This window comes from Cajanus cajan, chromosome 2 (assembly GCF_000230855.2).
Source record: "Cajanus cajan strain Asha chromosome 2, NIPB_CcT2T_4, whole genome shotgun sequence".
Classification (NCBI taxonomy): Eukaryota; Viridiplantae; Streptophyta; class Magnoliopsida; order Fabales; family Fabaceae; genus Cajanus; species Cajanus cajan.
In genome coordinates this window covers 18,683,200-18,827,378 of record NC_138518.1, presented here as the reverse complement: position 1 = coordinate 18,827,378, position 144,179 = coordinate 18,683,200, and the positions used below count along the sequence as shown (strand labels likewise).

Here is a 144,179-nt window from a genome sequence, read left to right as displayed (position 1 = left end):
GTGAACCTAACTAAACTAATTCCAACATTTTTGGATTAGATTAAGTGAAGGAAAACAAGATGGGCCACCTAGCTCTTCTAGCTTCTCCCATGCAGTTGGATAGTTTGTGCTACAAGCTTTTAGCTTAGCTTGCTCCCCAAGCTTCTAAGTTAGAAGATTTTTCCACAAGCTTCCAAGTTACTAGACATGTTAGCTTGAGTGTAAGAAGGCTAACCATGGTTCTCCTTGAACCATAGTTAGTCTAGCTTGTACCACAAGCTTCTCCCTCATTATATAAGCCTTTTTCTTCACTTTATAATCACTTTTGATCATGTATTTGAGTGAATTTCAGAATTTTTTCATAAATTCTCTCTTCCAAAAGTCTTTAACCTCTTTGATATTCATCCAATTCTCTTATCCTCTTCAAGTAAGAGTGTCGTGAGGATTGAAGTGGCTTATCTCTTCCAAGGAGTGACGCCTCTTGAAGAGTGTTCTTCACCAAACCTTGGTGAAATCCAAAGCTTCTCCTCCATTGGAAGCTTTGGAAAAGCTTGAGAAGAATCAAGGAGCCAAAGGTCTAGGGAGAAACTTGAAGAGGAATCAACATCAATCCGGTTCCAAAGCAAGTTTTCCATCACCAAAGCTTTTTTTTATCCCTTTTATATAATGTTATAGATTAATAATTTCTACTCTCCCACTTTCCATCTCTCTCACACCCGCAAGCATTCCAATGTGTTTTCAAAATCGTCTCTTGACGAGAGCAATTTCGATGCCCAATTCAAACTGTGAGCACTTCGAATCTCTTGCCAACATTGCACGCTCGTCACTCGAATCCTCAATGAGTCCGTATTGTTGTTATTTCTTTCTATTCATTCATTCACATTCTTTGTTTTTAATTTCCAAATTCATTGTTTGTGCAATTATTTGCTCGACAAGCCCCGAGTTAAACCCATCACCGAGGACCCTACCTATGCTAAAAACAATTATCTTATACTCTGTGACATAGTTCATATCCATTTTTTCTTCACTCTTTTTCTCTCATCTTTATTTTTTTCTACTACATTTTTTCTTTTATCGACTTTGATGATCGTCATCACTTTGCTGTATTTGTTGATTGATTCGTAAGGTAAAAGTTTTTACCATCACAGAAAATAAAACTCTAATAGATTTAATAGTTACAATTAAAGAAGTAATCTATACGATCTTCATTTCTCCCTATGATACTATTATGTCACCATGATTTTCTTTACCTTTTACAATTACAATTTAATAAAGGGGTTATTTATTATGTTGTTATTAAGATATCACGTCAAGAACTATTATTAATAGGTCATTCATGTTTTTTGCCATTTATTAAATATTATGCATATTTATTTCTTTATGGTACATGCATACTTTGTTATCTCTTTGCTTTCGCTAATTTTAATATATTTTTTAACTTGGATAAATTTCTTAGTACTTTATTATTTTGGATTTCTTACTACTTCTTCGTGTTTTTTTCCTGCTAATATTTTAGATAAAATTAATTAGGGTGATATCATTTACATTTTCCTTTAAATGATAATTTCATTATATACTTATGATATTGTTTCTTGATTTTTATATGGTCTGTTACATATAGGTTATTTCGTATCCTTTTTATTTTTTTTTTCAACTTTCTTCTTTTAGATATGGTTTAGTTTATTGCTACTTGCTCCATATTTTATTTTATTTTTTGCTTATTTCATTTTTCACTCAATGTTAGTTCTTATTTGTTATTAGTGAGAAATCATGGTGATGTCAATTCGGTGCACGGTTACTTTCATCTTTCGTTCTATCTTATTTTTTCTATTTTGGTAATAGGCACACTATCAATCTCACTATCACCAATTTGTCAGGTTATTGCGATTCATCAAGTTCTTCTATTTATGGTCACTATCATCATGTTTTTTTTTCTTCATTTATTTGTTTCATGAATCCTTAATTTTTGTTTTAAAATCTTTTAATTGTGCAACAGGTACTCATTAAATTATTTCATAATAGAATAGAAGATATATTGTTGTTGTTGCTTTGATTTAAAATTTCTTTCAATTTTAATATATATCACGTCTTAATTTCTATAACGATCCCCAGGTCTCATACTGTCTATATCGTCCAAATACAAGTATAAAAATAAAATCTCACTACTAAACAATTATATATATAATGAGAATACACAACTAAAAAGTCTCATAATATATATATATATATATATATATATATATATATATATATATAAATGAAAGTAGGAAAATAATACCCTATACAACAACTAGGTAGTCAAAAGCTACCAATCAACTAACTACAACATTAGCCCTCCTCCTGAGTCTCGAAGCTCACCCAGTCCAGCAGAGTACCTATCCTGATCTGCTCGCATACCAATGTATGGTCATCGCAATCCCAACCACATAGGGAAAACATGCTAGGGTAAGCTCACAACAATAAACATAAAAAAATAGCATCAACATATAATAAACAACAATAGAATTATACTTTCAACTTGCAACTTAAAGCAACACAACATCTACAACAATAGATATACAATATCATCTACTAGCAACAACATGTTTGACACATCGCACTTAATTCAAATTGGTCGCTTGTAATCGGTATAGCTCGGCCTGGCCCCTATACCGTGGTCGCTTCATACACGTGTGCCTCGACCTTGCCCACACACGGGATCAACTAAGTCCTAGAGGAGAACAACACAACGTCCACTCCAAGGGGCAACTTCCCAAGGAGGGTTTTTCAACAAATTGGGCTCTCAAAGCACCACAACTATCTTAATCCACACAATGGGATGAGCTACTTCGAAAATATCTCTCCTAGTCTTAGTGATCAACAACTCATCACAACACAATCACATAGTATTTATCACAATAGTTCAACTATCAACTCATTCATACAACATTATATACAACTTGAATACAATAACCCATGCAACATCTACTAATGCGTCGTCACACATATACAACTAGGAGATCTCCAACAACTGAGGTTGAGCAGTCTAGGTGGCATAAACCCTACCGAATCTAGCGTTTGACCTATCTCATCCAGGTAAGGTATAGGACATCGTTAGGAACTCTGAAGAGAACCAGTTATAGACAACAATAGGTGATTGCTCAGGTGTGTCACTTAGACTCGGAGGTCCAGTACTACTGTTAGGACAGAAGGGTTTGGGTATGAGCCTACCACGGCCTTAGCTAGCATCACCAATCCACATATGGAGTTAGCCCACCCATTGTCCTCCAAGTACCACGCACCCTCCAGTACCTAGTCAAAGACTATATCTCTAACTATATACCTTACTCAAATTGGTCATGCAACCATGACATGGATCAACTACTTCCATGCCGCCCACACAATACTAAGGTATTCAACTTTAAAACAACTTTCAACTTATCTCCTTAGTACTATGTATCTCAACATAGAACATATATCTTCACCATATATCCCCAACTTTTCAACTTTACAACAATAGGCAGCTTTACAACTTTACGGCAATAAACAACTTTCCAACCTTACAACTATAGGCATCATAATAGCTTTACAACAATAGACATTTTTACAACAATAAGCAACTTACAAAAATACAACAATAGACATCTTACAACAATAGGCAACTTATAACAATACAACAATAGACATCTTACAACAATAGACATCTTACAACAATAGGAAACTTACAACAATACAACAATAGACATCTTACAAAAATAGGCAATTTACAACATTACAACATTAGGCATCTTACAACGATAGACAACTTTCAACTTTATAACAATAGACATCTTTATACTACTTAATTAAACAACTACAGTCAACACAATATCAACTTTACAACAATGAACTACTTCAACTTATACATCTCAACTTATTAATAATTCAACAATAAACAACATAAAACTACTTAGTTTCACCAAATACACAACATATAAACAACGTAAGTCAACAACTACTCAACTCATCTTCATCAGGCAACTTAGCAACTTAACCACGTTGTAAACAGTTTCTGAAACACAAGAACAACTACGTACAACCACTAATTTAAATCAATCATCTCTTTTCTTTCAAACAACAAAACTCAACTTTTTATCTCAATCCGCACCCAACAACTTAACTATTTTCAAGGAAAATAATACATGAAGCTTCTCTAACCTGAAGATTGGCTCAACATTGCCAAGAGCTGAGAAGAAGTGGAAATTTCCTTCCGAAGCTCAACCCGAGAACCTCCATCTTCCAAAAGCAAGCTTCCTGGCCTAGAGTCCTTCTCTATAAAACTTCTCTCTAAAACTTCTCTCTAAGTTCCCCCTTTTTTCCCCCTCCTCAACACCTATTTATAGAGGTTAGGAGTGACTAGAACGACCAGTTTCAAATCCGGAACGGCCCGTTCTGGGCTCCTTCGTCATGTGTAAAATTCACATGCAGAACAACCCGTTCTAAAAATAGAACGGCCCGTTCTGGCACGTCTAGAATGACCCGTTCTTAAACCAGAACGGCCCGTTCTGGAGTTGAATTTAACTCACAACAACTATATTTGGAACGACTTGTTCTCAACTAGCATTTACATGCCTATTTAGTAGTCTGGAAAGGCCCGTTCCAGTTTGGGAACGACCCGTTCTAGGCTACTAAATCACCCTTCTTCTAGTAGTTTAGAACGGCCAGTTCCAACTTTGGAACGCTCGTTCCAGTCTACCAACAACGTTACAATTTCAATACTTTCTATCAATTTCAATTTAATAATTTTTTTACAATTAAATTAATTACATTCAATTATGTGTTTATCAAGTTTAGTCCTTTTTTCCATGATTTTTTTTTGTGTATTATTTTTACAATAAATTCTATTTTATTAAACTTTACAAAAAATATTATTTTCAAATAAATTTTGTTATCTCAAAATCAAGTGTCAACCCTTTTAATTTATAATATTTATGGATTTAAATTAATTTCTATTGATGATATACAAAAACCAAATTTAATTTCATTTTTTTTCTACGGTCAAATTAAGATTTAAGGAGATTTTCCAATTATATGAAAAGATTAACAGAAAGAATTTAAACATGTATTCTGATAAAAAGGTAAGTGATAATATATATATATATATATATATATATATATTATTTTTTATTATGAAACTTTATTATCATAACTTTTTCATAATATTATTTATATTTACTAAGAGGGTGACTTTTAAAAGTTATGGAATATTTGGAAGGACCAATATTCACTCTCAACCATTTGCCAAATTGACAACAAGGTTAAATTTAATTTAAATGTGACATCTTCATATTTTGTTATTACTTATTTATTTAATTTTAAATTTCTTTATTGCAGGTTCACCATTTAAAAATATATTATATTGGATGGAGTTTTACAGTATTAGTGGATAAAACTCAACTTTGAAAAATGGTGAAAAAAGAATTGTTGTCACAAAAGTTAAAAAGGTAATACAATAATATAGTTATAAAAATATCTTATATGTGTCAATTTTATAGATATAAAAATATAATTATAATATTTTTTTTTATTTAAATCAATTCTAACTCATATTTTTACCAATATTAGGATACTTGAAAATGTAAGATTGAATAATATCTATCCTATTAACAACTTTTATGTAAAACAAAATATCTCTATTTTTTAGGTTGTGATTTTTTTTCTTCATAGACTATAAAAAATTACATAAAATGTTAAATATCTTATATTGATACATGACATTGTATTATTTAACTTTTTTAGTTTTTTAAAGTCAAAAAAATTATAGATAATATATTCTATAAAAATTAAAATTTATTATCGAAAGATAAGAGCCTATCCAATTTAATTATTTATTAATTTTGATATAATAATAAAATGATATTTATTTTGTTTCATAAATTGCAAAAAATTTAAAAATTGTCTTGAAGTAGAATCATTATTTGATTTTCCTATAAAATTTTTTTATGATTATAAAATATTATGTAAAATATATATATATATATATAAATATATATATATATATATATATATATTTATATATATATATAACTTTAATCCATGCTTATAAATATAAGTATGTAGATGATGATTTTTTTTATATATATTTTAACAGTTGTTATATATAAAATAAATATAAATTAAAACTAAATTATAATAATTTAAAAAAAATGACTAAACATATTTTAAATATAAACATTTTAAAAGTTGATAAATGTTATAATTAAAATTAAATAATAATCAAAGAAATCATATAAAAAGTGTAAAATTATTTAAACCTATATATATATAAATAAATAAATTCATTTCAATAATAAATTATTTTAAATTCTAACACAAAATACATGTAAGCACCACGCACAAGTAACCCGTGGAAAACTGCCAGAATGGATAAAAACTGCCAAAAAGATATGCAAAAAGCCCATTTACCCTTGCGAGGTAAAGTTTTGATTTTGTGAAATGGGCAATAGTTGGGTCGGGCCGCCACAAAACTTCGTTATAATTTTATTTTAAGAAATCATCTTCAATTTTAGTGTCCCACTGTATGCCGCTGGCTTTTCATTTTCGTTTACTGAATTTTGCGCTGCAAATGGGACCTAATTCGTGAATGGTGAACGCATTACTTCACTGCAATTTGTGCTGTTCTCTGTCTCACTACATAGAAATCGATCTCTATTTTTAAGTACGTATTTCTCCTTTCCTCTCTCTATTTCGTTTACTTACATCGCATGTTAGGGTTTTGCTTTTACTTTCTTTCCCCAATTTTTATTTCTGTACGTAATAAGATCTTATATGTTTTCCTGATAGTTTTGTTTTGTAGATTGAGGTGCGTTTTTTGTGCTTTTTTTTTTCCCTTCATATTCTTCTCCTGAAGTAGTTACATAGGTTAAGTCAATTTGTTCCCTCTTTCGATTGATAAGAAATGAGAAATGATCCGGTACGAGAGGGTACGCAAAAATGCGATAGAGATTCGCCTCAGCTTTTTACCTTCTTATTTTCTCATTTCATCTGTTTTTAGATGTTCCTCTCTTTTTGTAGTATTCATCTTTTTCTGTTGCGATTCCCTTTTCCCCTATTGGATTGTATTGTTACAGGCTATTTGTTGAGTGCTTATGGTGGTTTCTTTTAAGTTTTTCAATTGTGATTGTGGTTATGTCATTGTCAACTTTTAATATCACAGAAAATTGTGGATATATGTGATGAGACAGCTATAGTTGCGTTGTGAGGTGGTTGTGTAGACCACCGAAACATTGATGAAACAATGTATACATGTTTGGCGAAGATTAAAGTTGGAGAAATAATCACTTAGTATTCAAAAACACTTTAGAAAGAGATAAAATATATATATATGGTGTGTTTAGATAATAATATTAGAAATTCAATAAGCTTGAAATTCTTGAAATTTGAATTATTTGAGGCACCTCAACCCCTCTAGTTAGTATAGATGACCATATTTTTAGTTTAATTTTGACCGTTCAAATTTAATAAACTACACTCACGTATTTGTTTAGAGTGGTTTTGTTTTGCTTTTGTTGTCTGAAGAAGAATAACCGCCAAATCCTTCTCTCTATTTTGCATGTTACGTCACTTTCTTTCTTCTCTCCACATTCACTTCCATGTCCCCAAGAAAACCATCCTTACGTGTTGTTCTAGATCTATATATTTTCGATGGTAAAGCTTGATTCTGCATGTATTTGAATAATTTATTAATGTCATTGAATAACCTTTTATTTATTTATTATTGATTATTGATGCTTTGGATTGAATACTCATTAATTTATTCGGCATCTTGTTGATCATAATGAAGATCACATTAAGTTTACCACTGCAACTTCACCATTTCTGAACGTAGATATATGTTGAAAACTCGTGCATATGGGAGAAAAGAAACAAAGGATAACTCATGTTACTCTTCCTTAACCAATTAGAAGAGTACTCCACAGTTCAAAACCGTAACCACCCAAAAATGGCATTGCGTTCGTGTACCACCCTTATCATCTTCGTACTTTCTTTTTCCTTCTCGCGTCTCATGTTGCTGGAACTCAAATTATCTCCAAATCCAAGTTGGAGAAGTGCGAGAAGAACTCCAACTCCGATAACCTCAATTGCACCACCAAAATCGTAGTCAACATGGCTGTTCCTAGTGGCTCTGTAAATCATTCTCATTGGCTAATAAAGATTGGATCCAAAGGATTTTCTGGAGCTATATTGGCTAAACTTCGATACTACGCTCAACCTTGCAACAGGAGTTTGTTTCTTTGACCACCAAGACACAAGGTTAGGGCCTAGATACAGGAACCAGAAATGGATTTCCTGTCATCAGGATATGAACCCCAGTCTGCATCATATAATGCAGTAAGAGTAAAGGGTTGCACAGGCTCAACGAGAAGCCCATGATGAAGGGATGTGACCCGTTTAGATGCCGAAGGATTGTTTTCATTGTAGTTCATGTTGTGATAAGGGGCTAAGAGAGGAATTGACAGGCTTTGTTAATTGCATAGCTAATTTCTAGTCTAGTATTGGTTGCTATTGGAGTATCTACCTTTACTTGTTACAGTAGTATAGCTTTATTTCTGTTTTGTTATTTCTCATGTATTTACTAGTTATTGTTTTTATAGGTTAGTTACTATTTCTATAGCTTTTGCAAGAAGCTATTCAAGCATGTAAATATAACTTTGTATCTCCAACACATTGGGTTGAATGATACATACAGATCTTCTTTTGACTCTCATATTTCTCCCTCAAATCTCAATATGGTATCGCAGAGCTAGTTCAATCTTTTCTTTTTCTTCTACCTGTCTTCTCTATTTCTCATCTCCGACTTCATATTTTGTCAATCTCACATGGCAAACGATTTCACCACCTTCGCAACCTCTGCCAACCCATGCTAAACCGGGGAATAACGCCAATTCCTCCTCTACAACGAATCACTCATCACCTCGTTCCGTAACCTTCTCACACTCAATTTCAGGAAAACTCAATAGCAAGAACTATCTTCTTTGGTGTTAACAAGTCGAACCTGTGATTAAGGGACATCGACTTCATCATTTTTTGGTGAATCCACAAATTCCTTTGAGAGAGAAGGCTCATAAAATGTGAATTGATTCATTTAGCATCGGAGTACATTGGTGTGGCTATATATAGCTGAGATTGACTCACTGCTGAGTCATCAAAGTAACTGACCTGTAACTAATAACAACAGAATCACAAGTGACACTTTCACAATCGTAAGTGAACTGAAATGTAAATGTAGGTTCAATTATATCTCTATTATCTATAAAGAAGAACAAGTGAAAATAAGTAGCTTTCTGAAAAGCTACTATGAGGAGCATATTCTAATCTTTATGTAGCTTATTTGGAACTTCCCTCTTCAATATGCAACTCTGATAAAGAAAAAAACCCGAATTGAAACAGATAATAAGTAAAATAGAAACATGAAACATAAAATAGAATTGAATCAACGCTTGTGCAAAACTTTGCTGCTCTCGGTTTCAAATAAGCATCAACGTGGGTTCATAACAGCAGTGTCATTCTTTCGGGCAACCCACTTGCTAAACTTTGCAACACGAGAATGCTTTGTAATAGTGGTTTGTGGACTTGGTGAGTGATTGAGTGAAGTTGGCTCTTGCACATAGACAGTGGGGAGCGACTTCTGTTTGTGGTTTGGTTTTCTACTTTCAGGTTTCTATTACTCATGTTCCTCCTTTCACTATTACATCTTCTCCTATTTTTATTCTTCAAACTATAGTTTCTGAAAACTGTTTTATAAATTAGTTTCAAAAGCCAAATCAAAAAACCCAATCTAGCTAACTTTTATTCTTGCATTATATGCTTCAACTTTATAGCTATTTCGAATTGATTCCTTGAAACCATCTCTTGACAATGTGGATATAACCTTGGTTCCCGATTTCTTGTTGGTTAGGTAACACTAGGTACATGAATTTAATTCTATTATGATAAGAAATTAACATTTGCATGGAAAGTAATAGCAGCATTATTTTATTTTATCATATCTTAAAGAATGGCTGACACTGATGATAAAAAATTGCCATTTTCCTCTGTGAAACAATGGGAATAACAGTAAATAAAATATGCCAGTGCTAGCAAATAATTAATATCTATCATGTTTCACTAACCGAATGGTCATGGTAATGCCACTAAACAAAACTGAATATTTATGTGGGTTAACAATCTTAAAGCTTAATTATATATTATATCACAGCATGTTTGCATGGTGCTAATTTTACCTTTTTTGTATTTTTCCCTTTTGACTGATTTATTTTAATTGTATCACATTATGATTATATTATATTTGCAGGATATTAATTTTAATTTCTTTTGTTTTGATAGCTCATAGCAATGCCTCGTAAAGCCAAACGTTCAAAAAAGAGACCATCTCGTGTCATATCAAATTTGATGCCCCATGCTTCATCTCAAGGACATTCCACATCTGTGGAGCCACAATTACAGCCTTCAAAATTGGCACAACCCTGTGCGCTTACTATCTCTCTTACTTCATCAATTCCTATTGCTCAAAATTTGGTTCCATCACCAGTTCCACAATTGCATAGTATATCAAATCATTATTCTTATAGGCTAGTATTGGTTTTGAATTTGTTTTTTTTTTTTAACTTCATCTTATAGTCTTTAATTTGTCATGTAACACAACTGGCTAGCTAGAACCCTGTGCTTCTACTATATCTCTTACTTCATCAACTCCTAATTCCTATTGCTCAAACTTTGGTTTCACCACCAGTTCCACAATTACATAGTATATCTCAAATCTTTGTTCTTATAGGGTAGAATTGATTTTTAATTTTTTTTTTAACTTCATTTTTAGTCTTTAATTATGCCATGTAACCTAACTGAATAGCTGCATGGGTTAATATTTTTATTGCTATTACACAATATTATATTTGCCTGGTACTAATTTTTCTTTGCTTATTTGGTACTTGTAGCAATGCCTCATGATGGCAAACGTTCAAATAAGAAAGTACGTCATGGCACATCCAATTTGATGTCTCATGCTTCATCTCAAGGACATTCTACTCCTGTGGAGCCATCACTACAACATTCAAAAGAGACACAACCTTGTGCTCCTACTATCACCATTATTCCACCATCGGTTCCTACAGCTCAAAATACGGTCCCGGCATTCGATCTACCATCACATAGTATATCATTGACCTTTTGTTCTTGTAGGCTAGAATCAATTTTGAATTCTTTTTTTTATCATCATATCACATTCAACGGTACAACTTTTATTTTTTTTTGGTAACTTGTAGCACTGCCTTGTAAAGCCAAACCTTCAAAAAAGAGAGTAATTTTCGCTTCATTGCAAAGGCAATCAATACCCCTGGAACCATCTGATAGGAGACCCGTGGTTAAACGGGTATATGTGAGGAGGGGAAAGGGAGGCAGTTAGTTATTTTTAATAACTAACTGATAACAGGCTGTAGGGACGGGGATATTGTATAAATAGGAGAACGTAAGGGGAGAGGGGGTGTGGAATAATATTGTAATTTGGGAGAGCGGGCATTCTCGAATTTGCCTAGTGTACTGAATCGATTGGATGATAGTGTGGTAAAGGAAGGGGACCAATAATATACTTGCAGATAATTTTTGCTCTGTTCATTCCTTCAATTTTCTCTTTCAATACAAGTAGAGTCTATCAACTGGTATCAAAGCTGCTACGAACCTGAGGGGTCAAGGATGGAAAAGAAAATGGAGTTCCGGTTGGAGCAGGTGGAAAAGGGTTTGCAGGACATACAGAAACGTGCGGCGGAGGAAACTGAATGGCGGCGTAACATTGAGGGGGCGATGCGCGAGATGCTGGAGCAAATGAAGGAAATGCGAGCGACTATGGGGACGGTGGGAAGTAACGGCCGTGAAGGGGACGAAGAGTATGGGGATCCAAGAACGGAAAAGAATGGGTGGAAGTGGCGAAACCTGGAACTTCCGTTGTTCCAAGGGGATGACGTGTTAGGATGGGTTGGAAAGATGGAAAGGTATTTCAGGTTGAAGGGGGTATGGGAGGACGAGAAGGTGGAGGTGGCTATGGTAGCGTTGCAAGGGAAGGCAGTGGCGTGGTTTCAATGGTGGGAAGGCAGAAATCAAAATACTTCCTGGGCAGGGTTCAAAGGGGCATTGTTGAAACGATTTCAGCCCGAGGTGGTACAAAACCCATACGAAATGTTGTTGGGCCTTAAGCAAGTAGGGAGTGTGGCGGATTACAGGGAGCAGTTTGAGGCAAATTCTGGGCCTCTCCAGATTGGGGATACCAATTATTTGAAGGGCATTTTCTTGAATGGTCTCAAGGAGGAGGTTAAGGCGGAATTGAGGTTGCATCGACTCAATTCATTGGAAGAAATTATGGATTTGGCGTTATTGATAGAATCTCGAAATTCGATCTTAAGGAAGGAGGTGGGGGGATCGTCGTCCACCATGAATAGAGGGGGATGGAACAAGAACCTCTATGGCAGCCGAAGGGACGAAGAGAAGAAGAAACATGATGAACCTAGGGAGACAAAAGGGAAAGATAGTCAAAAGGGGGATGGTAAGACAAACTGGCGGAGGATGACTGATGCGGAGTACCAAGAAAGGCGGCGAAGGGGGGTCTGTTTCAGATGTGAGGAGAAGTTTTCACCGGGACATGTGTGCAAAAACAAGGAAATTCGAATAATGTTATTGGAGGAGGGAGAGACCGAGGAAGATGAAGAAGAGGAGATACAATGGGGGGGTAAGCCGTCCTCCACGACATTAGATTTTCGGAGTATGGTGGGAATGACTTCTAAACATTCGTTCAAATGCTGGGGAAAGATAGGTGATAATTCAGTTCTGGTTTTGGTGGATTGTGGGGCTTCGCACAACTTCATTGCTGATTCGGTGGTAACGAGATTGGGGTTGACGGCAAAGAAAACAGAGCCATATTGGGTGAAGGTCGGGGATGGTCATAGTGTGAAGGCGCAAGGCTTGTGTGCAGGATTGGAGATAGAGGTACAGGGAATTTCTTGGAGGCAAAATTGTTATCTTTTTGCATTGGATGGGGTTGACGTGATATTAGGGATGGAATGGTTGAGGGGGCTGGGAGAAATTAAGGTTAATTTTGATAAATTAACCTTAAAGGGCAGAGTAGGAGGAGAAGTCTATCAAATCAAGGGTGATTCTTCCTTGAGTGTGTCGGAAGCACCATTGAAAGGCACCCTCAGGCAGTTGAAGGAGGAAGAGAAAATTTTTTGGGTGGAATGTCGGGTGGCTGAAACCGAGCCAGAGGGAAAGATGAGGGTAGTGCCAGAGTGTGTTAAGCAACTATGGGAGGAGTTTGAAGAGGTTTTCAGGGAACCCCAGGGATTGCCCCCATCAAGAAGGCAGGACCATGCTATTCATTTGAAGGAGGGGGCCGAAATTCCCAACCTCAGGCCTTATAGGTACCCGTATTACCAAAAAAATGAGATTGAAAAATTGGTGCAGGACATGTTGCGGACAGGGATTATCAGGCCTAGCATCAGCCCCTATGCTAGTCCTATAATTTTGGTAAAAAAGAAGGATGGAAGCTGGAGGTTTTGTGTTGATTACAGGGCGTTGAATAAGGTGACCATACCAGATAAATTTCCCATTCCCGTTATTGATGAGCTTTTGGATGAGCTGAATGGGGCCACCATATTTTCCAAATTGGATTTGAAATCTGGTTATCATCAAATCAGGATGAGAGCGGAGGACATTCCCAAGACGGCTTTTAGAACTCACGAGGGGCATTATGAATACTTGGTAATGCCTTTCGGCCTTACTAATGCACCCTCAACATTCCAGGGGTTAATGAATGAAGTATTGAGGCCGATTTTGAGGAAGTTTGTTTTAGTATTTTTTGATGATATATTGGTTTATAGCAGGAATTTGGAAGAACATCAATACCACTTAAGACAGGTATTGACCCTATTAAGGGAGAATTCGTTGGTGGCTAATAGGAAGAAGTGTGAGTTTGCAAGACATCATATGGAGTACCTGGGTCATGTCATTTCGGCCGAGGGGGGTGGCAGCAGACCTTTCCAAGGTAGAAGCCATGCTTAAATGGCCTCAACCTATGAACCTTAAGGGTCTGAGGGGGTTTCTGGGTCTGACCGGATATTATAGGAGGTTTGTTAGGGGATACGGGGTGATTTCAAGACCTCTGACGGAGTTGTTAAAAAAAGACGCATTTGTTTGGAGTGAGGAAGCCACCATAGCGTTTGAGGCTCTTAAACGGGCCGTGGCCGAGTTGCCTATGTTGGCTGTTCCAGATTTTTCTAAACTGTTTGTGGTGGAGTCAGATGCTTCCAGCCAGGGAATTGGGGCGGTGCTGCTTCAAGAGGGTAGGCCCTTAGCCTTCATGAGCAAGGCTCTTTCTAACAAGGCCCAGAGAAAATCAGTATATGAAAGGGAATTAATGGCAATTGTAGTGGCTGTTCAGAAGTGGAGACATTATTTGATGGGAAGGAAGTTCATTATAAAAACTGACCAGAGGAGCCTCAAATTTCTTAATGAGCAAAAATTATTGGGAGAGGAGCATCACAAGTGGACAACCAAGTTATTGGGATTTGATTTTGAAATCCAATATAAACCGGGTTATGAGAATAAGGCGGCAGATGGTCTTTCAAGGCAGATGATGTATGCGGCAATAACAAGGGTAGAAATGGAAGAGTGGCAGAAGTGGGAAGAAGAGTTTTTGGAGGATGCTGAATTACAAGTACTGATGCAGAAATTGGTCACAGACCCGGACCAGCAGAAAGGGTATGAATTGAAAGAGGGAAAATTATTTTTCAACGGAAAATTGGTGTTACCCAGGAAGTCTAGCAGGATTCCGCTCATCATCCGAGAGTTTCATGCTTCAGCTATGGGAGGCCATGCAGGTGTTTTCAGAACCTTCAAGAGAGTATCAGCTGTATTCTTTTGGAAGGGAATGAAGAAGGACATTACCAAATTTGTGGCTGAATGTCACTTTTGCCAAACGAATAAGTACCAGACACTGGCACCAGGTGGATTGTTGCAACCATTACCAATTCCTATGCAAATCTGGACTGATTTATCCATGGACTTCATTGGGGGCCTTCCGAGAGCTTTGAACAAGGATACTATTTTGGTGGTAGTAGACAGGCTATCGAAGTACGCCCATTTCTTACCCCTATCACACCCTTTTTCTGCACAGGAAGTAGCTCAAGTGTTCATTCAGGAGGTGGTGAGGCTACATGGATTTCCTGAATCCATTGTCACTGACAGGGACAAGCTATTTGTGAGCCAGTTCTGGTCAGAATTGTTTAAATCTGCTGGCACAAAATTGAAATATGCATCAGCGTATCACCCTCAATCGGATGGGCAGACGGAGGTGGTCAACAGGTGTTTGGAGGATTACTTGAGATGTTTTGTGGGGGATAAACCCAAGCATTGGCCTAGGTGGTTAGCTTGGGCAGAGTTTTGTTTTAACACCCATTACAATCAATCTTCGTGAATGACTCCGTTCAAGGCCGTGTATGGAAGGGATCCTCCTACTATTTTCAAAGCTCAAACTTTCCCTTCCAAGGTGGAGACTGTAAATGTAATGGCAGAAGAGAGGGACGGAATATTGGAGGAATTAAAAGCTAACATTGGAAAGGCACAGCATCGGATGAAACAACAAGCGGATAAGAAAAGAAGGGATGTGAAGTTTGAGGTGGGAGATTGGGTTTATCTCAAAGCACAGCCGTATAGGCTCAAGTCATTGGCGAAGAGGAGAAATGAGAAGTTGAGTCCGCGATATTATGGTCCTTTCCAGGTAGGGGCTAAGGTGGGTGAGGTGGCTTACAGGTTGCTGTTACCAGAAAACAGTAGGATTCATCCAGTTTTCCATGTCAGCAAATTGAAGAAAGCAGTGCCCATAGAGAAACAGGTGCAGTCCCTTCCGGAAGAACTTTCTGTAGAGTGGGAACTACAGCCGCAACCAGCTGAACTTTTAGCGTACAGATACAGCAGGACAGGAGAATTGGAGGTCCTCATTCAGTGGCACAACCTACCTGACTGTGAAAATTCGTGGGAAACAGCAGCCAAGGTTGATGCCACATTCCCACAATTTCACCTTGAGGACAAGGTGTTAGCTCGGGGGGGGGGGGAGTATTGATAGGAGACCCGTGGTTAAACGGGTATATGTGAGGAGGGGAAAGGGAGGCAGTTAGTTATTTTTAATAACTAACTGATAACAGGCTGTAGGGACGGGGATATTGTATAAATAGGAGAACGTAAGGGGAGAGGGGGTGTGGAATAATATTGTAATTTGGGAGAGCGGGCATTCTCGAATTTGCCTAGTGTACTGAATCGATTGGATGATAGTGTGGTAAAGGAAGGGGACCAATAATATACTTGCAGATAATTTTTGCTCTGTTCATTCCTTCAATTTTCTCTTTCAATACAAGTAGAGTCTATCACCATCATTACAGTCTCCCGAGTTTGCACAACCTTTTGCTCCTACTAGCACACTTATTCCACCATTAATTGCTATAGCTCGAGATCCAATTTCATCATCAGATCCACCATTGCGTAGTTTGTATGTGTGTGTGTGTATATATATATATATATATATATATATTTCACAGACTTGTGTCCCTCCAGTCTTAATTTGATTTGATTTTTTTAATTCATTTAACTAAGTTTAATGGTCACTACTATGTATAAATCATTGATTGATATTTCATGAAACAACTGAATAAATACATGGGTTAACATTTATATAACTTAATTATGGATTATGTCTTATTATTATATTATCTTTGCATGGGACTAATATTTGTTTTGGTAACTTGCAGCAATGCCTCTGAAAGCCAAATATTCAAATAAGAGAGTATGCCATGGCATATCAAATTTGGTGCCTCATGCTTCATCTCAAGGTCATTCCACACCAATGAAGCCGCCACTAAAGCCTTCAAAGGCAGTACAGCCTCGTGCTTCTGCTATCACCTTTATTCCTCCATCAATTCCTACAGCTCAAAATCTTGTTTTACCATCAGATGCACCATCATGTAATACACCCGATCTTTGTTACTCCAGGCTAGAATCAACATAGAAATTTTTAGCATTATATCACATTATATTTGCAAGGCACTCATTTTTTATGTAACTTTGTAGTGATGCCTCGTAAAGCCAAATTTTCAAGAGAGAGAGCATCTCTTGGCATATCAAATGTGATGCCCTATGCTTCATCCCGTGGACATTCAACATATGCAGAACCACCACTACAGCCAGCACAGGTGGCACAATCTTGTTCTCCATCTACTACCATTGCTCCACTGTCAGTTCCCACAACCCAGAATCTGGTTTCACCATTGGATCCACCATTGCATAGTACATCACTGTCCTTTGTTCTCTTAGGATAGAGTTGATTTTTGAATTTTTTTGGTTTAACTTAGCATGGCCACAATTATGGATAAATTGTGAATTTATATGTTGTGAAACACAACTGGATATCTACATGGTTTAACATTTGTCAGTGTAATATTTGTCTAGCTTAATTATATACTGTATCTTTATCATACTCTATTTTCACATTACTTTTATTTTTATGGTAACTTATAGAAGTGCCTCGTAAAGGCAAACATTCAAAAAAGAGAGGATCACATGGCATATCAAGTTTGACGCCTCAAGCATCGTCTCAAGGAAATTCCACATATGTGGAGCTGCCATTACAGCCTTCACCAGCACTCCAATCTTCTGCTCCTGCTTATTCCACTGCTATTCCACGGTCAATTCCTACAGCTCAAAATCTGGTTTCAGCATCGGTTGAACCACCACGTTGTATGTCATGGATCTTTGATTTCCCAAGCTTAAATCAATTTGAACGTTTTGTTCTTGTTCAACTCAATTGCATGGTCACAATTAGGGTTTAGTGTTTTGGTTCAAAACAATTAGGATTGATATGATGTGAAACACAATTGAATATATGCCTGGATTTATATTTGTATGGCTTATTTCTACATTTAATCATATTATATTTGCATGGTACTAATTTTAATTGGTAACTTGTAGCATTGCCTCGTAAAGCCAAGCTTTCACGAGAGAGAGCATCTCTCGGCATATCAAATTTGATGCCCAATGCTTACGTGGAACCACCGCCACAGCCAGCAAAGGTGGCACAATCTTGTGCTCCTTCTATTACCCTTGTTCCACCGTCAATTCCTACAACTCAGAATCTGGTTTCACCATTGGATCCACCATTGCGTAGTACATCACTGACCTTTTTTTCTTAGGATAGAATCAATTTTGAATTTTTTTGGTTTAACTTAGCATGGTCGCAATTATGGATTTATATGCTGTGAGACAAATTTACATGGTTTAATATTTGTTGGGGGCATAAATATGTTTTTAGTCCCTTAAATATGAGGCAAATTTGCTTTTGGTCCCTCAAATTTTAAATTATTTTTTTTAGTCCTGATAATTTTAAAAAAATAAAAATCTTTAGTTCTTCTGTTCAAATGTTGTTAGTAAATATGTCAAATATTGTCTCGTAAAATTCACCTACTAGTGTTTTTATTAATGCAATCATTGCATTAAACCCATATGATGTTATATAACTATCTCAATTTGTCAATATTAGTTATGTTACTGGTAGTGTGAGTGACTAAAACACATTTTCTTTTTTAAAATTATAGAAGACTTAAAAAAAGATTAATTTTAAATTTGAGAGATCAAAAATAAATTTATCCTTCATTTGATGATTAAAAATATATTTAAGCCTAATATTTGTCTAGCTTAATTTTACATTATATGATTATCATATTGTGTTTGCACGGTACTAATTTTACTTTTGTTTTTATGGTAACCTGTAGCAAAGCATCGTAGTGCCAAACATTCAAAAAAGAGGGGATTTCATGGCATATCAAATTTGATGTCCCATGCATCATCTCAAGGACATTTGACACATGTGGAGCAGCCATTACAGCCTCGAGAGTTGTCACATTCCTATGCTCCTACTATGTCCCATATTGCATCATCAATTCCTACAGCTCAAGATCCACTTTCACCATCTGATCCCCCATCATTCAGTACATTACCAACCTTTGCCCCTCCATGCTAGAATCAATTTTGACTTTTTGTTTTGATTTCATGTTGCATGGTCATGATTATGGGTAAACTGTGAATTTATATCTCATGTAACACAGCTAAATATATGCATGGATTAATATTTGTATGACATTATATTTCCATGGTACAAATTTTTCCAAGTTTTTTGGTTTAGTGTAGCAATGTATCACATTATATTTGCATGGTTCTAACTTTTTCTTTATTTTTTGGGTTACTGGTATCAGTGCCTCCTAAGAATGTATTTTCTGGCATATTAAATTTGATGCGTCATGCTTCATGTCAAGGACATTCCATACCCACGGAATCTCTGCAGCAGCCTTCAAAATTGGCACAACCTTGTGTTCCTACTACCACTGATATTCCACCATCATTTCCTACAGCTCAAGATCTGGTTTCACCGTCAAATATACCATCATGCTGTATGTCACATACCTTTGTCCAGGATAGATTAAGCTTTTCTTTTTCTTTTTTATTTTTTAGTTTATCTTTGTTTCATGGTCGTTGTGATGGATATACATGGATTATATACTACAAAAAACAACTGAATATCTAAATGGTTTATTTGCATTGTATAAATTTTATTTTATTTTTTGGTAACTTGTAGCAATGCCTCGTAAATCCAAACGTTTAAGAAAAGGAGTATCTGATAGCATGTCAAATTTGATGCCTCATGCTTCTTATCAAGGGTATTCAATACCTATGGAGTCGCTACTACAGCCTCCAGAGTTGGCCCGAGCCTGTGTTTCTCCTGCATCTTCAATTCGTGTAACTCAAGATCCAGTTTCACCATCTGATCCACAATCACATCCTGATCCTGTTTCACCATCTGATCCATCATCAAATCCTCTGACTCAAGATCCAGTTTCACCATCTGATCCATCATCGCATAGTAGATCAGACACCTTTGTCCTCCCATATGCTTCTACTCAACAACCCCTTGCCCCATATTATCGTCCTTTTAGAGGACGACAATGGAATGTACTTGCTATAGGTAATAATAATTTTACTTGATTGGTGATCATTATATTTTCATTTGTGCTAATTCTGTGGACTTTTGATAGATGAACATGGAAATACAAAAGAGATTCAAGTGACAAAACCAGGTGTGTTTGAGATGCCTCCTAGTCAACGCATAGTAGTGCCATTTGATGGACAATTACGAGCCTATGGAGAAGCAGCAACACTGCTTTCTGGAGCTTGTGGACGAATTGTTACTGACTCAAAAAACATCCCCATTAACTTTGATAGTTGGCCAAAAGTGCCGAAATCATACAAGGATGATTGCTTCAACATTTTGAAGGTATCCATAAGCCTAACGTTAGTTTTTATTGCATTGTTCTTTTTTTACTTATACTGTTCTAAGATGCTCTTCTTTTTCTTTTTAGACAAAATTTCATTTTCAAGCCTCTGTATCAGTTGCTAGGCGTTATTGTTTACTTACCATGTCGAGAAAGTATAGAAATGGGAAGCTGAAGTTGTGGACTCATGCTTTTGACCCTTCATTATCAAGAGAACAGCTGATTGCTAAAGCCCCTTATGGTATTCCAAATGATCAGTGGTTGTCATTTATTGACAATCATTTGAAGCCAGAGTATCAGGTAGTTTTAAGTTTTTAACATATACTGGTTACCATTAATTGTATATGAGCATGCATTTCAATTAATAACTTGCTCATATTATAGGAGTTATGTCGGAAGAATGCTGTAGTCAGACAAAGGCAAACAGTTCCACACACTAGTGGGGCTAAACTTTTGTCTAGGAAACAACATGAGATGGTAAGTGACACTGGTTCTATAATTGGGTCTTAATGAGTAGTTATTATTGTTGTTCATTTGGATTTATATGGGTCATATATATCAGGAATTAGAGCTTGGACGTTCCGTTAGTCGAGTAGAATTGTACCTTGCAACTCACAAGAAAAAAGATGGATCTTACGTCAATGAGGAGGCAAGGACTATTGGGGTAAGTTAAATGTGAAATTCTGCTGCTTCAACAGAAACAAAAATTTAATTTATTAGTCTGCAATTTGTAATTTTTATATTGATTGTTATTGTCAAAATCAATTTATTGTGTGAATGTGCATTTTTGGCTGTGGGGTTTAAATCAACTTTTGGGTGGTTGTAGTCTTTTTGTGCTGTTCAATGTTGTGAAAGTATTGGTAACCAGCTTTCAACATGATGTTTGGTGTAATGCTTTTGTAGAAAAAGCACAATTGTTAATGAAAGTTCCATTGTTAAAATCTTTTTTCATGCTACGATGAAGCAAAGACTTATTAACTGATTAAACTTTGGTTAATACAGCTTAACTGCAACATGTGTACAGTGGTATACCCTTTTCTGCAAGGAGACAGATCATTGTTTTTGATATCCTGTTTTAAATTGCTAAATCTACAGTGCTAACCTATAAAAAATTACACCATACATCACATAACATCTTGCAGCTTATTCAGGCTGACATCAAATTCTAAAGAGAAGTGAGAATCATAATGTTTTTGAAACACATTTTACATTATATAGGATATGATGCCTATATATAATGTTCTCTCATTACCACACTACAAAAGTGGGCCGATCTATGTTATGTTTTCAGTCACCGTTGAATGATTTTTCATGTAAAGGTTATGATTTCAATCTTCTGTTTCAAAATTATTCGCAGTGCCAGTTCTCCTTCAACTTGTACCATTTTGTCTTATTTTTCTTAGTGTTCTTTACATGTCAAATGTCTTATCATTGCAAATTGCTTTGAGTGTACTTTTCTACTTTTACTTCCTGCTCTAATCCCTTGGAATTTATAACCCCATCATCTCTCCCTTTCAACATTTGACCAATCAAAATTTTTAAGGACAGCCTACTTGTCTGCCTTTGATTGTACTTAATAATAATTGTCACATTATATATATATATATATATATATATATATGCACAAGAATAAATTTTTTTAAAGGTTTTAACTATTTATTTGTCATTATTTTAATTTCATAAATATTTTTTACATGCACAGGAGAAGTTGACAGAAGAAATTAGTAAGTGTGCCAATTCTACAGAAATTGCAACTAATGATGCCCTTGCCAAAGTGTTAGGACTAGATCACTCAGGTCGTGTGCGTTGCTTAGGCTTAGGAGGTCTTCACAGTGTTGCGTTTCAATCCTCTGTAAGATTTAGTGACGTAGCTGAAAGTTCTCAACTGAAAGAGGAGGTTATTAGTTTGAAGACCAAGTTAGCAGCTTCAGAGGAAAATGTCAAAACATTACAAACTGTAATGCTTACATACATAAAAATGAAGGAAGGACATATTCCTGCTGAGTTGGGTGCTTTGTTTGATACTACTAATCAAGCGGTAATCATTTTTATACTTACTTTTTGTGTTGAACTGAATAAAGTTATCGACACATGAGTGAAAGTTTAGTATATTATTATACACATCCTCGTAACCATGCTAACATGACGCTGCAATTGTCTTTCATAGGATGAAAGTAGCGGACAAGATATGTCAACATCAGAGAGTGGATCTTCATTAGCTAGTAATCATCGTTAAAATGATTCATTTAGATAAACTCATGTGTACTTAAGTTTGACACTTTAGTTTTAACATGCAGTTTGTAATTTTTTTCTATACTGATTTTCTCGTTGTTGGGGATCCCACATTATCAAAAAATATGACTATGATAATGTATATAAGTGAGGGATAATTCTCACTTTATAAATTAATTTTGTGAGATTGAGTTAAGTGCAAATTCACTGTCTTAGATTGTATCAAAGCTTATTCCAATGATTATTGATTATTGTTGGACATCATGTCTACTCACTATTTAATTGTTATCTGGCCAATTGATATTCAGTATTACAAATTTCATATTTGACAGAGGGGTCAGAGAATGTTACATTGTTTAGAAATAAGGTTTTAATAATATATATTAGTTAGAGAATAATTCTCATCTTACAAATTAGTTTTATAGAGTTGAGTTAAGTTCAAACTCATTTTTTTAGACTTATAGTTGTTAATGGAGATCTATTTTGTGAACTTTCTAAATCCTATTTGTTGCAACAAAATTTTTGATCTTGCGATTTATGGTTTAAACATTTTTTAAAGATCTCATCAATTAAGGAATGTCCGAATACCAGAATAATCCTTAATTAATGGTTTTGAAAATAGGTTCATGGAGTCGTCACTAATGTTTTACTCAAAATATTGGAAAAAGAAAAGGTTTTTAAAAGTCCAATAATGGCCTTGATAACCAGAATTGGGTTCGGGAGTCGGTTACGTGTAGAGAATGTATTAAGCACCTCTACAACGCCCTAAATCGGTACCCTATGATGAAGTTAACATTATAAATAATAATAGTATAAATATTAAATTCTCTTTTATTAATAATATTTACATGCTTGAAATTTAAATTAAACAATTGACTTTAAAATATCTACATGATTGTTTTTATTATAACAATACTTATCAAAAATAACAAATAAAAGAGAGAGAAGAAGATTAATTGAAATACCTCGTAGCAAGCTTTGTTAAATCTTTCGATATGAAAATTCTAGGTGCTTTGTGATAACCTTTCACACTACACAAATGTCTCACAAATCTCAAGAAATACAATAGGAGGGAAAGAGAGAGAAAGTTCGAGCTCTAAGAAGTCTTGGACAAAATTTTTGTGGCCTTGAGAACTGTGCCCAAGCTGTCTATTTATAGGCATCAGAAAGTGGCCAGAACGGCCCGTTCCAAAACCGGAACGACCCGTTTTGGATCCAAACATTGTGTGTTAATTTTGTGACTGGAACGGCCCATTCTAAAACTAGAACGACCCGTTCTAAAAGTGAGATTAACACATAATCGCCTAGACTGGAACGGCCGTTCCAAACAAGAGTTTGTAAACCATTTTAATAACTTGGAACGGCTTGTTCTAGTTTAGGAATGACCCGTTCCAGTTAAGGTTTTAGCCCCTTTTTGAGGAGTTTGGAACGGCCCGTTCCAATCTTAGAACGGCCCGTTCCAATCTTAGAACGACCCGTTCCAATTTAGGAATAGCCCGTTCCAAACTAAGGTTTTAGGCCCTTTTAGGAACTTGGAACGGCCCGTTCCAAATTGGGAACGGTCTGTTTCGGTTTTGCAACAGCCTGTTCCAGGCTACTAAAACCAGCTTTTTTGGGTTTTTAGGCCTCCTGATGTCTTGTCCTGTTATTTCCATGCTTGGTAGCTCCATTTCTTTGATGATAGACGTCCATTTCATTGCTATTGTTGGTCTGGGCGAAATTGGGTTTCTACAGTTGCCCCTCTTTACTTGTCCTTTGGAATAGTTATATGTTTCTTTTCCAAAGACAAGTAAAGACGTAGGCATTTCGTCCGGGTCTTCTCTTTGTCTCTTTGGTGTTGGCACTTCTGCATTGTTTCCCTTGGATAGGTGTATTTGCTCGTATCTTCACCCTTTAGAGCAATTGCGTGCTCCATTGGATAACAAGGCTGACACACTATACACCTGATCTTCAGTCTTCGAGTAGAAGTTCCATTGTCTCTCTTGTGATAATGTGTTCCTTTATTTGTAGCTTGTTGAAGAGGGAGTATTTTTGTAGCTCAGCCTCTCCAGGTTGGACTGATATTTAGGGCTTCAACCGGCCCACTCTAAGGTCAGATAACCCTCTTTGTTGTTTAAGTAGTTTCGTAGCTCAGTCTTTCCAAGCTGGACTGATATTTTAAGGCTTCAGCTGGCCCACTCTAAGGTCAGGTAACCCTCTTTGTTGTTGAAGTAGTTTCGTAGCTTAGCCTCTCCAAGCTAGACTGATATTTTAAGGCTTCAGCCGACCCACTCTAAGATCAGGTAACCCTCTTTGTTGTTGAAGTAGTTTCGTAGCTCAGCCTCTCCAAGCTGGACTGATATTTTAAGGCTTCAACTGACCCACTCTAAGGTCAGGTAACCCTATTTGTTCATGTACTAGTTTTGGGGATCTAGCAACCCTTTCCGTGCTTGTATTTGATATCTTTTCATTGGTGTTGTGGGATGCAAGACTGCCCCTAGGTGGATGGGCAGGAGATGTTTGATGTGTCCCTGTGTTGGTGGGCAGAGAAGTGGATGGCTGGCAGAGATTCCAATGTTTCCCCTGCCACGTGAGTATTGTGATGCCTCTCCAAGCGCCTGCTTGTGGTATGTTTTTTTTTTTTCTGAATTTTATTATTGTTTAGCTTCGGCTCTTTCATGTTTGAAGCTTGCCTTTTTCTACTATTTTTCTAAATGCTTCGGCTTTTTCAACATTTACGAAGCTTGCCTTTTTCTGTTTTATCTTGTGTTGTCATCATTGGTGGAGGGATCCCATCGCATGATAATATTATTTGTTGAATCTTTATTAATGAATATTATTTCGGAAGCCACTCCTGGCTTTGGTTAGGAAGTTATTCCTGGTCTTGGTATTTTCTTGGATCATCCTTCATTCAGTTGAGGAGTAGGGCATGATGGCCTCTTCATGCTTATGGTTTTGCTTACTTGGTTGATTCCATTCTATTCCACTATTGATATGTCTTTCCTTAGTGGGCACATAGAATCACTTGGGGTTGCCATTTGACACCGCTTCGACTCATGCTTGGCTATTGAGCTTTTACGAGTGCTTTGTCTTGATGAGTCCTTCTGACCCATAGCAAGTAGAATGCATGGATGCATGAATGCAATGAAAATGCAAGACAAGAATGATTCTTTTATTTATTCCATTTTTTTTGTGTAACGCCCTTCCATATGCCCCTATCTCATATGCATGTGATGCAGTTTATGCTCATGTGTTTGTTCCTAAACATGTAATTTAATTTTTAATTTTTTATCGGGAAATTAACCTGTACACGTTAAGGTTAATGTTGACGATTCCTTTCTGTCTATGCCATTTTTGATTATTGTCGGGATATATTCCTTTAAACCCAAGGTCTTAGTGGCTCCTTGACTATCCAGTCGATGTGTGGTCAAGAGGCTCTAACCTCTGTTTGAGGACATCTTGGCCTTCCCTCTGTGAGTATTCACTGTGTATTTTTCGTGTATCTTTTCAGTACCAATTTTAGTGTCATAAGGGTCAAGAGAAAAGAAAGAAGGGGTGTTTGTATTTTTTCAAAAGGTTGTTAGAAATGATTTTTTTCTTTTTAAAAGGGTTTTTTAGAAGAATGGTTGGCCGAGGTTGGCTAGTATTTAGGCTGATGAACAAGCACATTCAAAGTAAGGAAACCATTTTCCATATTAGCTTAGTATTCCTTTCAAAGTTTAAGTGATGACTTGAGATTGCGCATTGATTAAGTGATCTCCCCGAGCTGCCTCTCGGTTTTCAGTTCGGGACACTGCTTTGCCCTAACTTTTACCTAGGTAACTTGAGATGTGTTTCCTAGCGAACATTTTGTTTCCGATCCTTACTTTTTCCTAGGTTACCTTTTTTATTTGTGGGTCTCCTAGCGGACCATGCCCTAATTTTTGCGCAGCCCCCTTAGTGGGTTTCTTGCCGGGATTTTATCTTTGCAGCATTTGTGATCATCTTTCCTTCCTTCATTAAAGAGGGATGCCCCTTGCACTGATTTTGTTTGGACTCTTATTTACAAGTCATGCCGAATTTGATTGATCTTTATGTGTTTCTTATCGCGTATTAAGCCCTTGTTTCTAATGACGTCCTTATTTCAAATGTACTTGTTCATTTAAGGTTTGTTGACAAGGCTTAGAGTAGATAAAAGGGAGAAGAGAAATGAAAGAATGTTATGACATTAAAACAGTACTTCCAATTTACACGTGCCCTTTTAGCAAAGCTCGAAGTCCGGGAATGCCCCGAGTTCGTGATTCATACACAAAAAGATAGAAGGAGGTTGCCCCCTAGAGAGTCATGGATGACTTGATTACCTTAGAAAAACCCTTCCACTTGCTTGGTGTTTGTAGTTCAGAGTCAAACCTTTATGGATTCTTGCTTTGTATAGAGAATACTCAAACCACCTTTCGATTTTCAACTCGAGCAGACATTGCTTTTATATATATATATATATATATATATATATATATATCCCTAACTTTTGCATAGGATGTATCCTATCAGGATTTTGATTCCTTTACCCTAATTTTTGCCTAGGACGCCCTTTACGGGTTTTCGTCCTAGCGGGTTTTTGTCATGCAATGCATTTATTCTTCAACTGGATTTTGTCTTGTAATTCCCTAGAAGCAAGGATTCATCCATTCTTGATCATTCCTCTTTTCTAGGGGTGGGTATACGGACCAGTCCGGCTCGTTTAAGGCCCGGTTCGTAAAACCCGCATTTTATACAGGCGGGATAAGTCCGGTCCGTAAAATAAATGGACTTATTTTTTAAGTCCGTATCCAGCCCGCCAAAATCCGCGGATAACGGACCGATCGACGAGCCTAAATAATGGTTCAAAAAAATAAATTTTTAAAAAATAAAAATACATAAAATTAGAAGAAAAAAAATATTTTTTATTTATAAGCTAAATTTTATCATACTAAAATTTATCAATAGTTAAAATGGTTTAAAATACTAAATATTAAAATATTAAAATAAAAATAATTACAAATACTTAAATAATAGTACCAAACTTTCAATAATAAAAGCATTAAAATGTCATAAAAGTAATTCAAATGACAAATACCTACCAACTAAACATAATTTTAATGTCATAATAATTTTAAAAATTAAATAAAAACTTAATATTAAAATCATAATATTTAAAAATATTAATTAGTAAAGTCCGCGAACTAGCCCGCGAGCCCACGAATTAAATTTGCCAAGTTCGCGAACTTCACGGGCCGGGCTAAAAAATTAGACATAGTCATACGTATTTGAAAAAAACAGACCCGTTATCCGCGAAATTCGCGGACTTACGGACCGGTCCGCGGACCGGGGTCCGTCTACCCACCCCTACTCTTATCCCAAGAGTTGTCATTTTCGCATGAGAAATTCTCGGTGTTTGAATCATCAATTTGGGGGTGTTATGCCCCCTAGTCTTCTTGCGTAAATACTGGTTTCTTAAGTGCTTCCAATTTGATGTATCGAGTTTGCACTTGATTACCAGTGATCTCAATATTTGATTAACATGCACAAGTTAGGTTTCCCTTTTTGTTCTTATTTATTATTTACCAGGAAGACATGTTATCTATATGAGGTGCAAAATAGGATGCAAAGATGATTGAGAAATTCAACAAATATCATTCTCATTGATTTGTTTGTTTAGAGAACATTCTTTGTACAAGATCTTTAGGTGCACTTTGATGATGTTGTTGTAGGCTATAAAAGCTTATGCTTGAATGATGTCCCTATAGACATGCTTGCTCGTTCGTTGATTTGCAATTAGTCTTTGTTTCTTCTCAGATTCTCTTCTTGCTATGCCCATCAGAAGTAACCATCAATAGAATCTTCAGGTTCCCCACTATTTTGGTGATTGCCAAAATTTTCATCTTTATTGACGAGGTTGATGAGTCAGAGAAGAAAGATACGATTTGGAGTGATTTGATAATGAATTGGAGGTGTAAGGGTGCTTATTATTAAATTTTCAAACTCCCTAAGTTCATGATTTCTCGTTCATCATCGGAGTTTTCTTTAGCTTCCCAAACTATGTTCTTTTGAAGCAAATTATTTTTCTCTCTTTTTTTGTTTTTTTTTTGCTTCAATTTCCCTTTTTGCGTGCCTCCTTTTCGAAATTTCAAATAATCTCCTATTTGAGTTAAGGAATGACATCTTTCTAGATTGGAAAAAGTCTAAGAAGATGTAGACTTTGCCTTCTGTGGAAAGGATGACGAGAGTCCAAAGTCTACTAGGCCTCCTTAATATAAGGGAACACGATTCTTGTACTTTAGAATGTTCTCCTTTCTCAAAAATCTTTGCATACTATGTGTCTTCCATTTTCTAATGAATGTATATGCTAAACTAAAATATGCATGATATTTGTTTTCTGCCTAAATTTTATCATTTTTTACTAAGGTTATGATGCATGATTTTTGCTATATATTTATTTATTTGTTTGTTTTTTTTTGAAATAAACTATCCTATATGATGCTTTGAGGTTTAGGTATATAGAAGGGAGTTAAATTTTTTTTATCATATATTTTTTTTTTATTAATATCTATTTGTTTGTAATTCTTATCCATTTGAAATAAATAAACACAAACAAATGCAACACACATATGCTCAAACAAATGTACACCCGTGAACAGTCACGTTTAAATCCTTGGTCTGTGGTCCCTACAAGAAAAGTGCATTGTATAGGACAGTTCTAATCTCACTGGTCTTAAGGCCCCCAAGGTGCTCCCATTATAGGGATCCAGTATCTCTGTCGCCGTCACCTGACAAACTTTAAGGTCTGTTGTAGTATTTCGGGCTAGAGTAACCGGTTATCACCATGAGTGTGATTTCCGACAAGGCTCGCAAGCTCCAAGGCCAAAATTGGGTCGGTCGTACGTCAACCACTCCCTATGTTTATTACCCTCATGCCCTCGGGTGTAGGGGAAACTATTGTGTGGAAAGGATTGTGTACAGTTTTATTCAAACAGGTGCAGAATTTAAACAAACAAACAGATATTAAAGTCAAACAAATAAAACAAATAAAGTAAAGGGGAAAAATATTTAAATTATTATTCTTATTTTATTAATTTCATCATTTATATAGGTCTGACCCTCTTAAAACGTCCCGAGTGGAGTTACCATCCGCAATCCGAAAATTTCCGATCTCGCGACCTATGCTTTAAATATCCTTTTGAAAGTCTCATTAATTAAGGAATACCCGAACACCAGACTAATCCTTAATCAATGATTTTGAAAATAGGTTCATAGAGTCGCTACCAATGTTTTACTCAAAATATTGGAAAAAGAAAAGGTTTTTAAAAGTCCAATAATAGCCTTGATAACCAGAATTGGGTTCGGGAGTCGGTTACGTGTAGGGAAGGTATTAAGCACCCCTACAACGCCCTAAATCGGTACCCTATGATGAAGTTGACATTATAAGTAATAATAGTATAAATATTAAATCTCCTTTTATTAATAACTATTTACATGCTTGAAATTTAAATTAAACAATTGACTCTAAAATATCTACATGATTGTTTTTATTATAACAATACTTATCAAAAATAAGAAATAAAATAGAGAGAAGATTAATTGAAATACCTCATAATAAGCTTTGTTAAATCTTTTGATATGGAAATTCTAGGTGCTTTGTGGCAACCTTTCACACTACACAAATGCCTCACAAATCTCAAGAAATACAATAGGAAGGAGAGAGAGAGAAATTTCTAGCTCTAAAGAGTCTTGAACAAAATTTTTGTGGTCCTGAGAATTGTGCCCAAGCTGTCTATTTATAGGCATCAGAAAGTGGCCAGAACGGCCCGTTCCAAAACTGGAACGACCCCTTCTGGATCCAAACGTTGTGTGTTAATTTTGTGACTGGAACGACTCGTTCTGAAACTAGAACAGCCCGTTCCAGAAGTGAGATTAATACATAATTGCCTAGACTGGAACGACCGTTCCAAACAAGAGTTTGTAGACCATTTTAATAACTTGGAATGGTCTGTTCCAGTTTAGGAACGACGCGTTCCAATTAAGGTTTTAGCCCTTTTTTTAGGAGTTTCGAATGACTCATTCCAATCTTAGAATGACCCGTTCCAATTTAGGAATAGCTCGTTCCAAACTAGGGTTTTAGGCCCTTTTAGGAACTTGGAACGGCCCGTTCCAAATTAGGAACGGCCCGTTCCGGTTTGGCAACAGCCTGTTCCAGGTTTCTAAAACCAACTTGTTTGGGCTTTTAGGCCTCCTGATGTCTTGTCCTGTTATTTCCATACTTGGGAGCTCCATTTCTTTAATGATAGACGTCCATTTCATTACTATTGTTGGTCCGGGCGAAATTGGGTGTCTACACTATTATATTTATTAATTATAATACATAAATTGTTATATTATTTGAAAATATTTTGAATTCAAATGGTAATTTACATTGTTCAATGTGGTATGGAAAAATAAATAATTTTGGTGACTATAGATATAATTGATTATCTATAACAATATATAAAATATATTCTCATATTTTATCTCTCTATTTTACTCCTGATGGACTTTATTGTTTTCATATGATTAAATAAAAAATATCTGCATTCATGTACAAATGGGAATACGAATTTACATGTTCGTTTTATTATTTTAACATTGACCGAATGTTATTTTAACATTGACTAAAATCACATAAGGCCATAAATCATGCAGGTAACCACCCATTATTCCACTTTTTCTAGTTTTTTAAACACTTTTTTCTTTTTATTTATGATTTTGATTTGATACTGAAAAAACAAATGGGTGAAGGCATGACAATTGTGAATGCTAGGGTCATGGATTTCATATTTAAAGCCAGCTAATTTAAACTTCTGAATTTTCATAATCTTTCACAAATATTGAATTATTTCTATTTTGATTTTTAATTTCTGATCTTCGAAGTAAGAAGCTGTTTAAAACCATCTTAACAGTTCATACACCTGATTCTAAAGTTGTTTAAAACCATCCTAATAATTCATAGACACCACCTGATTCTATATTTATGATTGAAAAATCTTTCTTTGTTTAATACGGATTACCCCTAAAATTTATTGCAGAATACTCGATAAACATTAAAATGGTGTTTGAAAATTGCTTTGTGTTGAACGGAGGATCAACACTTAACAAAAAAATGATAGTGTTTTTCAAAGAATTGTAGGGTTTCACATCTTTATCTTTTACTTATTTGAAGTTCTTTGCAATTCTTAATGCACTTAACTTCTGTGTGGAGTTCCTGACTATTTTATTTTCTTCGTTTTTCTTTCCTTCTCACCACACAATAAAAGGAAATTTATAATATTTACTAATTATTGGACTATGTTTTTCATGAATTAGCCGAGGGTAAGTGCAAAACAAAAAAAAATGGAGTTGGAACTTTATGTCAATTACTCATATCTCATCCACGTTTGTAATTTATTTTTCTTTTGGCAACGTACCTTGAATTTATACGTACCAAGGATACGTTGCATCATGTTAGTATATACTCTAACCCACCTTTAACATAATGACTAATTATTATTGTTAAATTATTTTTCACAAGAAAATAGTGGAGGGTAAGGATTCAAGCGTGGAATAAGTGTCAATATTTGCATAAGATTTGTCTCGAAATTATGACGCAAGTAACTATTTTTTTTAGTTTTTTTGTTGTGTTAAACTTTTTAAAATCTACAAGTAATCAGTTTTCAATAAATCCATAGTAAAATCTTTTTCTTACCAACTTGATAGGTGATTTTGTATATCAATTTTGCAACTACTTTCAAAGAAAATATGTTTTGAAATAGTAAAAAATAACATCATGATGTAGAAAAAGAGTTATGACTTATGAGATATACATGCTATTTAGCTAAAAACTTTTTTCCTATAAAAGTAGAAATATTCAGCCACGCCTTAACTTGTTTTGCACTCTTACTCTTCTTAAATAATCTTCTAATTATCTTATTATAGTCAAATATTTTTTCTGACTAAGTAATCAACTATTTTTAAGTTCCTCTTTTATTGAATTTTTAAAACTAATCATTTTAATACCAAAATTTTGAAACTGCTCATTTAAAACCATTTATGAATTTTAAAACGATCTTTTAAAACTATTCTTACAAAAATCAAATAAATCCACCAGGAAAAGAAATTAAGCTACATCATGCTTTGACAAGCAAAGCAAAAAAAGACAAATAACATTAAAAATTCTTAAATTAACATTCAAAGATAATCCAAAACTAGCTAATATATCTGCAACTTGGTTAACTTTCCATAAAACATGAAGCCAACTAAAATTGCCCCCATAACATCGAAGGATAGAATACCTTGAACCAAACTATAACACGAACAGTAAGAACCACAACCTTGTTAAAGAGTTATTGCATTCAAAGAGTGAGTCTTCACCAAGAAACTTTTGTACCCTCTATTCCAAACAAGAGATACCCCCAATATATATGGTCCATAGTTCCTTGAACCAGAGAGCAAAAGCTAATATTGGGAGCAAAGACAAACAACACCACACCCCTATGATCACGCAACACTCCCCTCACAGCTGATTTCCTAGAATTGAGGTAAACCAACATCACAATTAAGCTTAAAACTGCAAATGAAAAATAAATGTTGCTTGTCTCTAGGAACCAACCTACAACACACCTTCTAAGCACATGATCATTTTCAGGACTGTCACCACATCTCACACAAGCAGAATCCACTGTCAAATGCCTCCTACATCTCTCCTCATTGGTTAACAAGGAATTAGCAGCCACTTTTGTACCCATGTGTCTCCCCCCATAGAAAACTATCCACTTCATCACAAATAGACACTCGGAGTTTAACTAACTGTATGACATAAGAAATGCTTTTAGCACCGACTTTACTTTGTTCTTATAACTACTCACATAATCCTTTACTTTTCTCTTTCACACTCTCAGCTAAAACAAATTCATGAAAGAAGTTCCACTCTTTCTTCTTCACCATTCATTTCTTCACTTTTCACATATTCAACACATGTTCACCCTTGAAGACACTAAAACTGACACACATGTCAATGTTAGAACCAAGTTTAAACTTTTGATGAAAACCATCATCTATATAAAAAAAAATTATCATGTTAATTACTAGAAACAATAAGCGGAAGCATACTTGAATTCATGATGATAAGAGAGCTGTGCGGTTTGGCCTTCCAGATCAACATGTACTCTCTTGAGAGAACCCTTTAATTATCTCTCTGTCTCTCTCTAATAATGGGATGTCAGAAAAGAAAAGAACGTAGTGTGATCTGGGGACCAACCTATTTGTAGACAGTCATAAGGTCTTTTGGTATTTCTATTTTAACCCATCACAGAAATAGAATTACCCTTTAGTTACCACACATTAAAGGTTCCATAACCTTTCAGATACATAACTGCCAAAAATAATTTATACGTCATTAGATCACTTTAATTTGGCATTATGTGTCTTTAATATATAATTATTCACATATAAGACCAACGTTGGATTAAGGATCCAACAATCTCCCACTTGGACTATATGTATAACCTTATAATTATATAATTATAAAATGCATCTTTTACCAATTCGGTTCATCAATCATACCAACATAGGATCAAAGCAGTCTTTGTTACATTTAATTTGTCGTAATTAAACCCATCAATGGTCACATATATTGATACAAATGAATAACATGAATCATGATATGGATGTGTAGTATGGAATTTTCATGTAATGTGATCTTAACATGCCTAATTCCAATAGGTTCTCCTTAAACCTTAGTGAGATCAAACCATGACAAAATCAAAGTTTCAATATACCAAAACTTTATTTCTGTAGAAAATATACTTGAACCATACATATATTGAAAAATATGTCTATGTCATAGAAGCATTCATAAAATTACAAACTCCCACTAAAACTGAACATCACTTAAAGACATAACACCCATATGAGCAGTGTGCTCAAGAAACATTTTGGGTGGTAATCCTTTAGTAAGCGGATCCGCAACCATGGAGTTTGTGCCAATATGTTCTATAGACAATTGTTTACTTTGAACTCTTTCTTTAACAACTAGGAACTTGATGTCTATGTGTTTAGACTTTGTTGAGCTTTTGTTGTTGTTGGAAAATAAAACTGCTGATTTATTATCACAAAATAACTTAAGTGGTCTTTCTATACCATCTACTATACGCAAGCCTGTGACAAAGTTTCGCAGCCAAATTCCATGATTAGATGCCTCATAACACGCTATGAATTTAGCTGCCATAGTAGAAGAGGCTATAAGAGATTGTTTAGCACTCTTCCATGAAATAACACCTCCAGCTAGCATGTATATATAGCCTGATGTAGATTTCATACTGTCTTGGCATCCAGCGAAATCAGAGTCAGTATACCCAATGATCTCAAGCTGATCCAACCTCCGATATATGAGCATATAATCTTTTGTTCTCTTTAAGTACCGCATGACTCGCTTAACTGCTTTCCAATGATCCAATCCAGGATTACTCAAATATCTGCCTAACATCCCTGTAACGTACGCAATATCTGGACGCGTACAGACTTGAGCGTACATAAGACTTCCTACTGCTAATGCATAAGGAATCTTTTGCATCTCCTTTTTTTCAAAGTCATTCTTAGGGCACTGAGCGAGACTAAACTTGTCTCCCTTAGCCACAGGGGTATTACCTGGTTTGCATTCTTGCATGCCATATCTCTTGAGAACCTTTTCGATATAACCTTTTTGAGACAACCCAAGAGTACCTCGAGAACGATCTCGATGTATTTGTATGCCCAATACAAAAGATGCATTACCAAGATCTTTCATCTCAAAGTTCTTAGATAGAAATTTCTTGGTTTCATGCAATAAATTTATATCGTTGCTAGCAAGCAAAATATCATCAACATACAAAACCAGAAAAATATACTTGCTCCCACAAAACTTATGGTATATACAATCATCAACTAAATTCACTTCAAAACCACACGAGGTGATCACATGATGAAACTTGAAATACCATTGTCGAGATGCTTGCTTGAGCCCATAGATGGATTTCTTAAGTTTGCAAACCAAATTCTTTGAATCTTTCAAAATAAAGTTTTCTGGTTGCATCATATAAATTGTCTCATCAATATTACCATTGAGAAACGCTGTCTTTACATCCATCTGATGTAACTCAAGATCGAAATGCGCCACTAATGCCATTATAGTCCTAAAAGAGTCTTTAGAAGAAACCGGAGAAAAAGTTTCTTTATAGTCAATACCTTCTTTCTGAGTAAATCCCTTTGCGACAAGACGAGCCTTGAACCTCTCCACATCACCTTTCGAATCCATCTTGGTCTTAAATATCCATTTGCAACCAATGGGTTTCGCACCTTCTAGTAATGGAACAAGATCCCAGACGTCATTGTCCCTCATGGACTTAATCTCTTCATTCATGGCATCAATCCACTTTTGAGAATTAGAACTTTCCATGGCTTGATGAAAGTTAATTGGATCATCTTCCATCAATCCAATTCCAACCTCATGTTCTTGGAGAAACACAATATAGTCATCTGGTATTGCACTTCTTCTTTCTCTAGTGGATTTCCTTAATGGCATAGGTTCTTGAGGAGGAAGAGTTTGTTCTTCTGGAACAACTTCTTGCATAGGAGATTTGATATTATCTTGATTTGTTGTGTCTTGAACAAAGTCAAGAAGAAGATCCTGAACAATGTCAATAACACCTGCGGGAATATCAACATATTCCTCTTCAAATACAAAGTCCTTAATTATATCTCCCCTTGCAAAATCTACATCCTCAAAGAATTGAGCATTTCCTGATTCAAAAATCGACTTAGTTGTGGGATCATAAAATTTATACCCCTTTGATCTTTCAAAGTATCCAACAAAATAACAACTTATAGTTCTTGAGTCCAGTTTCTTCTCATTTGGCCTATAAGGCCTTGCTTCAGCTGGACAACCCCAAACATGTAAGTGTTTTAAACTAGGCTTTTTGCCTGTCCAAAGTTCATAAGGGGTTTTTCCAGTTGCTTTTGTTGGAACTCTATTAAGGATATATGCTGCAATTTTAAGGGCTTCTCCCCAGAGTGACTTTGGTAAAGTAGAATGACTAATCATACTCCTTACCATATCTTTAAGCGTTCTATTTCGTCTTTCAGCAACACCATTCATAGTGGGTGAACCCGGCATAGTGTACTGTGAGACGATACCACATTCCTCTAGGAATTTAGCAAATGGTCCTGGACGTTGTTCACCTGAACCGTCATATCTACCATAGTATTCACCACCACGGTCAGATCTGACGCTTTTAATTCTTTTGTTGAGTTGGTTCTCAACTTCAGCCTTATAATTTTTGAACACGTCCAATGACTTTGCCTTTTCATGAATGAGATAAATGTAGTCATATCTTGAAAAATCGTCTATGAACGTTATAAAATATTGTTGACCATTCCATGCTACCGTAGGAAATGGTCCACAAATATCTGTGTGTATAAGTTCTAAGACATCCAAAGTCCTATTGGCCTCAAATCTCCTTTTTTTTGATTTGTTTCCCCTTTATACAATTGATACAAATATCAAAATCTGTAAAATCTAAAGGGTTTAGAATTTCGTTTGACACAAGTCTTTCTATCCTTCGTTTAGAGATGTGACCTAATCGTCTGTGCCATAACGTAGCTGAATTCTCATTGGTTAATTTTCTCTTTATGCCTCGAGTACTTAATTGTAAAGATTCATTAAATGAAGCAATCGTATCAATGAAATAAAGATTATCATAACCTGATAAAAAAACCAGAACCAACCAATTTTGAATCATGAAACAAACTAAATTTTCCACTCCCAAATGAACAAGAATAACCAAATTTGTCCAAAACAGAAATAGAAATTAAATTTCGTCTAAAAGACAGTACAATAAATGTTTCATCAAGATCCAAATAAAAACCAGTTTTTAACAATAATCTAAATTTTCCAATTGCTTCAACTTGAATCGTCTTGCCATCACCCACATAGATGTATCTTTCACCATCATTTGGTTTTCGGTAACTCAGGCAACCCTGCATAGACACACTGATGTGAGTTGTTGCACCAGAATCTATCCACCATGTGTGTCTAGGTACAGAAGTTAAATTAACCTCAGAACAAACCAAGTTTAGAAGCATACCTTTCTTAGCACGCCATGCGTGATAATTAGTGCAATGCTTCTTCACATGCCCTACAACTCCACAAAAGAAACAACCATTGCCTTCAGACTCATTTGATTTCTTTTGTTGTTTCCTTTAAGGTGCTGTAACTGCAACTTCCTTATCCTTTTTCCTTTTCAATCCCTTGCCCTTATACTTTGAGGTAGAGGCAATATGAGCACTTTCTGTCTTATCTTGCTTCAATCTTTCTTCTTCCTGAACACAATGTGAGATGAGCTCATTTAGAAACCAAGTCTCTTTCTGACAATTATAGCTCACCTTAAACTGACCAAATTGTGTTGGAAGAGAAATCAGAACTAAATGCACCAACAAGTCCTCAGAGAGTTCTAACTTAAGTGCTTTTAGTTTTGAAGCAATATGAGACATCTCCATGATGTACTCCCTAATGTTGCCTTTACCCATATACTTCTTTGAAATTAGGTTTGCCAAGAGTGTACCTATCTCAGACTTTTCATTCTTAACAAACCTCTTTTCAATTTCTGCAAGGAACTCCTTAGCTGTATTTATATTTTCAGATATTGTGCCTCGGAATGCTTCTGGAATGGCTTTCTTCATGATCATTAGACTCATGCGATTTGACTTCTCCCACATTTCCATTTCCCTCTTATTTCCAGAGGTACTTGTATCCGTAAGAGGTGGGGGTGAGTTTATCCTTAACGCAAGGTCAAGATTCATTACTCCAAGAACTATTAAGACATTGTCTTTCCAGGACTTGAAGTTTGAGCCATTTAATATAGGAATAAAGTTGACATTAGCAGTAATATTGGCAGGATCATTCATAACTGAATTGAGAACAACAAACAAAATACACTCATATAAGTCTCAAAAATAAAAATTAAATTCAAATACAAATAAATCCCATTTCAAGATACCGGTAATACATTAATATTTTATCTTTGGATAAAATTTTAATTATTCAATGGTACCTTGATGCGATAATAAAATGCTAATAATAAGAACATGTCAAATAATAAACCTTCCTTTGGGCTGATTTAATATTTACACGTAAAAAAAAAACCAAATAATTATTACGCATTTATCACCACAAGTACACATGTAATTATGTAAAATATTAACCTTCCTTTGGGCCGACTAATACACACATAAGTTACAAGATCACAACCTTTTATATTTTAAAATAAATTAATTTTCACAAGAGAGGTCACTTTGGTGACATGTTGTTTCAATTAATTAATCTTAATATATATATATATATATATATATATATGAACCTTTATTTTTACTATTTTAGTATTTGAATTTAATTAATATTTGTTAAATTTATATATACACACAAATCAACCTTTATTGTAATGATATGCAGGTTCTATTTTTTTTTAATAAATAAAAATATTACCGTGTGTATATATAAAAATCAAACTGATTATAAAATTAATTATTATTGCAATAATGTAAACATATTAAATCAAATGAATTCTCAATATAAAAAATAATTAATACATTAAACGTTGGACATAATATATATTAATGTATCAGTTTAAAACCAAATGAATTCATAATTTAAAAGACGAATTAAATTCGTATCTGAATTTGAAATCAATTGCAATATATAACATATCAATTTAAAAATGAATTTAATTCGTAATTGAAATCGAAATCAATTAGCATAAAGAGATATAATAATATATCAATTTAATACATAATCTGTGAGAATCATCAAGAAATTTATGTCAAAATATAAAAAAAAAACTATTATTTGATTCTTCATAACCAATTAGTCGTAAATCCCAAAATTGATATAAAAATCATACCTTTCATACAATATAGTTTACTAAATTCAATACATGCTTGCAAATGTTCAATATATCATACATCATATATCAAACAAATATTATGTATCAAACGCAAATTAAAAGTTCAGACTAATTAAATATAATATGCGTTTGATATAATAAGCAATATATCACCTTAAAATTAATTAAAATTGTAAATTGAAACTGAAACCAATCCAATCAATTGCATTCAACCATAGTAATGAATACAAATTGTAGAAAGAAACTTTCCTGGAAGCAAACTCCATTAAAATCAAATAAACAACTAGCATTCCATGTTACGGTGCATATGAAAATCCATTTTTCCAAATTACATAAAGGAATTTCAAAAAATATATAAATAAATAAATCAGCCAACAATTAAAGTCTTTTTCTCCTTACTATAATATTCAGAAGATACATATATTGGATTTTCTTTCAACTGTACATGCATGGTGAATTTATATAATACTATAATGAAGAAACATGTCCAAAATATTCCTAATGATAAAACATGATAAATGGCTCTGATACCAATTGTTAGAACCAAATTTAAACTTTTTGATGAAAACCATCATCTATATAAAAAAAATTTATCATGTTAATCACTAGAAACAATAAGCGGAAGCATACCTGAATTCATGATGATAAGAGAGCTGTGCGGTTTGGCCTTCCAGATCAACACGTACTCTCTTGAGAGAACCCTTTAATTATCTCTCTGTCTCTCTTTGATAATGGGATGTCAGAAAAGAAAAGAACGTAGTGTGATCTGGGGACCTAACCTATTTGTAGACAGTCATAAGGTCTTTTGGTATTTCTATTTTAACCCATCACAGAAATAGAATTACCCTTTAGTTACCACACATTAAAGGTCCCATAACCTTTCAGATACATAACTGTCAAAAATAATTTATACGTCATTAGATCACTTTAATTTGACATTATGTGTCTTTAATATATAATTATTCACATATAAGACCAACGTTGGATTAAGGATCCAACAGTCAATACATTTAACCTTTTGTTTTACTCATATCATTTTTCACACCATTACTTTTTTCCTTTCTCTTTCCATTTTTTCCCCCGAATCTATGCGTAAACTTCATTTCGATGTTAACTGATATTTTTCTCTGAGACAAATAATTACGTGCTTCAACATTATGTGGGAAATAAACTCACACACACAATATTTTGTTATATCATTATTTATAGGATACATGTTATATCACATAAATACTTGTTTAAGATTTATAAAACTAATGTTTTTTAATCCAGTACTATATAACCGGACCCATGCTCAATAGGAACACATTTTAGTTCTTCTATGTTAGATTTATTTTTATCATTTTTATTGTGGTTGTGATCAAATAAACGAGTGAGACATTTTTTTTATTGTTATTATAGAAGTTCTTTTAAAAAAATTAATAACAAAATCGAGCTTTTTCTTTCATAAATTCATTGCAAATAAATAATTATTTACTTACAGTAGTGACTTTTATTGGTGGTTTATTTCTTATTATATATTTTTTTTAATAAATTGACATATTTCCATGGAAATCTCGATCTCACATTTTATCTTTTAATCCAGAGAATCTATATAAAAAAATGGTATGGACACATGTTTCATGATTTATAAAACAATATACGAATAGGTGATGAATCGGAGGTAGGGATGGCAGTGGGGCGGGTCGGGTACGGGTTTCATGATACCCGTCCCCGTCCCCGCGAGTTAAATCCATTCCCGTCTCCGTCCCCATACCTGTCGGGTATAGATTTTTATCCTCATCTCCGTCCTCATCGGGTATTGGGTATACCCGTACCCGTACCCATACCCGTCATTTTTTTTTATTTTTTATTTTTTGTAAAAAAGATGATATTTTTTTATAAATTTTTTTTATTATATTATAATTATAATTAAGTTATTTTTTTATCTTATATTATAATAAATAATCACACATAAAAATATTAAATTTTTTTAATATAATTAAATTGAAAGTGAGTATTAAATTAAAAATGAGAACGGGGACGGGTACGGGGCGGGTAAGTACATACCCGTACCCGTACCCGATTTAATATATCGGGTTTTACCCGTACCCGTACCCGTACCCGGTCAAACCGGGTATTCCCCGTCAAAGTCGGGACGGGTTCGGATATTACCCGCAGGTACGGGTATGTTTGCCATCCCTAATCGGAGGTTAGACTTTAGTTTTGATTTTAATTCATATCAGAGGAGACATTCGGAGACTTTCATGACCATTGTGATTTTTAATGCTACATAGAATAATGTGTGTAGTTACGTGTTGGGAAATAATAGTATAATCGCCTGGTTAAAAGATAGTATTTTATGTGCAAATTTAATAAATATAAAAATTTAGTTATAATATTTTCTGATTAAAAAATTAATTGTAATTCATATTATTTTCAATATTAGAACACTTGAAAATATAATATCTAGTAATATTTGGTATATTATTAACTACTTTTTTTTTCATGCAAAACAAAATGTCAATACTTTTTAAAGTGTGATTATTTCATTGATAAACTAACTAAATTATATGAAATGTTAAATGTCTTATATTTATACATGATATTTTGAGACTTATTTTATAGCTTTTTAAATCAAAAAAATTATTGATGTTGTATTCTATAAAACATTGAGAATTATTGATGATGGATATTTTGTAACATCATTTTTTTTAAAAAAAGTGATTAATAAAATAATTATACTTTATGAATTAATTAATCTAATTAATTGGGTTAGCAATAATTAAAATATTTTATTAAATAAAATAAAAAGAAAAAGGTTGTAGGTGGAGAAAGGAGTTTGTTGGGTTGGACTCTAAGCTCCACTTGGAGGCTTTTAAAAACAATAAGGATCAACTTGGAGGCTTTTAAAAACAACAAGGATTAGGTTTACATTATATATCCTTCTAAAATCTTAACAATAATTGTAGAAGAGAACTTAAAGGAGGTCACTAAATAAAATACAAAGTAGTGGTTGGGGCTTTGGAGAACAAGTTGGGTCACGCGATCATCACCCAAGGTAAGGAGGAGTGAGAATGTCTCATTCATGGACATGTATGAGAGGTATGGGTAGTGGGGGGATCCCTTAGTTTCGTAGGTCTCTATTTGAATTTCTATAGGTGTCTATTTATAAATTTGTATTATGAGTATAATGACCCAACATGTTACTACACTTAGTACAACATAATTACTGTGCAATGGAAATATAAAGAATCTACTAATTAGGGTTATCATGCAACAATAACTGAACATCCATGCAATGAGTATATGTATAAGGTGTAGAAAATATAAAATAGTTCCTACCAATTTTGACTTGAAAACATAAATCCCTCAAGGCGTTACAACAAAACCCTATACAAATATACTATTAGAAAAGATGACTGATTCAAGAGAGGAGTGAATTAGATTTTTAGTAATTCTTTTCATTTTTAATGGTTCAAACTTTTCAAAAACTTTCTAATGAGCCAAATTTGTTTTCAACCTATAAGAGATGTTATGTTAAAAACACTTCTTAATGCAGGTTTAGATTCTATTCTTTCTATATGCAATGTTCATGAGACATATATAACACATAATAACAAGCATGTTATCAAATTTGCAAGAATGTAAAATACAAGATTAAGGGTAAGACAACAATCTATATTGATTCAACAACATTCATTTGTGCCTACATCTACTCCCCAATGGGTACGATTAATTAATGAATAGAGAACATTATTGATGACACAATTGCTAGTGAGCTCGATCAATCGGAGAAAGTGAGAATCGTAGGCCACTATGACATGACCTAATGGGAGGCAAAATGAACTTCAACAGCATATACTTTAAACTCATACTTGATTTTAAATTAATTATACTAAAATTTTAAAGATAAATAATTAATATTAATTTTTAAATTTTCAATTAATAAAATAATTGACTTATGAGCTATATTGTATACACACTTAAGATACAAAAAAAAAGTCCTATATCATTAAAACAAGAAGAGAAGTAAAAATATATAAACCATACACATACTCCCTTAGTAATTAGTTAGAGGCCTTTTGGATGGTGATAAAAAAGAAACACTATAAAAGTGAAAACTCAAAGTGGATAATATTTATACCAATGTGAAGTTATGTATCAAAATACCTTGAAATATCTAATAAAAATAATATCCTCTTGATAAAAATATATCCTCTTAAACAAACCAACAAAATAATCCTAGCACTTGGGTACTCATTCCAGTCCTGCTAAATGAAAATTTGTCTCATACCCATTCCATACTTAAGTGGTGTGAATTTTAGGGAGTATATTAGATTGAGATTTTGAAAGACTATTTTAACTTGAAAAAGTCTTGTAGATTTTAATAGAGTTTAAAAGAATTTGAAGGAATGTCATAACTTTTAAGTTTTTTTTTTAAAGACTTCTAAAACATGAGTTTTAATCAAGACTTTATAGTTTGGAATTTAATGGATTTTAGTAGATTTTTTTGATGGATTTGTATCATAAGATTTTAAAGGATTTTATGAATTTTACAGGAAAAAATGAATTTGTAAAACACATTTAATGCTACAATAATTAAAAAAATATAACATAACTAATAAAGAAAAATAAAACCAACACATTTTTTTTCTTTCTTTTGACAAATAATTGACTTTAAAGTCATCTAACTAACCTTTCTCCACATATTTAAAGCTATACTAGCCGTCCATGCATTGACATATTCTCTTTCATACTATATATTCAAAATTATGATCTTCATTAACTGATATATAACACTAAAGGTGAAGATTCATCCACTGATTCAATTAGAAATTCATCATAACGACATTCTTTGTGAAGAATTTTATGTGGTACTACACATGCTAATACAATTCTAACTTGTATGTTAAATAAAAATGGAGGCAATGACTTAAAATTTGTGAAGCGTGATTTAAAAATATCAAATATCCTCCCGATTACATTTCTTAAAGATGCATGACGTAAATAAAATACTTCATTTTCATTTTGAGGGTCATTATATGACTTGCAAAATCTTGGATATCATGAATGAGAGAGACGAATAAAAAGAGAAAGATGAAATAAGATAGAGAATGAAAGAAGAGCAAGAGAGAGAGGAAAAGCTAAGATAGAGAAGAGGAGAGACCGAGAGAGAAGTAAGAAAGGCTAAAGAGAAAGAGAATATGAGACAGAGAAGAGAGAGAAACAAGAAAGGCAAGAGAGAAGATTAAGGAGAAAGAGAGAGAGAGAAAAGAAAGAAAAATGAGAAATACACTACAAAAAAAATGTCAATTTTTCCACCGAATTTAGCGATCAACATTATTTCATTGCTAATAGCGACATAATTAGCTACCAAATCTAATTTGGTTGCAGTTTTCATTTAGGGACCAAATTAGCGACCAAATATTTTCAGTAGCAATTTATCGGTCGCTAATTTCGTCGCTATTCAGTTTGTAAATTACATATCTTTTAGCGACTGAATTGGTTTCGGTGGCTAAAGTAGTGACGAAACAATTCCGATCGCTAAAAACAATACAAAAATATTATTTATAATAATGGTAGCGACCAAATAAAAATCGGTCGCTAAATGTAAACTTTTTAAAAAATTTAAGAATATTTTTTTTAAAAAGAAAGCAAATATAAAAAATATAATATTATATAATGATAAAAAATTAATGATAAGAAATAAAAATCATGACTCTCCCAATAAAATTATTTTATTTTTTAAAATAATACATATTATATAATTTAAAATAGATAATATACCATAATGTATTGAAAAATAAGAAACATAACGCTATAAAAGAAATTTAAATAATAATTTTTTTAATTGAATCTTTTAAAAAATTTGGACTAATTTGAATAATAATTTATCTATTAAATTTATTTATTTTTCTCTAGAGAAGTTTATTTCTCTTTTATTATACTTAATATTTTATTTTATTAGATAATATGAAAATAAACAATTTATTGTACTTTCCAATTTTGTTAAGGTAAAAATACTTGTTTTTTGTAAATCTTATTTTATTTTAATTATTCTTTTTAAAAATTAAACTTAAATATCTAGTTCAGTTTATATAAACGTGTTAGTTCCATCAACTTAAAAATAATTGATTTATATAAGGATTATAAAAATTTATCAAACAAATATAAAATCGATCAAAAAATTAGATTTTTTTATAAAATTATTGTGTTAACTTAACAATAACCGCCATAAAATTTTGAAATGTATTTTTTATTTAATTATTCATAAAAGATACTTTTAAATTAAGCATTCACCAAAAAAGATACTTTTAATTAAAATATATATATTTTTTAATTTTATTAATTCATTGTCATTTTCTCAATTGATTAAAAAGTGACAAAATATAATTAATGTTCAATTAGTTTAATAAATAAAAATTATAAAATAAATTATATATAAAAATATACACACCAATAACACGCAAGTTTTATTATTGATGTAATATTTTTGATAAATTTATATTTATAAAAAATGTAAGAATTTTTGACAAAAATTGAGAATCATATATTAAAAAAGAATATCAATAACTTTTAAATATATATATATATATATATATATATATATAGAGAGAGAGAGAGAGAGAGAGAGAGAAATCAAATGAATCACAAAGTAACTCTTAGTAAAGTTACTCTGCTCAATAACTCATGATGTATGTTGAATTTCATCGATCTAATTATTAAATTAAAAGTTATTAAATTTTATTAATAATTAATATAAAAAAATTGATTAGCTTTGGAATAAATTATTTGCAAAAAATATAGTTGAAAAATTAATCATTTTAAATTTTTTAACTAGAATCTTATTGCTAATTTTCTATATGATCTTGATATTTTTGTATAACTAATATCTAGTTTCAAATTTGATATGAAGATATTATGATATAACTAGGTAAGATTTTAAATTAGTATTTTATTAATGGTTGATAATTAGAAAATAAAATAAGGATAAATACATTTTTTGAATTTTATATCTTAGATTTAAGATGAATAAATATATTAAGTTAATTAATAATTTATTTAAAATGTTAAAATTTAATTTATAAAAATAATATTTTAAAAGAGGAGTTATAATAATACCGGTATAAAAAAAGAAATAGGAGAAATAGAAGAGAAAAAGTAATGCAAAATCTTAAAGATTTTGGTGAGATTGTTGAATGAGGGAATTACAAGTAAATTATACTAAAAAGTCTTACAAAAATCATTGTTCAAAATAATCTATTAAAATCTATATGTTTTGGAATATTAACAAACTTTTTTAAAGTGAAAAATATCTTAATTAAATACCATCAAATTTTGAGAGACTCCTAAAAATCATAATTGTCTTAATTGAGTACCACTAAATTTTGATATACTCATAAAGACATGATTGTCTTAATTGAATAATACAATGCATTTTTGTATTAAAAAAAGTCTTGATTAAATACCAAAAACAATTTTTATAATAAAAAAATATTTTAAAATCTATTGAAATCCTAATGCAATACACCTCCTAAAGATATTTGTGAATTTTTAGACATTTATCAGTAGTTTATTTTATCCATACAGATCAATAGTTATGAATTATTTTTGTCATCCTTAATCATAAGAGACATGCATATTCAAGGACTAAGAAGAGAGTAAATAGTTACATTTAAAAACTTATTTGATACTTTAGAAATTTAATTTGCAAATTTATTAATTTCAACAACTTATACGATGGTATCTTACAAATTCAATGACTGAAGGGAGTGCTTACTCTCCGAATTATAGTTCAGCCATTATAATGAACGTTCTAGTAGTCAAAAAGCCAAAAGTCATGAAACGTGTTGCACAGTGGATGTTGGAGCCCACTAGGATGTAGGAACCAGCAAAGAAAGTGTGCAGAAATTCCATTGCTTCTGCATCATAGCATATGAAACTTCTCATAAGCATATGAAACGTCTTCCTTGACAAAGTTTAATCTTTAAACATTTCGATGCAATATATTGTTCTCTATTCTCGTAAGCATTACATTAACCTTTGATTTTTTTTTTCTTACTTCGTGTTTGATACACAAAAATTTAAAGATAATATTTTTTTACACATTTATGATATAGAACACTTTTTTATAATAAAAAATTAAAACTTTAATTTGGCCCCTTATAATATTTTTTTTGTTTTAACTTAGTCTCACTTTAATTTTTAGTTTTAATTTGGTCCCTAATAATTTAAATTAGTGCAATGTCGGACTTCCGTCCAAATTATTTAAACGGAATTAACTGTTGGCCACGTGAATGCCTAGGTGATTTCCGTTCCAGATGCAAAATTAACACACCATAAGTGCAGCAGAACAGGTCATTCTGAAACCAGAACGAGCCGTTCTGGTTTTAGAACAGGTCGTTCTAGATTCAGAACGGGTCGTTCCAGAATGCCAACCACATACATACGTTCAACAAAATGTCACAGTGTGGTTCAAAAATTGAAAATAAAAATTCATAACATAACATAAATTCAAAGACAGAAATATGGTTCAGAGACTGAAAACAAAATTTCATAACATAACATATACTAAGAAAGTTCAAAGAAATTACTGAGAAGGGAAATCATTTAGATAACGCTGAAGGTGCCAATAATACATCTTATCCACCAGATAACACTGAATGGCTGACATGATATTAGCATTATCTACCTGCACATGTGGTTGTGTGATGAAATATTGGTCTTATATGTCCTCTTCCTCTACTTCAGGTTGTACCTCCTCAAGAACAGGTTGTTGTTGTTGGGGTAAATCGGTCAATGACTTCAAGGGAAAATACTATGTCGTTTCATCCTTGCCTATATTTTGTTGATTTGGTAGTGTAAGATGTTCACTCCAGTTTGACTAACAATGAAATAAAACCTGTCACCATTATCCTTAGTGATGTACTGCATTATCCTTAACGGTACATTGTATAGCCCAAATGTTTAGCAATTGAAGTTATCAATCCCCATTGATAATATTACCAAATCCAGTGTTGAAATGTTTTATACCTTGATTTTTTTCTTGCACGATTCACAACCGTGATTTAAAATCACGGGCGTGAACTATATTCATCGACGTTTGTGTTTGGCATTCTGGAACAGAACAGACCGTTCTGGTTCTAGGTGAATTAAAGAAATTTGGCATCTACCTAGACATTCACGTGGCATTCACGTGGATGCCACGTGACCAACAATTAACTCCATTTAAATAATTTGGATGGAAGTCCGACATTTTACTAATTTAAATTATTTGGGACCAAATTGAAACCAAAAATTAAAGTGAGACTAAATTGAAACAAAAAATATTATAAGGGACTAAATTAGGATTTTATAAAAAAAAAATTAAACTAAATCAAGAGTGTACGATACGCACGATGAGTAGCTAACAATCTACTGAATTGTAAAAACATGTTGCCATGAATGTTTGACAGTTTAAATTTAATCTCATTTTCACACTAGAAAAAACCTTTTTTATTAGTTGTTATGCAACATAAGCCATAATCCCAAGAGTAAAAAGAACTAGTATCCTTAAAATTTAAAAGATTAAACAGAAATTTCTTAGAACTTGTATCCTTAAAATTTAAAAGATTAAACGGAAAGTTCTTATTATTAAAGAAACGTGACTACAAAATTATTCATAATTTAATTCAGGTGCTTATTAAAAAATTATTAGTTAATGATGGGTACAGCTATTGAACAGTAGGCCAAGATGAGAGAGCATAGTATTCCCTCCATTTTTTTTTCATAATCGTTTAAGATTTTGCACAGAATTTAAAAAAATCATTGATATTTTAGTTTTCAAAAATATTTATTACTTATTTTCCTATTTTACCTTTTATTTTTTTTAATTCATTGATTACACATGAATTGTAACCTATTGTATAAATACACATTAATTTTATATGGATAGTTAAAGAAAAAATAAGTAAATATTAAAAATAAATACATACATTGTTCAATAAACATATATTAATTATCAAGGATAAAAATAGAAGAAAAAAAATTAATAAGTCATTAATTTTAATAAAATGATAATAAAAAAAATAACAAATTTTTAAAAAACGATTATGAAAAAAAAAAAGGAGTATATGCTATTCAACTTGCACAAGAGGAAACCAAGCAAATCGAAGGTTAAAAGTATCACGAATTTCAACACACAGCTATCTTAAAAATATAAAACCTTTAAATGGAGGACGAAAATTCTGCATACCTACACATGTAGACATACTTTATTGCACTATTTTACAAATTTTAACACCGCTGACTCTGTAAGAGACATGTGTATTCAGGGATTAAGAAGATGGTATGTAGTTAAATTTAAAGACTTACTTCACACTACAGGAATTTATCCAACAATTTCTTAATTTTGGAGACTAATATAACATTGTTTTATAAATTCAAGAATTAAAATGATTGTTTATTCTCCAAATAAAGCATAATTCAACCATAATAATCACATCACTACGTAGTCAAAAAGTGTAGCCCATTAGGAACCAGCTAAGAAAGTGTGTGGAAATTTAATACACTCTGCATCATAGCATATGAAACTTCTTAGATGCATAGATGACATAGCATATGCATTTTTGCTGTCTAATTCGTCTTTCGTACTTGACAAATAGTTTAAACATTATATTGTTCTCTATTCTCTGTTCCACCCAAGAAGCTCCGGTGTTCTTCTCTGTTGCAAGAAGTCCGATTGGGTATGTGGTAAGGTCTTTTTCTCCGTTGCAATTTTGCCTCAATAGAAATATTAAATTATAAAAGGACATGGCTAATTTATTTCTTGTTGTCCTCCCATCTTTTAGCTGGTAGGGAATGAGTTAAGAATGTGAATGCTGACTGAGAAAATAGGTTATGGAGTTCAAAACTTGAGTTTTGTGGTTGTCTAAAATGAAATAGAACTGTTATTTTATATAAAATATTTCGCGTGTTTAAAGTCATTCATCACAATGTTCTTTGTTTTTTTTACCAACCTCGCTTTGGATGTTGCTACTCTTTTTTTTTTTTTTTTTTTTTTTTTTTTTTTTTTTTAAGCTGATACTATTTCTAAGGGCACGAGCTTCAAATTGCGGTTCAGACTGGCCATCTAAATTTGTCTTTTAATTTAAGGTAAGTGTACTTTCTCTTAATAGATTTGTGAATCTTAAATTATAAATTGGTTATTTTTTTTTTTTAATAAGATGAGGTGTTAAGCATGTTTTAATTGATGAAAGTATAAACTTGTAAATGCCTTGATTTATTGCTTGCTGCAATGTATGACTGGTTATGTTATTGTGAACATGTGATTTGTAGGTTTAAGTTCATTTATTTGATGTCTATGCTTTTCTCAGTGTCTAAGTTGTTTAAGGCTAAGTTAATGTTCTATCATCACTTATAATAATAATGCATGTTGGACTCCAACCATGTATTTCAGGTTATAACACATATTTCAAGTTTTATTTCCTGACCAATTAATATATGCTGTTACAAATTGGATTGTATAAGAATTCTAAGTCTTTCTCCTGTTCTAGTAATTTTGGTTTTTAAAGTCATAATTAGGGTTATGCATCTGAAAACCAAGCACCACTTGACCTATATAAAAGTTGAAATATAAAATATTCAACTTTCAATAACATACTAAATTCCATATTAATCAATACCGGTTTGTATTTAAGGCTGAGAGTATATTTTAAACAATTGGATTATTGAGTATATTTTACGTCATGTGTCAATTAGTTTATTAATAAATGTCAAAGAAATACTAATTTGAATCCAAAATGTAAACTTATTTTCTAATTACGTTGCTATTCACTTAATTTGAATTTTAAAAGTCACCATTATTTCATGTTTCTAAGTTTTTTCTTACATTTACTAGTTTACTAAACTTTTGTTATGTTCAAATGCTCTTTCAGCCTTTCCAGCAGCACAAAAGAATCCACTAATAAAGGTAAATATAATTACCAAGGATCAGAAAACTCAAAATTACACTTGCAACTTGGTAAACATTATTTATTCTTCTTTAGTTTTGAACTTTTTAATCTCATATTAGACAGATCTATAAATTATGAATAACAAATAATGAGACAACGTCAAGAACATATTGAAACAAAAAGTTTTTTCATTTCTTGAAAAGTATCATTCCGGCATTGCAGGTGCAGTACTTAGAATTCATAATGGATGAACAACAAAGAATCAACGTTGTTGGTTCTTCCTCCAACTCTTGTTCCAAATCTCATGATGTTTTTCTAAGCTTTCATGGTGAAGACAACCGTTGGAACTTCACAAGCCATCTATATGAAGCTTTGAATAAAGAGAAAGTCAAAACTTATATAGACGACCAACTTAAAAAGGGAGATGAAATTTCACCAGCGCTCATTAAAGCTATTGAAGATTCTCGTGTATCTATTGTCATATTCTCAGAGAACTATGCTTCGTCAAAGTGGTGCTTGGGTGAACTTAGTAAGATTCTGGAGTGTAGAGAAAAAAGTGGACAGCTTGTGATTCCTGTGTTCTACATGGTAGATCCAACTGATGTGAGGAAACAATCCGGAAGCTACGAGCAAGCCTTTGTAAAACATGAGGGAGACCGCAGGTGCAAACAAGGGAAAGCTGACCTAACTAAAGCTGCCAATTTAGTTGGGTATCACTCTAAAAATTACAGGTAAATAAAATGGATTGAGAGTTATTAAATTTTCTTAAGGTAAAAATGAGAAAGGCAATTCTGTGACTGAACCTGAATTCCTTTAGAATTTGTTTAACTTATATCATTTATTTCTTTGTTGTTGTTTCATATGCTAGGACTCAACCTGAATTCCTTAAGAAAATTGTTGAAGGTTTATTGGGAAATTTGGCTCCTAGACACCCAATCCATCTTAAAGGACTGGTTGGAATTGAGGAAAGTTTGGCAAAGATTGAATCATTACTAAAACTTGGGTCAAGCGAAGTTATAACCATTGGAATATGGGGTATGGGAGGCATAGGTAAAACCACCCATGCTACTACTTTACGTGACAAACTATCTGATGAGTTTGAAGGTCATTGCTTTCTTACAGATATAGGGGAAAGTTCACATGAATTGATAACTTTACGTGAAAAACTATTTTGTAAGTTGCTAGGGAAGAAAGATTCTGATTTTAATCCATCGGACATAAGTAGGCTTCGATATAAAAAAGTTTTGATTGTGTTGGATAATGTGACTACCTCAGAGCAATTTGAAAAACTAATCAAAGAATATGATTTCTTGGGTCCAGGAAGTAGAGTTATTGTTACAACTAGAGATAAGCATATACTTGGCCCAAATGACAAAATATATGAAGTCCAAGATTTAGATTTTTCTCACTCCTTACAGCTTTTTTGTTTGACTGCTTTTAAAGAAAAAGTACCTAAAGATGGATATGAAGAACTGTCAAGAAGGGTGATTTCCTATTGCAAAGGTGTTCCTTTGGCTTTAAAAGTTTTAGGTACAAATCTTTTTTCAAGAAGTATAAAAGCATGGGAATCAGAATTGAGTAAACTTCAAAGCATTCCAAATATGGAAATTCACAATGTATTAAAATTAAGTTATGATGGCTTAGATGTTACTCACAAGGACATATTTCTAGACATTGCATGCTTCTTCAAAAACGAACCAAGAGGTTTTATAACAAGTGTATTGGAAGCTTTTGATTTCTTTCCAGAATTTGGGATAGAAGTCCTTCTAGATAAAGCTCTCAACAATTTCAAAGTACAATCAGATTGAAATGCATGATCTGATACGGGAAATGGGTTGGAGAATTGTTCAAGAAGAATCTAAAGACATTGGAAGACGAAGTCGATTGTGGAAACATGAGGATGTGCTTGATGTGTTGAAACATAACAAGGTAAATGACAGGCGCAATTATTTCTATTGGATGATAGATTTATCTTTTTTTTGAAAATAACTAGTACGGAAACTTTCACTAACTATTGTAATTTATATTTGTTAGGGAACTGATGTTGTTGAAGGCATAGACTTAGATTTGTTTAAATTAACTAGGGATCTAAATGTGAGTTTCAATTCCCTTGCAAAGATGACTAACTTGAGATTTCTTCGAATACACGGAGTATGGATGTACGAGTGCAAGTATAATGTATACCTTACAAATGATCTCAATGAATCATTTAACAAATTGAGGTATCTTTACTGGGATCATTTTAAGCTGGAGTATTTTCCATCTAACTTTTGTGTTGAACAACTTGTAGTGCTTCGCATGCGTCATAGCAACCTCAAAAAGCTTTGGAATGGAGTTCATGTAAGAATGTCGCTTTATGTATTATGTGGCAACTTTTCTTGTGTTGGCTCGAGTGCTTCTATGTATGATTAGGTTTATCTTTCAATTATTGCTTGTGATTATTAATTTAACAATTCCTAAATAATGTGATGCATATTTTTTTTTTGATTACAGAATCTTGTGAATTTAAAGGAAATTGACCTTTCGTTCTCAAAATACTTGATTGAAATACCGGACTTATCTACGGCACAAAAACTTGAAAAAGTATGTCTTAGACAGTGCACAAGCTTACATCGGCTTCATCCATCCATTTTGTGTCATCCCAAGCTTACATATTTGGATTTAAGCTACTGCGAAAAGATTGAAAGGCTTAACATCCATTCAAAATCTATGAGAGAACTATCTCTCTCCCATTGTTCATCTCTCAAGGAAATCTCAGCAATGGTAGAGGAAATGATGCTCCTAGATTTAGCTGGCTGCAAATTGATTGAAAGCTGTCACCTTCAGTCAAAATCTCTAACCAGACTATCTCTCAATGGTTGTTCATCTCTCAAGGAAATCTCGGTGGTATCAGATGAAATGAAAAGTTTGAACTTATCTGGCACGGCTATACGTGCATTGTCATCATCGATGCTATCATGCCCCAAACTTAAAAATTTTCATTTAATTGATGACAAATTCATTGAAAGCCTTGACCTTCATTCAAAATCTCTAACCAGCCTATTTCTCGATGGCTGTTCATCTCTCAAGGAAATCTCGGTGGCATCAGAGGAAATGACAAGTTTGAACTTATCTGGCACGGCTATACGTGCATTTTCATCATCAATGCTATCATGCCCCAAACTTGAAAATTTTTATTTAACAGGTAACAAATTCATTGAAAGCCTTGACCTTCATTCAAAATCTCTAACCAGACTATTTCTCAATGGCTGTTCATCTCTCAAGGAAATCTCGGTGGTATCAGAGAAAATGACAAGTTTGAACTTATCTGGAAGTAATATTGAGAGCTTTCCTGCAAACATCAAAAACCTTTCAATGCTGAAAGAGCTTTGTTTAAGAGGCTGCAGGGAACTCGTGTCTCTGCCGGAGCTTCCACCATCCTTGAGAGGGCTTCAGCTAGATAACTGCAGGAAACTCATGTCTTTGCCAGAGCTTCCACCTAACCTACATAGACTGAGCGCCGGTAACTGCATTTCTTTGAAGAAAGGGATCTCTCAACAGGTAGTGTTACAACACATGTTACACAGCTGCGTACCCTGCATACACCAACAGGGTTCGTTGAACCATTATTTCGCCTTCCCGAGAGACCATGTCATGGACGAGTGTGGGTTTCATACAGCGGAGGGTTCAATAACTATTTCTTGTCTTCCAATATCTCACTTAAGCGGTTTCATTTACTGCATCGTTCTTCCTAAGCGATTTGTCTCCAATGATATTTTGATGTCTATATATCAAGATCACGTAGAGATGAAGTCCTGGACAATCAAAGGAATGCAATTCTATAGAAGTTGCGACAATGCAATGTCAGATCACGTCATATATTGTTATGGTGACCTTAGAGAATACCACGAAATATTATTAAGTGGGGACATAACATTTACAATCGAATTTGTTGGAAGCGAAGAAATAAAAACAGAGTTTAGGGTGTTTCCGGTATATCCTACAGCATCCGGGTTTAAGCTGGGAATTTGTGAATCGGAATCCATTGACTTGGAACAACTTCCTACATCGAAGAGGAGGAGGACTCGGCCATAATTGATAAACTTCCTCTGATGACTTCATCGGTATGAAACTCACCCGCTCCTTCATTGAAGGCTCCTTCTTCTTGTTTTCTTTTTACTTACGGAATTAGACCATTGCATATAGAATTTATCTGTTAAAATATTCTAGAAAATTAAGCATAGTATAGTATGATATATGGCGATAACATTAATTCTATGCTTAACATGTTGAGCAGGTTTTCTTTTGAATCACTTGTAGAGAAAATTCATGGGAAATGGCCACTAGCTTGTTGTGGCTTGGGAGAGTCAAAGCTGCACTTATAATTGTTTCGTCGTCTATCTGTCTTCATTCAGAAATAAAAAGGGACAATGTTATGATATTAATTCACTCGGTACGTGCAGTAACTTTGGATGCGTCATATTGAGTTCTTATAGTAATGTTTTGACCATTCAAAAGAGTAGATCAATATTAACTTTTCATTTTTAAAATATCTATATTTATATCTTTATCTTTATTTATAATAATATATATAAAAGAGATTTTCTATATCCATTTTTATAAAGTCAATTATATTTCTATTTTATATCTAATTTTTAATCTACTAATATATACATGTTAAGGATAACATAGAAATATATATATATATATATATATATATATATAACTTTTCTTTTTAATGTTCATCTATTTTAAAATAGTTATCTACTTTTTTTTTTTTCCAAAAGCACAGAATATTTTTTTTCTTGCTAGAACATGTAAAGTAGTAGTGCTTTAATATAACTGTTTTATCTTTATTTTTATCTTTATATATAAAAAAGTAATAGTGTTATAATATAACTACAGTAATGAATGCAAATAATTTATTTTGCAAAAAAATAAAAATATACATAATTCTTAAAAATAAAAAGAATTAAAGTAGTAGTGTTTTAGTATAATTGCATTGATGAATGCAGCGAATTTATTATGCACGTAATTTTGAAAAATAGATAAAGAGAATTTATTTTGCAAAATCAAATGTACGTATTAAATTCTAATAAGAAAACTATTATTTAAAGAAACTATCATGAATTTTGATTTCCATCGACTTAAATCATCATGGCAATAATAGATGTTAGGAATCAAAGTCAAAAAATTAATTTCACAAATCAAAATAAAAAAAAAAAGTTAATATATTTTATTATATATATATATATATATATATATATATATATCATCAATTAATTATTTTTTATAAGTATTGCATGCACAATTTATGCGCAATTTTTCTAAAATCCTTATTTGTTTATTTTATAAATTTTAATAGAAAAACATTTAAACACAAATTTATCTTCAATTTAATTTATAAAATTTAATACATTTTTTATTTTTATAATTGATTGATTTATAAGGTCTTTATATATATATATATATATATATATATATATATATATATATATATATATATATAAAGTAGTGTTGTAGTATATAACTGCAGTGATGAATTTATTTTGCAAAAAGAAATGTACGTAATTCTACAAACATAAAGAGAATTAAGGTAGGAGTGTTATAGTATAACTGCAGTGATGAGTGCAAATAATTTATTCAGTAAAAAAAATATGTATGCAATAAATTTTGCAATAAAACCTTTTTTTAAAGAAAATATCACGACTTTTGATTTCCGTCAACTGAATTCATCATAGCAATAATAGATTTCAGGAATCAAAATCAAAAATTATTTTCACGAATCAAAATAGAAAGAAATTAATTTATACATGATATTTTGCAACATAATTTGTAGCTTTTTAAAGTAAAAAAAGTTATTGATGTATTCTATACAACTTTGAGAATTATTGATGATGGACATTTTGTAACAATTTTTTAAATAAAATAAAATAAGTGATTAATAAAATAATTATATTTTATGACTTAATTAATATAATTAATTGGGTTAGTAATAATTAAAATATTTTATTAAATAAAATAAAAAGAAAAGGGTTGTAGGTGGAGAAAGGAGTTTGGATTGAACTTTAGGCTCAATTTGAAGGCTTTTAAAAATGACGAGTGCTAGGTTTTCATTATATATCCTTCTAAAATCTTAACAGCAATTGTAAAGAACTTAGAGGAGGTCATCAGAGAAAGTACGAAGTAGCGGTTGGGACTATGGAGAACAAGTTGGGTCATGGGATCATCACTCAAGGTAATGGGAGTCAAAATGTCTCATTCTTGGGCATGTATGAGAGGTATGGGTAGTGAGGGGATCCCTTAGCTTCGTAGGTCTCTATTTGAATTTCTACATGTGTTTATTTGTAAATTTGTATTATGAGTGTAATGACCTGACATGTTACTATACTTAGTACAACATAATTATTGTGCAATGGAAAACATAAAGAATCTACTAATCTATGGTTATCATGTAATAATACCTAGGCATCCATGCAACAAATATATGTATAAAGTGTAGAAAACATAAATCAGTCCCTGCCAATTTAAACATGAAAACATAAATTCCTTAGGTAATGATAACAAAACTTTGTACATATATACTGTTTGAAAAGATGACCGATTCAAGAGGGGGGTCAATTGAATTTTTAAATAATTCTTTTCAATTTTCTTGGTTAAAACTTTTTCAAAAACTTTCCAATGAACCAAATTTGTTTCGGCCTATAAGAGATGTTATGTTGAAAATTAACACTTATTAATGCAAATTCAGATTCTATTCATTCTATATGCAATGTTCATGAGACATAACACATAATAATAAGCATGTTATCAGATTTGCAAGAATGTAAAGTACAATATTAAGGTTAAGAGAAAAATGCACAACAATTTATACAAAGACGAATCTATATGATATCTTGTGGGGGCACTTGCTCCCACTACCATTTTACAATGTTATATATAGCATATATGTTTTTTATCTAAAAAATAGTATATTTTAAAAACAAAAGTTATATTCTAATAAAATAAGATTATATATGTTTAAATTATCGGATATATCAAATTTAAGTTTGTAGGAGATTTCCATTTATTTTATGTTTATTAAACTTTTGAAGGAGATTAATTCTCATATGTGACGAAGAATACTTCTTGATAATAAATTAAATTATTTTAAAATTTTAATTGTAATATATACATATATATATATATATTAATATTCACATATATAATATAATATATTAAAAAAAATCTTTTTAATAAAATAAAATTTGTAACATACATATTTATTTTTTGTACTTTTTATTTATTATTTACATTAATTAAAGAAAATCAAAATAGTAAAGATCGTAAGATTTTTGTTCTATTCAAAATTTTTATTATAAAATATGTTTTTAAATAAATTATCATCTAAACATTTATATTATATATTAAAAACATGTTTATATCATAAATAAATTAAATCTTATTTTTATAAAATTTAACATATTTATTTTTTACTATTACAAAAATACTGTTTAATATCGTTATATTTACATTGATTCTAGTAGAATCGATGTAAATCATAAACGCAGTAACAAACTTGTAAATAATACAAATATATTTACATCGGTTGGGAGGATAAACAAAATAAATATGAGTAATTTTACATCGATTTTATGATTGACCGATGTAAAAATAGAATTCGGAAAGCTGTTCAACATCGGTTTTAATTATGACCGATGTAGAAGTGAGACCCTAATATTCCCGCGACCACCCTGGGACCTTCCCACCCTTTCCCTCATCAGCAACGTTCCCAGCCGCCGTGAGCAACGACGGAGAGCGAACTCCGTTGATCACCATCGACTGACCGATCTGTTTGCACACACTCTTCTCCCTACTTGTTAATCACCATCGACTGACCGAACCGTTTTCGCTTCGCCCTCCGCCGCGAGCAACGACGGTGATCGAACCTGGTTGACAAAGTTCTGACCCTCTTCGACGAACAGCGTTAGGTAATGTCTTCTAGTTTTTTTGTTTATCTTAGGTTTTTCTTCTTTGTGATTTCGTTTCTCATTCTTGTTAGTGCTTCAACTTGATAGACGCTCTCGGAGGAGGTCTCTGAAACGTGGTGGTCGTCTTGGTGAAGTTCGTCGTCGACGACAGCATTTGCAGCATTTGCTGACGTGTTTGAGGTAACAATGCATGTTAGCATGATGCATCTGTATTTGTTGATAATTTCTTTGGATTTGATTAGATTAAATCAAAACAATTTTATATTAATTGATTCATCTGTATTTGGTGATAATGTATGGTAATTATATGTAAATAAAAGGGGTGTGTATAAATTGGCCAGGTTGGTGGAATCAGTTGAGAGTGCCCTCATTTTGTCTTTAGCTTTGGGTGGTTTCTCTGTCTTTGGTGTATTTGGTTGATAACTTTTGTCGCATAAGCATTTGATCGGGAGATCAATCTTCAGGTCTGTGTATATGAACAAATATAGATCCAGATGCGAAACTGGCTCCTTTTTTTTATAGTTTTTATTATTGAAATTAAAGTAACTATTTTTTGGCTATGGTAAAGGAAGATATATATATAGATCAGCATTTAGCACTGCATATCTCATAATTGTCGGGTATGGTCAAAAGTCAATGTTTCTCACCTTTCTCATTACACAAAAAAAGTGCTAATATGACAATTCTGTGGATATATCTATCATGTGTTCAATGGCTTTTCTATTTTCATTTTTGCAACTATTTGCTACTACTAATTTGTGGTTGTTTGTTGTAATATGTATGTATGGCCTCCACAGTCCAACTTCAGCAATCACAATCTTTGGTTTGTTTAGAAAGTGCCCCATCAGTCTTCGAAAATCCAATCAAGAAACAGGTTGGTGTTTATACACATGTATCTTATGTTGTTGTTATCTGTTCAGAACAATATTCTTCATCACATGCTTTGTGTTTGAAACTTCACTTTTAGGTGTTGCTGTTTGCAACTTCAAATGATTCAGAGAAGTTAATCTCAGTATTTCAAGAAGCAGCAAAACCTTTTAAGGGATAGGTATAATTTATTACAGGCCACTAATTATTACTCTCTCTTATGTCATTCTTTCTCTAGACAAATATGCCTTCTATTTAGAAATCAGCACAGTGCAAATAAAACAGAACAGTGTTTAGCTAGTCATATATGGAAGTAGATTGAGGGAGGGTTTTTGAAATTGAGTTAAAACATCATGTTTTTAAGTTAAGTGGCAGATAGAGTTTCGTATGATGTTGTTTGCTGTACTTAAAAACTGGATGACTATGTACAAAGAAGTAGGTTTTAAAATCTCACATGTACGATAATTGCCAAAATTTTGAAAGCAAGTTCGTATTTGATTAATAATAGAGTGGGGGTTCAAAATATTAATTTTCAAAACCATCTTTTATTCTAACTTTCTAAGTTCTATGCTTGCAATTTTCATTTTTTTAAAAACATAAATAATAATTCACCACCAAACTCTGGCCAAAATAATATGGGCCTCAATCTTCTTAAACATTGTTTAGGCCCAAACTATAGGTTGGTTCCATTCCACTTCCTCCCTGTAGTGTAGTTCACTTCTCTAGCTCCACACAAAGAGGCTCGAGTTCCTGGGCAATTAGGTGAGAACACATGTGATTGAAAATTTCTTAATATTTATATTACTTTATTTGTCATTTTATTTTATTTTGCTTCTAATTGCAGCTTTTCCACGTATAATATGATATATGATACTGAATTTTTTTATTTTTTTTTGTGGAGATGGGATAATATATTATTTAGCTTTATGATGATATAGATTTTTTCCTTTGAAATGTGTCCAGTTTATGGAGAAGCATAGAGCAGATAGTGAACTAGCAAAACATGTTTTCTTCAACCAAAATGTAAATATTATCCGTCTAGGGAAAATGAAGTTGAAGAGGACATTGTAATTTTTTCTGAAATAATCCACAAAAAAATCTAGGCACAAACAATTCCATGATATTTGTGATTGATGAAATGGTTAAATAAGTCATGCTCATGAATCATTGCTTCATATATTAGACCAAAAAATCTTGTTGGGTGTGTTAAGAACAATGTGGTTGAATAAGCCAACAAGTTGTTTGACATAATGCCCGAAAGATATGCAACAAATATGAACATGTTTTCTGTAATGATCTACTTGATTGCGAGGATTGTGATCTAATAGGTGGTTTTCTATGTGCAATTATTTGTAAGATAGAATTCATGTTAGAGTAAGCATTCTTTCTTTTTAAATCCTTATTATTGATTCACCTTAGTTCTTAAAATGTTGTTATTTACGTTGGTATTGTTGAGAAGCATGGCTGTTTAAATGCTTGATTGAAACAGCTACCTGTCCCGATCCAGATTCAAACAATTTGACAACTAAAACTTTGGAAACACTGTACCCAGCATTGGGGGGAAAAAATTAAGGGTTTAGATGGATTAGATTGGAATTCATTCCATCATGATCTATTTTATTTTATTATAACATAAATGAACCAAACAATGAAACACAATAAAATTTCATCCTATTCCAGTTGGTTCTATCACTTTCCATTAATTCAATCTCTCCTCAGTGGCTTTGCCCACATAACTCCAATCCTTTCTATGCCTCATGAATGTTTTTCTCTGCTCTCTGTATCTATCTTTCCTCTACAAGAGCCTCCTCTGCCAATGACTATGAGTAACTATATGACTGTCTCGTATGCTGATACTCAAAATCATAAAACAAGTCCTGTTTTTTGTTCTATTTAGTTTTTAGTCTCAGATTTGGAACCTATTTTTTGGTGCCCGTATACCAAATTTGGTCTACCTTACAAGCATTTGAAAATGTATTTTCTTTTCAATTAAAATGGTACTACCTTAGTCTTTCTGATACTTCCAAATGCATCTTTGACATTTTCAACGAAGGGAGTGTCTAAAATGGAAGTGTTTAATGACTATATCTTAATTGCTTACAACTTTCGTGAAAATTTGGTCTCTAAGGGGAAGTTGTTTAACTTTTATTGTTCTTTGATGGCATTGAAATTGATGCTAGAAAACTGACCATTGGATCTTGAACTTTCAGTCCTTTCCCTTAGATTGACTATATTATATCACTTTTCCTCTGTCTTTTGCATTTCTAGTGCTAGGAATGAAATAGAACCGTTGAAATTATTATGCAATCATAGAAACTGAACAGCTTGAAAAAAGAAATCCTCACAGAAATTGGACTAGCAGGATAGAAATTACTAGCAACCTTTGTCATATTTGTCTTAGATGTGTGCTTTCCAAATGGTAGATTCTTCTTTAGAGAATCTATTGAGTAGTTAATATGTTGTTAATTAAGTTTACTAGTTCTTTTCTTCTTTTGACTTGTCATATTTATGCATATTATATGCTACTCCTACACTTAGTTTATACTTCACTACTTGTAGTTGTTCATGACATTTTCTACTGGTCAATATTTTCCAATATGATATTAGAAACAATCCACTCCAATCGGGTTTTAGATCGAGGCAAAATACGGTGTGCTTGGTTTGTAGTATGGAAAGTCCCAAACCATGGTTTAGGCGAAACCTTGTCTCTTGTAACCTTTGCCCAAACCATGGTTTGCAGTTTCCCAATTGATATATAAACATGCTAAAGATGGTTGTACTTCCTTGACAACTTAAATGTTTGTACTAACAATGAGATTTGCTTCTTAAGTAGCTTGCATTTAAAACCTTATTAATATCTATCTTTATGCAACGTTTGAGTCAGATTGTGCTTGTTATATGATTTATATGATCTACTTCTATAACTTACATGCTTGTATGATGCAAATTATGTGTAGTGAAAGACTAAGAACCATTTTCTAGTTTTCATTGAAATTATCATATGATTATGGACAGTGTAATACTATGATGCACATATATGATATAAGTATCCAATATGACAATACGATTATTTTAAAAATATAGGAAGGATACATGTAAAATACATGTATAAATATATATAAATGTTCATAAAATATAATAAATGTATTTTTAATTAAAATCCATAAAACATAATTGTAATTTTGTAAATCCAAATTAGAAACATATTTCTTGTACCTTACTAAAAACAAAAATAATTACAAATCATTGTACCTACGTGCCTGATTCATAAATATTAACTAAATTATATGTACTTTAGAATTTAGACAAGTGAAGCAAATATGTTTCATTTCCTAACCATATATACCTAGTTTGGCTTATTAACTGTAATTTTGCTTTGGATTCATGACCCTGCTACACGTGATGCAATAATCCTTAAGAAGACTCTAACCTTGGGCATAAATATTGAAGCTACTACTGGGGACCATAAAAAGGTGAGTGTTCTCTTTTTTATTGCTTGTGTGTGGTTTTCATGAAAGACATCCTTGCTATAACGAATTAGTCACATTAAGGTTTCTATCTGCTAGCTTATGACTTATAGCTTGTGTGCCTGATTTATATATTTTAATTTTGAAATCTCCCTGATGGCTTTCCAAACAAGTCATATTATGATTGAAGTAAAAGATGGGTTTCCAAACAAGTCATATTATGATTGAAGTAAAAGATGGGTTTCCAAACAAGTCATATTATGATTAAAATACAGATGGCATACACTAAACTAGAGATTACACATGAATCCAGAAATGAGAGCATTGCTGTTGTTCCCACTTCCCACTTCCCACAGGTTTGGGACCATTAATTAGATGGACGTGGCAAGGACACAAACGGGGTCTCTAGAGTTTTATATCTTACCAGGGAATGGGTACATGGGAAACACAAGGGTAAAAGTCCTTGTGATGAGTATAATATTGACCCTGATGAATGGGAGAAATTCAAAGAAATTTGGAATGACCCTTCTTGGAAGGTAAATTGTGTTTATTTTTTTTTAATGTATATTAAATTTGTATTTTTATTTCACTTTTAATTATCGTTGTATTAAATTATTGTAGCTTATAAGAAAAAAAGCGCAGGATATCCAGAAACTCAATGATTCACCCCACCTATTGTCTCGTGGGGGTTATGAGCTACTTGTGAGAATTTTATGAAAAGAGAACTTAAACGACTTAAGGAGGTAGCAATACAATCTGGTGCTAGTGAGGATGTAGTGATTGATCCTCCACATCCTCCTCCACGCCATAGGTTGTGGAAGATGGCTTGCACAAAAAGCTCTGGAGAGATGACTTCTGAGTTTGGTAATCAAATTGCAGAAAAAATTGTAAGTATTTTCTTATAAAAATAATCTCTTTATGTATTTGAAGATTTATTGTAGATTTTTTTTATTTACGGATATATTATAAACAAAATTTGTTTATTGTATAATGTGTTGGAGGAGCAAGAATCACAAGGTTCATTTATTCCTAAAGGCCGTCAAGATATATTAAATATTGCCTTGGACGACCAGAGCATCCTGGTCGTGTTCGTACAGTTGGGGTTGGTGCTACTATTGGTAATTACTTTGGACCATTATCACAGGGGTCATCCTTATCTAGATTGAGCCCACAGGATCTTGAAGCCCTCACACAACAAATATATGTACGGGTCACACAAAATTTAATGGCAAAGTACCCGAATATGAGTACTACACAGTCACAGGATGTTCCTCCAGTTGAGGTAGATCATGGTATCGTGGCCCGTGTTAGCACTAAAGGCTGTTGTCCAACTCCTTCAAGTGCTATTGTTGCTGGTAATCCCTTTGGAGATGAGCTTCATGCTGATATCTCTAATAAGTGTGAGTTATGCATTGAGGGGATTCCTCCGCTTGTAGTGGCCATTGGTAGAGTTTGTGAGGGGAGTTCAACTATACACAATGTGCCTTTGACAAATGATTTGGTCAAGGTGGTGATTGAGGAAGTTCGAGATTCTAATGCTCGAGTTCCCAGACCTACTTCAGAGGTTCAGCTGGTTGGGCAGGCCTTACAAACTTTCATTGCATGGCCGAGATATCTTGTTAGACCTATTTCAACCACGGTATATATTTTTTCCTATTTTTTCATTATTACTAACTTTAATTACAAATACATATTGTTTATTCATATTAACGTTTGATGTTTGATTTAATGTATAGGATATTCATCGAGCAAATAAACGAGTTCCATCTATTGATAGGTCGGAACCCAATGGTGATCCTATCATTAGGTTACGTGAGGCATCAAAGTGCTTACTTTATGGACAATCATTTCAGGTGACTTGACTAACTAATATAAAGACTATTTAACATATTTATATTTTAAGTTTGCTACTTATCCAAGTTCCTAATTTCAGGTAATATGTCTTGCAAGTCTATTTGGGATCAGCGATAATGATTTTACGTTGTATATTTCATTTTAAGATATATATATATGAATTATTACAACGTGAAGCAATGCTTAACATCTCAATTATACATTTATGGATGTTGTAAGTACACAATTGTTAGTACCATTATCTATTTAATTATGATTTCCTTCACTATTAATTTTTTCTTTTGTATGTATTTTAGATATTTGAATCGTAAAATTGAAGAACTCAATCATGGTGACTTGTATGGATTTCTTGAGCCCCAATCAATTCAAAAATCGGGGAATAAAAAAGCGGAGTCTCAAAATTATATCATTGAAAAGATACGAAATTCACCAAAGCAAATTTACTTTGCTCCTTATGTTGATCAGTCAGTGCATCTTTGTGAAGTCCATTTAATTTGTGTATTTATGTATCTATTAACTAATTGTGCCTAAATGTAGAAATCATTGACAGTTATTGGTTCTCTGTCCTGCAAAGAATGTTGCTGTTTGGTTTTGTTCTTTGCATCGTAAGCCAAATGTTAAAATAAAAAATTTAATTAAAAGGTAAAATTTAGTTTGTAACGGGTATTTATTTTATGCTCTCTGTTATAAATTTTAACGATGTAACTTACATTCATTTATTTTGTTTAGTGTTATGGTTGTCTATAATGTCATGGCGGGTAGATCTACAGCACAACCAAAGAACCTAGATTGGATTTATCCCATGGTAATTGATTTGTAACCTCAATATGCCTAAAATGTTTTTTATTAGCTTAAATTAAAAATTACTTATACAACTCAATCTAATTTTCATTTTAGAATAATCGACAACAAGGAGGTTACAGATGTGGATATTATGTGATGAATTGGATGTTAGAGATAATTGAAGGGGAAGTAATAAATGATTGGATTGAGGTAATGTAATTCTTTTACTTTTACTATCATTAATTAATTTATTTACATGATTTTTATGCAACTAATATATTATACTGTATGTTACAGCTTTTTGATGATGTTGCACTATTGTCGGAAACCAAGTTGGAAGACATTCGGAGTCAATGGGCAACCTTCTTTTTAAAAAAATTTAGAAATAAAGCATGATTTTTAGTTTAATTAGGATTGTCTACAATATATCTCAAAAACAATTTTTTGCCTTTATATTTTAGTTTATTTTTTTATCCAAAAATAAAATAAACTAAGTAGTTAAAGCTTGGTTATCATGTTTTGGTTATTAATTCATCAGTGAAGAAGATTCAATTGTTCATATTTCATCTTGTTGAAATTACTATGTATTTAACTATACATGCTGATTTAAGGAACATGGGTTGGAAACGGAATAGAGATAATTAACGTACTTGAGTTCAGTACATAGAATTGTTTAGAGTAAACCTCTGTCTCTGATAGTTAGGATGTCATAACTGCTGAATAAAGTAATAGCTTGTCTCTCTTGATTGTTTTTGTCTGCTAAAGGAGAAAAAGATTTATTGCTTGTAGCCAAGTGGATTTTATGAATCACTACAATTTTGATATCCCAAAATTATGCCACTATTTTGTGTGGTGATTGGGTAGATAAATCCGTAAAGACATGTTTGAGAATCTTTTTAGACCGATGAGAGCATAGGAAAGATTATTGTTTCTTAAGTATCTTCTAGAAATGAATAATCACCTTTTATGTAGTATCGCAACACAATTGAGTAGAATAGTGCACTATACAATTTCTGTTTGACATTTATATATATATATATATATATATATATATATATATATATATATATGTTTATACAGGTAACCAGAAAGAATCTAAAAAATAAATAAAACTTTTTTTTAAAATGCAATCTACATCGATTTCCACTAGAACCGATGTAGATTTGTGTATATATCTACATCGATTATTGGTATAATTGATGTAGAATTGTGGTAAAATCTACATCGGTTTTACTTACAATCGCTGTAGATTTGTACGCAAATCTACATCAGTTCAGCAAAACCGATGTAGATTATGTACAAATTTACATCGATTTCAAAATTGACGTAGAAGTGTTTGTATTTCTAAGTTGCTCTATTCTACATCGGTTTTATAACCGATGTAGATTACCTTCCAGAACCGATGTAGATCATACATCCTGTAGTAGCGTTTATATTTTTATTAGTGTTAAATTACCATAAAATAAGCCTTTAGGGTTGTAGTTCTAATCGAACATAAACAAAAATTATTTATGATGGATAAATAAGATATATTTAAGGCATGTATTTTCAACGAAAGTTATATTCAAGTCTACAAATTATAGCATAACCTAGTTTGACCTAATTCTAATTGTAACCATAAATATAAGAACTTGTAAAAAATAATTATAATATATATTTATCTTTTTAAAAGTGATATATAAAATTTTTAATATTATACAAATATATAAATAAATATTGTCCTCACTATTTAAAGTTTCTAAATCTATAATTGAATTTATATTGGTTTAATCACATTCATTTATGACCTACATCAAATCCTTACGACTAATTACTGAATAGAGAACATTGTTGACAACATGGTTGCTACTGAGCTCAATCAATTGGAGAAAGTGAGAACTGTAGGCCACTATGACAAGACCTAACGGGAGGCGAAATGAAACTTTAGTAGCATATACTTCAAACTTGCATTTGATTTTAAATTAATTATACTAAAATTTTAAAAAATAAATAATTGACATTAATTTTTAAATTTGCAATTAATAAAACAATTGACTTATAAGCTATATTTTAGGCACACTTAAGTTACAAAAAAAAAGTCCTATAAGAAGAAATCATAACGAAATCATGATTGTCTTAATTGAGTAACACAATACTTTTTTATATTAAAAAAAGTCTTGATTGAATACCACCAAATTTTTTTATAATAAAAAGATTTTAAAATCTAATGAAATCCTAATGCAATGCACCTCCTAAAGATATTTGTGAATAACACAATACTTTTTTATATTAAAAAAAGTCTTGATTGAATATCACCAAATTTTTTTATAATAAAAAAAGATTTTAAAATCTATTGAAATCCTAATGCAATACACCTCCTAAAGATATTTGTGAATTTTTAGACATTTATCAGTAGTTTATTTTATCTATATAGATCAATAGTTATGAATTATTTTAGTCATCCTTAATCATAAGAGACATGCATATTCAAAGACTAAAAAGAGAGTAAATAGTTACATTTAAAAACTTATTTGATACTTTAGAAATTTAATTTGCAAATTTATTAATTTCAAGAACTTATGCGATGGTATCTTACAAATTCAATGACTGAAGGGAGTGTTTACTCTCCGAATTATAGTTCAGCCATAATAACGAACGTTCTAGTAGTCAAAAAGCCAAAAGACATGAAATGTGTTGCAAAGTGGATGTTGGAGCCCACTAGGATGTAGGAACCAGCTAAGAAAGTGTGAGGAAATTTCATTGATTCTATATCATAGTGTTGAGGTTATTTTGTGGTGTTTGTCTGAGGGGATATGTTATGAGTGTTATATATTTTTATAAAGTTATTACACAAACATACTCTACAATGATGAGATATTGTCCGCTTTGCGCCTAAGTCTTCATGGTTTTACTTTTGGTCATCACCCAAAAGACCTCTCAATCATTGAAGTATGTTTTGTGTTATATAAGTTATTGTTTCTTGTATTATTTTATCGATGTGGGACTTGTTTGTATCTCAACAATCCTTCTCTCAAACAAGGGACCTAACCTTTCATGCAGTAGAATCTGTCTTTATGTATCACATTATGGTATTTGTCTGAGGAGATATTTTATGAAAGTTATTTTTATAAGGTTATTACACAAGCATACTTTACAATAATGAGATATTGTTCGCTTTGGACCTAAGCCCTCATAGTACATGCAGTAACTTTGGATGCGTGATATTTAGTTCATGTTTTATCATTCAAAAGAGTAGATCGATATTATTTTTTTCTAAAGAAATATCTATATCTTTATCTTTATTTATAACAATATATAAAAAAGAGAGATTTTTTGATGTCCATTTTTATAAAGTCAATTATATTTCTATTTTATATTTAATTTTTGATCTACTAATATATTTGTTAAGGATAAAATTCAAAAAAACATATATAAAAAACTGCTCTTTTTAATGTTATATTTTAAAATAACTAACTACTTTAATAATTTTCTATTAATACCGAAAAATTTGCTTTGCTCATAAATACTGCAGACAGTGTTGTTTTTATCGGGATACCTTAAAAAAAATAGTTATAATCTTTTTGTAACTCGTCGGTTCTAATCAATTATCTACATTGACAAAGAAAGTGATCATTTGATTGATGACAAGTAGTTTTTTTTAATCTATAAATCTGCATGGCTACATTACAACATTGTCCACCCTTAACTAATTGTTAAATCTCATTTGCTAAAATTTTTCTTGTTTCCAAGGAGATGTTTCTAGAGTCCATCTTCTTGAAGCAGAAAACACTTTCTGCATCACTTTGATGGGAAAGAAAAGCTTTACCATTGGTTCTCATTAGCTGTATTATTTGTCTTTTGTGAAATCAATATATTTTGAATATGGAACAAGGTTGTTTATCTAGTCTCTGTGTTTCTGATAACAATGTGTGTCTTGGGTGAAGAAATCATCAAACAGAAAACCATTTCAATGCTTTCTGTGAATGTTCTTTTATCTTTTGTTTTCTACTTTAAACATTTGTGATTCAACAGTTCATAAGATCCTTTCTAACCACCATATTAATATCAGTTTTTTATGCCTAATTGTGTTATGTGATATATGTGTACGAAAGCTGGAGCACTACTGCATTAGAGAGATTAGGCTTGTCTTTTTTTTTTATTTTTTTTCTATGCTAAAGTTCTTGAAGCAAAAAATAACATGAGGGCATCATCCTTTAGAAAACCATATATACTTATTAAGAGAAAATCACATTAAATAATTACTGGTGCAGTTGCACAGTGAAGTCCCCGAGTCGATTAGCCATGGATATTAATTAAAAGTTTTCTCCAAAAATTAATTAAAAAAAAAGTGACCATTAATTTCTTTAAAAGGTTTGCTTTTCATAAGTAAGAAGAATACTATATATATGGGGTTTTAACTATTTTATATACTGTTAAGTCAAAATAAAATAAGGACTTCTATGTAGTAATTAGAATTCTCTGTACCACTTGCCCGAGTGTATGAAAATTGGGTACGACACAAGTTTGATAATTTTTACACTGTCACCAAGGAAAACATGAGCATTACATTAACCTTTGTTTTTGTTTTCTTACTTCGTGTTTGATACACAAAAATTTAAAGATAATATTTTTTTACGCATTTATGATAGAACACTTTTTTATAAAAAAAATAAATTAAACTAAATCAAGAGTGTACGATACGCATGATGAGTAGCTAACAATCTACTGAATTGTAAAAACATGTTGCCATATGTTTGACAGTTTAAATTTAATCTCATTTTCACACTAGAACAAACTTTTATTATTAGTTGTTATGCAACATAAGCCATAATCTCAAGACTAAAAAGAACTTGTATCCTTAAAATTTAAAAGATTAAACGGGAATTTCTTACTATTAAAGAAACGTGATTACAAAATTATTCATAATTTAATTTAGGTGCTTAATAAAAAATTATTAGTTAATGATGGGTACGGCTAATGAACAGAAAACATTGTTGAGGACAGGGTTGCAAGTGAGCTCGATCAATTGGAGTAAGTGAGAATCGTAGGCCATGATGACAGAGCAGCATAGTATATCACTGACTATATGCTATTCAACTTGCACAAAAGGAAAACCAAGCAAATCGAAGGTTAAACTGTTAAAGTGTGTAGAAATTCAATACACTCTGTATCATAGCATATGAAACTTCTTAGAAGCATAGATGACATAGCATATGCATTTTTGCTGTCTAATTCGTCTTTCATACTTGACAAATAGTTTAAACGTTATATTGTTCTCTATTCTCTGTTCCACCCAAGAAGCTCCAGTGTTCTTCTCTGTTGCAAGAAGTCCGATTGGGTATGTGGTAAGGTCTTTTCTCCATTTCAAAATATGAGTGGTTTTGTGGTTGTCTAAAATGAAATATAACATTTTGCATATATAAAATATTTGGTGAGGCAACAACTTTTCATTGAAGTGTTTAAATTAAAGCCATTCATCTTTATTCTTTGAATTTTTTACCAAGTTCGCTTTGGATGTTGCAACTCTTTGTTAAGCTGACACTACTTCTAAGGGCACGAGCTTCAAAAGTTGGTCAGATTGGCCATCTAAATTTCTCTTTTAATCTAAGGTAAGTGTACTTTCACTTAATACGTTTGTGAATTTTAAATTAGAAATTGGTTTAACATATTTAATAAGATGAGGTGTTAAGCATGTTTTAATCGGTGAAAGTATAAACTTGCAAATGCCTTGATTTATTGCTAGGTGCAGTGCATGATTGTTTATGTTGTTGTGAACATATGGTTTGCAATTGCATATTTAAGTTTATTTATTTGATGTCCATGCTTTTCTCAGAGTTTAGGCTGTTTAAGGTTAAGTTAATGTTCTAGTGTCACTTACTAATAATAATAATAGAGCATGTTGGACCCCAACCATATATATATGGTTTGACAGGAAGGAAGAACATAATGGTTAAAACACATATTTCAGGTTTTATATCCAGGCCAATCAATATATGCTTTGTTACAAATTGGGTTGTATATGAATTATTAGTGTTTCTTCTATTTCGGAAGTTTTGGTTTTTTGGTTTAAAAGGTCATAACTAGGTTATGCAGCAGAAAACCAAGCATCACTTGACCTATATAAAAGATGAAATATAAAAGATTCAACTTTCAATATCATATTAAATTCCTTGTTAATCTATACCGGTTTGTATTTAAGGTTGAGAGTATATTTTAAACAATCGGATTATTGAGTATATATATTTTACGTCAGGTCAATTAGTTCATTAATAAATGTCAAAGAAATAACAATTTGAATCTAAAATTTAGAACTTATTTTCTAATTACGTTGCTATTCACTTAATCTGAATTTTAAAATTTATCATTATTTCATGTTTCTAAGTTTATTTTCTTACATTTACTTGTTTACTAAACTTTTGTTATGTTCAAATGCACTTTCAGCCTTTTCAACCCAAAAGAATCCACTAATAAAGTTAAATAAAATTATGGCTAAAAGTTTCAATTTGATCCTACTTTAATTTTAGGTTTCAATTTGGTCCCAATTTAATTTAAAATACCTCAATATGGGACTTCTAAATTTGACTAACGGAGTTAACTCTTGGCCACGTGGATTTACCTAAAGTTTTCTTCTTCTCTCTTCTTCTTTTACCGAAACGTTAGACCTCCACCAATTCATGTAGCGCCACGCCCACGTCGTCGTCGCCTTCGCCTTCGTCAACCTCAAGTCCGCTACGCACGACTTCAGCCGCACCCTCCTCATCGGCAAAATTGACGTCATTGTGAAGCATTAGAATCAATGTTGTTGCGACTTGGGAACCAAATTCTGATGCATACCCTCAGCAGAATCACGCCCTGGATTTCAGTTCACGCTCCTGATTCTCACGGCATGGGAACTAACCAAAATGTACATGCAAAGGCTTGTGAGAATCACGCCCATGAATATCCCAGTTCACGCCTGTGATTCTCACGACATGGAAACCAACCAAAATGTACATGCAAAGGCTTGAAGAATCACCTCCGTGATTATAGTTCACACCCGTAATTCTCACAGCATGGGAACCCCGTGATTCTAGATAATGGTCGTGAATCTCTTAGGTTATCTAACAACCGTTATATACAATGAAGGGACGCGAGAATCACGAGTGTGATTCTAAATCACGGTTGTGAATCGTGCAAGGAAAAAATAATCCTAAGTACCTCCTATAAATACAAACACTATGATTTTTAAATTTCACTCTCCTCCCTCGTAACCTCTTCTGACGTAATTTGCTCAAAATTACCCTTGCAGCTTGGTAAACATTAATAGTTATTCTTCTTTAGTTTGAACTTTTTATCTCATATTAGAAAAATCTATAAATTATGAATAATAAATAATGAGACAAATGTCAAGAACATATTGAAACATAAAAACTTTTTTCATTTCTTGAAAAGTATCGTTCTGGCGTTGCAGGTGCAGTACCTGGAATTCATAATGCACTACTAGAATTTCCCTTATTACATGCGAATTTTCCTGCGAATTTTTTATAAAAATTTGCAGGAAACGTTGTTCCTGCAAATTTTTCTGCGAAATTTTATTTGCAGGTAATACCTTCGTGGATAATATATTTTTGCGAATTTTAAAATTCGCAGGAAATTTTCCTGCGAAAAAAATTCGCAAGTTTCCTGCAAAAAAAAAATTTGCAGGAAGTTTTCCTGCAAAAATAAATTCGCAGAAAAATTCGCAGGAAACTTTCCTGCGAATTTTTTCGCAAGAAATTCTGCAGGAATATTTTTTACGAAAAAATTAAAAAAAAATTATTATAAATTCTATATTTTAAGAATTCATAATCTTTTATTTTCATGCCTCATACATAATCTTTTAAATTCTAAGATTGTAGATTACAAGTCTAACACTCAACCATACAATTCAACTTGTAAGGTAAGTGTTATTCCAACTTATATACTCTTTAATTGTTTTATTTTCAATCGATGTGGGACTTGAAGATTTTTTAAAATATTAATCTTATTAATTTAAATATATTTTTTATTTTTCCTGCGAATTAAAATTTGCAAGAAAATTCGCAGGAAAAGTTACCTGCAAAATTTTTCTACCATTTAGTAAACATTACTTGCAAATTTATTTTTGCAAGAAAATCTGCAAGAAACAAAATAAAATTCTTACAATATTTTTTGTAAATTTTTACCATGAAATTTTTTTTTCCATGATTATTAAAATTGTAGCAAAATTTGTAAGAAATATCTGTAAATTATTTTTTTGTAGGAAAATTCGCAAAAAATTTATGCAAATACTGTTTTGTAGGAAAATTCGCAAAAAATTTCTGTAAATATTTTTTTGCAGGAAAATTCGCAAAAACTTTCTGCGAATATTTTTTTACAAGAAAATTTGCAAAAAAATAACACTTTTCTAGTAGTGATGGATGAGCAACAAAGGATTAGCATTGTTGGTTCTTCCTCCAACTCTTGTTCCAAAAATCATGATATTTTTCTAAGCTTTCGAGGTGAAGACACCCGTTGGAACTTCACAAGCCATCTATATGAAGCTTTGAATAAAGAGAAAGTCAAAACTTATATAGACGACCAACTTGAAAAGGGAGATGAAATCTCACCAGCGCTCACCAAAGCTATCAAAGATTCTCGTGTATCTATTGTCATATTCTCAAAGAACTATGCTTCCTTAAAGTGGTGCTTGGGTGAACTCAGTCAGATTCTGGAGTGCAGAGAAAAAAGGGGACAGATTGTGATTCATGTGTTCTACATGGCATATCCATCCGATGTGAGGAAACAAACCGGAAGCTACGAGGAAGCCTTTGTAAAACATGAGGGAGACCGCATGTGCAAACAATGGAAAGATGACCTAACTAAAGCTGCCAATTTAGCTAGGTATCACTCTGAAAATTACAGGTAAATAAAATGGACCGAGAGTTATTAAATTTTCTTAAAGTAAAAATGAGAAAGGCAATGCTGTGACTGAACCTGAATTCCTTTAGAATTTGTTTAACTTATTACGTATCATTTATTTCCATGTTGTTTCATACACTAGGATGGAACCTGAACTTCAGAACATTGTTCAAGATTTATTGCAAATTTTGGCTCCTAGACATGCACTAAGGCTCTAGATACCAAAAATGATGGAAAATCTTAGAGAAAGATTATTGTTCTTCAAGTTTCCACCGTTCATTCCCTTTCTTCTCTTGAGGCAATGACATGTCAAAGATGAAAAGCTCCATTGAAGAAACTTCAATAGAGTTGGAAGCACTTGACTGTGCTCGGCCACTTCTTGAAGATGAAAAAGCTTGAGGAACCAAGCATCAAAGGTTGAAAACCTTTGTGAGAAACCTAAGGAGACTGTTCTCGACGGATTCTAGGTGAATTTGAGAAGAGATCATTTGTGTAAATTCTTATTTTCATTCATCAAAAGTGAGGGAAAATGTTGGAGTTACAAATATATAGAAGGAGGTAGCTTAGGGAGCAAGCTAACCTTAACCATGGTTCAAGTGAACCATGGTTTGGTTGGCTTGACCGTCCAAGCTAGTTAGGAGGCTTGTGGAGCAACCTTCTCACTTAGCTTGTTTGGGAAGCAAGCTAAGTGAGAAGCAAGCTAAGTGAGAAGCAAGCTAAGTGAGAAGCTTGTAGCACAAGCTTCCCAAGCTTGAATAAGGAAAAGCAATTTTCGGCCAAAGAGGAGCAAGACTAATCTAGGCGGATTTGGTTCATTTTGACTCCTTGAATTAATTTCAAAAATGTTTGGTTTGGTCTAATTAGGTCCATCAAAGATGATGAGACCTAGCTAGATCAAACCTATGAAAAATTAGGAGCAAAATGAGTCTAATATGTAAAATTTTGCCTAGGCCCAATTCTGACCCAATTGCTAGTCACACCCTCAAGCATTGTTAAATGCCACCCCACTTCTACTACTGAAAAAATAGAAAATGAGTGTACTTCAAAATTAGGTTAAATAGAGTCAAAGTCTCCAAGAAACCTACCTTAGAAACAATATACAATGATTAATAAAATGAAATAAAATTCCTCACAAATACAAAGGCAAAAATAAGTCTATACAAGAAATCTATTTACAAACTATATACAATTAGAACTATGCCTCTTCTTCATGATAAAGTAGTCCAAATGAAGAGTACCTTGGGCTTAGAGAGCCGACTGGTCTTCAAGTTGTCCAACTCTTCTTGTATGCTCCTGGCCATAGCTCTAGTGATTGGGCTCTTAGCCGATGGTCCATCAGAATACTAGCGTCAGCAAGTGAGGTTGACGAACTAAGAGTGGTTAAGAATACTTGAGTAACCAAAAGTGGTTTAAGAATAATAGCGTCTGTGAGTGAAGTAGACAAACCAGAAGTGGTTGAGAATACTTGTAATCCGTTGTGATTAGTGGAACCCTTCAATTGAAGGAGACTGGACGTAGCTAAGAACGAGTGAACCAGTATAAAAATTCTTTGTATTATTATTTAACTTAGAAACGCAGTTTCACTCATATTGACTCATCACTTTGAAAAACTTCGTCTACTACTATCTATCTTCTAAATAATATTTAGACGAACTCATATTCGTTTGACTGAGAAAATCATTTTCGAATAGACAATAGAACTTTGGACACATAGTTCCTTTTAATCAACCTTGCACTTTCCTTACGCAGCCGAAACATTATTTTCTAACGGAAAGTAACACCTTTGCAAAAACGTTTTTAAAATCCTTCGTACACACACATTCAACTCTCTCTTCTGTGTGTTTTTCACTAAACTTCATACCTTGTCCTCGATCTCCAACACAATCCCATCCTAGTTGGCTTCTATTATTGTGATTACATATTCTTCTTTGTTCAAATCAAATTGTGTTTTGAGTAGTTGTTCCATGATACCTTGTTTTTCTTTTCTTCATAAGCTTCTAACAAGCCTAAAAGTTGCTTAATGGTCATAACCTCCAAGTCTTTTGTTTCTTCAATGATGGCAACAATATGTTCGAAATTTAAATCTATCGATCTAAGAACTCTCTCCATAATATCTACATCATCAAGCTTTTGACCATTTCTCTTAAGTTGATTGGTGACCGTCAAGACTTTAAAGATATAGTTAGAGATAAGCTCTCCTGTTTTCATATGCAAAGTTTCAAATTGAGCCCTTAAAGTTTCTAGACATACCTTTTTGACTGGATCCACTCCCTTGCATGTTGTTTGACGCTCCTCCCATGCTTGTTTTGCCAACTTTGCTTCTAAAATTTTCTCAAAAACTTTATCATCTAAACCTTGATAGATTAAATAGAGAGCCTTCTTGTCTTTTTTCTTGAGTCTCTCAAACTATCCTTTTGTGTTTGAGAGACACTACCCTCATTCTTTGACTCATTGTGACCTTTCTCTACTATCTCCAATATATCTTGTGTGTCAAGAAGAGCCTTCATCTTAATGCTCCAACTGTTATAGTTGCTCTTGTTGAGTGTCAGAACTTGAAATGGAACCATGTCATTATTCATCATCTCTTTAATAAGGATCTTCAAGCTCTAATACCACTTTATTAGAATAAAACTATATTAGTGGATGAAATGTTCGAGAATAAAGGCTACAAGTTTTTGGAGGAATTAAGAGGTTATGTATATGATTGATAAATGCTTGTTTGGCTTGATACAGAGTATGACACATTACCCCTTATTATTTATATTAGTGGTTCCTCCTTAATCAACGATTAGGATTTTGGCAACACCTACATACATATTCTAAAATATTCTACATGTTACTCTATAAATATCTTATAAAAATATTTTTCTAGATCATATTCCTAGATCTTAACTTTAAACTTCTAGAAATTGAACTTTTAACTAGACAAATAAAACCTAAAATCAAGTTTATATTTCAACATTTAGAATCAAGTGCACTATTGCATTAGAGAGATTTGACTTGTCTTTGTGTTTCTTCCTAGCCTAAGGGTTATTGAAGCAAAATATAACACGAGGGCATCACCCATTAGAAAACTATATATACTTATTTAGAAAAAATCACATTTAATAATTACTGGTACAATTGCACAGGAGAGCCGTGTCTTGAATTTTCGGGATGTTAGCCAGAAAATTTACATCTAAGTTATATTTTATTATAATTTATTAATTTTTATTTTATTATTCTATTTTTTAAAACTGTGAATTTGTTAATTAAAATTTAATAATCGAAAAAAATTTAACATTACACTTTATAATATTGTTAGATGTCAAATTGAATCTTAAAAAAATATTAATTTTAGAAAAAATCTCATAAAATTACAAATATTATTATTTACTTATTAATAATATTAATTATATATATATATATATTATTCATTAAGAAAATATTTTTAATATAATCAATGATTCTAAGACTGTTTATTTATTTATTTATTTATTTTAATACTTCTTTTAGTGCTTTCAACTTCAGAGAGATAAGAATAAGATTACAAAATGAAATTAATATCCACTAAAACTAAAATTTATTTCAAGATTAATAAATATTTTTTTTTTAAATTTTATCTTTGGAAATATCCAATTATTTAAATTTAAATGACAGTCCAAAATGATTTTATATTTTAGAATTTATTCATAATCTGTGAATAAAAAATAATTTTATTTATATTATATTATATAAAGTAATCATAATTAAAATAATTTTTTTTATAATAATCATAATAGTTAGTATTTAACTAAATGTTGTCATTTTTCATAAATATTTTTTTTTTATATATGATCATATTTTTTATGAAATTTGATCTCTATGTTTATTTCATGTCAAATATTTTTTTTTTTTAATTCAAACTAATTTTTCATATAATTTTTTAAATAAATAATAAACCTTTTTAAATATTTTATAATATATATTTATAATCAAATAATTTTACTAATAGATTAATCATAAATGATATAGTAAAAATTTTGTATGATAATTTAAATTTAAATTAATTTTAAAATAATAAAATTAAGATTTGAGAGGAGCCTGCCGTAAAAACGGCCTTAAATGCACAGTGAAGTCCACTAGTCAATTAGCCATGGATACCTTCGTAACCATGTTTGCTTGAAAAATTATCTCCAGAAATTTATTAAAAAAATGACTATTAATTTCTTTAAATTGTTTGCTTTTCACAGGTAAGGAGAATATTATATGCAGTTTTAACTATTTTATATACTGTTAAGTTAAAATAAAATAAGGACTAGAAATCTCTGACCAGTTGCATGAGTGTATGAAATTGGGTATGACGCACAACTTTGATACCATAGTAATCAACGCTCTACATAGTCAAAAGTCAAGGGACATGAAACGTGTGGAATAGAAGATGTTGGGGCCCACTAGGAACCAGATAGGAAAAGTGTGTGTGAAAACTCAATAGACTCTCTGAATCATAGCATATGAAACTTCTTAGAAGCATAGATGACATAGCATATGCATTTTGCTGTCTAAGTCGTCTTTCATACTTAACAAATAGTTTAAACATTATATTGTTCCCTATTCTCTGTTCCACCCAAGAAGCTTGTGTGTTCTTTTCTGTTGCAAGTCCAATTGGGTATGTGGTTAGGGCTTTTTCTCCTTTTCAATTTTGCCTCAATAGAAATAATCGATGATATATAAAATGATATGGCTAATTTATTTCTGATTGTCTTCCCAAGTTTTAGTTGGTGTGTAGGGAATGGGTTAAGAACTTGAATGGTTTAAAATATGTTATGGAGTTCAAAACATGAGTGGTTCTTGTTGTTGTCTAAAATGAAATGTAACTCTTTTTTATATAAAATATTTGGTGAGACAACAACCACTTTTCATTGAAGTGCATATAACCATTCATCTATATTCTTTCTATTTTTACCAAGCTCGCTTTCGATGTTGATACTCTCTGTTAAGCTGACACTATTTCTAAGGGCACCATCTTCAAATTGGCCATCTAAATTTGTCTTTTAATCTAAGGTAAGTGTACTTTCTCTTAATATATTGTGAATCTTAAATTATAAACTGATTTATTTATTTATTTATTTTTTTAATAAGATGAGGTGTTAACTGTTAAGTATGTTTTACTTGGTGAAAGTATAAACTTGTAAATGCGTTGATTTATTGCTTGCTGCAATGGAGGACTTGGTCATAAATGATAAACTTCCTCTGATGAATTAAAGTATTAGTAGTGTTTTAATATAATTGCATTAATGAATGCAGGGAATTTATGATGCACGTAATTTTGAAAAACAAAAAAATGAAAAAATAATTTATTTTGCATTAATTTTGCAAAAACAAATGTACGTAATAAATTCTGTAATAAAAAAATTATTTTTTAAAGAAACTATCATGAATTTTGATTTCCATCGATTTAAATCATCACTATTAGAAAAATATCATTTCCTACTAGTTTTCCTAATAAAAAAAAATGTTCCCAGAATTTTGTTACAAATTTTGTTACAATAATAATTTCACAAACGAATTTACAAATTTATTTGCAAAAAATAATTTATAGATATTTCTCATAAATTTTTTATGAAAAATAATTTGCAAGAAATTTTTGTAAATTTTTCTACTATTTTAATGATCATAGAAATTTTTTTTTTCATAATAAAAATTTGCAAAAAATGTTGCAAGAATTTTATTTTGTTTCTTGTATATTTTCTTTTAAAAATAAATTTGCAAATAATTTTTACTAAATGGTAGAAAAATTTTGTGGGTAATTTCTCCTGCGAATTTTCCTACCAATTTTAATCTGCAGGAAAAATAAAAAGAAATTAAATTTATAAGTTTAATAATTAAAATAATTTTAATTAAAAAAGGTTATTTTACTAAATTATATATAATTATATCATTATAATTAATTTTTATTTTAATTTAAATTAAAAAAAATTGGGATTTAATTTTAATTAAATTAAATATATAAATTTTATAAATATAATTAAATTAATGATAATGATTTTTAATATAATGATAATTTATAAAATTTTAAAATTAAAAATTTTACTTAATAAAATATTATTTTACTAAATTATTTATAAATGTTTCATAATAATTAATTTTAGTTTAAAATATTAATAAATTAAATATTTATTTTAATTAAATGTGTAATTAATGATGATGAGTTTTAATTGAATGATAGTTTTTGAAATAAAACTATTTAATAAAAAAAATTTAGAATATTAAATATTTTAAGAGTTAAAATAATTTATAATAATATACTTTTATTGTTCAATATAACAAATTAATCCTAGTTTTAAAGACATGATCTAATTAATATTTAAAGAGAACTTCAAGTCCCACATCGGTTGGAAATAAAACAATTAAAGAGTTTATAAGTTAGGGCAACACTTACCTTATAAATTGAATTTGTATGGTTAAGTAAATTTTTTAATATTTTAGATGAATTCACCGTGAGCATTTGAAATTCACAAAAAATTAGTAATCTTTTTAAAAAAAAACAAATTTTGTGAAAATGACAAGTTTTTGGTTTTCATTATATATCCTTGTAAAATCTTAATTGCAATTGTAGAGAACTTAGAGGAGGCCACCAAAGAAAGTACGAAGTAGTGATTGGGACTATGGATAACAAGTTGGGTTATGGGATCGTCACTCAAGGTAAGGGGGAGTGAAAATGTCTCATTCATGAGCATGTATGAGAGGCGTTGACGAATCCATTAAGAGGAGAGTGGGGGCATGCCCCCACTACCATTTGATATATATATATATATATATATATATTCAAAAAATAATATATTTTAAAAAATAAAAATTATATTCTAATAAAATAAATATATATTTAAATTATCATGTGTATAAAATATAAATTTAAAAGAGTTGTTCATTTATTTGATATTTATCAAACTTTTGAAGGAGATTAGTTCTTATATGTGATAAAGAATATACTTTAATAACAAATTAATTTTTTAAAAGTTTAATTTTTTAAATAAAATTTATGGCATATATGTTTACCTTTTGTACATTATATTTATGTATACATTGATTAAAAAAATCAAAATAGTAATGATTGTAAGATTAGATACATTAATTAAAAAAATAAAATAGAAAAGATTGGAAGATTTATGCTCTATTTAAAATTTTTATTATAAAATATGTTTTAAAATAAATTATCATCTAAAATATTATATTATATATTAAAACATGTTTATATTATTAATAAATTAAACTTGATTTTTATACAATTTATTATATTTATTTTTATATTTTTATTACTATTAAATTGTTATAAAGTATATTTTTAGGATTGCAGTTTTAATCAAACATATAAAAAATATCTATGATAAATAAATAAGTCATTTTTAAGACATCTATTTTTTTTTTTAAAAAAAGGTTAAGTTCATACCTACTAAATTATAATATAGCATAGTCTAATCTAACTTATTTTCATCCTTAATCATAATCATAATTATAAAAGCTTGTAAAAAATAATTATAATATATATTTATACTTTTAAAATTTATATGTAAAATTTTTAATATTATTAATATATAAATAAATACTGCCCCCACTATGTAAAATTTCTGGATCCGTCACTGATGAGAGGTATGGGTAGTGAGGGGATCCCTTAGCTTTATAGGTCTCTATTTTGAATTTCTATAGGTGTCTATTTGTAAATTTGTATTATGAGTATAATGACCCGATGTGTTACTACTTAGTATAACACAATTACTATGCAATGGAAAACACAATTACTATGCAATGGAAAACATAATCTACTAACATAGGGTTATTATATAACAATACCTGGACATTCATGCAACAAATATATGTATAAAGTGTAGAAAACATATAACAGTCCCTACCAATTTTAACTTGAAAACATAAGTCCCTTAGGATGTTACAACAAAACTCTATACATATATATTGTTTGAAAAGATGATCGATTCAAGAGAGGGATGAATTAAATTTTGAAATAATTCTTTTCAATTTTCTTGGTTAAAACTTTTTCAAAAACTTGCCAATGAGCCAAATTTGTTTTCAACTTATAAGAAATGTTACATTGAAAACACTTTTTAATGCAGATTCAGATTCTATTCATTCTATATGTAATGTTCATGACACATAACACATAATAATAAACATGTTATCATATTTGCAATAATGTAAAATACAAGATTAAAGATATGAGAAAAATGCACAACAATTTATATAGAGACATATCTATATGGTATCTTGTGGGGGAACTTGCTCATTACCATTTTACAATTTTATATATAGCATATGTGCTTTTTTATCAAAAAGAAAAATAGTATATCTTAAAAAACAAAAGTTATATTCTAATAAAATAAAATTATATATGTTTAAATTATCGTATATATAAAATTTATGTTTGGAGGAGATTTTCATTTATTTTATGCTTATTAAACTTTTGAAAGAGATTAATTCTCATATATGACAAAGAATACTTTTTGATAATGAACAAAATTATTTTAAAATTTCAATTATAATATATATATATATATATATTTGCCTTTTTTACTTTTTTTATTTATTGTATACGTTGATTAAAGAAAATCAAAATAGTAAAGATAATAAGCTTTATGCTCAATTTAGAATTTTAATTATAAAATATGTTTTAAAATAAATTATCATCTAAATGTTTATATTAGATATTAAAAACATGTTTATATCATAAATAAACTAAATTTGACTTTTATAAAATTTAACATATTTACTTTTATATTTTTATTAGTGTTAAATTACTATAAAATAGATCTTTAGGGTTGTACTTTTAACCAAACATTAAAAATTGTCTATGCTGAATAATTAAGTTATATTTAGCGCATGTATTTTCAATGAAGGTTATATTCAGGTCTACTAAATTATAGTATAACAGTTTGACCTAGTTTTAATTGTAACTGTAAATATAAAAACTTTTAGAAAATAGTTATAATATATATTTATATTTTTAAAAGTGATATATAAAATTTTTAATACTATACAAATATATGAATAAATATTGTCCATACTATCTAAAATTTCTAAATCCATCACTAAATTTATATTAGTTTAATCACATTCATTTGTGACCTACATTCAATCCATACGGTTAATTAATGAATAGAGAACATTGTTAATGACACGGTTGCTAGTGAGCTCAATCAATTGGAGAAAGTGAGAACCATAAGCCACTATGACAAGGCCTAACGGGGCGAAATGAAACTTCAACAACATATACTTTAAACTTGAATTTGATTTTAAATTAATTATACCGAAGATAAATAATTGACATTAATTTTTAAATTTACAATTAATAAAACAATTGACTTATGAGCTATATTTTACACACATTTAATATACAAAAAAAGGTTCTATATCATTAAAACAAGAAAAGAAGTAAAAAAATTATAAATTACACACATACTCCATTAGTTAGAGACCTTTTAGATGATGATTAAAAAAAAACTATAAAAGTTAAAACTCAAAGTGGATAATATTTATTCCAATGTAGAGTTGTGTGTTAAAATATCCTATCTAAAAGTAATAATATCCTCTTGATAAAAGTATATCCTATTAAACAAATCAACAAAATAATCCTAGCACTTAAGTACTCGTTCTATTCTCACCAAATAAAAATTTGTCTCATACATGTTTCATACTTAAGTGGTGCAAATTTTAGGGGTGTATTAGATTGAAATTTTGAAAGACCATTTTAGTTTGAAAATATCTTGTAGATTTTAATGGAATTTAAAAGACTTTGAAGGAATGTCATGACTTTTAAGTTTTTTTTTTTCAAATACTTTTAAAACATGGATTTTAATCAAGACTTTATAGTTTGGATTTTAATAGATTTTAGTAGATTTTGATGGATTTGTATCATAATATTTTAAAGGATTTTATGAATTTTAGAAGAAAACATGAATTTGTAAAACACATATAATGCTACAATAATTAAAAAATATACCATAAATTATATAGAAAAATAAAACCAAAATACTTTTTCTATCTTTTGACAAATGATTGACTCTAAAGTCCTCTAACTAACAATTCTCCACATATTTAAAGTTATACTAGTCATCCATGCATTGTCATATTCTCTTTCATGCTCTATGTTCAAAATTATGATTTTCATTAATTGGTAGCACTAAAGGTAAAGATTCATCCACTAAATTAATTAGAAATTGATCATAATGACATTCTTTGTGAATAAAGTTAAGTAGTATTACATATGCTAATATAATTTTAGCTTGTGTATTAAATAAAAATGGAGGCACTGACTTAAAAATTGTGAAGCATGATTTACAAATATCAAATATCCTTCAATCACATTTCTTAAGGATGCATTGTGTAAATAAAACACTTCATTTTCATTTTGAGGGTTATTAAATGACTAGCAAAATCTTCGATATCATGAATAAGAGAGATGAATAAAAAGAGAAAGAGGAAATGAGATAGAAAAAAATAAAAGAGCGAGAGACAGAGAGAAGAAGCTAAGATAGAGAAAAAGGGAAAGTGAGAGAGAGAAGAGAAGAGAAAGGGGAGAGAGAAAAGTAAGAAAGGCTAGAGAGAAAGAGAACATGAGAAAGAGATGAGAAAGAGAGAGAAACAAGAAAGACAACAAAGAAGATTTAGGAGAGAGAGAGAAGAAAGATAGAGGAGAAATAGAAGAGAAAAAGTCATGCGAAATCTTAAAGGTTTTGGTGAGATTATTAGATGAGGGAATTACATGTAAATTGTTGAGTTTCCGTTAAGGTTACTCTCTTGTAAAATGTAATTTAATTTCTAACCATAGACTCAAAAAACACGACAAGTGCACCAGTCATTCAAGTGATATATAAGATCATATCCATAGGGACTAGATAAGGTAAAATAAGTATTTAATGACTATTAGTGACTAAATAATGATTCCATTTTGTAATTTGTGTTAAGTATGAAAGTAAGTAACATAAGCTACTCTATGGATAATTTTGTCAAACAGTTTGTGTGTGGGAAAGATAAGAAATGATATGGTGGGTTTGTGAGAGTTGGAATTTACCAAACCTCACACTCATGCGGTTAATTCTCACTAATATAGGATGCATATTTTACATCGGTATTGCGAGGTCATCTACATTAGTTCTAAAATCGATGTAGAATAGAGCGACTTAGAAAATCTATACCATTTTACATCGATTTTAGAACTGATGTAGATTATGCCTAAATCTACATCGGTTCTCAAGAACCGATGTAGATTTCTACAAAAATTTACATCGGTTCTCACAAAAACCGATGTAGATTTACGCAAAAATTTACATCTATTCTTTAGAGAACCGATGTAGATTGCATTTTTTTAATAAAAAAAATATGCTCATTTTTAGATTCTTTTTTATTACTTGTAATGAACATATATACAAATATTTCAAACAGATTTTTCATATATAAATATAATGGACAAATAAAATTGGATTATTCTTTTCATAACATTTACACCAGTATTGCAGGTTCCTGCTACCATATAAAATCATAATCATTCACATCCAAGGAAGACTGCACACAATATCAAAATATCAGCAGCAACAGAAAGGCAAAGACCAAAGAGGCAAAGACCAAACCACCTGACAAAGAACTTATGAATTAATATGTAAGTTCAAAAAAATAAACCATCAACTACATATATTTATAAGTGAGTATGCATACACAAGAACAAAACAACACGTCTTGGGAAACTTTATAAGAGAACCAGCAATGTGATATGTTCAGTTACAACATACTGAATACAAATACCATATTAAGGAGAGCCCAGGTTCGGTGATGCATTGCCCATTCATCATCTATAACTAGAAGATTCCCAATCCCATAGCTTTGACTAGCCACTAAAATGATATTAAATAAATTTTCAATTTCAGCGGTGGTTCCCAACAAAAAAAGGAAAAATAACATTGAGACAAGCCAAACATTTTACTGAATTTCCAAGGCTTTTACATAGCCTAACCAGTTCATCCTAGTCAAAGACATCTTGATTTTCACAAAATCATTTACTTAATTAAGATATAATATGCACCCTTTATTTATTATTATAGTTTCCTCAAAAGAATATAAGCAATCTCCCTACGATGAACATATTTCAAACGGGGAAAATAGACATCTTAGTCATCGGTCTCATACTTACCACTTTGTTTGATTCCAAGCAACAATGTGTATGACCTTGCTACTCCAGTCAAGATTCCACCATCCATCCACATTGCCATCATAATGGAATAAAATAATTGCAAAGTTTTCTGGAAGAAACTGAAATAAATGAAATTAGATAAAGAATGTTGATTCCAATAATTTGGATAGTCTAAGCAATGATAAAATATATAGCATTGCATAATTTGGCATCAGTAACAAATCCGACTAGTCAAAACAACAAATTTGAAGTTATCAAATTCTAAGTTCTAAAGAACAGCACAAAATATATAGGTAAGGTCCAAAATTGAAAATCATTAGTCCAAAATATCATGGAAGATTCAACTCCTCCCTCAACCCCCTCAAGTAGTTCCTCTTGGTTTTCTTGTGCAAAGTGAGACTCAAAAGCTCGTGCAGAACCCCAACAACGCGCTTCTCCATTAAGTCACTATTAGGGTCAATCTTGGAGGAGTCGGAATAAGGAGAGAGATAGGGAAGCTTTTGGAACTCCTCCATCCATGCCCTAACCTTCTTCTAAGCACCATAGCCCCTTGGAAACCTCATCGAAAAAGCCAACACCGATTGCCCTCGGTAGTGGGTCCCACCCTCATTGCTCCTCTGCAAAGCGAAAAGCGCGACTCAAGCCAGCATGTTAGTTTAAGCGAAACGACACTATTGGGGGAGTTCAGGAATTGGAAGGTGTCAGGGTATTGCAGAACCTAGGGTTTTGTGGAAGGTGTCAGGTAGGCCAAGGTCCCACTTGAGCACGTGGAGAGAGTGGAGGGGGAGGACGCGTGAGCGGGTCATCATGAGGAGCTTGGAGAGGTTGCTGATGGCGTCGTTTTGGTGCGTTCGATGGAGAGCGAGTTTTTGTGAGTGGAGGAGTTGCGCGGTGTCGGTGAGGCGAAAGTAGGGGAGGGAGGGCCAGCGGGGGTTGGGGAACTCGTGGAAGAGGGTGGGGTAGCGACAGAGGAAGCGGAGGACGGGGACGGTGAGGCAGAGGAGCTTCTACCAGTTAACGATGGAGTTGGTAGTGAGGAAGGTGGTGGAGGAGCGGACGATGGCGTCCTTGAGGAGGCACGCAGCCTTGAGATCGATTTCCATGTCGATGATGTGATCGAGGGTTCGATTCTTTATTAGCCGTGACATTGAGATATGGTGAGAGGAATTATGGTTTTGAGAAGGTTCAATTGGGGGTTTCATTCCGAGAGTAGAGAGAGCAGCAAACATAAATGACGCAACATATTTTTCAGATTTGAATTCTACATCGGTTAACCGATGTTAAATTCTTCATATTTACTACTAAATACATGTACATATGTTTATATTTTTCACTTAATTACACAAATATCATCGCGTTCTTCTTTTACATCATTTCTACTGTGACGATGTTGAATAATGTTTTTGTAGTAGTGTCTTCTCTTATTATATATATTGTTTAGTCAACCTACAAGTATATGAAGTTTAGCGGAAAATACACAGAAGGGGGGGTTGAATGTGTGTATAAACGAAGGATTGTAAAAACGTTTTCACAAAAAGGTTTCTTTTTTCCTGATAGTAAAGTTTTAAGCACTTTTGAAGAACTCACAAAAGTTGATTAAGGATAACTTTGCATCTAACAATTTATCGTCTGTTCGAAAATAATTTCTTGAGTCAAGTGAATATAACTTTTTCTTTAAATGTCGTTCTGAAATGCAAGTAGTGAAAGATAAATTTTGCAGTGTAATATGTAGATGTATGTAAAACTGCGTTTGTAAATCAAATAGCAATGCACAAAGTTTTATACTGGTTCACTCGATCTGAGCTACGTCCAGTCTCATTCGACTGAAGGGTTTCACTAATCACAAATGATTACAAGTATTCTCAACAATTTTTGGCTCGTCAACTACACTTGTTAATGCTAGTATTCTTAAACCACTTATGGTTCTCCAAGTATTCTCAACCACTTTTGGCTTGTCAACTTTACTTGTTAACGCTAGTATTCTTAAATCAATTATGGTTCTCTAAGTATTCTTTAAAGTAGCCTCTTCAGGCTTAACAACAGGCGATTGTTTTGAGTGCGTGTTTTACTCCCACAAAGAGGATAGGTTTGTTTCTACACTCTACTAAGATACACAACCTTAGTTTTTCAGGGATATGTTTTTTGAGTGTGTATAACTCTCACAAAAAGGTTAGGCTAGTTTCTACACTCACTATCACAAATTTTCAATGTTTTATAGAAAAGAGATGTAAGAAGTTTTTTTCTAGCTCTTTCTTGTGCTTCTCTTCTACTTCTTCATTTCTCAAAACTTGATATTTATAGCCTCATTAGAATTATGCCTGTTGTTTTGATTTGAATATGTCCGTTGGGGCGGAGTTCTCTAATGGTGTAGATAGTTGTTCATCCATGACTTATGAGATCTTCTCATTTAATGCATTGGATCTTGCATTAAATCCTTGCTTCCTAATTTTGTGTTGTATGAATTTCATTCACTTCAATGTCTGACTTCAATCATATTCTAGGCATTTTTGTTCTCTCTACTAGTGTAGCTGTGAAGGCGTTACCTTTTTCTGAAAAGTAGGTGTCCTTTTTCTGACACATGCAATTTATACTTGTGTATTCACGCTTTGTCTCGTTTTCTTCGTTCTTTCCTCAAGGTTCATGTCTTCGTGTGTTCCTTTATGGTTTGAGACGATACTTGTTATTTCTCGATGTGACCTAGTGGACTTCAGACGCTTTCTTTAATATTCTCCATTTGCATCTAGCACTTTGTTTTAAAAACTTGTGCTTTTGTCTGATACATAGATATTGACTTTTCTATTTGTCTAATCAATTGTGCAGATAGTTAACATGTTTCTGCGTCTTGTTTTGTTCAGCATCTGATGTTGACCTTTGTGTGGCTGATTAATGATCTTCATCTGATATTGGATACTGAGCCGACTTCGTCTTGGTCTCATTTTGCTCTTGTTTCTTGAATCCTTTTGATGCGCTATGGGGTGCTCCTAGGGTTTCTTTATTTGGTATTTATTGTCGACTGATGCACAATTCATGACTAGTTTCATCTGATCTTTGCTTTGCTTGACCATGCTTTAGTTTTACTTATTCTTATATATATCTGAAACACTTCTTCACATGGTTAGTGATAACAATATGTATTATATTTGTCATATTCAAAAGCTTGATGGGAGTTTCTTTGTCTGACTTACCAGTATACTCAAACCTAATACCTTGGGGAAAGAGCCTAGGATTATATATTGAATATCAATCCCTTGAGTATCCAACATATAAACCCGAATTAATAATTAAGGTTTGAGAATACTAACGAGTCAAGCTCCATTCCCAAATACATTTCTCACTAGATATTTTGTTTCAAAACTAGTTTCAAGGATTATTTTTCAATACTCAGTGAACCCTATATCAAGCAATGGGAGATCAATCCAAAACAAACATTAAAAAGAAAAAACATAATAAATCAATGAATGAAACAAACATTTATCATTGATAGGATAAATATTAGACAAGAGTTCAGTTGGCTACATCTAACCCACAAAAAATGGGTACAACCACTCAAAACTATGAGGACAAATCAAAAATAGAGATGGAAGAACCGAAGGAAAGACCCACAAATGACACAATCCCAAGTACTGGGAATCCCTTCCACAACTCCAAAAATCGCCCCTTATGTGAATGAGGGGAAAACCCTTGAAAATGTGTTCAAATTCGAGTTGGATGGGTTAGAGTAGCTTTTACGCATCCAACGTAATAAAACTTTGCACCTGGTGTAGAGTCTTCTAGAGAGTTGTTGTTCTCTACTTAGATTCATGTCGATACGGGTACGTATGCGCCCGATGCGATAGTGAAATTCAGAGAGTGTTACTCTTTTTTCTTCAACACGCCTAGCATGATAGCATACAAGCCCAATGCAAAGAGCTTTTTCCCGCTCCTTAAGCTCTTCATTTTTGGCTCTTTCAAACTCCAATCCCATGGATCCTCAACATCGAGCTCTTATACTCAATACCTACACAAAAAATGAGGTATATGAAGATATTGTTAGATGATTCTTGAGCTAACTATAATAATGGACGTTCTAGTAGTCAAAAAGTCAAGGGACATTGCAAAGTGGATGTTGGAGCCCACTAGGATGTAGGAACCAACTAAGAGTGAAGAAATTCCATTGACTCTGCATCATAGCATATGAAACTTCTCAGAAGCATATGAAACGTCTTTCATTATTGACAAAGTTTAAACTTTAAACATTTTGATGCAATATATTGTTCTCTATTCTCTGTTGCAAGAAGTCCGATTGGGTATGTTGTAAGGTCTTTTCTCCATTTCAATTTTGTCTTTTAATCTATGATAAGTGTACTTTCTCTTAATAGATTCGTCAATCTTAAATTATAAATTGGTTTAATTTTTTTAATAAAATGAGGTGTTAATCATATTTTAATTGGTGAAAGTATAAACTTGTAAATGCCTTGATTTATTGTTTGCTGCAATGTATGATTGGTTATGCTGTTGTGAACCTGTGATTTGCATATTTAGGTTCATTTATTTGATGTCTATGCTTTTCTCAAAGGCTAGGTTGTTTTAGGCTAAGTTAATGTTCTATCATCACTTACTTATAATAATAATGCATGTTGGACTCCAACCATGTATTTCAGGTTATAACACATATTTCAGGTTTTATTTCCTGGCCAATTAATATATGCTTTGTTACAAATTGGATTGTATAAGAATTCTAAGTGTTTCCCCTGTTTTAGTAGTTTTAGTTTTAAGGTCATAATTAGGGTTATACATCTGAAAACCAAGCACCGCTTGACCTATATAAAAGTTGAAATATAAAAGATTCAACTTTCAATAACATACTAAATTCCATGTTAATCAATACCATTTTGTATTTAAGGCTGAGTATATTTTAAATATCGAATTATTGAGTATATTTTACGTGACATCAATTAGTTCATTAATAAATGTCAAGAAATACTAATTTGAATCTAAAATTTAAACTTATTTTCTAATTACGTTGCTATTCACTTAATCTGAATATTAAAATTCATCATTATTTCATGTTTCTAAGTTTTTTCTTACATTTACATGTTACTAAACTTTTTATTTATTTATTTATTTATTTATTTATTTATTTATTTATGTTCAAATGCACTTTCAGCCTTTCCAGCAGCACAAAAGAATCCACTAATAAAGGTAAAGAATCCACTAATAAAGGTAAAGAATCCACTAAACTCAAAATTACACTTGCAACTTGGTAAACATTATTTATTCTTCTTTAGTTTTGAACTTTTTAATCTCATATTAGACAGATCTATAAATTATGAATAATAAATAATCAGACAAATGTCAAGAACATATTGAAACATAAAAAGTTTTTTCATTTCTTGAAAAGTATCATTCTGGCATTGCAGGTGTAGTACTTAAAATTCATAATGGATGAGCAACAAAGGATCAACGTTGTTGGTTCTTCCTCCAACTCTTGTTCCAAATCTCATGATATTTTTCTAAGCTTTCGTGGTGAAGACACTCGTTGGAACTTCACAAGCCATTTATATGAAGCTTTGAATAAAGAGAAAGTCAAAACTTATATCGACGACCAACTTAAAAAGGGAGATGAAATTTCACCAGCGCTCATTAAAGCTATTGAAGATTCTCGTGTATCTATTGTCATATTCTCAGAGAACTATGCTTCCTCAAAGTGGTGCTTGGGTGAACTCAGTAAGATTATGGAGTGTAGAGAAGAAAGTGGACAGGTTGTGATTCCTGTGTTCTACATGGTAGATCCAGCTGATGTGAGGAAACAATCCGGAAGCTACGAGCGAGCCTTTGTAAACCATGAGGGAGACCGCAGGTGCAAACAATGGAAAGCTGACCTAACTAAAGCTGCCAATTTAGCTGGGTATCACTCTAAAAATTACAGGTAAATAAAATGGATTGAGAGTTATTAAATTTTCTTAAGGTAAAAATGAGAAAGGAAATTCTATGATTGAACCTGAATTCCTTTAGAATTTGTTTAACTTATAACATATCATTTATTTCTTTGTTGTTGTTTCATATGCTAGGAATGAACCTGAATTCCTTAAGAAAATTGTTGAAGATTTATTGGGAAATTTGGCTCCTAGACACCCAATCCATCTTAAAGGATTGGTTGGAATTGAGGAAAGTTTTGCAAAGATTGAATCATTACTAAAACTTGGGTCAAGTGAAGTTATAACCTTTGGAATATGGGGTATGGGAGGCATAGGTAAAACCACCCTTGCTACAGCTTTATATGACAAACTATCTGATGAGTTTGAAGGTCATTGCTTTCTTACAAATGTAGGGGAAAGTTCACACGAATTGATAGCTTTACGTGAAAAACTTTTTTCTAAGTTGCTAGGGAAGAAAGATTGTGATTTTAAACTATCGGACATAAGTAGGCTTCGATATAAAAAAGTTTTGATTGTGTTGGATGATGTGACTACCTCAGAGCAATTTAAAAAACTAATCATAGAATATGATTTCTTGGGTCCAGGAAGTAGAGTCATTGTTACAACTAGAGATAAGCATATACTTGGCCCAAATGACAAAATATATTCGGTCCAAGATTTAGATTTTTCCCACTCTTTACAGCTTTTTTGTTTGACTGTTTTTGGAGAAAAAGTACCTAAAGATGGATATGAAGAACTGTCAAGAAGGGTGATTTCCTATTGCAAAGGTGTTCCTTTGGCTTTAAAGGTTTTAGGTGCAAATCTTCGTTTAAGAAGTAAAGAAGCATGGGAATGTGAATTGAAAAAACTTCAAAGGATTCCAAATATGGAAATTCACAATGTATTAAAATTAAGTTATGATGGCTTAGATGGTACTCAGAAGGACATATTTCTAGACATTGCATGCTTCTTCAAACAGCACTCAAGAGGTTTTGTAACAAGTGTACTGGAAGCTTTTGATTTCTATCCAGAATCTGGTATAGAAGTCCTTCTAGATAAATCCCTCATAACAATTTCAGAGTACAATGAGATTGAAATGCATGGTTTGATACAGGAAATGGGTTGGGGAATTGTTCAAAATGAATCTATCCAAGACATTGGAAGACAAAGTCGATTGTGGAAACATGAGGATGTGCTTGATGTGTTGAAATATAACAAGGTAAACAAGAGGCGTGGTTATTTATATTTGACGATAGATTTATCTTTTTTGAAAATAACTAGTACAACAACCTTCACTAATTATTGTAATTTTCTATTTGTTAGGGAACTAATGTTGTTGAAGGCATAATTTTAGATTTGTCTAAATTAAGTGGAGATCTAAATGTGAGTTTCAATTCCCTTGCAAAGATGGCTAACTTGAGATATCTTCAAATATATAACCAACGGGTGTTACATTACCTCGCTATGGTGTCTACTACAGATGATCTAAATGTAAGAATCAATTCCCTTGCTAAAATGGCTAACTTGAGTCGTCTTCAAATATTATATCAAGAATTGGGGTTATTGTGTAGTTTTAATGTGTACCTTCCAAATGATCTCAATGAATCATTTAATAAATTGAGATATCTTCGCTGGGATGGTTATAATTTTGAGTCTTTGCCATCTAACTTTGTGTTGAACAACTTGTGCTTCACATGTTTATATTTGATGATAGATTTATCTTTGTTGAAAATAACTAGTATGACAACCTTCGCTAATTATTGTAATTTTTGTTTGTTAGGGAACTAATGTTGAAGGCATAATTTTAGATTTGTGTAAAATAAGTGGAGATCTAAATGTGAGTTTCGATTCCCTTGCAAAGATGACCAACTTGAGATTTCTTGAAATATATCATGAATGGATGTTACGATACCTCCGTATTGTTTCCACTACAGAAGATCTAAATATATCATTTAATAAATTGAGGTATCTTCACTGGGATGGTTATAATCTTGAGTCTTTACCATCTAACTTTTGTGTTGAACAACTTGTAGTGCTTCACATGTGTTATAGCAACCTCAAAAAGCTTTGGAATGGGGTTCAGGTAATTGGCAACCTAATTATGTTGGCTCGAGTACTTTTATGTATGATTAGGTTTCTCTTTCAATTATTGCTAGTGATTAGTAATTTAACAATGCCTAAAAATGTGATCTGTATATTTTTTCGTTGCAGAATCTTGTGAATTTAAAGAAGATTACCCTTTCATACTCCGGATACTTGATTGAAATACCAGACTTATCTATGGCAGAAAAACTTGAAAGAGTAGATCTTCGCTGTTGTACAAGCTTGCATCAGCTTCATCCATCTATTTTGTCTCGTCCCAAGCTAACATATTTGGATTTAAGTTACTGCAAATCGATTGAAAGGCTCAACATTCATTCAAAATGTATGAAAGCATTATATCTCAGATATTGTTCATTTCTTAAGGAAGTCTCATTGAGATCGGAGAAGTTGACAATAGTGGACCTATTTTGCTGCAAAGTCATTGAAAACGTTAACCTTCATTCAAGATCTCTAAGAACACTTTATCTCGGTGGTTGTTCAGTTCTGAAGGAAATCTCAGTGACATCAGAGAAAATAACAAAAGTGAAGTTTTCTAGTGCCACTATACCTGCATTGTCGTTATCAATTGGTCACTCATTCTTCTTAGAAGTGTTAAACCTAACTGGAAGTAATATTGAGAGCTTTCCTACAAACATCAAAAACCTTTCAATGCTGAAAGAGCTTTGTTTAAGAGACTGCAGGGAACTCGTGTCTCTGCCGGAGCTTCCACCATCCGTGAGAGTGCTTCGGCTACATGACTGCAGGAAACTCATGTCTTTGCCAGAGCTTCCACCTAACCTGGATACACTGAGCGCCTTTAACTGCATTTCTTTGGAGAAAGGGATCTCTCAACAGCTACTGTTACAACACATGTTACATAGATACATACCTTGCGTACACCAACGGCTTTGTAACTTATGGGATAGAGATTATTTCTCTTTCCCGAAAGACCGTGTCATGGACGAGTGTGGGTTTCATACAGCGGAGGGTTCAATAACTATTTCTTGTCTTCCAATATCTCACTTAAGCGGTTTCATTTACTGCATCGTTCTTCCTAAGCGATTTGTCTCCAATGATATTATGATATCTATGTATCAAGATCACGTAAAGGTGAGGTCCTGGGTAGGTCGGCAAAGGTTTAGAAGTTGCGACAATGCAATGTCAGATCACGTCATGTATTGGTATGATCACTTTAGCCAATACGACAAAATATTATTAAGTGGGGACATAACATTTACAATCGAATTTGTTGGAAGAGAAGAAATAATAACAGAGTTTAGGGTGTTTCCGGTATATGCTACAGCATCCGGGTTTAAGCTGGGAATTTGTGAATCGGAATCCATTGACTTGGAACAACTTCCTACATCGAAGAGGAGGAGGACTCGGCCAGAAATGATAAACTTCCTCTGATGACTTTCATCGGTATGAAACTCACCCACTCCTTCATTCAAGACTCCTTCTTCTTGTTTTCTTTTTTACTTAAACGAAATTAGACCATTGGATATAGAATTTATCAGTTAAAAATACTCTTCATTCTAGAAAATTAAGCCTAGTATAGTATGATATATAGCGATAACATTTTGTGCTTAACATGTTGAGCAGGTTTTCTTATGAATCGCTTGTGGAGAAAATTCATGGGAAATGGCCACTAGCTTATTGGGGCTTGGGAGAGTCAAAGCTGCACTTATAATTGTTTCGTTGTCTTTCTGTCTTCATTCAAAAATAAACAGGGACAATGTTATGATATTAATTCATTCCACTTGGTACGTGCAGTAACTTTGGATAAGATAATTGCGTGACATTGAAATTTTATAGTAATGTTTTGACCATTCAAAATAGTAGAACAATATTAACTTTTCATTTTAAAATATCAATATCTATATCTTTATCTTTATTTATAATAATATATAAAAAAAGATAAATATTTTGATGTCCATTTTTATAAAGTCAATTATATTTTTATTTTATATTGAATTTTTAATCTAGTAATATATATGTTAAGGATAAAATTGAAAAAGACATATAAAAAACCGCTTTTATTAATGTTCATATGTTATAAAATAACTATTTACTTTTTTTTTTTCAGAGACAAGAGTGCCCTTTTTCTAGCTAGTACATATAAAGTAGTAGTGTTTTAATATAACTGGTTTATCTTTATTTTTATCTTTATATATAAAAAAGCAATAGTGTTATAACATAATTGCAGTAATGAATGCAAAAAAGTTACTTTTGCCAAAAAAAAATGTACATAATTCTTAAAATATCTTTTAAAGTCAAGAAAATTATTTTCACTTCTAAACTACTAGAGTTGTTACATATGGATCTATTTGATCCAACTAGGACACTCAATCTACGAAAAAAAAGTATGAATTTATTATTGTAGTGGACTATTCTAAATATGCATCAGTATACTTCTAAGGCCACAAACACGGGTCATTGAAGGTCTTTGAAATATTTTGTAAGCGTGTTCAAATTGAAAAAGGATTTTGCATTGTTGTCATTGGAAATAAATCATGGAACAAAAATAGTATCTTTCACAACTTCTACTAATCAAGAACATTTTAACAAAATATTGTTGAAATAAAGAACTGCACTTTACAAGAAATGGAAAGAATACTTCTTTGTGAAAATAATTTGCCAAATTCCTTTTGGGCAAAAGCAGTGAACGTACAACCATTACTAAACAAGACTCCTTATGAATTATAAGGGGGAAGACTAAACATATCATACTTCCATCCCTTTGGATGTGAATGGTATATCCTAAACACTAAGGATAAACTAGGAAAATTTGATTCCAAAATGGATAAGGGTATCTTTCTTGGATATTCTAATATCTCAAAGGCCTATAAAGTTCACAACTCTAGAACCTCTATGGTAAAAGGATTTATCCATGTAAGGTTTAATAATGCATTAACGACTAATATGATACTATCAAATCTAGAAGAAGACTTTACAAATTCGTAGATTTGAGTGGATCAAACGAAAGAACTAGACTCTAAAAATCAAACAATGCATTCTTTTGAAGGACAGACAAATCAGTTGAATGAATCCACCAGACCTCATAGAGATTGGAAGTTCGTCAACTATCATCCTCAAGATCAGATCGTAGGAGATACGATTGAGGGCTTCAAGACTAGGTCTACTTTCAGCGATAATGCTTTATGTGCTCTGGTTTCTAAAATAGAACCAAAGAACATAGATGAAGCATTAAGAGATGATGATGGGATCGTTGCCATGGAGGAAAAGCTCAATCAATTTGAAAGAAATGATGTTTGGACCTTAATACCAAAGCGTGACTGAAACTAGATGGGTGTTCAGAAACAAGCTAAACAAACAAGGTAAAGTGATAAGGAATAAGGCTAGATTGATAACTCAAGGTTACAATCAGGAAGAAGGTATATATTTTCATCGGGATAATCGATTACCATAGGAGATAATCGATTACCACAGAATGAAATACATATATGGGTTCTGAGAAGCTTGGGATAATCGATTATCCTATAATCGATTACCTTGACACTTTATGCTCAAAATTCATTTTTCAGATGAACTGGTAATCAATTACCAAATCAGGTAACAGATTACTTGCGTTATGACTCTTTATAACTAAATTACGTCTTGCACTTTAAATACCTATTTTTTTTATGAAATTAAAAGAGAATATTTTTGAAAAAGAACATTAGAGAAAAAGAATACTTTCAAAAACAAGAATCAAAGGGTGATCAAAGAAACCTTTTTTGAAATACTAAGAAGTGCAAAGATAGAACATGTGTTCTTGAAGGAAGAAATTCAAGAAGTGAATTCAATTGTGAAAGATCAATGTCTACACAAATTAGGTGCTATCTTTTTTTTTTTTTTTATTATCTCTTTTAAACTGTATTTTCGTTATGTATGGTATATCTCTTGAGGTAGGGTGTCTCAACAAGAGATCTAGAAATCTTGAGTGAGATTTTTCAAGTAATTTCTATGGGGTGCAAAAATTTATGTGTTTTTCAGTCTTGTAGTGTCAAGATTGATGTGTGTTAGCATTCTTGTAATATTGTGCGTGCATAGTGTTTGTAAACAAAATTATAGTGAATAATCTTTGATTTAGTGGGGTGCTAAATCAGAGAAAACTGGATGTAAGCCAAGTGGATAGCTGAACCAGTATAAATTTCTGTGTTTTTTATCTTCTTACTCTTATCTCTTTAATAATCTAGTTATGAATATGAATAAAGAATTCAAAGATTTGTGAGATATGTTGTTTCAATTACCACTTATACTCTGAATATTATTCTTGTAATTGAAATTGATTAAGAAGTTGGTAATATAAAATCATCCTTGATCATTACAACTGATTGATTTGCTACGTTAAACATTGAAATTATGATATATTGGTATTGTATCTTGTAATCTGCTGTAATTTGTTAAATCAAATTGACTAAAGTTTGAGTATTGAATATATAAGTAGGCTATATAATTAAGAAATTTTGAAAATAGAGTCATCTTAGGATAGAATCTATTTAACCCCTCCTTCTAGATTCTAATAAACAGGGACCAATAACCCTCTCAATCCACTCTCAACCAAGGGATGTCTACCAAAATCTAGTCGAAGCATTATAGTTTGTCGTGGTTACCACTTAACCATGTTTTAGGCTCCCTACCACAACACCCCCAAGGTTTATATATTTGACCATTTAGACCCTTCTACATAGACTCACACTACCTTACAAACAAAGTATGAATGCATTGACTTTACACACAACAACATCACACCACAATAATGTGATGACCCATTTGGTGATTATTGTCAGATCGTTAAGTCTAGACTTCTCCATAACATACCAAATCCTACTTGGATTTCATCATTGTTAGCTAAAAGATGGGCTTACACATCTCATCCTTATAAATCATCATGATATTATCCTTAAGCATCAACACCATTCATTTGTCACATATTACAACATTCATTGTTACCACATCATTATCATAATCTCTATTATTCACCCAATCACATTACATCAAATTATACATTTAGTCTCATGCACTTATTGTTCTTCCTCAAATACTGCTTCTAAAACGATTACTAATTTTTGTTATTCCCTTATCTTAATCCAATGTAACTACTCTTCGTAGGATCCTTTATAACTTAATTACCTTGGTAAACATTACTTATTTCAAATAATGGTGTGGTGCCTGACAAGGTTGAAATCGCGCCTAGTGTAGAAAGATCAAGGATATCTCCACTAGATTTACACCTGACATGGTAATGTCCTTGCCCAGCGTGGAAAGTTCAAGGACCTTTCTACTTGAATTGCACCTAGGGGGGATACTCTCACTCTCAAAGTTGAGGAGTGAGAGACCCCTCTAGAACTAAATAGCTTGACATTATGTAGGTCATGCTCGGCGTTATCCATTTCCAAGGGTGTCTTCAAAATGGTGTTAGGCGAGACGCCCCTCACCCAACGTAGAGAGATAAGGGACCTCTTTGACATCTTTGTACTTGGCATGACTTTCTCCACGCCTTATATGAAATTGTGCTCTCACACCCAATGCCACGAAAGTCCACTATTTTCGCTGATTCTACACTCCATAGAATTGTGAAGCTCGAAATCTAGGCTCTTCCAAAACCCATCTACATACATTAACATGCTCCTTTTTGAATTCAATTGGTAAAAAGACTATATGACAAATACAAAACAAGTATTTAACATCAACTTATACAACTCCATCCAATTTCATAAGAAACCCTAATTTATGCATAATATCCTAACCTCAATCATACCAATCCACAAGGATCAATTCATCATAATTCAGTACACAAAATTACAAAAACAAAACAACAATACATCACCAATTAGACTTATATGCATCTACACAAGTTTAAATCAAAATCCTAAAAGGCTTAAGGATCGCCTCTATCTGTACCCCTCATATGTGTCCATGGACTCAACATCCTTGCTCTTCCTTACCTTGTGTGACTATCCTACAACACAAACACTTCCTTTGTAGCCTCAGTCACTACTGTGTTTTTTCTTTGATGACCTTTTCTAGGTTCTTTCCTCCTCTGCATGTGCTCTTAAGGTTCAAAAAGATGTATAAGAAAATATCAAACCCTTATTTTTTTTTAATTTTAATAAGTCTTTGAGTTGAGCTTAGAGTTCAACCCACTTTCTTTTTTCTTTGGTCAACAATTTTTATTTTATTTCATTTAGTAAAAATATTTAAATTATATTACTAAACCAATTAATTTAATTAATTATTATGTCAAAAAATATAACTAGTTTATTAAACATTAATTTAGTTTATTTTATGAAAAACGAGATATTACATTGTGAGTAAAGTAAAATGAAAAATTGAGGGCCTAAAGGTGAAATGAGGACAATTGCTTAATGAAAAAAATCATGAAAGTCAGTTTGCATGTTGAAAAGCTCTATGTTATGAAAACTTTGGTGTGAGAATGTGTTATGTCTGCAGTGAAGTGAATTGTGTGCGATGTTGTGGATAAATAGTTCATAATACAAATAAAGACATTACTAACAGCTATGCAATTCAAATTTCATTTGAATATTTAGATTATTATTGATGCTAACTTATCCTATGCCCTGAATATAATTAAGCAGTTCTATTATCCTATGCCCTGAATATAAGCAGTTGAGGTGTGTGAACACTTTTTTTTTTCTTTCTAAGAAACGAATGCTTCTGATCATTTAAATTTATGCCTTCAATTAAAGCGATTTTTTTTAAGATGATGCACATGTTTCACTCTTCGAACTTTTCACTTGTAAGATTGTGATAAACTGGAAAAGTTTTTTAAGAAAATTCTCGGAGATTCGATATATTGATATTCACACATTGATCCTATGTTTGATATCTATTATGTTTATTAACTTATTGTGCTTTACATTCACGTCAAGGAACTTATTTGATGGTAATTGAACTTGTCTGAAAATATTAAATTTTAGTTCTATTAAGTGCATTAACTTACTATAATTGTAATTGACTTATTATATTTGAGGTTTGCCCCATTTATTAACACTTTGATTTGCCTTCCACTATCTTATGATTTGCTATCCATTAATCAACATGAAATTCAAAATGTACACGTACTTACATGATAATTCACAAGGATAAGAACTATATGAATTAACTAAATATCCAATGCATGATTTGAAAACAAGTCCTCTACACCCGTTATGTTCACCAATCCTTTAATAATTTTATATTTAATGCCTAAAAATCTACTTAATTTGCTCATAAATACTGCAGACACTGTTGTTTTTATAGGGATACCTTAAAAAAAAAATTAGTTATACTCTTTTTGTAACTCGTCGGTTCTAATCAATTATCTACATTGACAAAGAAAGTGATCATAATGATTGATGACAAGTAGGTTTTTTTAATCTATAAATCTGCATGGCTACATTACAACATTATTGTCTACCCTAAACTAATTGTTAAAAATTGTCTCCAGAAATTAATTAAAAAAAAAGTGACTATTAATTTCTTTAAAAGGTTTGCTTTTCATAAGTATATAAGGAGAATACTATATATATGGGTTTTAACTATTTTATACACTGTTAAGTCAAAATAAAATAAGGACTTCTATGTAGTAATTAGAATTCTCTGCTGCCACTTGCGCCCGAGTGTATGAAAATAGGGTATGACACAAGTTTGATAATTTTTACACTGTCACCAACGAAAACATGAGCATTACATTAACCTTTGACTTTTTTTTTTCTTACTTCGTGTTTGATACACAAAAATTTAAAGATAATATTTTTTACACATTTATGATACAACACTTTAAAAAAAGAAAAAAATTAAACTAAATCAAGAGTGTACGATACGCATGATGAGTAGCCAACAATCTACTGAATTGTAAAAACATGTTGGCATGAATGTTTGACAGTTTAAATTTAATCTCATTTTCACACTAGAACAAACCTTTATTATTAGTTGTCATGCAACATAAGCCATAATCTCAAGACTAGAAAGCACTTGTATTCTTAAAATTTAAAAGATTAAACGGAAATTTCTTACTATTAAAGAAACGTGACTATAAAATTATTCATAATTTAATTCAGGAGCTTAATAAAAAATTATTAGTTAATGATGGGTACGGGTAATGAACAGAAAACATTGTTGAGGACAGGGTTGCAAGTGAGCTCGATCAATTGGAGTAAGTGAGAACCGTAGGCCATGATGCCAGAGCAGCATAGTATATGACTGACTATATGCTATTCAACTTGCACAAAAGGGAAACCAAGCAAATGGAAGGTTAAAGGTATCACGAATTTCAACACAGCTATTTTAAAAATATAAAACCTTTAAATGGAGGACGAATATTCTGCATACCTACACTTGTAGACATACTTCATTGCACTATTTGACAAATTTTAACACCACTGACTCTGTAAGAGACATGTATATTCAGGGATTAAGAAGATTGTATGTAGTTAAATTTAAAGACTTACTTCACACTCCAGGAATTTATCTAACAATTTCTTAATTTTGGAGACTAACATAACATTGTTTTATAAATTCAAGAATTAAAATGATTGTTTACTCTCCAAATAAAGCATAGTTCAACTATAATAATCACATCTCTACGTAGTCAAAAAGTGAAGGGACATGAAAAGTGTTGAATAGAGGATGTTGGAGTCCACTAGGAACCAGCTAAGAAAGTGTGTGGAAATTCAATACACTCTGCATCATAGCATATTAAACATTATATTGTTCTCTATTCTCTGTTCCACCCAAGAAGCTCCGGTGTTCTTCTCTGTTGCAAGAAGTCCGATTGGGTATGTGGTAAGGTCTTTTTTCCATTTCAATTTTGCCTCAATAGAAATATTAAATGATAAAATGATAAATAGGTTATGGAGTTCAAAACATGAGTGGTTTTGTGGTTGTCTAAAATGAAATATAACATTTTACATATATAAAATATTTGGTGAGACAACAACTTTTCATTGAAGTGTTTAAAGCCATTCATCTATATTCTTTGAATTTTTCACCAAGCTCGCTTTGGATGTTGCAACTCTTTTTGTTAAGCTGACACTAGTTCTAAGGGCACGAGCTTCAAAAGTGGGTCAGATTGGCCATCTAAATTTCCCTTTTTAATCTAAGGTAAGTGTACTTTCACTTAATACGTTTGTGAATTTTAAATTAGAAATTGGTTTAACATATTTAATAAGATGAGGTGTTAAGCATGTTTTAATCGGTGAAAGTATAAACTTGCAAATGCCTTGATTTATTGCTAGGTGCAGTGCATGATTGTTTATGTTGTTGTGAACATATGGTTTGCAATTGCATATTTAAGTTTATTTATTTGATGTCCATGCTTTTCTCAGAGTTTAGGCTGTTTAAGGTTAAGTTAATGTTCTAGTGTCACTTACTAATAATAATAATAGCGCATGTTGGACCCCAACCATATATGGTTTGACAGGAAGCAAGAACATAATGGTTATAACACATATTTCAGGTTTTATATCCAGGCCAATCAATATATGCTTTGTTACAAATTGGGTTGTATATGAATTATTAGTGTTTCTTCTATTTCGGAAGTTTTGGTTTATAAGGTCATAACTAGGTTATGCAGCAGAAAACCAAGCACCACTTGACCTATATAAAAGATGAAATATAAAAGATTCAACTTTCAATATCATATTAAATTCCATGTTAATCTATACCGGTTTGTATTTAAGGTTGAGAGTATATTTTAAACAATCGGATTATTGAGTATATTTTACGTCATGTCAATTAGTTCATTAATAAATGTCAAAGAAATAACAATTTGAATCTAAAATTTAGAACTTATTTTCTAATTACGTTGCTATTCACACTACAAGAAAACGGTGAATAAGCGGCGGAAAATAAGCGTCAGCTAATAGCTGACACAAATAGTGTTGGAAAAGCCGACGCTATTTTAAGATTTAGCGTCGGCTTTTCCGACGTTAAACTTAAAATAAATTTAAATTAAATATTTTAAGTTTAGTGTCGGAAAAACCGACGCTATATTTAAAGAATAGCCTCAGCTTTTCCGACGCTAAACTTAAAATATTTAATTTAAATTTATTTTAAGTTTAGCGTCGGAAAAGCCGATGCTATCCTTTAAATATAGCATCGGCTTTACCGACACTGATTTAATTTAAATTTAAATTAAGTTAGTGTCGGAAAAATCGACGCTATATTTAAAGAATAGCGTCGGCTTTTCCGATGCTAAACTTAAAATTAAATTAAATTAAATTTATTTTAAGTTTAGCGTCGGAAAAGCCGACGCTATATTTAAATAATATACGTGCTTTCAGAGAGATAAAAATAATTTTTCCAGTGTTATATACGCATAATGTGTTCTAGTATACTTGGTTATCAAGTTCACTTAAGACCTATAGGTTTACGGATCGAGTCCCAGGAATGTTAAAAATATGAACGAATAAATGATAAGCAAGAAAAAGAAGATAAAGAAAAAAATAAAATAAAACTTGTGTCAACATAGTGTCGGCTTAACCGACAATAAAAAATTAAAATAAATAAATTTGTTAGTGACGGCTTAGCCGACACAAAAAAATTTGTGTCGACTTATTTAACGTCGGCCAAAAACCGACGAATAACCAACAATATTACGTCGGCTTTTATAGCCGACTTTAAATTGAAACATTCTTGTAGTGTCACTTAATCTGAATTTTTAAATTTATCATTATTTCATGTTTCTAAGTTTTTTCTTACATTTACTTGTTTACTAAACTTTTGTTATGCTCAAATGTACTTTCAGCCTTTTCAACCCAAAAGAATCCGCAAATAAAGTTAAATAAAATTATCAAGGATCACAAAACCGCTAAAAAGTACCCTTGCAACTTGGTAAACATTAATAGTTATTCTTCTTTAGTTTTAACTTTTTATCTCATATTAGAAAAATCTATAAATTATGAATAATAAATAATGAGACAAATGTCAAGAACATATTGAAACATAATTTTTTTTTTCATTTCTTGAAAAGTATCGTTCTGGCGTTGCAGGTACAGTACTTGGAATTCATAATGGATGAGCAACAAAGGATCAGCGTTTTTGGTTCTTCCTCCAACTCTTGTTCCAAAAATCATGATGTTTTTCTAAGCTTTCGAGGTGAAGACACCCGTTGGAACTTCACAAGCCATCTATATGAAGCTTTGAATAAAGAGGAAGTCAAAATTTATATAGACGACCAACTTGAAAAGGGAGATGAAATCTCACCAGCACTCACCAAAGCTATCAAAGATTCTCGTGTATCTATTGTCATATTCTCAAAGAACTATGCTTCCTCAAAGTGGTGTTTGGGTGAACTCAGTCAGATTCTGGAGTGTAGAGAAGAAAGTGGACAAATTGTGATTCCTGTGTTCTACATGGTAGATCCATCCGATGTGAGGAAACAAACCGGAAGCTACGAGCAAGCCTTTGTAAAACATGAGGGAGATCGCAGGTGCAACCAATGGAAAGCTGACCTAACTAAAGCTGCCAATTTAGCTGGGTATCACTCTGAAAATTACAGGTAAATAAAATGGACTGAGAGTTATTAAATTTTCTTAAAATTAAAAATGAGTAAGGCAATGCTATAACTAAACCTGAATTCCTTTAGAATTTGTTTAACTTATAACGTATCATTTATTTCTTTGTTGTTTCATACGCTAGGACGGAACCTGAATTCCTTAAGAACATTGTTGAAGATTTATTGCAAATTTTGACTCCTAGACACCCAAACCAGCTTAAAGGACTAGTTGGAATTGAGGAAAGTTATGTGAGGATTAAATCATTACTAAAACTTGGGTCAAGTGAAGTTATAACCCTTGGAATATGGGGTATGGGTGGCATAGGTAAGACCACCCTTGCTACTGCTTTATATGACAAACTATTTGATGAGTTTGAAGGTCATTGCTTTCTCACAAATGTAGGGGGAAACTCCCACAAGCTAATAGCTTTACGTGAAGAACTTTTTTCTAAGTTGTTAGGGAAGAAAGATCGTGATTTTAAACCATCGGACATAAGTAGTCTTCGACGTAAAAAAGTTTTGATTGTGTTGGATGATGTGACTACCTTAGAGCAATTTGAAAAACTAATAAAAGAATATGATTTTTTGGGTCCAGGAAGTAGAGTTATTGTTACAACTAGAGATAAGCATATATTTGGCCCAAATGATAAAATATATTCAGTCCAAGATTTAAATTTTCCTCACTCTTTACAACTTTTTTGTTTGACTGTTTTTGGCGAAAAAGTACCTAAAGATGAATATGAAGAACTGTCAAGAAGGGTGATTTCCTATTGCAAAGGTGTTCCTTTGGCTATAAAAGTTTTAGGTGCAAATCTTCGTTTAAGAAGTAAAGAAGCATGGGAATGTGAATTGAGAAAACTTCAAAGGATTCCAAATATGGAAATTCACAATGTATTAAAATTAAGTTATGATGGCTTAGATGGTACTCAAAAGGACATATTTCTAGACATTGCATGCTTCTTCAAACAACAATCAAGAGATTTTGTAACAAGTGTATTGGAAGCTTTTGATTTCTTTCCAGAATCTGGGATTGAAGTCCTTCTAGATAAAGCTCTCATAACAATTTCAAAGAAGAATGAGATTGAAATGCATGATCTAATACAGGAAATGGGTTGGGGAATTGTTCAACATGAATCTATCAAAAAGATTGGAAGACGAAGTCGATTGTGGAAACATGAGGAAGTGCTTGATGTGTTGGAATATAACAAGGTAAATGAGAGGTGCAATTATTTCTATTTGATGATAGATTTCTCTTTTTTGAAAATAACTATTACGACATTCCTTGCTAATTATTGTAATTTTTATTTGTTAGGGAACTGACGTTGTTGAAGGCTTAATTTTAGATTCTTCTAAATTAACTAGGCATCTAAATGTTAGTTTTAATTCCCTTGCAAAGATGACTAACTTGAGATTTCTTCAAATATATCGAGAACGGAATTTCAACTACTACTATAATGTGTACCTTAAAAATGATCTCAATGAATCATTTAACAAATTGAGGTATCTTCACTGGGATCATTATAATCTTGAGTATTTGCCATCTAGCTTTGGTGTTGAACAACTTGTAGTGCTTCACATGTGTTATAGCAACCTCAAAAAGCTTTGGAATGGGGTTCAGGTAAGAATGTTTCTTTATGTACTAAGTGGCAACTTTTCTTGTTTTGGCTCGAGTGCTTCTATGTATGATTAGGTTTCTCTTTCATTTTTTGCTTGTGATTATCAATTTAACAATTCCTAAACAATGTGATGCATATTTTTTTCGTTACAGAATCTTGTGAATTTAAAGGAAATTAACCTTTCGTTCTCAAAATACTTGATTGAAATACCGGACTTATCTATGGCACAAAAACTTGAAAAAGTATATCTTAGCTGGTGCACAAGCTTACATCAGCTTCATCCATCCATTTTGTGTCATCCAAAGCTTACATATTTGGATTTAAGCTACTGCGAAAAGATTGAAAGGCTTAACATTCATTCAAAATCTATGAGAAAACTAAATCTCTACCAATGTTCATCTCTCAGGGAAATCTCAATAATGGTAGAGGAAATGATGGACCTAAATTTAGCTGGCTGCAAATTGATTGAAAGTTGTGACCTTCATTCAAAATCTCTAACCAAACTATATCTCAATGGTTATTCATCTCTCAAGGAAATCTCGGTGGCATCAGAGGAAATGATAAGTTTGGACTTATCTGGCACGGCTATACGTGCATTGTCATCATCAATGCTATCATGCCCCAAACTTGAAAATTTTGATTTAAGTGATGGCAAATTCATTGAAACGTTTAACCTTCATTCAAGATCTCTAAGAACACTTAATCTCGATGGTTGTTCATCTCTCAAGGAAATCTTGGTGGAATCAGAGAAAATGACAAGTTTGGACTTATCTAGGACGGCTATACATGCATTGTCATCATCGATGCTATCATGCCCCAAACTTGAAAATTTTGATTTAAGTGATTGCAAATTCATTGAAACGTTTAACCTTCATTTAGGATCTCTAAGAACACTTAATCTCAATGGTTGTTCATCTCTCAAGGAAATCTCGGTGGCATCAGAGAAAATGACAAGTTTGGACTTATCTGGCACAGCTATACATGCATTGTCATCATCGATGCTATCATGCCCCAAACTTGAAGTTTTTGATTTAAGTGATTGCAAATTCATTGAAAGGTTTAACCTTCATTCAAGATCTCTACGAACACTTAATCTCAATGGTTGTTCATCTCTCAAGGAAATCACGGTGGCATCAGAGAAAATGACAAGTTTAAACTTATCTGGCACGGCTATACGTGCATTGTCATCATCGATGCTATCATGCCCCAAACTTGAAATTTTTGATGTAACTGATTGCAAATTCATTGAAAGCTTTAACCTTCCTTTAAGATCTCTAAGAATACTTTATCTGGATGGATGTTCATCTCTCAAGGAAATCTCAGTAACGGCAGGGGAAATGATGGGAATATTTTTATCTGGCTGCAAATTGATTGAAAGCCTTAACCTAGATTCAAAATCTCTCAAAGAACTTCATCTCGGTGGTTGTTCACTTCAGAAGGAAATCTCAGTGGCATCAGAGAAAATAACAAAATTGAAGTTTTCTAGTGCCACTATACCTTCATTGTCGTTATCAATTGGTCACCCATTGTCCTTAGAAGTGTTAGACCTATCTGGAAGTAATATTGAGAGTTTTCCTGCAAACATCAAAAACCTTTCAATGCTGAAAGAGCTTAGTTTAAGAGGCTGCAGGGAACTCGTGTCTCTGCCGGAGCTTCCACCATCCTTGAGAGAGCTTCGGCTACGTGACTGCAGGAAACTCATGTCTTTGCCGGAGGAGCTTCCACCATCCTTGAGAGTGCTTGAGCTAGATGACTGCAGGAAACTCATGTCTTTGCCGGAGGAGCTTCCACCTAACCTGTATACGCTGAGCGCCTTTAACTGCATTTCTTTGGAGAAAGGGATCTCTCAGCAGCTACTGTTACAATACATGTTGCAAAGACACATACCCTGCATACACCAACGGCCTCGTAAATTTTTCTTATGGAATAGAGTTTATTTCGCTTTCCCGAAAGACCATGTCATGGACGAGTTTGGGCTTCATAGAGCGGAGTGGCCAATAACTGTTCCTTGTCTTCCAATATCTCACTTAAGGGGTTTCATTTATTGCATCTTGCTTTCTAAGGAATTTGTCTTCCATGATATTTTGGTATCTATGTATCAAGATGACGTAAAGGTGGGTTCCTGGGTAAGTGGGCAAACCTATAAAAGTTGCAACAATCCGATTTCAGATCACGTCATGTTTTGGTATGATGACATTAGCCGATACGACAAAATATTAAGTGAAGTGCAAGACCATTCCAGGGAAATAAAATTTATATTTGAATTCGGTGGACTAGTCAAAACCGTAGAAAAGTTTCGGGTGTTTCCGGTACATGCTACATCATCCGGGTTTACATTGAACAAGAGGAGGTCTAGCTCATAAATGATAAACTTCCTCAGATGACTTCGTCGGTATGAAACTCACTCACCCACTCCTTCATCTTAATTAGATAAATAAGTTTCAAAATTTCAAGTCAAGAACTAGAAACATAATCTAAAAAAGTCCTTTTATAAGATATTTATAGAGTAACATATAGAATTTGTTGTATCTAAATGTGACTCACGGCTCTGATACCAGATGTCCCGAAGTGGATCTAGGAGGGTAAAGGGGAAAGAGGAGAAATACAACAATGAACCAGATTTACACGGCGGTAGTCTGCACAATACTGGATATCAAGGGCACACTTGATGAATCAGGCTTACAAATCTCAGGTTTTCACAAACTCTTAAAAATAATGCAAGAAAATAAATTCAAAGTAAAGAAAGCAAATGAAGAAAGAAAGATTTTATAAACAAAAAAGCTTACAAAGAAATATCTCAGAGCTTCTCTATCTAAACTCTCTCTCTAAGATGTTGTAAAATGAAAGGGTACCTCACAACATGGTCGAGGCCTCCTTTTAAAGACTAAAAATTTACTGTTTCTACAGAACAAGTAACTTGACCAGAACTGTTCATAAATGAGCTTTAGTGCCGGTATCTTGACAGGAACTGTTTCTTCAGAAGATGATTTGCTACAGTACTGATATCTTGACTGGTACTGTTGATTACCTTTTAGACAGGGTAAATATCAACATATATTGCTGGGTTGAAATGGTATCGGCCACTACAACATTTTTTATATTAGGCAACGAGTTTTTAAGCAACGTCTAAAAAAGTGTTCTCGAAATATGGAATAGGCAACAATTTTGTAAACTGTTGGAACTTTATTTGACAACAATCATAAAACCGTTCCCAAAAGCACATATAGGCAACACTTGATCAAAGCGTGCACTATTCTCTTTTCAATATTAACAAAATTGTTCTTGAAATATGAAACAAGCAACAAATTTCTAATCGTGGTCACTTCTCTACCCAACAGTTTAAAAACCGTTCTTAAAATTGATATTAGGCAACAATTTATAAATTATTGCTTATTTTATATCATGCAACACAATAAAAAATGTTCCCAAAATATATTATTAACCATGTTTATTATTAAAATGGAACGCTCACCCTCTGGAACGCTCTCTCTCGCACACTTAAAACCTAAAACCTAAAATGCTTTCTACCAGGCGCACTCCAAGCTCTCCCGCCGCGGACGCCTCCCGGAGTCCCTCGCGACTGCTTCACCATCACCGACCCCTCCCTCCCCGGCCACCCCATCTTCTTCGCCAGCCCCGCCTTCCTCAAGCTCACCGGCTACACGCGCCGCGAGGTCCTCGGCCGCACCGCCGCCCTTTTCTAGGGCCCCCACGCCTCCCGCGCCTCCCTTCTCCAAATCCGCGAAGCCGTTAGAGACGAACGAACCATTTTGGATGCTCTTCCGCGTCTCCCCCATCTTTGCAAGAGAAGGAAAATTGGATTTTTCGGGGAACATTTGGTTGTTAGGGTTTTGATACTTTTGTTTTGTACGAGTTGCCTCAGAGTCACTCAGCATTCAGCAATGGAAGCAATCACCGAGGGAGTGAATAACATCAACATCTCTGATTCTTATAAGAAAAATCGCATTCAGGTTTCCAACACCAAAAAGCCCCTTTTTTCTACGTTAATCTCGCCAAGGTAGCCATTTTCCTTTCGATTTCAAACACGTTAACTTTTCCCACTTATGAGCCATTTCTAATTGGTGCGCGCACGTTGGATTTTGTGTGATTTTGTTGTTATTTGTTTCAGAGGTATATGCAACAACTTAATGAGGTTGAGCTCTCATCACTAGGAATGGGTATCAAATCTTGCAACTAATTATTATTTATTCATTTACTGCATACCTTTTAATCGTTTTGAGACTTGTATCCAAACTCCCTTGCTCCTTGAAGCCGGGTTCGTAACACCAATCTCCTCTTTTGTTTTTTTCTCTTTTCAACAAAATTAAACAAAGATTCAAATTCATTTGTTGCTTTTTCATTCTAAAAGATATTTTAGTATGATGAATGAGAGGATTTTGTTGATCAGGCCTGTTTTTTATAGCACTTTGAACATGTCTTTGGAATTTTTCCAACACAAAGGAATGAACTAGAGATCTTAGTAGTTACTACCTTAAGCCTAAAAAGGGCTTTGTCGTTTGAAAAGGATGGATAGTCAAGTCTCCCTTTGATCTGGACACTGAATTGCAAAACACTTTTCTTAATCTCCATTTTTTCCACTGCCAATGGATTCCACATGCCTTTATAAAAAATTTAAATTTTGACCGAATTTTGGTTCATTGTCTCTTGCTGGTCCTTGATCTGTTAGGAACTCATTATCTACTTGAGATTAAATTATTTATAAATCTAAACTCATTAGTACCTGAATTTAAGTTGCAACTGGTCTGGTTTTACATTTCACACGAGTAATCTGCTTTAACATAAACTGGCAATGAATACTTTTCCTTGGATCAAGATATTTAGGCTTCCTTTGCCTTGAACTTTGAATGCCGATTTTTCATTCAATATTGCTGCAGATCAGGAGAAAAAAACGTACGATTCATCCAATCTTCATTCCACTATTTTGATTACTTGATTGTGTGAATGATGTGCGACATGTTTTTCGACCGAAAAATTATTTTACAATTCTGTTTATTTAGTTTTACATGATATACAATCAAGTATTTTTATATAAATTAAAAAATTCAAATACATTTCGTATAAAAATTATTACAACTATAGAAATTTGCTATCCTACACTACTTAATGGTCTCCTGTAACTGTAAGCAATGTGGATTCATTTGAAACAAAGCTCAATCAGCAATGATAATTAATTTTCTTTCTTTGGTTTTTGTTAACGTTGCAGGGAATGAAACGTTTGAGAGGTTGGCAGTGTTTGGTTTATTTGCGAACTTTATGGTGTATTTGACAAGAGAACTTCACTTGGACCAAGTTTATGCTGCTAACATTGTTAGTATATGGTTTGGTGTCACAAACTTTGCTCCTCTTTTTGGTGCCTTCATTTCTGACGCTTATATTGGTCGCTTCTGTACCATAGCTTTGGCATCCTTTGCTACCCTTTCGGTAAGGACTTATCTCTCCCTTCAGTCAAATTTATCAATTGCATTTTTAATTAGTATAAAAAATTCAGAATTAAATAAATTTTTTAGTTTTGTCAATTTTTTTTAAAAAAATAGCAACTTTTATTAATTTTAATTTCTGAAAATTTCACTGATTTTGACTTTTAATTCTTAAATTTTTGTTTTGTTAATATTTTGGTCATTTATGTAAAAAAAACTTAGAGAAAAACCTTAAAAATTAAGATTAAATAAAATTTATTTAGGACCCAATTCTTAACAAATGTTTGTAAGGTTTATTTACATACATTTCAAGAAATACCATTTCCAGTGGCATAAATTACTTGTAACTTTAACTATTGTGGAAATTGAGAAATAATAGATCAACAGAGCTTGTATTAAGGAGTCACTTGTTTGATTCGGAATTTGATTGGAATGAGATGGAATTTTTGATAAAATGGAAAGGGCAGTTTCATTTGCGCTAGTATTAAGTATGTTTTCTACTATCTTTTGTATTTTATTAGGCAATAACCATTTTCTACGTTTAAGGTTTGAAAATCATTGAGTTTCATCAATGACCTTTGTTGGGTTTTATTTCTTACTTTTAAGAACTATGGGTGAGTTCTATGACATCTACCTGAATATATACCCAGAATGGTCATTGATATGTGACTCGGGATTTTTTATGATCTTGATGTATAAAATGAATTTTGTTTATTCCAATGTTGATTTACGTGAGAAACTTATCCAAAAGACATAGTGGCATGCTATGCTGAATCTCTGAGTCTTTCTAATCAAAACAAAAAACAATTAAAGTATCTTTGATTGCTTTGGCTGCTGTTATCATTCATCTGTGATCTGCTGGGCTTTACTATAGTTTCCTAGCAGCCCTGATTTTTTTTTTAAAATACACAACTATTTATCCTTGAAGTTAAGCTTATAATTTTGTTTGTTTTTTCTCCCTATTTAATATATGAATTGTGGGGTATAATATCTCGGCCTCTAAATTATATTTTAATTCATTTCATTTTCATATACCAAACCAGTTACGAAAGTTTTCTTGTGCATAACTAGCTTTAACTCATGTTAATTGTTGGACATTGATTGGGGATTAATTCTATAAGTTTTCTAAGTGAAAAAATATATTTATATGCAGGAAAGACTTGATAATGAAGATCAGCCTTATGATGATGAAGAGACTGAATGATGTTACTTACATGGATGGATGACTAGCTATGCATAATATTACTAGATGACACTTTATATTGAAATTTAGAAATTTTATGTAAACTTTGACATCTTTGGATGATTTTATTTAGACTTTTATGCTTTTGAATTGTCATATACTTGGAACTAATTAATGCAAGTGAATTTTACATGTGTTTGGATTTCATTTTATAATTTGTTTTATTATTTTTTGAGGGTGAAATCAATTCTTTATTGAGCACATGAGAAACGTACGTCTTCTTGAAGAAGAGGATGTACAAGAGGATTATCAATCCAAAATAATGTATAGTTCTTCTTATTAATATGAGTTGTTTAATATACTATTTGTATTATAATTATAGGTACGTATTACATATATATGATTTCACAGGATAAAGTAAAATTTAATATATATATATATATATATATATATATATTACATTTGCAACCATTTAAAAATAGTATATGGTGAAGATTATTGTTTAAATAATGGTGTGTTATGACTAATATTATAAGTCAATATAAAAATAACCGTTGGGCGTTTATTTAGACAATATTTACAAAATTGTAGCTTAAATTTAGTCTAAATTGTTACCTATATTATCTCATAAAGAACTTTAAAAAAATGTTCCCTGATGTCACTAGCAACGGTCATAAAAGTGTTGCCTATAAAAATAGACTACATTTCTAAAACCGTTCTTTAAAAATTAATAGTGTTGCCTTAAATAAAAAAAAAACCGTTGCCAATGAAGATCATGAAAACCGTTCTTGGAAGTTTAGGTAACGGTTTTTTTTGACATCGTGGGCACAGGCCAAAAAATCGTTGCATATTGAAATAGGCAACGGTTGATAAATCCACGCTTAAAAAACCGTTGCCAAACCGTTCCCTAAACTTTTAGGAACGGTTTTTTTGGCTTTCAACAACAATTTTTTATTGTTGTCATAGATAACAAATGTTGTAGTGGGCAAACAACCATGATGATATGCGGTGCAGGGATTTCACAATATGTAATGTGAACATATCCACCATTAAAATAAAATATCATGATTAATATCTAAATAAATTAATAATTGTTAGATGTCTGCTAGGTTTATACCAAAGCAGTCATCTTCATTTTGATAGAACTCATCTAGAGAAGCTGTAGATCCTGATGAGCTGGGTAAGGAGGACTTTGAAGTTTCACCTTCATTTTTGAGTAGAGTCAAAATGTCTTCAAAGATTTTGGCAAAACTTTCCTTTATTTTTGCAACAGTCAGTGACGCTGTAATTCTTGCTTTCTGATTTAGAAACAATGATGTTTCTAGGTCAGCTATTTTTAAATACTTTGTATTAGAGACAAACCAATTTTTCACTTCTTGTGGGTTTGCCTTGTTAGCATCAAATTGAGTCCACCATTTGACATAAGAGTTTCTTTGCAATGGAGGAGGTTGCAATGGATGTTGTGTTGTTCCAAACTTACACTGCCATGAAAGTATCCATGATAGTGAGAAGCTTGAAAAAAATTGAAGATCTGCTGGGATCCATGTATTTTGATTGTCATACATGGATTTGAAAATCTTAAACCCTTCGTCTGCTGGGGTTGGAAGGATTTCTTCAATTGGACCAAAGAAGTCCCACCATTGGAGAAACCAACTGGGGAACTTATATTGGACATTTCGTTTAAAGTATATCAGCCACGAATGGCGGTTGGTTTTATTTTGATACCAGAATGCTTTATTCCAGGCATCAATATAATCCCAGTAATTGTACCCAATGGGGTCAAAAAGCATTGAAAATTTCCGAGTAGTACTCGGGTTTTGGCCAAACTGGCTTGGGGTTAAAACTTTTAAAATTTGGAAGGTTGTATGAGTTACATTAGAAGGATCCTTGGGATCCTTATAATGCTTGATTGCTACAGAATCTGTATCAACCAGGATAAACTCATAAAACTTTCTTGTTTTGTTGAGGGCTAGAGGTTTAAAATGAAAACCCTCAGGAAAAATTTTATGTGGAATTTTATTTGGGTTTTTATCCCAAAATTCAGCTTCCATTTGAGTAATTACCCAAAATTTATTCTTGGGAATGTAATGTGATTAAGATTTTTGAGATTTGGATTGGGTCGCAATTTGATTTTGGGAGGCGTATTGGATCTGTTTTTATGGTATTTTTCCAATAAGGAGATCCAAAGCTTTTGATTCTTTTTCATCTTCTTCTTCTGACATAATGTCAGCCCAAGTCTTGTTTGGAATTGAGGTAAGACTTTGAGTTTGAAGATTCATGAGGGTTGAGATTGAGATTGGTATAACGTAATCTAGCTTGGTTTGTTTTTGAGGTTGGTTGGTGTGCTGAGTAGATGACTCTGCAACTTGATTTGGTTGAGTCAATGACTCTAAAAGTTTGAGAACCGGAGAGGATGGTTCCATAGGTTGTTCCGTTCTGGAAGAGGCCGTCTTTTTTCCTCTACCTTGACCTCTGGTGGAGGCCAAAATTGCCTTTTTAGGCATTTGTTGCATTTTGTAAATATTCACGTGTCAAATAGTCTGGTAGAGAGTTAGAAGTGCCTTTGAGATATTCAATGTAAAAAAAAGCACTTAAAATTACTTGCCATCTAGCAAAGATATGTTTTGATGTAATATTTTTTACATCTTTTTGTAAAATTTCTTTGGTTGATTTGCAATCAACCCTAATTAAAAATTTTTGGTTCAAAAGATCAGATTGAAATTTTGAAACACACAAAACAATTGCCAAAACTTCTTTTTTAACAGTTGAGTAATTCTGCTGTGCAGGATTCCAATGTTTGGAGGTATAGGCAAATATATGCTCTGTTTCTCCTAATTTTTGTTTAAGAATTCCTCCATAACCAAGACAGAAGCATTTGTTTCTACGATCTTGAAGGCTTGAGGAATAGGTAGGGAAAGACAATGAAGGTTTTTAACCAATTGTTTGACATGTTTGACTGAAGTAGTATGATCGTTACTCCAAGAAGGAGGATTTTTCTTTAATTGATCATGCAGAGGTTTGATAATATTGTTTAAATTGGGAATGAAATCTCCCACATAATTTAAACATCCTAAAAATATTTGGAGTTGTGTTTTATCAGTAATTTTGTGAGGGAATTTATCAGCAAATTCTATGGATCTATTGATAGGTGTAATTTTTCCCTGATGGATAATGTGACCCAAAAATCGGATCTTTGTTTGGAAAAGACTAATTTTTGAGCTTGAAACTGCTAAGCCATTTTGCCTAATGGTTCGGACAAAGATGTTTACATGTTTGAAATGTTGATCAATAGATTGGGAAAAAATTAAGACATCATCAATATAGACAATGGCAAAATTTGTATAAGGATTAAAATGTCATTCATAATCTTTTGAAATCCTGAAGGAGCATATTTTAATCCGAATGGCATAACATTCTATTCATACTGTCCAAAGGGAACTGTGAAGGCGGTCTTGTACCTTTCTTTTTCTTCTATCTAAATCTGCCAATATCCAGATTTCATGTCAAATTTTGAAAAGATTTTGGCAGAATGAAGACGGTTGAGAAGATCTTTTTATTTTGGAATAGGATACCTAATCCATTGAAGAGCCTGGTTGAGAGGCTTGTAGTTTATGACTAGTCTAGGAGTTCCTCGTTCAAGTTCAGCTTGTTTATTGACATAAAAAGCTGCACAGGACCAAGGGCTTTTACTAGGTCTGATGAGATTTTTGTTTAAAAGATCCTTGATATACTGTTGACAATATTGGAGCAATTGTTCATTCATTTGAATGGGTCTGGCTTTGGTTGGGATCTGATTTTCTTTGAAATCTTTTTCGTAAGGAAGACTAACAACATCTTGCTTTCTATCCCAAAAAGCACGAGGAAGGTCAGAACACACAGAGTTTTGGATTGTAAGCAAAAGATCTTTGATCTTGTTTTGGATGTGAGTTTGCTCAAGTTGTTGCTCAATAGTCTTAAAGGAAATTTCTTCCTTCAGATAATTGACCTGGTTGGATTTTTGTTCTATTAGATTGATAGTCTTACTAATGGGTTTCTTAATAAATCTAAAGATAATAGATTTATCACCTTTGTGGGAAGACATACCTTCATCAGTAATTTCTAAGGGAAATAGAGCCCTAATAAAAGGAGTTCCCAGAATAACCTCATTTCTAAGGTCCTTAACCAATAAAAAAGAGGTTTCAATTTGTTGGCCTTGGTTTTCTATGGTGGCTTTTGAAAGCTTGTATCTAATCTGTAGTTTAGATCCATTAGCAGTGCTAAGCTTTTCGGATGTTTTTTCGAAATATTTGGTTGGAATGAGCCATTCTAAGATACAATTGGAGTCTGCTCCCATATCAAAAAGAGTTGTGGTTTCTAAGACAAAGTCTTCAACAATAATCTTAATATTGATGAAATACTTTTGAATGGTTAATCGGTTTATAAGACCTAAAAAATCACTCCAATCAACTTCATTATGCTCTAAACTTGGTTCGGAAGGAGGTTCTTTTTGGTCAGAATCATCTTGTAGTTGGGAAAGAATACTTTGATGAAGGACTTGTTGTTCCTTAATGCTTCTAATTTCCCTTTTGAGATTGTTAATCTCAGCTTGGAGATCTTGGATAGTAGCTGGTTTGGTAGAAGTTTTTTATAACCTCTTGAGCATAGGATTTAAGTCGTACTTATTGATTACGAAACAATTCCTAGGTTGCTTTTCTAAAGTTTGTTTGAGTTTATTCAAAAAATTTCTTTTGTACAAAAAATAGCCTTGGAAATTTGTCAAAATGATAAGCTTCAGAGGCAACTAGCAAAAGAAAAAACCCACAATAGGAAGGAATTAGGCACTTTTTGTGAACAATTTGGCTTACCAGGGTACTCTAAACAAAAAACCAGGAAAATTGTTAGGTATTGCCAACCTAGCAACACCCACTACAAACAACAATGACGTTTTAGGAATCCTAAAAGGAGAAATCAAACATCCACTAGGGAACCTAAAACAGAAACCAAACCCCCACCAGGGAAGAAGAAATCCATAGTCTGTTACAATTGCAATGAACCAGATTTACACGATGGTATTCTGCACAATACTGGGTATCAAGGGCACACCTGATGAGTCAGGCTTACAAATCCTAGGTTTTCACAAACTCTTAAAAATAATGCAAGAAAATAAATTCAAAGCAAATGAAGAAATAAAGATTTTATAAACAGAAAAGCTTACAAAGAAGTATCTCAAAGCTTCTCTATCTAAAATCTCTCTCTAAGATGTTGTAAATGAAAGGGTACCTCACAACATGGTCGAGGCCTCCTTTTAAAGACTAAAAATTTACTATTTCTACAGAACAAGTAACTTGACCTGAACTGTTCATAAATGAGCTATAGTGTTGGTATCTTGACAGGAACTGTTTCTTTAGAAGATGATTTGCTACAATACCGGTATCGTGACTAGAACTGTTGATTACCTTTTAGACGGGGTAAATATCAACATATATTGCTGGGTTGAAATGGTATCGGCAAACAACCATGATGGTATGCGGTGCAGGGATTTCACAATATGTAATGTGAACATATCCACCATTAAAATAAAATATCATGATTAATATCTGAATAAATTAATAATTGTTAGATGTCTTCTAGGTTTATACCAAAGCAGTCATCTTCATTTTGATAGTACTCATCTAGAGAAGCTGTAGATCTTGATGAGCTGGGTAAGGAGGACTTTGAAGTTTCGCCTTCATTTTTTAGTAGAGTCAAAATGTCTTCAAGGTTTTTGGCAAAACTATCCTTTGTTTTTGCAGCAGCCAGTGACGCTGTAATTCTTGCTTTCTGATTCAGAAACAATGATGTTTCTAGGTCAGCTATTTTTAAATACTTTGTATTAGAGACAAACCAATTTTTCACTTCTTGTGGGTTTGCCTTACTAGCATCAAATTGAGTCCACCATTTGACATAAGAGTTTCTTTGCAATGGAGGAGGTTGCAATGGATGTTGTGCTTTTCCAAACTTATACTGACATGAAAGTATCCATGATAGTGAGAAGCTTGAAAAAAATTGAAGATCTGCTGGGATCCATGTATTTTGATTGTCATACATGGATTTGAAGATCTTAAACCCTTCGTCTGTTGGGGTTGGAAGGATTTCTTCAATTGGACCAAAGAAGTCCCACCATTGGAGAAACCAACTGGGGAACTTATATTGGACATTTCGTTTAAAATATATTAGCCACGAATGGCGGTTGGTCTTATTTTGATACCAGAATGTTTTATTCTAGGCATCAATATAATCCTAGTAATTGTACCCAATAGGGTCAAAAAGCATTGAAAATTTCTGAGTAGTACTCGGGTTTTGGCCAAACTGGCTTGGGGTTAAAACTTTTAAAATTTGGAAGGTTGTATGAGTTACATTAGAAGGATCCTTGGGATCCTTATAATGCTTGATTGCTACAGAATCTGTATCAACCAGGATAAACTCATAAAACTTTCTTGTTTTGTTGAGGGCTAGAGGTTTAAAATGAAAACCCTCAGGGAAAATTATCTGTGGGATTTCATTTGGGTTTTTATCCCAAAATTCAGATTCCATTTGAGTAATTACCCAAAATTTATTCTTGGGAATGTAACGAGATTGAGATTTTTGAGATTTGGATTGGGTCGCAATTTGATTTTGGGAGGTGGATTGGATATGTTTTTCTGGTATTTTTCCAATAAGGAGATCCAAAGCCTTTGATTCTTTTTCATCTTCTTCTTTTGACATAATGTCAGCCCAAGTCTTGTTTGGAATTGAGGTAAGACTTTGAGTTTGAAGATTCATGAGAGTTGAGATTGAGATTGGTATAGCGTAATCTAGCTTGGCTTTTTTTTTAGGTTGGTTGGCGTGTTTAGTAGATGACTCCGCAACTTGATTCGGTTGAGTCAATGACTCTAAAAGTTTGAGATCCGGAGAGGATTGTTCCATAGGTTGTTTTGTTCTGGAAGAGGCCGTTAGTTTTCCTCTGCCTCGACCTCTGGTGGAGGCCAAAATTGCCTTTTTAGGCATTTTTTATATTCTGTAAATATTCACGAGTCAAATAGTCAGGTAGAGAGTTAGAAGTGCCTTTGAGATATTCAATGTCAAAATCAAAAACACTTAAAATTGCTTGCCATCTGGCAAAGATATGTTTTGATGCAAGATTTTTGACATCTTTTTGTAAAATTTCTTTGGTTGATTTGCAGTCAACCCTAATTAAAAATTTTTGATTCAAAAGATCAGATTGAAATTTCGAAACACACAAAACAATTGCCAAAACTTCTTTTTTAAAAGTTGAGTAATTCTGCTGTGCAGGATTCCAATGTTTGGAGGTATAGGCAACTATATCTCTATTTCTCCCAATTTTTGTTTAAGAATTCCTCCATAACAAAGATCAGAAGCATCTGTTTCTACGATCTTGAAGGCTTGAGGAATAGGTAGGGAAAGACAAGGAAGGTTTTTAACCAATTGTTTGACATGTTTGACTGAAGTAGTATGATCGTTACTCCAAGAAGGAGGATTTTTCTTTAATCGATCATGTAGAGGTTTGATAATATTGTTTAAATTGGGAATGAAATCTCCCACATAATTTAAACATCCTAAAAATCTTTGGAGTCGTGTTATATCAGTAATTTTTTCAGGGAATTTATCAACAAATTCTATGGATCTACTGATAGGAGTAATCTTTCCCTAATGGATAATATGACCCAAAAATCGGATCTTTGTTTGGAAAAAACTAATTTTTGAGCTTGAAACTCCTAAGCCATTTTTCCTAATGGTTCGGACAAATATGTTTACATGTTTGAAATGTTGATCAATAGATTGGGAAAAAATTAAGACATCATCAATATACACAATGGAAAAATTTGTATAAGGATTAAAAATGTCATTCATAATCTTTTGAAATTCTGAAGGAGCATTTTTTAATCCGAATGGCATAACATTCCATTCATACTGTCCAAAGGGAACTGTGAAGGCGATCTTGTACCTTTCTTTTTCTTCTATCTGAATCTGCCAATATCCAGATTTCATGTCAAATTTTGAAAAGATTTTGGCAGAATGAAGACGGTTGAGAAGATCTTTTTTATCAGGAATAGGATACCTAATCCATTGAAGAGCCTGGTTGAGAGGCTTGTAGTTTATGACTAGTCTAGGAGTTCCTCGTTCAAGTTCAGCTTGTTTATTGACATAAAAAGCTGCACAGGACCAAGGGCTTTTACTAGGTATGATAAGATTTTTGCTCAAGAGATCCTTGATTTCCTTTTGACAATATTGGAGAAGTTGCTCATTCATTTGAATGGGTCTGGCTTTGGTTGGGATATGATTTTCTTTGAAATCTTTTTCGTAAGGAAGACTAACAACATGTTGCTTTCTATCCCAAAAAACATGAGGAAGGTCAGAACACACAGAGTTTTGGATTGTAAGCAAAAGATCTTTGATCTTGTTTTGGATATGAGTTTGCTCAAGTTGTTGCTCAATAGTCTTAAAGGAAATTTCTTCCTTCAGATAATTGATCTGGTTGGATTTTTGTCCTATCAGATTGATAGTTTTGCTGATGGGTTTCTTAATAAATCTAAAGATAATAGATTTATGACCTTTGTGAGAAGATATACCCTCATCAGTAATTTCTAAGGGAAATAAAGCCCTAATGAAAGGAGTTCCCAGAATAACCTCGTTTCTAAGGTCCTTGACCAATAAAAAAGAGGTTTCAATTTGTTGGCCTTGGTTTTCTATGGTGGCTTTTGAAAGCTTGAATCTAATCTGTAGTTTAGATCCATTAGCAGTGCTAAGCTTTTCGGATGTTTTTTTCGAAATATTTGGTTGGAATGAGCCCTTCTAAGATACAATTGGAGTCTGCTCCCGTATCAAAAAGAGTTGTGGTTTCTAAGACAAAGTCTTCAACAATAATCTTGATATTGATGAAGAACTTTTGAATGGTTAATCGGTTTATAAGACCTAAAAAATCACTCCAATCAACTTCATTATGCTCTAAACTTGGTTCGGAAGGAGGTTCTTCTTGGTCAGAATCATCTTGTAGTTGGGAAAGAATACTTTGATGAAGGACTTGTTGTTCGTTAATGCTTCTAATTTCCCTTTTAAGATTGTTAATCTCAGCTTGGAGATCTTGGATAGTAGCTAGTTTGGTAGAAGTTTTTTCTAACCTCTTGAGGATAGGATTTAAGTCGTACTTATTGGTTACGACAGAATTCCTAGGTTTCTTTTCTAAAGTTTGTTTGAGTTTATTCAAGAAATTTCTTTTTTCTTCCGGGTCAGGAATAGAATTGATTGCTTCAAACAAAAGATCTTGTTCTTTTGTTAAAACATTTATGGTTGGGATATCACTACTATCAGATGATGAGACTTCATCATCCTGCTGAATATTATGAATATCTTCATCGGAATAGTCATCCGTGGACTCTTCTTCAGAAGTTGCAACTAGAAGACTGCTAGTTTGTTCTTCTAATTTTGGTTCTAAATTGAGGTTGCTAATTCTCCTTTTGAGTCTATAGTATTTACTGATATGACCAGGCTTTTTGCAATTGTAACAGACTATGGATTTCTTCTTCCCTGGTGGGGGTTTGGTTTCTGTTTTAGGTTCCCTAGTGGATGTTTGATTTCTCCTTTTAGGATTCCTAAACCATCGTTGTTGTTTGTAGTGGGTGTTACTAGGTTGGTCATACCTAACAATTTTCCTAGTTTTTTGTTTAGAGCACCCTAGTAAGCCAAATTGTTCACAAAAAGTGCCTAATTCCTTCCTATTTTGGGTTTTTTCTTTTGCTAGTTGCCTATGAAGCTTATCATTTTGATAGATTTCCAAGGCTATTTTTTGTACAAAGGAAATTAATTGGCCATAACTCAGATGGTCATAGGGAATAATGTTATCAGGTGTTAAGGCCCTAATTTTATCCCTAACTTTGTCCCGTAAAGATCTCGGAAGACCGGCTAAAATTTTTTCTTTCCAGAAAGGTTGTTGACTATCTTCTCTAGTAAAAACCCTTGTGAGGAACGTATCCTTATACCACTTGAAATCTCCTAAGGTTTTACACTTGAGATTAGACAATAGTTCGGTAGATCTATCTTTCCATAAAGACGGATCGCCTATAAAATGTTGGGCTATGGTAAAAATTAAGGTATTCACAGCATCTGGAATGGTCTCACCATTATTGAAGATTGGTTCACCATTGTCATCGATCTTAATGGCTGAAAAGATCCCTAATTTTTGTGCTTCAGTGTGATAATGATCCCACCAACCTTTAAGTTGCCCTGTAAAGCCTGATACTATAATATTTGCTATAGCTTCCTCAGAACTCTCGTGGGCTGTTTGGTAGGCAGTACAAACCATGGTCATATGTTGTAACATATGAATGATATTGTATTCAGATTTACCATCAATATTCCATTCATAAACATTGTTGGCATTAAAACTACTATTATTGAGAGCCTTATCTTCTATGGCCAAATCTAAGGCTGTAGAGGGATAAGGTTTTGTTATACCTTTCCATTGGTTCTTGGAAGTGGTCATGATAGGATTAATCTGAATGGGTTGGGTATTACTGGAATCAGAATCATGATCTGATCCTTGGTTTAAAACACCTATAGTTCTTGCAGGCATTCTGATTTTAGGTCTAGAAGAGGCTTCTTCAGTACCTTGTGGAGTTTCGGGGATGGTGGTAACTTTAAGCAAATTATTAATTTTACTTAATAATTCACTAGTATCAGAATCCATATTGGCTTTTACCTTAGCCCTGTGCAATGTTTGTTTAGCTTTTTGACTAAGCTTGAATGGTTGAAACAGAGGTTTTTCTAAGTGCTTGGAATTTATGGCTTGGATAGCAGGTGGCTGGCTTGATTCAGATTTATGGGTGGCTAACTTATCACCTAAAACCTGGAGATATTTTTTTGTATAATTAACTTGCTCCATAAGACTTTTGATATCTTTAGAAGTGAAATTTTCATCCACATCCTTGGTCTTAAAGGGGGCAGCAAGCACAGGGTTGTTCTTGTCATCCCTAATTTTAGGGAGTTGGTATTGGGTTTTGGGAGGAAGTTCAGATTGGACCTTCTCTCCATATTTGAGATGCCAAACAACATTTGTGGAATACTTTCCTATAAAGTCATCTCGGAAAGGATAATCTATATTTTTCTTAATGGTCATTAAGGGAAGAATATGTTGGAGACTAGATAGACCTTTGGTCATCTTCATCATTGGTTTGGTAAACGGATCTTGGAATGGTTGAATTGGTTTCTATTCCTTGAAGATTTGTTTTAGGAACAATTATCCTAGGAATATTGGTTGCACTAGATTGTGATGCTACTGAAAAAGACCTTCTGGTAGAAGTGTATTCAGATCTAGTAGCTTCGGTTCTTGAGGAAAAGGAATTTATCCTATCAAAAATGATTTCTACCTTACCAACCTCAGATTGCCTAATTTCTTGAAATTCAGGGGCTTGTCTGGGTAGGGTCGGTGTTACTCTTTCGAGTTGCCAAGCTGTAGGAAGTTCTACTTCATCCCACTTTATAAGTTTTGGTACAACAACATTAGCCTTTGTCATGTCTGTGACAAACAAGGTGGTTTCTCTATCATTTGTTTTAAGGAGAACCCTTGAGTTGCAAGTGTTCATGACTTTGTATTGAATCCTATACAGGAGGGCTGCAGGGATAGATCCTTCTTTCATGTTTAACCCATGCAGTCTAATATTTAAAAATAATGAATCTAAGACATTTCTATCTAAAAGACTCACAGTTTTATTTGGAAAACAATTAAAGTAATCAGGACCATGTCCTAAACTTGTTTCGACGGTTCCTATAAGGGAGTCGTGGAAGTCATTGTGCCTAGTATCTCTAAGACACATAAGGATTGAAGCATTAAGACCTTCCCTGATTAGGGGCTTAACAGCAACTTGGACACACCCTTTATGGAGGTACTTGTACTTCCTAGAATGTTCTGTAATAGATTGTTTAGTAAGAAGATGAAACTCCTCACCAGCTTGAGGGTCCAATGGTATGTTGTTTTCAGCAGTCTTGATAATGTAATTAGAACTGCAAACATGTTTTTCATCAGGAATATACAACTCATCCTGAGGTATTTTGGGAATTTCCCAATTATCAATTGCTTGGTTGATATCTTCAAAGCAGACTTCTTCTTCGAAGATGTTGTTTTTAGGAGGAATTTCCTCCATGGTTTGATTTTTCTCAGTGAGCAGATTTTTTGAAGGTGAAGAGGAGGAAGAGGATGCTTTGATAGTGAGACGACGAGAAAGGTAACGAAGGAAATTACTCATGGTGTATTAGTATCTAGTATCATTACCCTCATTTGGTTCCATAAGATACCATAAATTAATATTAAATTAATTTCTGTCCAATGAATCTGGTTTTATAAAACACTTTTTTTCTAATCCTAAACTATACAAAAAGGAATTGTTATGAACTAGCTTTAGATCTTGAAGACAACATCGTCAAATTAGTCTTACTGCCACTCACGGGTCTTACTCCTACAGTTGTTTCGAAATCCTAAAGCATAGATTCATAGTTTTTCAGAAAATTTACTGTACAAATGAAAAGCTTTCTAAAAATGTAGACAAACGAGGTATACCAGATGCATAGTAACAGACATTAACTTAATATTAATAAATATTATCCTATTTCCCCATCAGGCTCTGATACCAAATGTCCCGAAGAGGAGTAAGAATCAAAAGCTTTGGATCTCCTTATTGGAAAAATACCAGAAAAACAAATCCAATCCACCTCCCAAAATCAAATTGCGACCCAATCCAAATCTCAAAAATATCAATCTCATTACATTCCCAAGAATAAATTTTGGGTAATTACTCAAATGGAATCTGAATTTTGGGATAAAAACCCAAATAAAATTCCACAGAAAATTTTCCCTGAGGGTTTTCATTTTAAACCTTTATCCCTCAACAAAACAAGAAAGTTTTATGAGTTTATCCTGGTTGATACAGATTCTGTAGCAATCAAGCATTATAAGGATCCCAAGGATCCTTCTAATGTAACTCATACAACTTTCCAAATTTTAAAAGTTTTAATCCCAAGCCAGTTTGGCCAAAACCCGAGTACTCGAAAATTTTCAATGCTTTTTGACCCCATTGGGTACAACTACTGGGATTATATTGATGCCTGGAATAAAACATTCTGGTATCAAAATAAGACCAACCGCCATTCGTGGCTAATATATAAGTTCCCCTGTTGGTTTCTCCAATGGTGGGACTTCTTTGGTCCAATTGAAGAAATCCTTCCAACCCCAGCAGACGAAGGGTTTAAGATCTTCAAATCCATGTATGACAATCAAAATACATGGATCCCAGCAGATCTTCAATTTTTTTCAAGCTTCTCACTATCGTGGATACTTTCATGGCAGTATCAGTTTGGAAAAGCACAACATCCATTGCAACCTCCTCCATTGCAAAGAAACTCTTATGTCAAATGGTGGCTCAATTTGATGCTAGTAAGGCAAACCCACAAGAAGTGAAAAATTGGTTTGTCTCTAATACAAAGTATTTAAAAGTAGCTGACCCAGAAACATCATTATTTCTGAATCAGAAAGCAAGAATTACAGCGTCACTGGCTACTGCAAAAACAAAGGAAAGTTTTGCCAAAAACCTTGAAGACATTTTGACTCTACTCAAAAATGAAGGTGAAACTTCAAAGTCCTCCTTACCCAGCTCATCAGGATCTACAGCTTCTCTAGATGAGTTCTATCAAAATGAAGATGACTGCTTTGGTATAAACCTAGCAGACATCTAACAATTATTAATTTATTTAGATATTAATCATGATATTTTATTTTAATGGTGGATATGTTCACATTACATATTGTGAAATCCCTGCACCGCATATCATCATGGTTGTTTGCCGATACCATTTTAACCCAGGAATATATGTTGATATTTACCCCGTCTAAAAGGTAATCAACAATTCCAGTCAAGATATCGGTACTATAGCAAATCATCTTCTAAAGAAACAGTTCCTGTCAAGATACCGGCACTGTAGCTCATTTATGAACAGTTCAGGTCAAGTTACTTGTTCTATAGAAATAGTAAATTTTTAGTCTTTAAAAGGAGGCCTCGACCATGTTGTGAGGTACCCTTTCATTTACAACATCTTAGAGAGATAGTTTAGATAGAGAAGCTCTAAGATACTTCTTTGTAAGCTTTTCTGTTTATAAAATCTTTCTTTCTTCATTTGCTTTGAATTTATTTTCTTGCTTTATTTTTAAGAGTTTGTGAAAACTTGGGATTTGTAAGCCTGGCTCGTCAGGTGTGGCCTTGATACCCAGTATTGTGCGGACTACTGTCGTGTAAATCTGGTTCATTTCTGTATTTCTCCTCTTTCCCCTTTACCCTCCTAGATCCACTTCGGGACATCTGGTATTAAAGCCTGATGGGGAAATAGGATAATATTTATTAATATTAAGTTAATATCTGTTACTATGCATCTGGTATACCTCGTTTGTCTACATTTTTAGAAAGCTTTTCATTTGTACAGTAAATTTTCTGGAAAACTATGAATCTATGCTTTAGGATTTCGAAACAACTGTAGGAGTAAAACCCGTGAGTGGCAGTAAGACTAATTTGACGATGTTGTCTTCAAGATCTAAAGTTAGTTCATAAGGATTCCTTTTTGTATAGTTTAGGATTAAAAAAAAGTGTTTTATAAAACTAGATTCATTGGACAGAAATTCATTTAATATTAATTTATGGTATCTTATGGAACCAAATGAGGGTAATGATACTAGATACTAATACACCATGAGTAATTTCATTCATTCCCTTTCTCGTCGTCTCACTGTCAAAGCATCCTCCTCCTCCTCTTCCCCTTCAAAGAATCTGCTCCCTGAGCAAAATTAAACCATGGAGGAAATTCCTCTTAAAAACATCTTCAAAGAAGAAGTCTGCTTTGAAGATATCAACCAAGCAATTGATAATTGGGAAATTCCCAAAATACCCCAGGATGAGTTATATATTCCTGATGAAAAACATGTTCACAGTTCTGATTACATTATCAAGACTACTGAAACAACATACCTTTCGACCCCCAAGCTGGTGAGGAGTTTCATCTTCTTACCAAAAAATCTATTACAGAACATTCTAGGAAGTACAAGTACCTCCATATAGGATGTGTCCAAGTTGTTGTTAAGCCCTTAATCAGGGAAGGTCTTAATGCATCAATTCTTATGTGTCTTAGAGATATTAGACACAATGACTTCCATGACTCCCTTATAGGAACTGTCGAAACAAGTTTAGGACATGGTCCTGTTTACTTCAATTGTTTTCCAAATAAAACTGTGAGTCTTTTAGATAGAAATGTCTTAGATTCATTATTTTTAAATATTAGACTGCATGGGTTAAACATGAAAGAAGGTTCTATCCCTGCAGCCCTCCTGTATAGGATTCAATACAAAGTCATGAACACTTGTAACTCAAGGGTTCTCCTTAAAACAAATGATAGGGAAACCACCTTGTTTGTCACAAACATGACAATGGCTAATGTTGTTGTACCAAAACTTATAAAGTGGGATGAAGTAGAACTTCCTATAGCTTGGCAACTCGAAAGAGCAACACCGACCCTACCCAGACAAGCCCCTGAATTTCAAGAAATTAGGCAATCTAAGGCTGGTAAGGTAGAAATCATTTTTGATAGGAGAAATTCCTTTTCCTCAAGAACCGAAGCTACTAGATCTGAATACACTTCTGCCAGAAGGTCTTTTTCAGTAGCATCACAATCTAGTGCAACCAATATTCCTAGGATAATTGTTCCTAAAACAAATCTTCAAGGAATAGAAACCAATTCAACCATTCCAAGAGTCGTTTACCAAACCAATGATGAAGATGACCAAAGGCCTATCCAGTCTCCAACCTATTCTTCCCTTAATGATCATTATGATACAATCTGAGTTCCAGATTGATAAGGAGGCCCTTCGTAAAGATTTTGCCTCGGAGGAAAACCAACCTCAAAGATCTTGGTTTTTGAAAAATTACCAAGGTTCAAAAAGAGTAGAAATTCAGGAGATTTATTATAATTTTTTGAATCATGTCAAACTCAATATCCCTTTTCTTGATTGGTTTCATGCTTATACCATTAAGAAAAATTTAGATTATCCTTTCCGAGATGACTTTATAGGACAATATTCCACAAATGTTGTTTGGCATCTCAAAGATGGAGAGAAGGTCCAATCTGAACTTCCTCCCAAAACCCAACACCAACTCCCTAAAATTAGGGATGACAAGAACAACCCTGTGCTTGCTGCACCCTTTAAGACCAAGGATGTGGATGAAAATTTCACTTCTAAAGATATCAAAAGTCTTATGGAGTAGGTTAATTATACAAACAAATATCTCCAGGTTTTATGTGATAAGTTAGCCACCCATAAATCTGAATCAAGCTAGCCACCTGCTATCCAAGCCACAAATTCCAAGCACTTAGAAAAACCTCTGTTTCAACCATTCAAGCATAGTAAAAAAGCTAAACAAACATTGCACAGGGCTAAGGTAAAAGCCAATATGGATTCTGATACTAGTGAATTATTAAGTAAAATTAATAATTTGCTTAAAGCTACCACCATCCCCGAAACTCCACAAGCTACTGAAGAAGTCTCTTCTAGACCTAAAATCAGAATGCCTGCAAGAACTATAGGTGTTTTAAAACAAGGATCAGATCATGATTCTGATTCCAGTAATACCCAACCCATTCAAATTAATCCTATCATGACCACTTCCAAGAACCAATGGAAAGGTCTAACAAAACCTTATCCCTCTACAGCCTTAGATTTGGCCATAGAAGATAAGGATCTCAATAATAGTAGTTTTAATGCCAACAATGTTTATGAATGGAATATTGATGGTAAATATGAATACAATATCATGCATATGTTACAACATATGACCATGGTTTGTACTGCCTACCAACAGCCCACGAGAGTTCTGAGGAAGCTATAGCAAATATTATAGTATCAGGCTTTACAGGGAAACTTAAAGGTTGGTGGGATCATTATCTCACTGAAGCACAAAAACTAGGGATCTTTTCAGCCGTTAAGATCGATGACAATGGTGAACCAATCTTCAATAATGGTGAGACCATTCCAGATGCTGTGAATACCTTAATTTTTACCATAGCCCAACATTTTATAGGCGATCCGTCTTTATGGAAAGATAGATGATGTTGTGTATTTTACTCGTATTTTAGCACTTTAATTCACAAGAATTCATAGCATAATCATGCATATCTTTCATGTTTTTAATAAATTTTTATATCATTTTCCTATTTTATGCTTTTCTTGGTATGTGTTGTGTTTTCTCTGAGCAGGATCAAGATTTAAGAATTAAAGAGGAAATGCTGAGCTACAGGGAAAATCACGGCCGTGATTCTAAATCACGCCCGTGATTCACCAGAGAAAATCACGGCCGTGACTCCCAATCACACCCGTGAACGCCACTGACCCTTCATAGATGTGCTCCAGAGAAGATCACGGTCGTGATTCTCAGTCACGGCCGTGATTCACTTCGCGTCCCAGCTTTTTAAGTTTTATGTTTTATTTTTATTTTTGTAATTTTTATCTTGGTAGTTTTACCTTTTTACCCTTTTAGGTTATAAATTAGATGAGGTTAGCCTAGAACAGGACTTTTGTTTTCGGAGAGACAGTTTTCTAGTTTTTGACACTTGGAGAAGGTTGGGCGCCTGTGCCATCGACTCTAAGGTTTACTTTTCTTTTATTCTTTTCTTCTTGGAGAACTACTATGAACTCCTGTGAGTAGTTTCCCTTTTTCTGGGATCAGGGCTTAGCCTCTGAGAACCTCTTTATTAATGCATTATTCAGTTTCTTAATTTTATTCCAATTCTTGATCTGTTCTTTTATATTTTATATATGAACTTTAATATTATTGTTTTCATAATAACATTAATTAAGGATGAACTGAGAGGAGAACTTGATTATAATTATGATAAACAATTAATCTTAATTTTCATAATCATAGATAATTAGGGATGAACTGAGAGGAGAACCTAATTATCGGAACCTAAAGGAATAGACTTGAGTGTTAAATCACGAGAGTAGATTTAAGCTTTCGAGGAGCAATAGATTAACAAAGATCTTAACGGGTTTAATTGAACGTAATTACCACGAGAGTAGGGATTAATTTTAATTAAACACGTCCTCGTAGCCTGAGAAGGTGCAAGGATTAAATTAGGTTAAGACTACCTTCAAGATGGAATAGAATTAATTAATGAAAATAATAATTCAATAATGTTGGAACTCTTTGTGCGAACCCTAGATTCCCGGAAATCTCCTTATCTTATCTTAAAGTTTCATCTTATTCATTAATTGCATTACTATCTCTTTTACCATGAAATCTGATCTTATCATATCAAAACAGAAATTCCATCTGTTTTAAAATTCAAATTAAAATACTAGTAATTCTAGGTCAAACACTTAGTCCCTGTGATTCGATATTTATTACTTGACGACAACCGTACACTTGCGGTTTTTCATACATCAATAGATCTGTCGAAATATTGTCTAATCTCAAGTGTAAAACCTTAGGAGATTTCAAGTGGTATAAGGATACGTTCCTCACTAGGGTTTTTACTAGAGAAGATAGTCAACAATCTTTCTGGAAAGAAAAATTTTTAGCCGGTCTTCCGAGATCTTTAGGCAACAAAGTTAGGGATCAAATTAGGGCCTTAACACCTGATAACATTATTCCCTATGACCATCTGAGTTATGGCCAATTAATTTCTTTTGTACAAGAATTAGCCTTGGAAATCTGTCAAAATGATAAGCTTCAGAGGCAACTAGAAAAAGAAAAAACCCAAAATAGGAAGGAATTAGGCACTTTTTGAGAACAATTTGGCTTACCAGGGTGCTGTAAACAAAAAACCAGGAAAATTGTTAGGTATGACCAACCTAGTAACACCCACTACAAACAACAACGACGGTTTAGGAATCCTAAAAGGAGAAATCAAACATCCACTAAGGAACCTAGAAAGAAACCAAACCCCCACCAAGGAAGATGAAATCCACAGTCTGTTACAATTGCAAAAAACCTGGTCATATCAGTAAATACTATAGACTCAGAAGGAGAATTAACAACCTCAATTTAGAACCAGAATTAGAAGAACAAATTAGCAGTCTTCTAGTTGCAACTTCTGAAGAAGAGTCCACGGATGACTATTCCGATAAAAATATTCATAATATTCAGCAGGATGATGAAGTCTCATCATCTGATAGTAGTGATATCCCAACCATAAATGTTTTAACAAAAGAACAATATCTTTTGTTTGAAGCAATCAATTCTATTCCTGGCCCGGAAGAAAAAAGAATTTTTTTGAATAAACTCAAAGAATCTTTAGAAAAGCAACCTAGGAATTGTGTCGTAACCAATAAGTACGACTTAAATCCTATCCTCAAGAGGTTAGAAAAAACTTCTACCAAACCAGCTACTATCCAAGATCTCCAAGCTGAGATTAACAATCTTAAAAAGGAAATTAGAAGCATTAAGGAACAACAAGTCCTTCATCAAAGTAATCTTTCCCAACTACAAGATGATTCTGACCAAGAAGAACCTCCTTTCGAACCAAGTTTAGAGCATAATGAAGTTGATTGGAGTGATTTTTTAGGTCTTATAAACCGATTAACCATTCAAAAGTTCTTCATCAATATCAAGATTATTGTTGAAGACTTTGTCTTAGAAACCACAGCTCTTTTTGATACGGGAGCAGACTCCAATTGTATCTTAGAAGGGCTCATTCCAACCAAATATTTTGAAAAAACATCCGAAAAGCTTAGCACTGCTAATGGATCTAAACTACAGATTATGATAGCAAACTTAGGAGAAGTGATGGATGATCTTCCCCACGGATTGCTTAGACCGGATCTTCTTCAATGGAGATTTGTTCTTCAACTTCCAAACACTCAAAAACCAAGAACTCACGGATGACTTGTCCTAGAACTAGGAGGGAAGCATCCAAGCTCAAGCTTCAAGGGAGAGCACACTTCAAAGAGAAGGTTTCTATGGTGAAAACCTAAGGTTTTGAAGATGAACTCTTAAGAGACTTTTTAGAGGGAAACTCGGCCAAAGGCACTCAAATTTCTATTATGATCAAAAGTGAATACAAAGAGTGGAAGAATCACTTAAGTAGGGTTCCAAGTGTGCAACTTTGGGCGCCTAAATCCAAGGCTACATGTGGCGCCCAAAATTTGAATTCAAACTTGAAATTTGAATTCAAATTTTGGCTCCCATGTGCTAGTCCGAAAATTTAGGTGCCTAGATGCATTTAGGTTTGATTTGAGAGTTATTTAGGGTTAATTTGAGTGGCACATGTTCAGCCACCCATGGTGCTAAACATGTGACTCAAATGTAACTTAAATGACTTCCAAATTAAACCTAGTTTAACCTATTTTACCTATTTAAGTAATTCTTGTATATTCCTAATCTAATGACCTAAATACAATGGTCAAACAAATACAATGGAAAGGAAAAATTACAAGAATGAAAATGAGCCCAATATTGGGTACCAAAAGCCCAAAGGCCCATGAAGCCCAAAACTAGGCCCAACAAGCCTAAAACCTAAAATGCTACTCTATGTGGTCCAAAATACAAGACCAAAATATATGATACCTATACTAACATGATGTATACAAAACATATGAAAATAGCTATAACAAAATATGGCCCATGAAAAGTTCAACTTGGGCCTTCCCAGGCCCATCAGGCCCATTGGGCCCTGACTGGCCCAAACCTTCATGTCTAGCCAACTCCTCTTGGCTCCTTCAATATGTCACCTCTTGCCTTCCTAGGCATGATTCCATCATCCCCTCCCTCTTGAAAAGGATTTGTCCTCAAATCACGAGGATGCATGGAATAAGAAACATCACCTACATACACAACAAACCATGTATAAGAGGTGACATGTTTATGATGAGAAAATGGATTATGGATCCTAAGAGGAGTCCTTATATCTAGCCTAAGAAAAAATAAACTATCAAAATTAGACTCCCTAAAAGTAGAAATAGGCTCCTCTCCTAAGCATAACCTAGAAGTAAAACCTAAGAATGTAATAACACTATGACTAAGACAATGAAAAGAATGATTTTTAAACACTACAATATGTTGCCTAAAATACCCTAAATGGTAGCCTAGGCTTTTCCTAAAATATAAAGAAAAGAATACTAGAAAACGTCCTAAACAATTTTGAATCATATTGTTTGGTAGATAAAATGTCTTGGAAAATCTTGAAAACTCATATAAACTATTTTTGTTTTGTAGGGAAGGGTGAAAATTAAGTTCAAATAAAGATGAACTTCCCATAAGATCAAAAATAGAATATGAAATATGACAAGATGTATCTATCAAACAATATATTCCAAAATTTGGGTGCTTTATTAGAAAAACTATGGTAGAAGGATTCCTAAAGAGAGGAAGGCTATCTTCCTTGGGCACCTCCAAGGAAGTAGCACAAGAAGTGGAACTAAATGTAGTCCACTCCTTCTTCACTACATCTTGAAGTTGAGATTCATTTTTCTTTAGAATGATTTGTTCTTGAATCTCTACTTCATGACTAGTGGTAAGATTAGGGTAAGAGTTAAGGTCTTTATTTATGAAGAGAGTATTTTGTAAATGATTTTTAGTGGTAGAACAACTCTCTTCACTCACAAGTCCTTTAGAGGAATTATTTTCCTCCTTACTCTTCCCTAAGAGCAATGCCTTTTTTCTTTCTTTTTCTCTTGTTTTTCTCAATTTTTCTTTTGCTAAAAGTTTTTCTCTCTTTTGTTTAATAATGTGAATTTCTTCCTCTAAAATTGCAATTTGTGCTTTTTTTTCAAGTTTTTCTTTTTCTTTTTTTAAAGCTTCTTGCTTTGTCCAAGGTGTTAGTGATTTAAGCCTTTGAGTAGAATGTGAAAAACCTTTTGGAGAGCTTAATTCACTACCACTTGAGAAATATTTTCTCATGATTAAACAAAAGAATTTTTTTTTTGTATATGCTATGCAAAAAGTTATAAAATGTTTTTGGTATTTTCTAGGAATGAAAATAGCACTTGGAAGTCTAAGTGTACAAGTTGCACTATCAAGGGAGGTGAGCTACAAAGAGCCACTTAATAACCAAGCCTTTTCAAGTGGAAATCACTAAACTCCTTTGTGATACTTCCAATTTTCCCAAAGCTTTTCACAAAAATTTTGAATGCTTTTTCACAATTTGTTTGTTTTTGAGACTAAACTAAACGTGAGCAAGTAAATCTACACAAGTCTAGACGTTTCAAGGCAGCAAAATAAAGCAATTAAAAGACAAAGAACTTAAAGGAAACAATGTAAGCAACTAGTCGGATATCCTAAGTGGAAGCTTGAAACATATGAAATTTCCAAGCCACTTCCACTAGCACTACACGTGAGGATGCTAACAAGGAGTTAGATATACCTGACCAGCTTCTTAATACTCCCTCCAAGCTTTACAAATTGGTTTAAAAATACAAGAGAATTGACAAAAATTAAACTAGCCTAAAAAGCAATAAAGTGGCGGCTTTGGTGACCAATTAGTGACGGATTGCTATGCAAATTTTCCAACACTTAACCAAGTGTTTAATCCGCCACTAATCCTTCAATATGATGCTCCTGGACCTGCAAAAGAAACACAACAAAGAGGTTAAAGTGGCTGCCTCACAAGGTGAAGGGATTGGTCACTCAAGTGAAGGAAATTTAGGAGGATTTTGGTCACTAAATTAGGTCAAATTTGGTGATTATAGTGTCCAAAATTTTTCCTACTCTTTGTTGAGCAATGCTTGATCCTTGAGCAAGGATTTGAGGCCACTTCCAGCACAGGAATTTATAGAAAGAAAACTAGACAAGCAACAAAGCACAATTTGGAAAGCTTATACCAAAATTAAGAGTAATATGTGTATATGACAAGACTCAAAAAAGTTCAACAAGTAAAACTGGAAAATTAAGACTCCAAAATGAAGCTAGCACTCAGTTAGAATGAATCCTAGATAGGTACTAGAGTAGATGAAGAAAACAAAAAAAATTTGAAGACAATTGGATAAGTATAGCAAAAGTAATAGCCAAAACAATAACAAGGAACCAAATGAATTTTAACCAATGTACACCTCTCGGCTTTTGTATTTTAAATTGTCTTATATATTTTTTTTTAATTCTTTCTTTTTTCAGTATCAAATTAAGATTCCAGAGAGTGTTTTTACCTTTTATTTCAAATTTTTCTAAGGTTCCAAGCTATAGAAAACGAGAATACAAATCAGCCAAAAATTAGGTCAAATTTCAAGTGAGAATGATAAACTAGTGCACTAGTTTTAGGTTTTGGTTTGGATTCTTTTGAACTCTTTTCTTTTTGATCTTTTGAACACTTTAGGCTTTGTTTTATCTCTGTTTTCAGCCTCTAATTTTTTTAAAATTTGAATCCACAAGAAGAGTGCACTAGAAGTAGGTTTACACTTGAAATTTTTTGAATCACAAAATTTTTTATAAGTTTTTCAATGGAATGTGATTTGAAAACTTAAGAACATAATAGAAACCTAACTCTAAAGAAACTTACTAGAACTAATAGCAAGTTATGAACACAATAAGGCAAAAGAAAAAGCACATATAGGAGGCAAGAACAATAGGTAAACCGAAAGCAAAATATGGACACAAAACTCAAAATAAAACTAGGTTAAACATGCTATTCAAGGAATTTGCAACAAGTAAGGACTAAACACAAACTTCTAAGACAAAACAAAGATTTAAAAACAAAATCTAAATGCAATGCATGAGGTCCAATCACGGACACATACAAGGAATGGAGAGACTCAAAATAAACTCAAAATTAGCACAAAGCAAATAGTTCCTACAAGTTGATTATGGAAGAAAAATTCAAGACAATCAACAATGGATCTATGAACTCAATAACATCAAAATATAGATCCAAATTGAAACTCAATTAAGACAAACATAAGAACACAAAGAACACAAAATATTCGGACCTGTCGCCACCCGCCGAAACGGACCTTGGCATTCGCGACGATGGTCGGACTCTTTTTAATAGTTTTAAAAGTGGTGGATTGTTAGAACGACTTATTCTCAAACTGAGACCTTATCGAACTAACAATTTTATTAAATGATTCACCAATCCATATTAATCCCAAGTGGGACCCTCCATGGATTAGTGGTTTTCACAAAAAGAAGGGTTCTTGGAGTCGCCACCAATGTTTTACTCAAAACATTGGAAAAAGGGATAAGGCAATTGATTTTCGCAAATCAACCTTGGCCATTACAACCAGAGTTGGGTAAGGGAGTCGGTTACGTGCGGGGAAGGTGTTAGCACCCCACAACGCCCCTTTCGGGTTCCCTATGACGGATTATTTCATAAATAACAGTGTAAAATTACTAAATTACCCCTATTTATTATAAACGGCTATGAATAAGATATCTACATGATGAATAAATTAAACATGCGATGCAACAATCAGAAAGCAGTAAAAGGAAGGATTTTGAAGAAGAAACCTTTGAAGCGTGCTTTTATATATTCAAATATTAGGAGGCTTTTTGGCGCTCCCTCCCACTACACGCTCGCTCGCTCCTTCCCTAAAAATTAATCTTTACTATGGAAATCCAAAAGATTTCCCTTCGACTAGTCCGAATTCTCAAGCTAAATGCTCAAAACTCAAGAACTTCGTCGGATCGACTCTCGGAGAGAATTCTAGGGCAGAACACTGCTCAAAAACCCCAGAATACTCAGCAAGAGGGTCCAGAAGTCTGGAAAAAGTGTCAAATGACGTCCAAATGACATCTTATTTATAGGGATGAGGCGCAGTACGGCCCCTGGGTCCAATACGGCCCGTATTGAAGTTTTGAACTTCAATACGGCCGTATTGAATTCAGTACGGCCGTATTGAAGTTCAAAGACTTCAATACGGGCGTACTGAGTTCGCTGCGGCCGTATTGTAGTTCGAAATGCTCAATACGGCCGTACTGAACCTCTGGGAGGCCGTATTGGGCTTCATTCCTCCCACCTTTCTTATTTTAGCTATCCTAAGACCTCTAGACCTATAGAGAACCCTCCTTGGGCCTTCTGGAAGTCCTTCTGGCTGATCTTCCTTCAGTCTTCGAGAGTCTTCAAGCTTTATTTCCGACCCGGACAATTTTAGGGGTCTACAGCTGCCCCCCCTTTACTTAGTCGGACGGCCTTTTGGTGTACCGGCTGACAAGTAAAGGAGTTGACCCAATTGTCTGGGTGATGTGCCAACCTTCTGACTTGTAGCGTCTTCCGGTGGAAAATTGTTGAGTAGCCTCTCCAGGTTGAGTTTGCCCTCTCCAGGGTGAGTATTAGTCGTCGCCTCTCCAGGCTCATTGCATACCTCGGTGCTCTGGACATCTGGGTAGCTGAGTATTGCCTCTCCAGGCTTGTGCATACCTCGATGCTCTGGACATCTGGGTAGCTGAGTATTGCCTCTCCAGGCTTGTGCATACCTCGGTGCTCTGGACATCTGGGTAGCTGAGTATTGCCTCTCCAGGCTTGTGCATACCTCGGTGCTCTGGACATCTGGGTAGCTGAGTATTGCCTCTCCAGGCTTGTGCATACCTTGATGCTCTGGACATCTGGGTAGCTGAGTATTGCCTCTCCAGGCTTGTGCATACCTCGATGCTCTGGACATCTGGGTAGCTGAGTATTGCCTCTCCAGGCTTGTGCATACCTCGATGCTCTGGACATCTGGGTAGCTGAGTATTGCCTCTCCAGGGATTTGTGATAGTTTTGTCTCCACAGTCCACGATGCTGCTTCGACGATTATTTTTGATTTTTGTGCCACTGAGGGCTGGATAACGCAGGGATTCGTCTAGGGGATGTGCAGTTACTCATAGGTTCTTGTGTCCCAACTTTCCATTGCGTAGTTGGTACCCATTGAGGAATTTCTGTTTCCTTGGGGTGTAGACACGAAGATGCTCTTTCTGATGTGAGCGATGCCTTATGATTGGCTGACGTCCTTTTGACGGTGGTGGAGTATCCCGGTTATCCTTATTCGGGCGACTCTTTTTGTTTTTCTGGTTTTGTTGCCTCTATGTAGGCTATCATCCGCTGGGGGATTTTGTCGTTTTGTTGTGATTAGCCTCTTCTGTTAGGCGGATCATCTTGACGCTTGATGTTTGGCTCGATGCCGAATTCCGCTTGGGGAATGATTATTGATTTTTTTTTTTATTTTCTTTTTTTTGAAGGAGTGCCTCTGAGTAGGCGAATGATCTTGATGTTCAGTGTTCGGCTGAGTGCCGGATTCCGCTTGGGGAATGGTTATTGATGTTTTTGATTTTTTTTCTCTTTTTGAAAGGGTGCCTCTGAGTAGGCGAATGGGGATTGAAGATCTTATGTATCCCAGAGTATTATTTAGAAAGCCTCTTCAGGCTTAGCTTCACTCGTCGCTCGAGTTGGAAAGCTATCTTCCACTGAGGAAGTCAAAGTTCTTTCGACTTAGATATTCTGCTTGGATGATCAAGCCTCCCTTGGGGAATTTTGCTGATCTTGCTTTGATAGCTTTCACTGGGGAATTTGGTCCGAGCGTGGAAGCTGAGATATATCTGGGGAGTATTATTTCGGCAAGCCTCTCCAGGCTTAATTATTCTGAGAGAGTATTATTTCAGCAAGCCTCTCCAGGCTCAATTATTCTGAGAGAGTATTATTTCGGCAAGCCTCTCCAGGCTCAATTATTCTGAGAGAGTATTATTTCGGCAAGCCTCTCCAGGCTCAATTATTCTGTATAATTTTTGGATTTTCTGTTCAGCCCAAGAGTGCAAGTTGAGATGTCTCTTGGGGAGTATTATTTCGGCAAGCCTCTCCAGGCTCAATTATTCTGTATGAGTATTATTTCGGCAAGCCTCTCCAGGCTCAGTTATTTTGTATGAGTATTATTTCGGCAAGCCTCTCCAGGCTCAGTTATTCTGTATGAGTATTATTTCGGCAAGCCTCTCCAGGCTCAGTTATTCTGTATGAGTATTATTTCGGCAAGCCTCTCCAGGCTCAGTTATTCTGTACGAGTATTATTTCGGCAAGCCTCTCCAGGCTCAATTATTCTGTACGAGTATTATTTCGGCAAGCCTCTCCAGGCTCAGTTATTCTGTATGATGTGGGATCTTTGCCTTTTTTGTCGAATTTTGACTTTTTCTGTATTTTTGCCTTTTTTGTCGTTTTTTGGCTTTTTCTGTACAGATTGCCTTTTCGTCGATTTTTCTGCTGTCATACACAAGCAATTTTTCCTATTTTTTCTATTTTATGCGATTGCCTCATGATGAGGTCTTTGAAAATTTCTTTATGGCCAATACGGCCGTATCCATTTCAGTACGTCCGTATTGAGTTGAAAATTTGTTCGTAACCCTAATTTCAGTGCGGGTGTACTGAACATGGTACGGGCGCATTGTTTTTTCTGAAGTTTATTTTTGTTTTTTTTGTTTTTTTGTTTTTTGTTTTTTTGTTTGTTTTTTCAATAAACAGAGAATAAGTGATCTTCCAGTACACCTATCATCTGTATGCATGTATGCAGTATGATGCACCTAATTCTATTTGATTTATTTTTTCAAAAGAATTAACCGATGCGTTTCTTTGTTTGGATCTTGCCATTCCTCTAGACGGGCTGTGCGTTGCCGATTTCTGTAACCGAGGAATGATGCGTGTTATATTGAGATGGGCGTCATCAACCCAGTGATCCTCCCCTTCCTTTAGAAGACGTGTCAACCCTCCTATTGACCACTATATCTCCATGTTTCCACTAGATTATCCTAAAATCATTTGGGACAAGAGAGAAAAGAAAGGAAAGATATTTTTGTTCTGAAGTTTGTGTTTTAGAGGGGATTTATTTTTTCAAAAATGGTTTTTGTAAGAATGGTTGGCCAAGGTAGGCTCATGTGTTTAGGCTTGTTTGATTAAACACTTATGAAGTTAAGAAAATCTTTGTTTATTGACGTTGTGATTTGGACAACTTAGATAGCTTCCCTTGAACCTTTCTTTTTGAATTCGGTTCATGGTACCATCATGGATTTCTTTTGTTTTTTTGATTGTCCTTATTTTTGCCTAAAACACCCTTTTGTGGCGTTTTAGCGGACTTTTGTTTTTGTTCATTTTTGCAACCCTAACTTTTGCCTAGGTCACCCTTTCGTGGGATTCCTAGCGGGTCTTTTGCTCTTATTTTTGCGCAGTCCCCTTTTTGGGTTTCCTGCCGAGCTTCTTTTATTTTAAAGGATTTCTTTTTATCCATGATGGCACTTGTCGAGGCCAAGGGAAGGTGCTCTAAGTTGTCGCACATTTCCACATAAAAATGATGCGGGTTTATTATTATTAAGACAATTTTAACCTCATTTATGCTTATTCAAACAGGGTTAAATAATGCGGCCTAGAAGTTTATTGTAAGCAAGAAGAGAAGCAGTAAGAGATGATAAAGAATGATTTTATTATAATCATAATGGAAACATGTGCCCCATCGAGGCTCGGGGGTCGGGCTGTCCCCGAGGAGTAATCTCTAATAGTCATCAGGTCTATACATCCCTATCAGAAGGAGAAAAGCACTTGATGACGAAGACCGGCCTTGACGCTTGTGAACCGGCCTTCCTAAAGATCTGGCTTAAAGAACGTCGAGAAGGATCTTGGTTCCTCTTCGTCCTTTGATCTTTATTAGGGTTGTATCTTAACCCTTGTTTCCCCGGATTATCCTTGATAATGGGTAGCTCGGGAATTCCTTGGGAATCCTTGCCAAGTCCTTGTCCCGGCAAGTATCCATTCTTGGTGAGCATGGAGGCTACCTTCTTCATTTCTCGGGGAAACGTTTCAACATTGGAAATTTCCAATGCTTGGAAGGCGGTTTCTAGAGCTTCCTCCGCTGCATCCACGTAAGGTATGGTGGATGGCTTACTGATGAGTATGTCATCTTCAGCTTGTACAGTCACCAGCTTGTCACCCACTGTGAATTTGACTTTCTGGTGGAGCGTAGAAGGAACAGCTTTCGCATCATGAATCCAAGGTCGGCCGAGGAGACAGCTGTATGCGGGAGTAATGTCCATCACTTGAAATTCGACGTTGAAGATGGTGGGTCCAATTTGGATTGGGAGATTGACTTCTC

At 33.0% G+C, this 144,179-nt stretch overlaps 9 protein-coding genes, 1 long non-coding RNA gene and 1 pseudogene across 26 annotated transcripts; 9 read left to right on the top strand and 2 right to left on the bottom strand.

Annotated features, from left to right (window-relative positions):
• The first annotated feature begins 6,887 nt into the window (after positions 1–6,887).
• Positions 6,888–20,079, top strand: LOC109806542 (uncharacterized). The gene is made up of 10 exons (XM_083069487.1): positions 6,888–6,920; positions 10,324–10,465; positions 10,932–11,147; positions 16,782–16,994; positions 17,101–17,316; positions 17,548–17,766; positions 17,998–18,209; positions 18,791–19,013; positions 19,278–19,472; positions 19,658–20,079. The coding sequence occupies exons 1-10, from the start codon at positions 6,903–6,905 to the stop codon at positions 20,062–20,064; spliced, it is 2,061 nt and encodes a 686-aa protein (XP_082925613.1). The 5' UTR covers positions 6,888–6,902; the 3' UTR covers positions 20,065–20,079.
• A 4-nt stretch (positions 20,080–20,083) lies between these two features.
• LOC145949213 (uncharacterized) lies at positions 20,084–22,703 on the top strand. The gene is made up of 6 exons (XM_083068011.1): positions 20,084–20,353; positions 20,439–20,651; positions 20,736–20,828; positions 20,914–21,015; positions 22,054–22,389; positions 22,519–22,703. Exons 1-6 carry the CDS (start codon positions 20,168–20,170, stop codon positions 22,585–22,587), a joined length of 999 nt encoding a protein of 332 aa, XP_082924137.1. The 5' UTR covers positions 20,084–20,167; the 3' UTR covers positions 22,588–22,703.
• Positions 22,704–37,823: 15,120 nt separating this feature from the next.
• LOC145954797 (uncharacterized) lies at positions 37,824–38,528 on the bottom strand. The gene has a single exon (XM_083069486.1). The coding sequence runs from the start codon at positions 38,526–38,528 to the stop codon at positions 37,824–37,826; it is 705 nt and encodes a 234-aa protein (XP_082925612.1).
• An 11,574-nt stretch (positions 38,529–50,102) lies between these two features.
• Positions 50,103–54,894, top strand: LOC109806118 (TMV resistance protein N; the record flags this gene model as incomplete). The annotated part of the gene is given in 8 exon segments (XM_083069485.1): positions 50,103–50,236; positions 50,564–50,638; positions 51,421–51,506; positions 51,661–52,169; positions 52,307–53,218; positions 53,220–53,367; positions 53,473–53,778; positions 53,932–54,894. Coding segments are annotated over 5 exon segments (2,817 nt in total), but the record flags the coding sequence as incomplete, so codon positions are not given.
• Position 54,895: 1 nt separating this feature from the next.
• LOC145954199 (uncharacterized) lies at positions 54,896–55,862 on the top strand. Its single transcript, XR_014431360.1, has 2 exons — positions 54,896–55,541; positions 55,738–55,862. It is a non-coding gene; the product is annotated as an uncharacterized LOC145954199 (long non-coding RNA).
• Positions 55,863–58,963: 3,101 nt separating this feature from the next.
• LOC109805712 (uncharacterized) lies at positions 58,964–66,919 on the top strand. Of its 15 annotated transcripts, none has more exons than XM_083068000.1 (15): positions 58,969–59,387; positions 59,475–59,567; positions 59,729–59,851; positions 60,185–60,261; positions 60,355–60,435; positions 63,677–63,727; positions 64,035–64,257; positions 64,343–64,608; positions 64,723–65,360; positions 65,458–65,574; positions 65,655–65,789; positions 65,872–66,217; positions 66,305–66,380; positions 66,473–66,568; positions 66,656–66,919. In XM_083068000.1, exons 9-11 carry the CDS (start codon positions 64,947–64,949, stop codon positions 65,718–65,720), a joined length of 597 nt encoding a protein of 198 aa, XP_082924126.1. In that variant the 5' UTR covers positions 58,969–59,387; positions 59,475–59,567; positions 59,729–59,851; positions 60,185–60,261; positions 60,355–60,435; positions 63,677–63,727; positions 64,035–64,257; positions 64,343–64,608; positions 64,723–64,946; the 3' UTR covers positions 65,721–65,789; positions 65,872–66,217; positions 66,305–66,380; positions 66,473–66,568; positions 66,656–66,919. The 15 variants fall into 15 exon arrangements, with proteins under 15 accessions (XP_082924134.1, XP_082924135.1, XP_082924126.1 ...); XM_083068002.1 differs by having other exon boundaries at positions 59,459–59,567; XM_083067997.1 differs by lacking the exon at positions 59,729–59,851 and having other exon boundaries at positions 64,078–64,257.
• Positions 66,920–74,750: 7,831 nt separating this feature from the next.
• Positions 74,751–75,453, top strand: LOC109806224 (disease resistance protein RLM3). The gene is made up of 2 exons (XM_020368599.2): positions 74,751–75,238; positions 75,378–75,453. The coding sequence occupies exons 1-2, from the start codon at positions 74,751–74,753 to the stop codon at positions 75,451–75,453; spliced, it is 564 nt and encodes a 187-aa protein (XP_020224188.2).
• An 11,184-nt stretch (positions 75,454–86,637) lies between these two features.
• LOC109805866 (protein WHAT'S THIS FACTOR 9, mitochondrial-like) lies at positions 86,638–88,693 on the bottom strand (annotated as a pseudogene). The gene is made up of 2 exons (XR_014431359.1): positions 87,390–88,693; positions 86,638–86,835 (listed from the first exon to the last, which is right to left on the bottom strand). The product of XR_014431359.1 is annotated as a protein WHAT'S THIS FACTOR 9, mitochondrial-like (transcript).
• LOC109805863 (TMV resistance protein N) lies at positions 86,727–111,156 on the top strand. The gene is made up of 6 exons (XM_083069484.1): positions 86,727–86,861; positions 92,789–93,297; positions 93,440–94,505; positions 108,184–108,489; positions 108,640–110,613; positions 111,046–111,156. The coding sequence occupies exons 2-6, from the start codon at positions 92,810–92,812 to the stop codon at positions 111,154–111,156; spliced, it is 3,945 nt and encodes a 1,314-aa protein (XP_082925610.1). The 5' UTR covers positions 86,727–86,861; positions 92,789–92,809.
• LOC145949167 (uncharacterized) lies at positions 94,762–96,911 on the top strand. 2 transcript variants are annotated; one of them, XM_083067994.1, is made up of 4 exons: positions 94,762–94,777; positions 95,067–95,123; positions 95,320–95,369; positions 95,498–96,911. In XM_083067994.1, the coding sequence occupies exons 3-4, from the start codon at positions 95,328–95,330 to the stop codon at positions 96,776–96,778; spliced, it is 1,323 nt and encodes a 440-aa protein (XP_082924120.1). In that variant the 5' UTR covers positions 94,762–94,777; positions 95,067–95,123; positions 95,320–95,327; the 3' UTR covers positions 96,779–96,911. The 2 variants fall into 2 exon arrangements, with proteins under 2 accessions (XP_082924120.1, XP_029128745.2); XM_029272912.2 differs by lacking the exon at positions 94,762–94,777 and having other exon boundaries at positions 94,810–95,369.
• LOC109805865 (TMV resistance protein N) lies at positions 104,797–108,179 on the top strand (the record flags this gene model as incomplete). Its single annotated transcript, XM_083067715.1, has 4 exons — positions 104,797–104,831; positions 106,122–106,207; positions 106,366–106,874; positions 107,015–108,179. Coding segments are annotated over exons 1-4 (1,782 nt in total), but the record flags the coding sequence as incomplete, so codon positions are not given.
• Positions 111,157–144,179: the final 33,023 nt, after the last annotated feature.

Excerpts from the sequence above, each read along its gene's own strand:
- LOC145949167 (XM_029272912.2), top strand. The coding sequence starts at position 95,148 with ATGACCAACTTGAGATTTCTTGAAATATATCATGAATGGATGTTACGA. Across the intron at positions 95,370-95,497 it reads AGCTTTGGAATGGGGTTCAG|AATCTTGTGAATTTAAAGAA; the intron begins GTAATTGGCAAC and ends TTTTCGTTGCAG.
- LOC145949213 (XM_083068011.1), top strand. The coding sequence starts at position 20,168 with ATGCCTCCTAGTCAACGCATAGTAGTGCCATTTGATGGACAATTACGA. Across the intron at positions 20,652-20,735 it reads ATTTGAAGCCAGAGTATCAG|GAGTTATGTCGGAAGAATGC; the intron begins GTAGTTTTAAGT and ends CTCATATTATAG. Across the intron at positions 22,390-22,518 it reads TTGATACTACTAATCAAGCG|GATGAAAGTAGCGGACAAGA; the intron begins GTAATCATTTTT and ends TGTCTTTCATAG.
- LOC109806542 (XM_083069487.1), top strand. Across the intron at positions 10,466-10,931 it reads TTCAAAATTGGCACAACCCT|CAATGCCTCATGATGGCAAA; the intron begins GTGCGCTTACTA and ends TGGTACTTGTAG. Across the intron at positions 19,473-19,657 it reads GTCAAATATACCATCATGCT|CAATGCCTCGTAAATCCAAA; the intron begins GTATGTCACATA and ends GGTAACTTGTAG.
- LOC145954797 (XM_083069486.1), bottom strand. The coding sequence starts at position 38,528 with ATGAATGATCCTGCCAATATTACTGCTAATGTCAACTTTATTCCTATA.
- LOC109806224 (XM_020368599.2), top strand. The coding sequence starts at position 74,751 with ATGGATGAGCAACAAAGGATTAGCATTGTTGGTTCTTCCTCCAACTCT. Across the intron at positions 75,239-75,377 it reads TATCACTCTGAAAATTACAG|GATGGAACCTGAACTTCAGA; the intron begins GTAAATAAAATG and ends TTCATACACTAG.
- LOC109805712 (XM_083067997.1), top strand. The coding sequence starts at position 64,947 with ATGGCAAAGTACCCGAATATGAGTACTACACAGTCACAGGATGTTCCT. Across the intron at positions 65,361-65,457 it reads TTAGACCTATTTCAACCACG|GATATTCATCGAGCAAATAA; the intron begins GTATATATTTTT and ends TTTAATGTATAG. Across the intron at positions 65,575-65,654 it reads TTTATGGACAATCATTTCAG|GTAATATGTCTTGCAAGTCT; the intron begins GTGACTTGACTA and ends TCCTAATTTCAG.
- LOC109805863 (XM_083069484.1), top strand. The coding sequence starts at position 92,810 with ATGGATGAGCAACAAAGGATCAACGTTGTTGGTTCTTCCTCCAACTCT. Across the intron at positions 93,298-93,439 it reads TATCACTCTAAAAATTACAG|GAATGAACCTGAATTCCTTA; the intron begins GTAAATAAAATG and ends TTCATATGCTAG. Across the intron at positions 110,614-111,045 it reads ACGTAAAGGTGGGTTCCTGG|ATGTCCCGAAGTGGATCTAG; the intron begins GTAAGTGGGCAA and ends CTCTGATACCAG.